Below are 141,911 nucleotides of genomic sequence, written 5' to 3' on the forward strand. Positions count from 1 at the left end.
GTTCCCTCTTACAGTCAGGGCCGGGGGCGGGGGGGGGCCTGGACCAGGGGACTTGGCAGTCACTGAAGAGGGGGCTTCCTGTGGCCTCAGGACATCACCAGGACCCCTGTAGCCAGCGAACTCAGGTGTTTGTGGCGCCCCCTGCAGGCAGCTTGGCCCTGCCCTTGACCACCTAACTCAAGGGCACGTTTAGAGCCAACTACCCACCAGCCACCCTCCCCCTGGGTGCTGGGCCAGGAGTCACTCACCTTTACTGGGGCTCCCGCATTGTGCTGTGGTCTCATGATCCCACCTTGGCCCTGGATGGCGGCCCAGTACTTCCGTTAACCCAAAGCCCCTAAAAACGCAGGCCCAGGCTCACCCCCAAGAGGCTGCCCCTCACCCCACCAGGGGTTGCAGGCTCAGTGACAACTGGCTCATCACCTCCGAGGGCCTCCCCAGTGCCCACCCTGTGCCTGCTGCTCGGGCCAGCTGACTTCGGCCCAGCCATGAGGCCCGGGGGGCCGCCCTGGAGGGGCTGATGGGGAGCCCAGCTGCTGACCCCCAGGCCATTGGAGTGGGCTCAGGAGAAAACAAGGCCTGACTGCCCTGCAGCCCTGGGGCCAGGCCTTTGAGACGGCGCAGAATTCCTGCCTCACTCATGCTGTTGTGACACCTGCCTTCTCTGCACTCACCTCCTGTTCAAATCCCTGGGCCTTTCTGGGGACACTGCCCCCCACCCTATGAGCCGGGGACCCCCGGAGCTCCGTGCTGAACAAATGTGACACCACTTCCACCTCAGCCGGGCTCGGTCCCCACCCTGTGGGGTCCTCAGGGGCCGAGCTGCAGAATAAAGACAAGTACAGGTCAAAGGCTGGTGTCTTTTCAATTTTTTTTTGCTTTTGTAAAGATAAGGCTGGGTTTTTTGTTTGAACGAAAACATTAGGTAAACCCCTCCCCGCCAGCCTCTCCAGGTCTCGGTGAGGAGCTGGGACCCGGGGCCTGGGAGGGGGCCAGGCCTGGGGGTGGGGTGGGCTCCGTGGCGGGCTTCCGCAGAGCCAGAGAGGAAGTGCAGTAGAGAATGGAGTTTGGCTTTATTAGGCAGAAAATAAAATTAAAAAGTTGACACATGCCCACTGTACACATGGAGGCCGAGACACCCGCGCTGGAACCATCTCGGCAGCTGGACTCGGGTCCTGGTGTGGCCCTCAGGTCCCGACTCCCGTGTTCTGGGGAGGGGTCAGGGCAGGAGACCGTAGCTCTCAGGACGTGAGTGGGGGCAGGGAGAGGAAAGTCAGAGCAATCTCCTCCCCCACGTGGTAAAAAAAATTACTAAAAAAAGCACCCAAAGCTTAAAAAAACTAACCCTCCCTGGCTGGGAGGATGGGGGCATCCTGCTTCCCAGCAAAATGCCTCACCTGGCAGAAATGTGTAGAAAAATAAAATTAAACTTTATCCCTGAATGGTGGAGCGAAGACCCTTCCTCCCGCCCGAGCCCCCACCACGTCTCAGATTCATCCCGGCAGCCACTTCCTCCCCCCGCAGCACGAATGCCTGCACTGTCACACGCATGTACATGTGCAGTCACATACACACATGTGCTGCCCACCCTCTGTCCAAGGCCCAGGGCAGCAGGGACTGGGGTCTGACAGCCACAGCATCGTGGAGGGTCCCTGTGCCATCCCGAGGGCCCTCCCCCCTTTGCGGGGGGGCAGGACCCGGCACCAGGGTGAGCGGGAGCAATCGTGCAGGAGTGGCTGAAGGGCGATGGCAAGGACGGAGGGACAGGGAGGGAACAAAGCCGACAAGGCGGCCTGGAGACGAGAGGCCGCACCAGGCCGCAGTGTCAGCGGAATGGAAGGGAGGACGGTCTCAGCAGCGGAAGGAGCCAGGCTCAGGGCGGTGGGGTCTGGTCTCATCTGCCACCTGCAGGCTGCCCTGGGCAGTGTTCTCAGGGTACAGGACTACTGCCTGAGGCCACCAGAGGTACTAAAACGGGTGCACTTGGGCAGAAGGGAGTTGGGGGGCAAGACGCTTACACGCGTCCTGCAGGCCCAGCTGAGCCGGAGACCCAGGAATTCTGAGGTGCCCACTGGAGAGCCAGAGGGCAGGCCGGGCTCGGGATGGTAGGAAGGGGTGAGGTGGGGGCAGAGGATGCTCATCCTCAAGGGGCCGGGTGGAGGACAGGGACACAGGGACCATGCCTCCCGCCCCCCCAGGGAGCCTGAGGCCCGGTGGGACGGGGCACACGGTACTGAGATGTGACCGTGGCCCAGGGTGCGGGGTCCAGGGCAGGGCTCCTGCTGCAGGTACAGTGGTGGTGGCCCCACAGGCAGGGCTGGACTGTGCAGCCCCCGGGGACCCCTGGCTCCGTGGCAGCACCAAACACAACGGATGTCAGCAGATGGACGGGCGGAGTGTGGCCTCCCAGGCCCCCTCAGCCCCGCAGTCCATTCCGCCCAGTGAGGAGAAGGCGTTCCGAGGACTCAGTCCGGCGGGTGGGCCCTGCGGAGGGCGGCGGCAGTGGCAGCAGCATGCACCTGGACACGCTCTGGCTCTCCGGTGCCAGGAGGCCGAGGCCCTCGGTCAGCGCAGGCTCTGGTACAGGTAGGCCGAGGTGAAGAGGGCGTTGGCAGTCAAGCTCACGGCCAGGAGGCCCTGGACCAGGGAGGGGCCAAACCGACCTTGGGGAGTAGAGAGACCCAGTCAAGGGCACGGCGGTCAGAAGACGACCGGGTGGGGTCTGTGCCCCCGAGTGCCCCTGGCCCCCGGAGGCCGCCCCACTTGCAAGGACACCGCAGCCTGGGTCACGGGTCAAGTCCTGCCCTAAAGGTGCCTCCTTTCCTGAGTCCGGGCCTCCGGGAGACACTGGCTGGGCGCCCTGTGCTTGCACCGTGGTGATGGCGGGGCTGTGACCTGGCTTTACAGACAGGAAACAGGGCTTTGGGGGACTAGAACCCCCAAGGCCTCCAAGGTCAGCAGGCGGCCCCTCTGTGCCCTAGCATGAGCTCGATGCTGCCGTGCTCTCCCCAGACCCCACCTGATGTGGGGGCAGCACCCAATCTTCCCAGGAAACCTCCGTGTCCATCTTCAACACACATGTGCCCCTGCTCCCAGGGCAGTGCCAGGTGCTGACGGGATTTATCTCACAGCTGCCCTGGGGCCCACAGGCGGAGGAGGCAGGATGTGAACTCAGGTAACTGATGCCTGGCACAGGCCAGCGCCCTCCCGGGAGCTGTCTGCGAAGGTGAGGTCTCCTGGAGCACCACGGACCACGTGGGCAATGGAGCACTTGAAGGTGGCTGGTGCAGCTGAGAACTCGGCGTTTACTGTTACCAAATTTTAATTTTGTTAAGATTTAAATAGCCGCCTGTGACCATGTGACCCGAGGCTATTGAAACAGCGTGCAGCCCCGGACCTAGCAGGGAGGGAGCCGGCGGGGCACAGGCTGCATCCCGGGGCCCTGGGCGGGTTACCTGACCGCCCTCCATCACCAGGGGGCCCCTCGAGGGTCTTTCTCGGTCAGGGTCCCAGACAGAACGGGTGATTCTGGCTGCACACCCGAGGCCCATGCTGCCCTGCCCTCCCCCTGAAACAACTCAGGCGCAGACCTCTCCAGCTGGTCTCCTCGGGGCACCCTTGGGTGGTGGTGTCCACCGCGCATGTGGAGGACTGCGATGAGTCGTCCTCCTTCTTGATGGAGTGGCTGCTGCAGGCGCTGCCTCTCTCCCGCATGGACCTCATGTCTGCAGAGAAGGGTGTCTCAGTAGGTGCTCACAGGCCACCCGGGACAGGACAGTCAGACAACACTTGAGCAAAAAAAAACCTGTTACCAGACGCAGCCTGGCAGGGCATAATACGTTTCTGATCCATCCTAAGGAATAGACCAGCCTCAAGGTCAATTGCAAAACAATAAAATATCAGCTAACAGAGCAATGTCCTGGAGGGTTCAAGGTCATGAAAAGCCCAGCCAGGGGCCATGGAGCTGGGGAGAGTGGCCGCACACACCCCAAGAAGATCAAGGACAGGCCCTGTGCAGCCTCCTAACGGGGGTCCCCACCACTGCACTGATCCCAGAGGCGCCCCCACAGCCCAGCTGGGCTCTCCTGCCCCCGGGGCAGGGGTCAGAGGAGCATACCCACGGTGTGCTTCGTGTCCTGCGCCGGCTGCCTCTGTGGGACCTGGGGTGGCTCGATGCTGAAGTGGCTGCCGTTGAGGGGCAAGTGTTCGTCTGAGCTGCTGGGGGTGCTGGGGGCCTCCCCGGGCGGCGACGGGAACAGCAGCAGCTTCTGCCCCTTCAGGTTGAGCCGGGCAGGGCTGATGAGGGGCCTGCGGTGGCGCAGAGAGCCGGTGCTGGAGGCCACCGAGCCGGCCACGGAGGGCGCCGGGGAAGGGAATGGGGACGAGGGGCAGCTCCCCAGCAGCAGAGAGTAGTAATCTGGAGGGCGGAGGATGACAAAAACAATGCCTATAGCGCGGGCGTCTGCGATTGTTAGTCAGTCTGCACTTGCGGTTGTTACAGTCAGCTTGACGCCTCTTCTGTTCCTGTTACCCCAGGAGAAAGGCAAGGCTGGGCAGAGGGGGGAGGAGCCTGCGCCCGCCAGGCCCCGTGGGAGGGGAGAGGACCATGGCACCTCAGCAATGTCCCCTCTGCCTCGCGATTTCTATCCGACGGCCCTGGTACTGCCCTCAGCTGAGAGCAAGGCCGGGATGGCAACCAATTCTTGAGACTTGAGGTCAGCTCCCCGCCCTGCTGAAGGCGGGACCCCGAGTGTGCATCTCCACCAGCGGCCACTGATGAGGAGAGCATTCCATCTCACCCTAAACGATCATGCCCATTGCACAGAAGAAATCGAGGCACGGGGGTGTTAGTCACTTGCCCAGACCTGCACACAGGGAGGCGCAGGGATGGGATTTGAACACAGACCCTGCCTGACCCCCAAGTTCATGTTTAACACACAACCCTCTGGATACCCCACCGAGGCAGCCTCCCCATCACTCCCCTTACCTGAAACAGGAGCCTCCCCGGATGGAGACATCTGAGACGGCGGGCGGCTCCCGCTGAACAGATACCCCGAGTCTGGGAGGGAAGAAAGTGACACAGTTCAGGCCAGCCGAGCGACAGGGGCCCACCCTCCAGCCCCATGGCCGGCTTTGCCGAATCCAGCCTCTGTCACTCCCAGCTCTGCCTTTCACCCCGAGGGCCACTAACCCGAGTCATTTCCTTTTTTAAGGATAAACCAAGACACAGAGTGCCCACCCCCAGCCGTCTGCAACACTCTCCCCCCAGATGGTTCTGGGAAGGCTCTGGGGTCTGCACCGCCGTGGGCTCAAACCCACCGCTCCCCACCCCGAAGGCCTGGACCCCCGGCTCCTGGCGGGCAGCTCCAGACAGCAGTCATGTGGGGAAGGGCAGCCGTGGGCCGCCCAGGTGCCCATGCCCAGCGCTCCCCATGGCCCCCTGCCCCAGCTGCTGCGCGCGAAGGGCCCAGGAGGCCCGAGCTGGGCCAGGTCAGGGCTGTGACCCGCGCAGGGACTCAGGGACTCAGCTAATCAATGGCTTCCAGGCAGGAGCGCAGGCAGCAGCCCCTCTGCCAGCGCCCCGCCCCGTGCGGTTCCACAGAAACATCCAGAGTCCAGGTCTGTGTACTCGGTGCAATCCCACCTTCGCTCCCACCCGAAGGCCTCCGCCCCACACTGTCCCTGTGAGCCTCCCTCCTGCAGGGGGCCCACCCCCGCCTACGAGGACCCCACCTGCACACAACCCTGAGCTGGGCTGACCCCCACCGCCCAGCAGCAGTGGGACCCGGGCAAGTCACAAGGAAACTGAACCCACTCGGCAGAGCTGCTGAGCGGCTGAAAGGAGACAGTGACTGCACGTTAGCAAGCCCTGGGGAACCAAGAGGTGCCACATTCTCAGAGGATGGGGTCCTGTTCAGGGCCCCCCCACGGGCGAGGCACCCCCAGCCCGCTCCAGGCAGCTCCCCCAGGGCTGAGGGTCATCACAGAGCAGCAGCGCTCCGAGTGGGAAAGCGGCTGAGTTCACAGTCCCCGCCCCAGGGCGACCCTGCGGGGAAGGTGAAGAACGAGACCGCGCTCGTGACAAGGATGAGGTGGCGGTCATGGCAGGGCCCCCGGGCGCAAGCACTCAGGACGGACCTGAACTGAATCCTGCCCCCGACCACACGGAACGGCTGGGGCACAACTTCCAGCCCAGGTCTGAAAACAGCAGCAGTAACAATAGGGCAAGAACAGGGTACGGAATAAACCCTGCGAAGGACTCAAACATTTACCGAGTGCCTGCTGGATGCACTGCCCTTGTGAGCACTTTAAATACATCCCCTCGCTTCTCTCTCACAACCACCATGGGCCGGTTCTATTACTGGTCTTATTTTCTTGAGGGAAACTGAGGCTCAGAGCCAGAGCCAGTAAGTCCCTTGGTGAAGGGCAGCTGCTTAGTGGACGCGGCAGGATTTGAACCCAGTTCCCCCAGCCTGTACACAGCCGGAGTCCCGGTGCCCAGCTGCCCCCAGGCCCACTTGGCCCGCCGATGCCCGAGAGCCTCTTACCTGCTCGGGTCAGAGAGGGTATGGTGCCCAGCGAGAGGGCCCGGCTGAGGCGGCCTGGCAGCGAGGAGGGCGAGGCCCGTCGGGGAGACCGGAACAGCTGCTGGTTGGTGAGGGGCAGGAAGCCGGGCGAGGTGGGGAGGAAGAGAGACGGCGAAGAGGCTGCGACGCTCGGGTAGGGGATGGCCAGGCTGGGGCACGTGGGGAAAAGGCCGGCCGAGTCTCCGGGGAGGTACCTGCAAGAGGCCGCGGCAGGGAGAGGAGGTCAGCCTGGAGGGCTCTGGAGGCGGCCTCCGCCAGCTGTCCCCTCACCCTTGGCACAGGTGGGGCCTGAGTCGGGGTCCCAGAGGAGGCGTGCGTTAGTTGAAGCGGAAAGCAGTCCGACCACATTCACACCATTAGGATCGGTGGCTGGGAGGTGCAGCGTGACCCACCGCCCCCGCATGCCCCCTCCGATCCGTCACAGCAAACTAGTTCCACTAGGAGTCTCAGTATTAAAGTGACACTGTCGCCCTTGCCAACCTCACGCCAACCCTGCGCCTTGAAGCAGAAATGCCCAGCCCCTTGCCAGGCTCCCAGTAGCGGCCAGTGGCCTGGGCTCCTCCTCGTCCTTCCTGCTCGTGCCCAGAGCCTCCCGACAGCGGCCGAGCTCGGGGCCCTGCTCCCCGGGCCTGACTCCAGGAGTCCCGACTGCTGCCCTCTGGCCTCAGACAATGGCCATTAATCTCAGTGTCTTGTAGAGCAGAGGGGGGTGGCCAGGCTTAGGATCCCCAGGAAGAGACACGCAGGACACAAGCCAACCTCGAACTTGGAGAAGATTCCTAAGTGACCACAAGATGGAAGGTGACAGTGTCCCTTTAACTTGAGAATGGTACAAATCACACAACAGGACCCGGTGGCCCCAAGCCAGAACGTCAACCATGCTTCTGATTAAGGCAACCGATTACAGAGGCGGGGACGGAGACAGTTAATACATTAGTCTGCCCACTGTCTGGACGGAGTTTGCGGGAGGTCCGGCCTTACCTCGGTCCCCAGGGACAAAGGAGCCCGCGGACAATGTGCCGGCGATGGGCAGGCTGGCCAGGCCCTGCAGCAGAGCCGGGCGGCTAAGGGACCCCCCAGGCCCATCGCACCCGAGGAGTTCCCTGCTAGTTCTCACCCTCCCCTTCAACAAGCTTTGAGGAAAGGGCAGGGTCAGCATTGCCCTCCGGGAGATCACGTGACCTTTTTAATGCTGTCCGGAGTGCCAGCAGGCTTCCTGGACTTCAGAACCCAAGGCGGGAGCGTGGGGAAATCAAGGCAGGAGCTCAAGCCAAGCTGCTCGCCCCAGCCTCCACCTGCCGACCTGTCCTGAAGCCAAGACACCTGGGGAAGCCTCCCCCACCCCCCCTAAAATAGAAGATACGATTTTACGATTTTGTGGCAGAAGGGGGAGCGTTAGGGATGTAGAGGCAGCAAAGGATGCCGGGACCTTTGGCAACCTGCTCTGATGGTGCATAAAGCTGTTCCCTGCTGGGCCTGTGCCGCCAGAGGACCCAGGTGTGTCTGGAGAAGCCGCTGAGGAGCAGGGCGCGCCCAGGCCCCTCCAGCAGATGCAGCAGGACGCCTCGGGGGGAGAGGGTCCAAGCCGGGCTACAGGTTTCGCAGGTGGTCAGCTGGCCCAGGACAAGCTGGGTCTTGCCAGCACTTTCCACGACCCCGCCCCGTGCCAAAAACCCGTCTCGCATGATCTGGCACAGGGGCTGGCCCGTCTCTGATGCCGCTAAAAATGTTGGCATTGAGGGGGAGACAGTTCTTCGGTCTGACCCTCTCAACCAGCGGATCCTTGTAAGGTGCCGAGTGTGAGCTCTGGTCCCGACCGCAGCCGGGGTCCTGGGAGCCTCCTGTCAAAGGGCTGTCTCCGCGGGCTCCCGAGCGCTTCAAAGGAACCGACACGTCCACGGGCCAGGCGCCCAGACCGCCCGCGCTCCGGAACCGTCTCCACAGGCACCAGCCCGGAATCTGAGTCTACGTCCCGGATAAGGGGTCCGAGGAGGGCCGGGTGCTTGTACAGTGTCCCATCTGACAGAGCGACGTTGGCCTTTTTCAACCCAATCCCAGTCCAAGCCAAGAGTGGAAGGAGCAAGCTATTTAAGTACAGTTTGCTGAGACGGGGAACATCCCACCCGGCAGGGCACACAAGGACAGCTGGGCCCTGTCCTTCGATTTCCACGTCGCCAGCTCCCAAGCCTGACTCCTTGGGCACGCCTGTACCCCCAAGTCCCGCCCCCGGCACAGGCGCCTGGAAAGAACGTGAAAGAAAAAACAAAAAAGACGCGATACCTGACGCCCACGGGTCAGAGCAGGGCCCCGGAGGCATTTATTTAAAATACAGCATCAAACACACAACGTCCGGCCGGGAGCTGCGGTTACAGGGATTCGAGGGCCACTAGACAATCATCTGCAGTTCTACACGACCAGGGACAGACACACGGCAACAGGCAGACAGAGGGACACGCTGCTCCCAGGCCGGTGCTGCGCGGCGGAGCGCTCCTGGGAGGAGCCTGCTGGGCCCGGGTGGGGACCCAGACCCAGAGGGAGAAGACAGCACGTGTACCTCCCTCAGGTCTTGGGGACAGAGGTCCCTGGCAGGGGTGACACACTCCCAGCTAAGAAGCCACGGTCCCAGCGGTGCCTGCACTTCCTCAGCTGTTGCCGCTAACGTCAGGAGGTGCTGGAATAGCCTCCAAGTAATGCAACTTTAAGGACTGGTGGGCAATTAAAAAAGTCACAGACTACAAAGGCCAGGGAGCCTCCCTCGGCTGAGGCTCATTTCATGAGGGTCTTCCCATCCCCACTGGGGCAGGCAGACATCTGCTCAGCGGGGGCTCCCGGCCAGCTAGGGAGCTGGTTGTGGTGATTATAAATAACTTAACTTAAATACACACACACACACACACACACACAGATGTCCTGCTTCTCAGCGCCAAGAAAAGCAGTCATCAGCTTCCTTGAAAACAGGAGGCTCCAGAGACAAGGCCGCGCACAGCCCAGCACGCCCCTGGCTCTCCGCGGGCAATGCCGCCTCGCCTGTCCCACAGGCTGGCTGGGACGGGGCAGGCGGCCGCACCAGCAGGACTAGGTCCTGGCTCTGCATCCCCACTCCTCCTCCACTTCCCTCCACACGCAACCAGCGGACAGGCCTGGTGTGAGGCCACACAGCTGCTGGGGGGCAGCTCCCGACTCCCTGGGCTCTTCACGCCTGGGTGCGGAGGGGCACGGGATCAGGGGGTGCAGCCTCTCAGGGCCCCGTGAACATGAGGATTAGTGACAGGGGTGCAGGTGCAGCGCTTGTGCTCCCTGGGATCTCGCTCGGGTCTGGCCAGGCCTGTGCCTCCTGCCCCGCCGCTCAGCTGGTCGGTGGCCCCATGCTGAGTGGCCCTCATGCCCGTGTCATCTGTTCTTGCCTTCCCTGGGCTCCGAAGTGCCGAGTGGCAGGACATGGGCCCTGGAGGGAGTGTGCAGAGCACTCGGAGGTTCGGCCTGGCCCAGGAGCCGCCGAGGCCTCTGTGGACGCCCTACAGGAAAGTAGAAATCGGGAGCCTCAGCACCCCCCGTGAGGGCTCTAGGGGCCAGAGGAGTAGTGACTGACAGGCGAGTCACAAAATGACAAATGACCTGGCGCCCTCAAGGACCTGCACGTCCCTTGGGCCGCTTACCCCGTGCTAACCTTGGCCTTGGGCAACTAGGTCTTTCCCAGGCATCCAATGGAGGGGAGAGAGAACTGGGACGTCCCGGGCATCGACTGGGCAGTGGCAGGGCCGGCCAGTCAGGGCAGCCCTGGCCTGGAGGCCTGAGCCCTGCGGGGGCAGGTGGAGGGCCCAGCCAGGAGGGCTGGGGTCCTGACTTTCCGGGGCAGAGCCAGGGGCTCCCAGGAGAGTGGGCACGGTGTGCGGGCCCTATTCTGCCTGTGTGCCCACAGCCGTGCCAAACAGATGAATACAGGACTCTTCAGACTCCCCCAACCTGGGCAAGCTCCCACCATGGCCTGGCTGTCCAGAAACCTGCTGACCACAGCAGAAGCAGGATTTCCTACTGTTCACCGTGAGAAGACCCTTGCCCTACAAACTCATGATCAAGGCCAGCCTGGGCCCAAGAACTGCACCCTCCCTTCCCAGGGAAGAAGGCTGAGGGTGAGAGGGGCTCAGGAAGGTCTGAGTGGGAATGGGGCAGTGGGCCCAGGGGGCAGCCCAGACTTCTGGTCCCACCGGTTTCCAGCAGGGCTGGCCGGGCACTGGGCAGGACCAAAGGGACAGACCAGAGAAGGGACACGGGGACGAGGTGCGGGCTCTCCTCTGGGCCCCGCTCAGCAGCACCTGCCCGTGTCGTTACCCAAGGGGTCAGGCCACGTGGCAAGGGCTCTGTCTGCAGCCACTGTACCAGCCTGTGCCAGGAGCTCAGAGATGGGGCTGGTGCGAGGAGGAGCAGACAGCAGCCTCATCCCACGGTGTCAGAGCCAGGCAGGGGCCGTGGCAGGATGGGACGCCTGAGCTGCCCGGAGGAGGCCATAGGTCACCGGCAGCCTGTGTGGGTGTTGCCCGTGTGCTGGCCTTGGGGCAATGAGAGGGTCTTTGGCCCGAGAGATGGTGGCACTCGAGAGTGTCTTAGGTTGGGGGATGACTTATTGGTGTGGAAAGGAAAAAGGGGGGTAGGGGGGGCAGGCCCGACTCCTCAGGGAAGGGCAGGGGCTGGGCCAGGACTGGGGCTCTAGGCTGGGCAGGGATGAGAGTGAGGCAGGAAGAAAGCCAAGACAGAGAAGTGCCCTGCTCTGGGCTGGGGGCAAAGCTCTGGGGCTGTCTGTCCGTCTGTCCTCCCCCCGCAATCACTGCTGCTTCTCTGACCTTCGGGGCCGGAACCTCCGTGGGCCCGTCGCCTTCCTTGTGGCCACGGCTGCCATCAAGCCCACCAGGCAGCACAGGGACATGGTGCCGAACTTGAGCGTGTCCAGCCAGCTGGGCGAGCTGGCCTGCAGGTACTGTTCGGCCAGGTGCAGACCCAGCAGCAGGGCCCACAGGCAGGTGCAGAAGGCGTCGATCCTCCGGAGCCTGAGGGAAGCGGGGCTGTGTGAGGGCCCATCTCGGCAAGACAAGTCCCCTCATCCTCCCACTCGCTGCCCCTTCACCCACCCCGGCCTGCTCCGAGGACAGAATCCAGAGCCAAGAGCGCAAGTGCCTCTCGACCCGCCTCCAGCACTTACACGCTGCTCAGCTCTGAGCAGGTCCGTTTCCCTGAGCTGAGTGTTCCAGCCTATAAAACGGGGCTCAGAAACCTCCCCAGCTCGGCCTCAGTGGTTGGGCATAAACCTATGAACCAGGAGGTCACGGTTTGATTCCCAGCCAGGGCAAAGGCCTGGGTTGCAGGCTCAATCTCCAGTAGGAGGCGTGCAGGAGGCAGCCATCAATGATTCTCTATCATTGATGTTTCTCTCTCTCTCTCCCTCTCTGAAATCAATAAATATATTTTAAAAAGAAAGAAAAGAAGAAACCTCCCTCAGAGTCACTGAGATGACATGGACACCAATCGGAACAGGGAGGGAAACCAGGGCCCAAGGGCACCCACTGGACCCTCCAACAGCCACCAGGTGGGGGGTTATTAGGAGTCTGAGGCGGAGAGGAGCGAGGCGCTTTGGCCCTGGTGCGGGCCTGCTCTGAGTGCCGCTGCCCCCGCTACGGCAAGCCATTTACTTGGTCTCGCCCTGGACTCCCAGCTGCTGGGAGAGGGACACAGCGGAGCCCAGTGCAGGCTGCGCGCCCAGCAGGCCCTCCTGGCTCCAGCCCACACGCACCTGATGCGGCCGGCCAGCAGCATGGCCAGCAGGCAGGTGAGCAGGCCCAGCACCACGACGCCCGTCTGGTGGCCCCGTCCGTAGGCCCAGGCCTCCTGCAGCTTCTCTGTCATGTGCTCCGGCAGCAGGCCCAGCAGTTGCCGCCAGCCCCCAGCCTCAGGGGCAGTGCCGTTGTCAGGAGCAGCCGAGCCATTGCCACCAGGGGGCAAAGCTGGGGGCAGGGTGACCCCCGGGGCAAAGGGGTCGCTGGTGCCGTACAGCGTGGTGGCCAGCAGGAAGGCACAGGCCAGGAAGGCGAGGGCGCGGAGCACGATGACCTGGACCGGGGCCTTCACCGCGGACGAGCAGAAGCTCTGAGGGAGGGAGAGACTGGTCAGCGAGATGGCAGGAGCCGCCCACAGCCACTGCCAGCGCGCTCCGTGCTCGGGGTCCGGCCAGGGCCCGGGGCACTCGCTGAAGAACCCACCCGGGACCTGCAGATCCGACGCCGTCTTGACCAGGCCCGGAACCTCGGACCTTCTCGGCCGTCTCTAGGCTGACGGCTGAGACCCACCGCCCCGGCCACGGCCGCCCCTTCACCCCGCTGTGTGGGGAGGCCCACCACATCCTTTACAAGGAGCTTTGGATATTATGGGGACCTCATTCTTTCAAATAAACTTTTCAATATTTTTGCCAAATTCTCACCATAAATCCCTACTGTAATTTCAATAAACATATAAATAACTGGCCAAAGTTAAGTTTAAAAATACGGCAATAAGTTGTTCATGTAGAAACACGTGGTGAGGAGAAACACCACAGGTCCGAGCGCCCTGCTGTGCAAACACGGGCTGTGGGCCGTGCGTGGCCGTGTGGGCGGAGCCAGCTGCGGACTGGGAACCAGCTGCCAAGTGGACACAGGCACATCTGGGGACCGAGGGGGTGGTTCTATCTAAATCCACTCACCACTCTATCAGATTTTTAAGACCCAGCACATTCCACTAACTGAATACTGTGATAAAAAATGAGTGAGTTTTAGCTCGGCCGGCGTGGCTGAGTGGTTGAGCGTCGACCTATGAACCAGGAAGTTATGGTCCGATTCCTGGTGGGGCACACGCCCGGGTTGCGGGCTCGATCCTCTGTGTGCAGAGGCAGGAGGCAGCGGATCTATGACTCTCTCTCATCATTGATGTGTCTATCTCTTGCTCCTTCTCCCTCCCTCTCTGAAATCAATAAATACATAATTTTAAAAAGTTAATGACTTTTAGCCAACTGGTTCCGGGTTCAAATCCTGGTGCCTTGGCACACGAGGTGTGGGGCCCTCCACCAGTTACTTCACCTCCCCGTCTGGTTTCCTGGCTGTGAGCGGCCGCCACACGGCGCTTTGGGGAAATGCCAGGTGTGGGGAACGGATGCAGGTGTGGGAAAGTGCCCAGACACATCTGGGCTCAAGACTGTCAGGTATGCAAATGATGGGTGGACCCCCATACGTAGCCACTCTTCTGGGGACACCCTCCAGCTGCTGACACAGGGGCTTGGGAACAGGGCCCCACAGGAAGGCTGTTTCCCAGGGAGAAGGGCCTTGGCTCTGGAGAGCTGCCCACCAGTCTGGGGGCCCAGCCCTCTGTGAGGGGCTTTCCTGCACAAGCCCGAGGGCTGTGCCGCCCCAAATGCCCCGTGGGCGCACTGCTCAGACCTGCGTGTGGCTCTGGTCGGCCTCCCGGCGCCTGAACTGGTGGCTGACCAGCAGGGCGCGCAGCTGGCGGTTCTGGTGCTTGATGTAGTGCTCCACGGCCGCCTGGCACGGCCGGCACAGCTTGTAGATCTGCTCCAGGTGGTGCCGGTACACCTCGATCTCCTCGTCATACCTGCCCTGCGGGTCGGGGGCAGAGGCTCAGGTTCTTGGGTTCACTTACAGGCGGAGTGACCATGGGCAAGCTGTCCCCACTCTGATCCTGCTTCCTCCACTGCCCAACAGGACAAACAGCACCCTGCGTGCGTGCCTACGGCTACCGGGAGTAGGGGCGAGCCCAGAGCCCAGGACGCAGCAGGGACCCACAGGGCACGGAGGCACTCTGGCCAAGTTCTACTGCTCCAGAGGAGGCCACAGGAGCAGGTGGCTCTGGGCTGACGCTACCTGGACTGGAGCAGACTGACACTCAGAGGCAGGGCCGCCCCGCTGGTAAGCCCTGGGTCTAGAAAGCACGAGAGGCCCTGGCTGGGCTGAGTGGGAGCTGCAGGGTCCTTGGGGCTCCAGGAACAGCCTGCAGACGGTCCAACCCTCCCCTCCTCCTAAGGATGCAGCAACGCTCCTCTCCCTGTTTCCGGGGCCCCCAAACATCGGTCTGCAGGGGCCAGCGGGGTTATCAGTTTGATCTTATCTTGCTGGGACCAAAAGCTGCCCTGGTTGCCAAGTCACACATGCCTCCCCCTCCCACCCCCCCGCCCCCGTTCCCAGCTGGGCCTTGGGAAAGCCAGCATCTTGGGGCCTCAGCTCCTGAGGTCACAACCACCGGCCTGGGGGTGGGAAGGCAGGGCCAGCTAGAGCAGTGGTCGGCAAACTCATTAGCCAACAGAGCCAAATATCAACAGTACAACGAATGAAATTTCTTTTGAGAGCCACATTTTTTAAACTTAAACTTCTTCTAACGCCACTTCTTCAAAATAGACTCGCCCAGGCCGTGGTATTTTGTGGAAGAGCCACACTCAAGGGGCCAAAGAGCCATGTGTGGCTCGCGAGCCGCCGTTTGCCGACCACGGAGCTAGAGGACAGGCTGCTGGGCTCCACGGCAGGCCCAGGGGAGGTGAACTCCTAACATCCAGCCTCCCTCGCTCCACCAACTCCACAGCAAAGTGTCCGGCCAGCGGTGGGCAGCCTGACTCAGAGGGCAGGGCAGGGTGGGTCTGACAGGGCCCCAGCTGGAGCCACCTGCCCCTGCCCAGGGACCAACCCCTCGGGACTGGCAGCACTAGGTTTCCATGATGTCCCCAGGCTTGGAGCCAAGAGAGCAGGAACCACGAGATGGAGGGAGAATGGAGGCATGCTCCGACGAGATGAAAAATACACCTGGAGGGGGGCCAGCGCAGGTCAGGGTGGGGGAGGCCCTGTCCGGAGAGCCCTGAGCATGCCCTCCCCCCACTCCCGGTCCCGGCCTCACCTCATCCCGAGGCGAGAAGGCGGCCAGCTGCTTGATCTTGGTGGTCTGGTGGTGGCTGCACCTCCTGCACAGCAGCACCTGGCTGCTCACCCACTGCTGTGGCTGCGCCGGGGCGCGGGGGCTGGGCGCGCTGCTCACCACGTGGTTCAGGTGCTCCAGGTACTGCGCGGGGATCGGCTTATTGTAGTCGCCATTCTGGGGGAGGAGGGGCAGAATCAGCGGGGAGCTCGACCCAAAGGGTGAGTCTCCACAGCGGCTGGGCTCTGCGTGAGGCCAGAGGCCCGGGGCGGTGACACCCCAGTGGTAGCAGCTTCGAGTGCTCCCATTCCCTCTTTCCATGCAACAATCAGCTGCTTGTCCTCCACAGAATTTACAAGGAACCCCCACAGGAAAGAGTGCAGCCCCAGGGGGCGCAGCCCGGACCGCGTGTGGTGGGGGGCGCTGTCTGTGAACCCGGTTTCCTATTGTGATGGTGGCTGGCAGAGCGGAGTCCTGGGACAGGGACAGGTGGCTGCAGAGCCTAGAGCCCCCCTGGTTCTCTGCAGAGAGCCCGCTGACCCCTGGCCAAGCGCTAAGCAGAGAGCGGGCGTGAGCCAGAAAGATCCGGGGCTGAAGCCCAACCTGCCAGCTTGGTTGGTGTGCCTCTGGACAAGCCACCTCGGTCCCCGGGCTGCGGGGAGGGGCAGGGCGGCGGGACAGGGGCGGGGCCGCCGCACCTCCTGGAAGCCGTTGTACTGCTCGCAGTGGGGGCAGTCCCAGCAGTTGCGGTTCCCGTAGGGCACCACCGTGTCCTGGGCGCAGAACCAGCAGTTGACAGTGGTGTGTGTCGGCTTCGTCCTGTGCACAGGGAAGAGTCGAGTCAGCGAAGGCCTCTGTGCCTGCGCACAGCGGAGACCAGGAGGGGTGCGGAGGCAGCACCGGGAGGCCCAGCACGGAGCCACACGGGCCTGGGCTGCTCCTGGCCCTCCAGCACGCCCACGAGGGGACCCAGGGCTCCAGCACGCCGACGAGGGGACCCAGGGCTCCAGCACGCCCACGAGGGGACCCAGGGCTCCAGCACGCCGACGAGGGAACCCAGGGCTCCAGCCCGCCGACGAGGGGACCCAGGGCTCCAGCACGCCCACGAGGGGACCCAGGGCTCCAGCACGCCCACGAGGGGACCCAGGGCTCCAGCACGCCCACGAGAGGACCCAGGGCTCCAGCACGCCGACGAGGGGACCCAGGGCCACCCGCCCCCACGAGGGGACCCAGGGCTCCAGCACGCCCACGAGGGGACCCAGGGCCACCCGCCGCTGGCTCCTGGGCTCCTGCTGGTCAGGCCACAGGCCAGCCCTGACTCCTCCCTTGGAGGCCTGTTCCCAGGCTGCGGAAACGGTGCTCCTAGAGCCCCCGGGGAGGCCAAGGGGCGGGGCTTAGACAGCTGTGGGCTGGGGCCAACCCTCCCTGGCGGCAGGAACGCGCAGACAGCACACATGTGGTGACAGTTGCTGTCTGCAGGGTACTCCCAGCCCAGATACCAGGGATCTGTGCGCGGGCCCCTCCAGCCGCCTCGTTGGCCATGGGTGTGATGGGGGTGTGTGTGCGCAGCAACTGCCCAGCAAACCCCTGGTCCTAGGAATCTAGACACAAGCAAGTGACGGGAGGCAGCTGCTTGAGCCCTGGGGTCCTGGCCAGGCCACCTCCAGCTCTGGGGGCGCCATTCGGACTCTGCTGTAGTGGCAGCCACACCACACAGACGCCTCTACTGCCCACAGGGTGGCACGGCCCCCAGCTCCCAGGAGCCAGGGGTGCCAGCTCTGCCCACTTCTGGCTGCGAGCCCCGGGAGCGCCTCCTCTCCCGTTCTTCCCGCCTCCCTGGGGCCACGTTTGCAAAGTGTGAGGTCACAGCACCTCGGGATCCGTGCATTACCAGGACCCGACCCCACAAGCCGCACAAAGGTGCTCTGCCACGTGAGGGGCCAGGTCCGTCACCATCCTGCCCCCGAGCGGAGCTCCCCTCCCGACACTGCAGCTGCCTCCTGCCCGCCCTGCCCCCGACCAGCAGGTTCCAAGAGCTCTCCAAGCCTCAGTCTGACCACCGTTAACCGGGGAGTGCTTATCGGTGCCTGGCCAAAACGCCCCCTAAAGGGTAGTCACATGGGGTGGGCGGAGAGAGGAGGCGGCTCAGGGAAGTGCCCCCCAAGAAACCCCTCAACCCACTTCTCCCCCAAGCCAGAGACGGACAGAGATGGAACCAGGATTGCCCCGGTAGCTGCAGCCCCGCACCCCCGGCCCCAGCTCTGGGGCTCCCAATGGACAAGGGACTGCTCTGTCACTTGTCCACAGCAGAGGGCGGTCACAGGCGTGGCCTTTGGGGAGTCATCCTGCCTCCAGACACCGCACCTGCCTCGCTCATCTGGGCAGCGGGATGATAATCCCTCCCCGGAGCCGCAGGGAGCGAAGAGGGTCAGGTGGCCACCGCGCAGCACCGGACAGCTTCGCGGGCTTCAGGCGAAGAGCCTGGGAGGAGGAGGTCAGCCCTGCAGGAGGTGTGGACGCCTCTGCCCTCCGCGGGGCCAGCACCCGGCACCCCCGAAACGAAGCCCTGGGCTTTCTCTGTCAATCAGCACCTGCGTCACAGGCTTTCCAGTAACTGCGGGGCGTGTTCCAGTGGTGACGATGCAGGCGGGTGACCTCTCATCTGCCCCCTGGGACTCTCCAGCCCTTTCACCCCACACCGGCCTCTGGACTGAAGCCAAGCAGAAGAGCTGGCAGCCCATGAATAAAGATGGGGAAGGGGACAAAGACGCCAGCCCAGGGGAGGTGGTGGGGGCGCAGGAACTGCAGCCTCGGTCCTGGGAGCCAGCTCGAAGCCCCTCCCACCCAGAAGCCACCATTTCCACGAGAACCTCCAGTTCCTCCGCTCCGTTGCTAGGGAAATGAGCCTGGCCTGGAAGCCAGTGGCAGGAAGGGCGGAGGATTAGCCCTGGTCCCTGGGGCTAGTGGCTCCAGCTCCGGTCACTCTCAGCCCTTGGTGATCCCTGCCCAGCGTGTGAGTGGGGGAGGGGCCCCCATGGCAGGTGGGGGTCCACAGGTCAAGGAGTCACCCCCCACAGCGCCTCTGGGCGGTCCCCGCAGTGTCCGCAGGCCTGTGAGCGGCAGGTGAGCTAGCAAAGCGCTGGGAGCTGGGCGGAATCTCAGCCCCCACACACCAGCACTGGGCCCCCTGCGTCAGACACGTGGGCGAATGGGAACCCTGTCCTCTGGGCTACACCCACTCCCCCTGGCCCGCTGTAAGACATTTGGGCCCATCTATTCTGTGCCAGCTTAGCCCTGTCCCCGACTTGCTCAGGGAAATGCCCCCTCCCGCCCTCATAAACCCCTCAACCCACTCCTCCCCAAGCCAAAACCTCTGCCCCGGCAAGACTCTGGGACCACCCACTCCTAGAGCAGAAGGTCTGATGTGACAAGATAGAACGAGGCAGCGCGTCCCAGCAGGTGGGCAGATGGGAGGCCTGGAGGTGCTCGCCCAGCTCCCACTACACCATCCCTGTGCGCAGCTCTGGGCTCTGTGGGGCCGAGGAGCCCGAAGCAGCAGAGCAGGGGTCCCTCAGGGCCGTCCTCCCAGGCCTGAACACACACCCACACCGGGGAGGGAAGATGGACACAGCATCACCCCAGCAGCCCCATCACAGAGGTTAGTTAAAACAAAGCTCGCGGCATCCCACCATTCCCTGCGGGTGGGCATATTCTAGGCCCCACCGGGCTGCAGCTCCAGGGCCTGGGCCCAGGGCCCTGCCAGGGGGTGGGCACCGCTGTGAGCCCACAGGTGAGAGACAGCCCCTGTCTGGGGGGGCTGAGTCTGGGGGAGGCCAATGTGCCAACTGGTTCCCACCAGGCCCTGAGGAGTGCCCAGCCTCCCCCAGAAGGGGCCTGAGAGTGGTCTCCATGAGTCAAACTTGGTTCCCTTAGGGGGCAAGAGGTCACCTCTGTGCCTTGAGTGAGCAACACATGCTGTCCTACCCAACAGGGAGAATCCAAGAAGTTGCCTCCTGGGCAGCAGCGTCAGAATGCCAGCCAGGACCCCAGGGGCCTCCGGGCAGAACGAGCCCAAGTCCACAGCAGCCCTGCCACACAGAGACAGAGAGCCCCAACCCACCTCCCCGGGACAGACCTCGCCTTCATGGAGCTAGGCCCCCAGAGAGCGAGCTGGCCCCCAGAGAGCGAGCCAGCCCCCAGAGAGGGAGATGGCCCCCAGAGAGCGAGCCGGCCCCCAGAGAGCGAGCCGGCCCCCAGACAGAGAGCTAGGCCCCCAGACAGAGAGCTAGGCCCCCAGAGAGCGAGCCGGCCCCCAGACAGAGAGCTAGGCCCCCAGAGAGCGAGCCGGCCGCCAGAGAGGCAGAAATGAGCCAGCTCTCCACTTCCGACCTGGACAAGGATGAGAACGGCGACCTCACGGAGCAGCTGGTGACAGATGCCACAGGAGAGAAGCCAAAAAGTGGAGCATCTGCTGTTACCCTGAAGAACAGGTCTGCTGGCCAGCAGGGCAGAAGGAACAGATGGCATTCACACAGGCGGGGCTGCTGGGCAGAGGGGGACCACCCAGTGCGCCCCGGACAGGGAGAGCATGCAGAGTGCTGAGCGGAACGGCTCTGGCGCCAGGACAAGGCTCCGCTGCTCACCCTGAAGCTGCACGCCCTCGGCCTCCCACCATGACAACGTGCAGGACCCAGTCAACCCCTGTGGGTGCTGTGGGTGGCCCCCGAGGTCCCGAGCACGGGCGCAATGCCGAGCCGCGGGGTGTGGGGGATGGACCCAGGGGCAGGCAGCCCCAGGCTGGGCTGGGAGCCGAGGCTGGCGGAGGGCGGGCCCTGCTGTTGGTTGGACAGCTGGGTGCCCAAGGGCAGGCAGCCTCCTTCCTTAGCTGCAGCCGGGAGAAGAGTGGACCTGCCCCCAGGTGTCCCGGGGCCGCACTGGTGGGAAGGCCAGGTCGGCCCTGCCTGAGGCTCAGGGCACTGCCGCCCTCCAGGGAGGGCCCTCCTCCTGGCGGCTCCCTGGCCAGCGTCCCCTCCACCTCTGTGCTGGGCTCCCAACCCCCCCGAGACCAAATCACTTCCAAACACGATTCTCCTCAGGAGGGTCGCCCCAAACCCATGCTGGGGCCAAAGCCTCCGCTCCTGTCACAGGGCTCCTCTCCCTGGGGACAGGGCTCAGCCTCGGGGCTGGTCTTGCTTCCATCATGGCAGTGGCCAGTTTACGACCAGACAAAGCCAGTGCTCTGTGAGCACCTCAGAGCATCCTGGGAAGAGCTGGTCCTTCTCAGCAAGCCAACAGGTCCCAAGGCCACCCCACAGCACCCCTCCTGCTGCTGGAGTCACAAGCCTCCCAGGACCCTCCCAGATCCCCTCGCCCAGCATGCCCTTCTCTGCACCAGGGCCCGGCCTCCGGCCTCGGGGACAGGGAAAGCTGTGGCTGGCAGTCTGAGAACAGCCGGAGCACAAGACACAGGAGCACGCGGCACAGTCCAAACGCGGCCACACTACACGCCAATGCGGCGTGGCCACGGGGGGACAGTGCCCGGCCCGGCTCTGATCCGGGTTCACCGGGAGGCAGCAGCATCCAGGAGACAGACCGGGCTCTGCAGCCCTGAAAGCACCTTGCATTGTCCCCTCCTTTCAATCAGCGGGTCCCGCAAGCCCTCCCAGCTCCCAGAACTAGAGACGGGGGTTGTCAGGGACCCCCAGGTTGGGGCTCCTTCAATGCCTCATTGCCCTCCCCTGGAGACTGCCCCCTCCTCAGCCTGCCAGTCTGGCTCAGCCTGCACAGCTGATGTCCCTCCTCCTCCTTCCTCCTCCGCGACGCCCGTGACTCAGTCACCCTCATGTCTTCTCCCCTTGGGTGCCAAGTGGTACATGTGGTGGTGAAGTGAGAACAGCCAGGCCGCCCAGGTTCAAACCCCAGCTCGGTCACTCGTGGGCAGGGGCCTTCGCTTCTTCCACTTAAAACCTGAGCTTCACACACCCCCTTGCTGAAGCTACAAGCCCACCCACCGTCTCCCCAGAATGTTCTCACAGCCCCGCCTTTTCTCCCTGTCCCCCGGGAAGGGGGTCAGATGGAGACACATTCCCAGGGTGGGCCGCAGTCCCTGCTGAAGCTTTCAGCCCTGAGCCCGGGGGTCCCTGAGACAGGCTGGCTCTGAATGGGGGTTGGCACGACCTTTGAGCCTGGCCAGGGCTGGGGGCGGCCCGGGACCAGCTCAGCAGCAGCCCTAGCCCAGGGGTTGGGGATGCTGGCCTCAGGGTCAGCCCACCCCTGACTCTTGTAGTTAACTTAGTTCTCCTGTCCCCCAGCTTCTCTAGGGGGGGGGGGGGGGGGGGGAGGGGCAGGGGCTGTGACTGCAAAGGGCTAACGTGAGATTAGACCTGAGACGGGGGAGCAGACCACAAAGCGCCACCTACCACCAGGCCACCCCAGCCTGCTCTCGAGGACCTGGAAGCGGGGGTGAGGGCGGAAAGCAGTCAGAGTGCAGTCTGATCCCCGCTGAGTTCTCCCGCAGGGCTGGGGGGCCCGGGGGTGTGTGGTGTTGGGGTTTGGGGGTCCTGCAGATCCTGCGGCTCCCAGCACAGGTCTCCTCGGAGAAGGAAGTTTGTAACCCACGTGCGGGCTGCTCCCGCCCACCCCGCAAGCCTGGAGTCCCCAATCCATTCCTCAGCCGCTTCCGGTCTCCTTTTGGGGGGCGGGGGGGCGTGCAGGGCGGGTCTCAGCACGTGGGCACACAGGCCTGGCCCCCACGCAAAGCCGCGGCCTCGCCGGGCACGGGCTGGGAGGCGCCGTGCGGCCCGGAACCGCCGAGGCGGGAAGGCCGCGTGCGGAGGGCCGGGGCCGAGGCCGCACGGGCCCGCGCACTCACCTCCGCGCGATCCGGTAGAGCAGCACGCCGGCCGCGGCGCACGCCGTGACCCCCAGGCCGCCGGCCAGGCCTGCCGTGGGGCAGCGGGCCAGCAGCGCGCTCACTCCCTCCATGGCTCCCCCGCGGCCGGCGGCGGGCAGAGGCGGCGACGCCGAGGAGGGCCGCGGGCGGATTACCGGGCGGCGGCGGCGCGCACCTCCTCGCGCCGTGACCTCCGTCGCTTTGTAGCGGGCGCGGGCCCGCCCCCTGACTCGGCGCGCTCCCGCCGCGCAGCCAATCGGGGAGTGGGACGAGCCCGATGGGCGGGGCGCCGGGGGAAGCGGCGGCGGCCCGACGGTGCCCTCTGGCGGCCGGAGGTGGGAGGCGGCGCGGAGCCCTGCCCGGAGCACTCCGCTCCCGCGCTCGGCAGGCCCCTCCCGCATTCGGCTACTGCCCACTTGGAAGCAGCCTGGGCTCCTGCTGGTCCAGTTTCCCAGCGCCTGGGCCAGGCCGGCTGCAGCGCGCAATGCTGTTTGCTTCAAGTTTCAGTTCCTTAAGCCACTTCCACTGAAGCCACGCCAACGGGCCAAATAATTTATAGAAACATGATTATGTTTATAGAAACAGCTACGAGGTTGAATGTCATAGGACAGCCATATATCTGAACATAGGCGTTGGCCTGGAGGGATGGATGATAATCAGCTGCCTCCTGCCCACCCCCTACTAGGGATGTGCCGGCAACCAAGGTACATGCCCTTGACCAGAATCGAACCTAGGACCCTTCAGTCTGCAGGCCGACGCTCTATGCACTGAGCCAAACCGGTTAGGGCATGCACGTTAATTTTAATAACATCCGGTTTAACTAAATAAGCCCTATAATATGTGTATGCTTCTAGGAAGTAGATGGGTAAATGAACTGCCGTTACCTCCAGGTGGGATTAGCGAGGAAGATGCTTATTTTGTTTTAGCATTATGGATTTTCATTAAATCACTCATAACTAAAAAGAAACAAGTAGGAAATATTTGTACTTAATTACATAATGTTTCAGTGTCCGCACAACTTTTCCAGTGTTTTGGGGGTCATCATTCCAGTTTACTGCTGTGGACAGTGGTGGGTTAATTGAGGGTTTCCTGTGGCCAGTTCATCTGTCCCACACCCTAGTTCTGTGTGGAGAGGGGAGGGTGCCACAGGAAACCTGGGGGTGATTAGTGTCTGCAATGGACGCTCCTCATTCTTGGAAGTGGGTGTCAGAGCAAAGGCCTCCGGTGAGTCTCACTGTTTCACCCGCCTGGGGCACACAAAGGAATGAACAAGCAGCCGTGAAGCTGCCCTCTCCACGTGCAGCATTCCCTTCCCCAGGAAGAGCCAGCGTCTGCAGAGTGTCCCACTCACAGGAAGGGCTCTGTCCTGGGCACCATGGAGCCAGCGCAGCTCTTTGGGGATAACGCCTGTGGACGCACCAGGGGGCAGTGAACTGGATGGAATGCTTTGCTGGGACTTGGCTTCAGTCAGGTCATTCCACAGGCTCAGGTGCCCCCGCTGCTTTTCATTCATCTACGGGACTAACCGTCAGACCTACTACTGGTCAGCTTATTACTCACCATCTCCGAGACCTCAAGCAAGTCATGTGAACCTCTGAGCCTTATTTGTAAAATGTGGATGATAATACCTGCCTCACAAGGTTGTCAGAACAAACTTAAATGAGAAAATACACAACACTTTGCAGTGTTTGGCACACACTGGGTAAGCAACAAGGGTAGTCTTTTTATAAATATACTAGAGGCCCGGTGCATGAAAATTCATGCACGGGGTGTGTGTGTGGGGTCCCTCAGCCCAGCCTGCCCCCTCTCACAGTCCAGGAGTCCTCAGGGGCGGGAGATGACCTGGCAATCAGGGGAAGGTGATGCCCCCATCACACCTCTGCTGCTGCCACTGCCAGCAGTGCAAGCCTCGGGCCGGCCCTGGGTGGCTGGGGGGGCTAAGGGGACTCTGGAGGCAGGTGCACGGAGCGGCCAGACCCATCTGAAGGTGGGCCCGGCTGTGCTGTGTCTGCTGCCCTGGCAGGGCTGAGGGGACTGGGCGCCACCATCTTTGAGGGTGTGACAGTCAGTTAGCATACCCCCTCCTTATTGGCTGTGGGCGCAGCCATCTTTGTGAGGGTGTGATGGTTAATTAGCATATTCCCTCTTTATTAGATAGGACTAGAGGCTTGACGCATGAAATTCGTGCAAGAGTAGGCCCTCGCAGCCCCGGCTTCGTCCAGGTTGTTCCACCGTTCACTGTTCGGTCAATTTGTGTATTATGCTTTTATTATTATAGATTACTTAAAAATAATAAAATCCCAATGACTAAGCTTGTAGAGGAGAAATAAATCAAGGGATTTCTCCATTAACAGTTCAGTGACATTTTCAGTTTAAAAATCCAGCCCTGGCCCGGCTGATGTGGCTGTGGTTGAGCGTTGACCTATGAACCAGGAGGTCACAGTTCGATTCCCGGTCAGAGCACATGCCTGAGTTGCAGGCTCAATCCCCAGTGGGGGGCGTGCAGGAGGCAGCTGATTCCTGAAATCAATAAAAATTACTTAAAAAAATATCCAGCTCTGACCAGTTTGGCTCAGTGGTTGGAGTGTTGGCCTGCATACCATAGGGTCAAGGGTTTGATTCCCCATCAGGGGCAGTCAGGAGCAAGTACCTGGGTTGCAGGTTAATCCTTCCCCTTGGGATGTGTGCGGGAGCCAACCAATCGATCTCTCTCTCTCACATGGATGTTTTCCTCTCTCTCCCCCGCCTCCTCTCCCTTCCAATCTCTCTGAAAGATCAATGGAGAAAACATCCTTACTCCTTGGGTGAGGATAAAAAGATAAATTGCCCAGCTGGCATGGCTCAGTGGTTGAGTGTCCACCTATGAACCTGGAGGTCATGGTTCGATTTCCGGTTAGGGCACATGCCTGCTTTGCGGGCTTGATCCCCAGTGTGGGGCGTGCAGGAGAGCAATGATTCTCTCTCATCATTGATGTTTCTCTCTCTCTCTCCCCCACTCTTCTGAAATCAATAAAAATACATTAAAAAAAAGATAATTAAATAAAAATCCAACAAGCCCCTTTATAGAGGAAGCATCCCTTTTCCCTGCCTATTCTCATCCTACCTTTGGGCTGAGTTTCTTGCATTTCAGTGCCTGGGGCAGGAGAAGCAAGCAGAGGACTAACTTGTACTAGGTCAACATTAAATTTATTAATTCAAGAATGTAAGTGAAAATTATTTTGAAATGATTCTCTTACCTAATTTAGTAAATATTAAGCAACCTACTTTTTAATGTTCATATCAGATAAAATCTTGAGGAAAAATTCAGGCTTTAATATGAATATTCGAACCAAGACGTTGGTAAGCGCCATATCACAGTTAATACGAGATTCTGGAATAGAAATCTTCACTGTCATACATTTTGGAAGCATGCAACATGCCTAGCTGTTGACAGTTGAAGCGAATTATACTAGGGAGCTCACCACCACCGACAAACTTCCTTCATGACTCAAGGGAAACAAAATAAACTCAACTTAAATACAATCAGAAACCACCCGCCCCTCATCCCTACCAGAGCGTCTGCCCCTGAATCGGAAACTCCACGCATCAGTTATTAGAGTCCTATCTTTCTAGACACTCAGACTGAAAACGAACCCAATGTTCAGCATGTGCAAAGTCCGGTGAGAGAGCTAACGGAGACAATCCCTCTTACCTGCCTCTGCCTTAGCTCTCTCACCAGACTTGTTCCTTATTAAACTTCCTTATAAGATGGGAGGATGGGCTTATCATTCTGCTAATTTCTCATTTCTAGATTTAAAAAATATTTTTTTGAACTAGGGTATTTAAGCACCACCACCACTTCCGGGCACAGTAAAAGTGAGCTAGCTCTTCAAGGAGCAGGCAATCAACCTTGGTCCCAGCAGCGGGGACCAAGAACAGCTCACACCCTCACGGGACTGCGTCACTCCCCACATTCCGTGTTCATGGCCGGCCACGCTCTAACATACCTGCAAAGTACCCGGGCTTGACTGGGCTTGGCTTCTGGAAATACATCCAGGAGCGAGGCCACTGGTAAAGAGTTTTTTGAAACTCTCACCTTTGGTTCACTTGATCTTAGCCAAAAGGCCGAGAAGCGATTCACCTTTGGTTCAAACTGGGGATAGTGGATAACTTCAGGAAAATGTATATAGTTTTAAATATTTAATGTCAGAAAGTTGCTTTTTAAAACGCAGCAGCCTGAAAACTTGGAAGTGTCAATCTGTATGAGACTTGGAAATGTACAAAGAAGAAAACAGCTGGGCAATCTGTTCTGGTCAGCCCAGTGTCACCGACACGTGTCATCCCTACCTGCCGCGTGCGAGATTTGACATTCTGATTATAAAACACGTGCACTTTGACTTTAGAGGTTGACTTTAGAGGTGATCTCTGTGTTTCTAGTGTTACCAGCCTGAGTTTACAGTACCGTGAAGTGAAAGAGGACAAAAACCAAATTTATACTTAAATTAAATAGCATGATTTAATTTACTTGCTGCTTAATCCTGAATCCTCTTAAATTAAAAAAACAACAACAAAAGTTAAAATTAACTATTAACGTTAATGAATTTAAACCTTCCAGAAAACATGAATCCAAAAGGAAATGTCCAACAGGTGACTGAGCCACATATTTTATGGCCTTTCCTGTATCGGCCTCGAACTTTCTAAACATCAATGGGAAAAAAAAATTCTTTATCGAGTTTTGCAGTTTTATTCTTCCGGAGCACAATGTTCGGCCTGTTACTGAGGACTGTCTTCCAACAGGTACACAATTAACTCATAGGTGGACAGCACAATGGCCGTGTTTGGGATCTGCCGGATGAGCTGGGCAAAGAGTCCTCTATAGAAGGCAAGGTAGCCTTCTTCCCGGAAGACCAGCCGAGCGGTCTGGACAAAGGACTTGTACTTGGTGCCCTCCTCCCGCAGCCGCGTCCTTATCACTTCTGCAGAGAGAAACACACGCTTTTGTGACAAATAAATTCATTTCCATGTAATATGAGAATTCAAAGCACACAGCTTTATAATTATCAATGTATACCTCTGCCCAGGTGCCACCTAAAATAATAAACTATGTTAAGATCTCAATAGATGCCCTGGCCGGGGAGCTCAGTTGGTTCGAGTGTTGTCACGCTATGCCAAGGTTGCGGGCTTGATCCCGGTCTGGGCACATACAGGAAGCAACCAATGAATGCATAAATAAGTGGAACAACAAACTGATGTTTCTTTCTCTCTCTCTCCTCCCTTCCCCCAATCTCTTAAAAAAAAAAAAAGCTTAGTTTGAGTGGGACTTGATTTTAAGATAGTTTATGGTTTTCTACTCCAATTAAGTAAATGCTGTAATTTCACCAAAAGTGGCATTTGTATTAAGCATGGTAATATCTTCCACAAGACTTTCTTTTCACGTACTCCCCAACTTCCTCCTCCTAGAATCCTCCTCTGCTCTGTCCAGCTTAAAGGCTGCCTCCTCCTTTTCCAAACCTTGGCCCACCTGGCCCTGTCTCACCGAGGTGCCCACAACATGACATTGCCTGTCACTGCCTGCCGAGCAGACCCCTGCCACCCTGTCTCCCTACCAGGGAGCCGTCTGCCTCTCTTCATGAGCCCCGAGGCCACGCAGTGTCCGGCTCACACCGGGACTCCGTCACCTGTTACTGAGTTCGCCACGGCCACGGCCACAGCTGACAGCACCGTAGGCTTTTGAAAACCAGGCTTGTTTTTCATGGCACAATGAACGAAGCTGTTATTTTAATAGCAGCTCAGAAGGACAGGAGGCCTATCATTCTTTTTAAAAATAAACTTAAAAGCCCTAGCTGGTTTGGTCAATGGATACAGCATCAGCCTGCGGACTCAAGGGTCCCCGGTTCAATTCCGGTCAAAGGCACATGCCTGGATTGCAGGCTCAGTTCCCAGTACGAGGCAGCCAATCAATGATTCTCTCTCATCATTGATGTTTCTCTCTTTCCCTCTCTCTCCCTTCCTCTCTGAAATCAATAAAATATATTTAAAATAAATAAATAAAGTTGAAAAAAAAACTTTAAGTGGAAAATAAAATTCAAAGTGGAAGCTGAGAGATTTTAAGTGTGGCTCCTATGTCATTTTTTTTTTCTAAGTTAAAGAATTTTAAGTAAAATCTAGATTTTTGGCTTCTTGAAAACATCAGAAGTTCTACAACACAGGCCCACGTTCTGCACAAGTTTTGGGAACTGGGGTTGAGTGACACCGAGTTCCCGCAAAACACACACACACACACACACACACACACACACACACACACACACACAGGTTGAGTGACAGAGTTCCTGCAAAACACACACACACACACACACACACACACACACACGGGCGTGGGGGAGGCCAGGCCCACTCGGGCTCGGTTCCCTCACCACCTGCAGGCGTGTGCATTTCCGTCGGCTCCAGGTCCAGGTACACTGACAAATGGCACAGCCTGACAGCTGTCCCTGCTCCGGGAGAAGAGTGGCACGTACCGTGTGGATAGGCGATACAAGAGGCACATCCCTTGGACACAGCAGCAGCTGCCATGAGTCCAAAAAAGCTTGCGGAATTCTTCTCAGTCCCATTTGTAGAGGGGGCGAATGGCGCGTCCTTCAGATACTTCTTCAAACTTTCATAAATAGCAAAGCAGATGACAGTTTCTGAGATCCCCGCATACGAGGCAGTTAATCCCCGATAAAAGCCACGAATGCCTTCCGTCTGGTAAACGTGGCGCGCACACTGGAGTGTGTTCATCTGCTTGCAGCCGCGCACCCTGTGACAGAGACCAAGGACAGGCCATCAAAACACGCGTGAGCGGGCTCCAAAGACACGCGCCGGATGGAAGGACATCAGTGGATGACACGTGTCCTCCCACGGCGAGCCCAGGTCCACAGGCTGGGCCACCCGGCCGACCCACAGAGAATGTGTGCCCGTACAAGAGTCACAAGAACATGTGCACAGCCTCTGGCCCGAGTTCGGAAAGGGCTTCGTGGAGGAAGACATTCCTCACAGAGAAAATCTAACCAGCACGATCAATTCGTCCGAACACCTCACAGGAGGCGTAGAGAGGTACACTGGGCACCCGTGCCAGACCAGGACTGCTGTGCAGGCGGACTAGCTGGTATGTGAGGCACAATTACAGTGACGATGCCCATGTGTTTTAAGAAGACACTGAAGGAAAACCCGCCAGCCTTCGGCAGAGAGGAGAGTGTTAGGATGGGTGACACTCTGATCGCTCGTCTCCAAACGGGGCACTAACTCCATTACTTCTAAATGCCTAAAACCACAAACGTCGAACAGACCACACAGCGACTACTCAAAAGACAGGCTGGGTGTCCTCCCGTGATGGAAAGTGCTCACCGGGCTGGATACAAGCTGAATCCCAGGACCCGACAGTGTGCGCACTGGTCAGGCAGAGACCCGTCTGGCTCCCATCACTCTCCACGGTCTCCCCCCTCCGCTGCGTCTCCCCCAGGCTGTTCTCTACCTGAGCTGGGGTGATCTTCCTAACACCCATCCAAGCCGCCACGCCCTGCTTGCCACTCTGCAGGCAGCGTTTCTCAGCCTGGGGACCACTGACATTCGGGCCAGATCACCCTGTTGTGGGGCTGTCCTCTGCCCTGGAGGACCTGGCCTCTACCCACCATGTGTCACAGCACCCCACCCCACCTGAGCTTGACAACTCAAAATGTCTCTAGTCACCACCAAATGTCCCCTGGGGCACGTGCCCGGGGCTGCCAGCAACTGCTCTACTGGCTCTCCAAACAGAGCCCAGGCCCAACTGCAGACTCCTCCCCAGGGGCTAAGGCTGCGGGCCGGCCTGCTTCCCAGGCTTCTTTCCACGGTCACTCCTGCTCCCGCACATTCGCATGTGGCACTGACCACGCTTCTCTTCTTCCCTTCCCCAGAGTGCACGGTGCGTTCCTGCCTCCAGGTTGGCCCGGACACGGTTCTCTGCCCGCAGCCTCTTCGCTGCCGCTTTCTCCGACGGCAGGGACGGTGCTGCTGCCACAGGAGCTGCCTCTGTGCCTCCTGCCTCGACTGCACGGGGGCCGCTGCGGGCCCTGCAGCACTGAAGGCCCTTATCCCACCAGACTGACTCCTTTATTTCCTGGAAGCCGAGCCTCGGGAAGGTAGTGCCTGTGTCTCACTCCCCGCGTGTCCCGTGACGAGTGTGCAGGAAGCATGCGAGAAACGCTCCCTGGTGAGGGACATGCTACAGAGCCATCCGAACAATCCTTTCGAACCTCCTGAGCACGGCTCACTGCAGGCAGATTTACAGGACGCACATGCGGGCCCTCCGCTGACTCGAGCACTTATCTCTGCTAAGGGACTAGCACCCTGCGCACCCTGGGATTGGGAGTGATTCCCGAAGGTTTCCAGGAGAGGAGCTGGTTAGAAGCTGGAAGGCAAGCCGGTGACAGCACAACCAAGAAGGGAGAAATGACCCCTGGTGAGGGATGGTCGACTCAGGGCTGGACACGTAACAGCACGTTTTTAGGAAATTGCAAAGGACCTTGAGTGGTAAGCCAAGGAGTTAGGGTTTAACCCTGAGCGTAATCGAGATTCATCAAAGGATTCTAAGCAAATATGTTCAAAATTATTAGAACTGCTGCATTTTAGAAGGTTCTTTCGGGCAGAATGGGACGGGGAAATATGGGGTCAAAGGCCAATACAGAGGCTACTGTGGTCACTGGAGAGGAAGAACAAGCACGGGCAGGGGCTCCTGCTCTCTCCGCTGTCCTTTCTAGGTAGCTTAAGTTGGACTGGATTAGCTGGAAGTTTCCAGTGCCCACACAGTTACACAGGGTTCTTAGAGAGAATCCTGTCACAAACCTCACTTACCATCACTCCGCCTCTGAAATTACAGTAGTTACTGGGCCACGGCCTGATTTAATATATTAAGTAGGTATATCACTGTATCGTAATTTTAAAAAACATTAATAACGGTATTTCAGCAACTGGTTTCCATTGCTTCTACTATTCTAAAAAGGGCCTGCAGACTTCGCCAGACCACCAAAGGAATCTGCAGGCTGCAGTAAGTTTCAGAATACGAGTAATACGAGGGCCTTGGAGAGAAAATGGCCCTTCCCAGGCCGGGAGGCATTCGCTGCTCTCCCTCATTGTAAGGCATCTTCGCACCTGAAAGAGAAGCATCTGGGGAGAGCCCCTAGCGCTGCAACTGGGGTGGGGCCCGCCAAGCACAGGGACCCCGACGGCCTGCGCAGGTCAGCACTGCACACCAGGGGCCACAGCTGAGTGAACGTGCGGCCACCTCTGCTGGTCTTTGTCCCCACGATGCTAGACAGCATGACTCTCCAAACAAAAGGAGCTGCTATCTGCTCACATTCAGAAAGAACAAGACTGTGTACTGCACTCCACGGGCTGGGGGGAGAAATATCCCCAAGAATTCTTATGTTAAGGAAGCAACAATTAATAACTTACTTCCGTTCTAGCTGCATCCGGGTTTTAACCATCCATATAGGATTCATTAGGGAATTTGTGATAAAAGCTGGAAGAAAAAACACACCAGAAAATGTCATCACTGAACACAGCCAATGCTGATTAAAGTTGTCTATTCCATCTGATAAGTGCTGCAACCAGGCTTTCAATGGTTTAATAATAAAAACGGACAGTAGGAAGCAGCTACATTTCTGTATCGCACAGGACGCCCCAGTCCCTAAAGTGTGGCTTCTATTGGTATGTTGGGCCTAAAAGTCTCTCCAACCTCTAGAGCCCTGACTAGCGTTTCCAGCCTCTAGGTGGTGCTGTTGGTATTTCTGTCAATGTGATGCCCATGGGAAACATGAAACCACTCCACAACTCAATTTATAAGCATCAGATCCAGAAATAATTTGTTTTTAAGGGAGTTGCTGTCTTAACCCAAAAGGCTGCCTTATATCAAACTTATAATAAAAGGAACTAAATCTCCATTTAACTGAATCCAAAGGCAGACATTTTAATACCTCCTAATGTTTCAGGAAACTGAAGTTTTAAGACTGATCTGCTTACAAGAACCATGTTAGTGAGTCTCCCCACCTCAACACTGCTAATCATTCCAGAGCAACAGAGCAAACCCTCCTTGTGACCTTGCCCTCCCCAGGCCCGGGCTCAGCAGTCAGACAGAGGAACCCAGGGCGAGGCTGAAAGACTGCCGCAGGTTTGCTTTAGGTACTGAGGGTTCTTCTAAGCCAGGGGTCCTCAAACTTTTTAAACAGGGGGCCAGTTCACTGTCCCTCAGACCGTTGGAGGGGAGTCGGGAGAGTGCAGCGCACATTCCACACATGCGCACTGCGGGCCCGGGACGAGTCGGCTGCTAAGCAGGACAGGCAGCGGCGGCAAAAACACCTGGCGGGCCGGATAAATGTCCACGGCGGGCCGCATGTGGCCCGTAGTTTGAGGACCCCTGTTCTAAGCGAACGCTGCCCAAGTTAAGCCTGATAACCAGCGTTTAGGATGCAGCGAACCCCTATCGGTCTCAAAGTGAAGGCTCCTCGGAGCTCCGCACACAGCACACACGCCTTTCCTGTCTAACATTAGTTCCAACTGGGGTCCAGAGCATCATCTGTAACTCCTCAGGGGGGTTACTGGTGCTTTATTTGACGTAAAGAGGTGTATACACTAAACAGACATAAACATAAATCTGTAAGACATGGCCTTCTCTCAGCAATCTACAAGTCCGTGCTTTTTTTGCTAAGCATTTCCTGGGGAGGGGAAGTCCTGTTATAAGTTTCCTATAGTGAGTAGGATGACTCCCTCATGAGGAACGCTCTCTGGCCTGTTCCAGTCCCACTAAGAGCCCACCAACCCCGACCCTCGTCGTAGAACCCAGTGATTAGGACAAAGTGCCAGCTGTGCACAGGAGTCATGAGAAAAGGAGCTTGAACTTTAGAAAACAATGTCATGGAATAGACATGAGAAGCACATTAAAATTCCTTGAAAAGAAGCACTGCACCCAACTAGCATGCATGGACATGGACATGTTGAGGCAGAATGAAAAGCTTTAGTGGCCAGAGAGATAGGAACCAGGTAACAAACTGACCTTAAACCCATTATTTTATCAGCGTCAGAAAAATGATTTCCGATGGAGAAGAGGCAGAGAGCTAATTTCTAATCCCTAGAAAAGGCTGTTGGGCTATGGCACGTGCTTTCTCCACCCACGGGTAACGTACCTGCAGAGCCAGCTGAGAAAATGTGCACAATATTGCTGTTAGGCACGAAAATGCCATTGAACTGCTCTTTGGCTTTGGAGTAACAGGCAAAGTACACAGCCCTGTTAGAACAAAGGGAGAACGAGATGAAGACATCGGTACAGCACTGCCAATATCATGTCCCTCCCGCAATCTCTAAAACTTCAGGTAAATAATATGGGCACGAAGTTAACACATAACAAAAGCTCGGCCTCCTCTGTGTCAAACCCAAACCTGCTGCAGGCTCCTTCAGGAAGGTCCGGCTCGCCCCTCAGAAAGTATTCGGTGAGGGAAGAGTCCAAAATAACGGAGGAAAATGAGATTTTGGTAACATACAAAGCCCATTTATATTCTTCATTCTGGCTAAATGCCAATCCTCTGAGCACCAGCATATACTGTAACATTTAAAATGTGTAGTATTTCTAAAATATACACACTCGTCCTGCCTCACACCAAAATGAGCGTGTGATTGGGGGAGGGGGCAATGCTGCTGATCACAGATTCAGGGGTGAGAGCAGCTCCTTTTCACTCAAAGAGACTGGCCACCTAGCAGTACGGCCCTTCCGTGGGAAAGGACTCAGGACATTACATCCGCATGAGGGGAACCGGGTGAAAGTTCAAAGCTTACCTTGACGGTGCAACTCCAACCAAATTTGGACCCAAGCCTCTAAAAAGTGACTTTGGTCCCTCCTTCTCCAAGATTGACCTGAATAATATAAAGAAGATCCATCTTTAAAATCCTTAGGCAAGGTCTATACAAAGCAAGCACCAGCCTTCCGCTAGCGCCTTGACTAAAGAATAATAGGTTGTTGCACGGCCGTGTGGTTTGGTGGTTGAGCGTTGACCTATGAACCAAGAGGTCACAGTTCGATTCCCAGTCAGGGCACAGGCCCGGGTTGCAGGCTTGATCCCCAGTGGGGGGTGTGCAGGAGGCAGCCGATCAATGATTCTCTCTCATCACTGATGTTTCTCTCTCTCTCCTCGCTTCCTCTCTGAAATCAATACAAACATTAAAAAATAAAAAAGATTACTAGATTGCTTACAAGACCCCAGGCTTTATCTGATTATATTACAACACAGAATCGGAAGGCTGAAGAACACGGCTGCAGTAGCAGTGAAAATCCGCGCTTCGTAAGCATCAGTCTGACATGTTTGCAAGAAGCTCTTTCCCTGCTCACGCAGCAGCAAGACACTCGAGGTTTGTACGAGGAGACCCTGTAGGGACAACAGGCACTGGCAAAGGGGCGGACACCGGGACAATGGCCCCACTATACCCAGGTCCCCTGAGAGACACGTTCAGAGATTTCTTTGGATGGCACTTCTTTTGGGTTTACTCCTTATTTATAATAACCCCATTTTCTAGATTTTTACTTACTGTGGGCAAGCCCTAAACACATATAATAGAAAAGGCTAGTAATTTCATGGGCTGGATGGAAAAGCCTAGTACCTCAAGTCCAAAGAGAATACTGTGCCTGCTTTTTCTTTTTAATTTTTCTCATTGTGGTAACATATATGTAACATAAATTTTTACCATTTTAATCATTTTTAAATGTACAGTTCAGGGGCATTAAGTGCATTCACATTGCTGTACAACCATCACCAGCATCTGCCTCTAGAACTTTTTCATCGTCTCAACTAAAATTCCACACCCACTGAACCCTAACCCTCCAGGCCGCCCCTCCCCCAGCCCTTGGCACCACCATTCTACTTGCTGTCTCTATGAACCTGACTGCTCCAGGGCCTCCTGGAATCACACAGTATTTGTGCTTTTGTGCCTGGCACATTTCACTTAGCATAACTGCTCAAGGTTCACCCATGTTGCAGTACATGTCAGAATTTCCTTCTTGTTAAAAGCTGAACAACATTCCATTGTATAAACGGGCCACATTTTGTTTATCCATTTATCTGTCAATCGACACTTGGGTTGCTTCCCACCTTTTGGCTACTGGGAAAAACGCTGCTATGAACATGAATGTCCAAATATCTGTTCAAGTCCCTATTCCCAGGAATGGAACTGCTGGATCATATGGGAATTCTAGGGTTAATTTTTTTGAGAATTGGCCACACTATCAACCACAGCAGCTGCACCTATCAACAACACACATGGGTTCCAATTTGTCCATATACGTGCCAACATGCTTTAAAAAATAACTGTTAAATATAGTTTTGATCAACAGTGACTAAGAAAATCCTAAAAGAACATTCTTTAGAAGCATAATCCCCACTGCAACGTAATTTTTTTAGTTAAGTTTATTCTTTTTAAAAATATATATATTTTTATTGATTACAGAAAGGAGAGGGAGAGAGAAACATCAATGATGAGAATCATTGCCAGCTGCTTCCTGCACACCCCCTACTGGGGATCGAGCCCCCAACCCTGGCATGTCCTGACTGGGAATCGAACCGTGGCCTCCTGGTTCATAGGTCAGTGCTCAACCACTGAGCCACTCTGACTGGGCAAATTTACTCTTTTCAATGGCTCAGTTTTCTTGGTATCTAAGAGAATTTACATTGTTAAATTAGAGTCCTCTCTAATTCAATCTCCTTTTCTGAGAATTTTCTTTACTTGTAATTAGTACTTCCAATTTGACAGCATTCTAAGTTGGCCCAGCTCAGAAATAATCACATTGTTTTCAAAAGAGTTTATATACTGTTTTACCTTCATTATGACACTGAAGGTAAGATAAAAAGACATCTTTCACTTCATGGAAAAGATATTCCTATAAAACTAACAATAAAATGAATCCTGTCAATTCCAACTCTACCAACTTTGACTTTTCACACAGAGAAAATGTTTCCAAAACCAACCTGAAACTTTTGGTGCAAAAGAGGTTAAGCTGAGGTGTTTTAGTCCTTAGCATGTTGCTAATGATCAAGTTTTCCCCATTTGTAGTTTTCGCTCCTGTTCTTTCCTTCCTCAGATCAGTGTAATTTTCATGATCTAGATTCCTAGAAATTTGAATCCTAACCACTCCTCTCCATGTTTTTTGATGTTTATAAAATAGTTCAATTGCTTGATGAGAAAGAATATTTATACCTTTAAGAGCGTTCTTAAAAAGCAGTAGGCTAGCAATTAGACAAGAAAAAAAAGAAAAGAAAAGGTATGTAGATTGGAAAGTAAATCTATCTCTATTCACAAACATATTATAAATAGAAATACTAAAGAATCCCCTAACAATTACTATAATAAACTAGTTCAGCAAGGTTGCAGGATACAAGATCAATGTACACACACAAAAAAATACCCAAACAATTGTATGTCTACACAGAAGCAATGAATAATCTAAGAATAGGAATAAACAGCTATTCCATTTACAATAGCATCAAAAAAATGAAATACTTATCTATAGAGAGACAAAGTAGATTAGTGGTTGCCAGGGGTTGGCGGAGGAGGAATGGGGAATGACTGCTCATGGGTATGTGTTTCTTCTTGGTGTGACGAAAATGTTTTAGAACTAAGATATGGTGATGGTCATATAACTCTAAATATACTAAAACCCACTGAACTGTATACTTTAGGAGGACAAATTGTATGCTTCTGAATAATATCTCAATAAAGCTACTACACTACCTCAAAATATTAGGGAGACAATAGTTATATTTTCTAATTCTACATAATAAAGAGGCAATATGCAAATTGACCATTACTCCAACACACAAGATGGCCACCCCCATGTGGACACAAGATGGCCAGCAGGGGAGGCAGTTGGGGGGGACCATGCCTGCAGGGGAGGGAAGTTAGGGGTGACTGGGCTGGCAGGGGAGAGCAGTTGGGGGTGACCAGGCCTGCAGGGGAGGGCAGTTGGGGGCAACCAGGTCGGCAGGGGAGGGCAGTTAGGGGTGACCAGGCTGGCAAGGGAGGGCAGTTAGGGGTGACCGGGCCAGCAGGGGAGGGCAGTTAGGGGCAATCGGGCCGGCAGGGGAGGGCAGTTAGGTGTCGATCAGGCTGGCAGGGGAGTGGTTAGGGGGTGATCAGGCTGGCAGGCAGAAGCGGTTAGGGGCAATCAGGCAGGCAGGCAGGCAGGCAGGCAGGCGAGTGGTTGGGAGCCAGCAGTCCTGGATTGTGAGAGGGATCCCAGATTGGAGAGGGTGCAGGCTGGGCTGAGGGACACCCACCCTCCCCGTGCATGAATTTCGTGCACTGGGCCTCTAGTCATAAAATATTTTCCTTGCTGGCAGGTATAAACCCAGACCCTTTAAGTTAGGGTGGGGAATGTCCGGCCCACAGGCGAAATCATTTAGTCTGGCCAAGGCATTAGGGGTGAGTTAATTAAATGTTTGACCCAATATAGCAAGCTAATTTTTAAGTTGATAATTTTGTATGGCCTGAGAATGATTTTATAAATATCCAAATGGTCCTTGGCAAAAAAGGTTCTCCACCCCTGCTTTAAGTGATCCCAAGATACACAGTTGTTTGCGTGGTCCAGACTAAACCCTCTGGCCACCCTACGTGTCACATAAAGGTACCTTGTTGGACACACTAGACAACTAGGGAGGCATATCTCACTAAAGGACAGTAGATTTCTTTTCTCTTTTTTCTTTTCATCGCATAAGGGCAAGGTCAAAGCAATGTATTTAAAATAAGACCTAGCCATAATAATGGAATGCTATTCGACAATAACTACAAGTGAAAGAGGCCATAAACATATTGCATGACTTCATTTATATGCAAAGGAGCGTTATATATCCAGAGGAGACACAGCTAGAGACAGAAGGTAGGTTAGTGGTTGGTTACCTAGGGCTGGGACTTGGGGTGGGGAATGGGGAATGACTGCAAATGGGTGAGGGCCTTCTTAGTGGAATGACATGTTTTAAAATCACATTGTTGTGATGGTTGCGCAAAACTATGTGAACATGCTAAAAACAGTCAATTGTCTTCTTTAAATGGGTAAGTTGTATGTGAATTACATATTAGTAAGCTGTTTAAAAAACCCTGCAGGGAGAAAAAGAAAGAAAGGCTCACTAAAAAAGACTGAGAGAGAGATCAGCAGGAACAGAGTTTAAACAAAATTTAGTTCTTGTGCTAAGTCAATCATTTACAAAAGATAACTGAGAAAAGTGGAATATAGACTGCAGATGAGTTAAAAAGTAGTATATCAAGCCCTGGCCAGTGGTGCTCATTGGTTAGAGTGTTGGCCCGCACCCCAAAGGGTCTCGGGTTCAATTCCTGGTCAAAGGCACATGCCTGGGTTGCGGGTTCGCTCGCTAAACCTGGTAGGGGTGCGTGCGGGAGGCAACCAGTCATGTGTCTCTCTCACATTGATGTTTCTCTCTCTGTCTCTCCACCTGACACCCACCCCCCCCACCCCCCCCCCCACACACACACACACTCTCTCTCTCTCTCTCTGAAAAAGCAACGGAAAAAATATCCTCAGGTGAGGATTAACAATAACAACAGCAAAAAATAGTATATCAATATTAAATTGCTTGAATTTGAAAACTGCTGTGGTTTTTTAATCTTTACTCTTAGGAAATAAATGCTGAAGAATTAAGGGAAAAGGGGCACAATGTGTGGAACCTATCTTCAAACGGTTTATGAAAAATATGGATGTATACAGATCAAAATGACAACACAAATGTGGCAATATGTTAAAAATCTGTGACTCGAGATAAAGAGTATAAGCAAGTTATTGGTACCATTCCTGTAACGTTTCTACACATTTGAAATCATTTCAGAAAAAAAAGTTCTTTAATAAAAATGTTATAGGCAAGCCATAGGTTGTAAAAATATTGAACTCGTGATTATAGCCCAATGTTACGGGAACAAGGGCCGGGACAGGCAAGTGTTAGGTTCTGTAAGTCAAACCCCAAATGAAGGTCATTCACACTAACCAAAAACAAGTCATTTGGCCCTCAGCAGAGGCATGAGAATTTCGTTTTTCAACTCTAAATACTTGACTTCTTTCTTACAACAGGCCTGATTTAAAAAGCTAAGCTCTCTGAACAAAATCTTTTCTTAAATAACACCTGCAAGAGACCTACACCTTATAGCATGTAAGATTGTCAAATGGTCAGTATATCCCAATGTTTCCAGTTTAGATTCTATCTGTGGTTCCCATTAATGAACACTGTGCGGCCAGCCCAGGGGTCATTTAAACACGATTCCCGGACTCTCTGGCTCCAGGAAGCCTGAGCCTCGCATCTATAATGCAGCAGGGAACACCAGTCCTCAAGTGACTAGGGCTTCTTCAGAGCTGGGCAGGCTGTCGCCATAGTGACGCACATTAACAGTGGGCAAGAAGTCAAACCTGTTACATAATTCAAACTTCTAACCTTGCTGGCTGTGTACAAAACTCTTCTGGAACAATCAAGTGCCTACTATAAATGGTACACTTCAGCCTCAAAATAAAGCAGCAGGATCCAGGCCGATTTTCCCACAGTCAGAGAAATTGTCATTTAGGCAAGAAATGCAAGGAGAAGCGGGGCCTTATTTGGAGCATTTCATCTTCACTAGTTGTAGACCACGATCCAAGACAAAGATCTCACCTGAACACTCAGTTTTATTTTTATAACACAGACTAGATCCCAAATATATTACTTTTCAGATAAAAAAGGCACCTGAGTAAAAAATTACCTGAGTGATGTAAAAAATAGGAGGAGCTCTGATTAAAAAAAAGCCTGGCCGGCATGGCTCAGTGGTTGAGCATCAACCTATGAACCAGGTCAAGGTTCAATTCCGTTCAGGGCACATGCCGGGTTGTGGGCTCGATCCCCAGTGTGGGGCATGCAGGAGGCAGTTGATTAGTGATTCTCTCATCATTGATGTTTCTATCTCTCCCTTTCCCTTCCTCTCTGACATCAATAAAAAAATATTTTAAAAACACACACAGATTAAGTCATAAGACTTTAAAGCAGACACAAGAAATAAATTGATATATTATTCCCCTTTGGTGAATTTAACAGTGAGAGCCTTTTTAAAGTAACCATCTTCAAAATGTAAAGGTTAATGGTGCCGCAATGGAGAACATGTATTCTCTAGAGGGTTACCCTGTGACACAAACACTGATTTGCATTTTGAAAAATAAACTTCCTGTAAACAAGTTCGGTTAAGCCTTTTAAAGTAGTACTTCCTGACAGAGAAAGACTAAGAAGCAGAACCTAACCATCAGCCCTGCCCCTGCTAGGAGAGAGAGATGGCTGCAACCAGGCGGTGGCAGAGTGCCAAGCAGTGCCCTTCTGCCGGCGCCCGAGAGACAGTGCCGCTCCTGCTGGCAGTCTGCCAGGCGTGTGGGTGACAGACCACTGTGGGACTTAGTAGCAGGAAGATGCCCATTTCCCCTGGAGCGAGTGTGCTTTCTTTAGGAGAGAACTGTGTAATGTGACAGTCCCCTTTTTGCCTTGGCTACCAAGAAACTCAGTTGTATTTAAAAAGTACAGGAAGTGGATATTACGATAGCCACCGATATTTATTTACATGTTGAGCTCTTTACATGTGACATTTTACTGATGTGCCAAAATGCATCCATTCCTCCTATTTGTACTAAATGCTCACTGTGTGACAGGCAGCATTCTAGGGGGTTGGGGACACCTCCGTCACCATAACTAATCAAAGTCCCTGCCGCGGAGGAACTTCCATTCTGGTGGGGACAGGGAGAGAAAATAAACAATACTAACAAGTAAGCTACACTCGATGTTGGATGGAGGTAAGTGCTGGGGATAAAAATAAGGCAGGAAGGAGGGATGGAGCATGAGGGAGGCTCAGTGTTAAACAGCACAGTCACTGCAAGGCCTTCCTGCTAGGGTGACAACTGGGAGCCGGCCATGCAGATAAGGTCAGGCACCAAGGCCCTGAGGCGGAATGTGCCAATGTTCCTGGCCTTTTAAAGGGACAGCTGAAGGGTGTAGGAGGAGAAACATCAGAGAAGTAATGGGAGCGGTGGCAGCTGTGTGGAGGCCGCAGGGACAGAGGACAGGTAGTCCCTGGAGGGATCTGAGCGAGGATCTGGGTTGAGAACAGACTGAGGATGGGAGGGGAGCAGGCCTCAGGCCAGACCGGCGAGGAGCTCATGCAGTGAACAGGGGAGACCGGGTGGCTTCCATCAGGTGGGGGTGCTGACAAGCAGGGGCAAGGGTCAGGTGCTGTGCGTATTCTGAAGGCAGAGGGGACAGGACTGGCTGTGGGTGTGAGAAGTAAGATCCGAGGATGACTGAGGCGTTAGGTCTGTGGAGCGGGAAGCTGGAGTTGCTTCGAGACTCCGGTTGCGGCAGGGCTGGGAGCTCAGTTCTGCACAAGTTCTGCTTTGGTTGCCACTGCTCACCCAGGAGGAGCTGTCAAACAGGCAGCAGGAGCCGAAACCGGTTTGGCTCAGTGGATAGAGCGTCGGTCTGCGGACTGAAAGGTCCCAGGTTCGATTCCGGTCAAGGGCATGTACATTGGCTGCGGGCACATCCCTGGTAGGAGGTGTGCAGGAGGCAGCTGGTCGATGATTCTCTCTCATCGATGTTTCTAGCTCTCTATCCCTCTCCCTTCCTCTCTGTAAAAAATCAATAAAATATATTTAAAAAACAAAAAAACAAACAGGCAGCAGGACTGCAGCGGAGAGGCCGGGTCTGAGCCCTGGGCCTCCAACCAGAGGCTGCTAGCCCGCAGTTGGGGGGCGGGGAGGGAGACACACACAGGGGTTGTCCCAGTGTCTTGGAGTGGACCTTGGGCTCTAGCGGAAGCCGAGCCCTGCTAGGGCCCTCGGGATTACTTTCAAGTCTTTCTTTGAAATAGGTGAATATACTTTAAAAATGGCCTTGACCCCTAACCGGTTTGGCTCAGTGGCTAGAGCATCGGCCTGCAGACTCAAGGGTCCCGGGTTTGATTCCAGTCAAGGGCATGTACCTTGGTTGCGGGCACATTCCCAGTGGGGAGTGTGCAGAAGGCAGCTGAATCTTGATGTTTCTAACTCTCTATCCCTCTCCCTTCCTCTCTGTAAAAAAATCAATAAAATATATTTAAAAAAAAATAGCCTTGAGCCCAGTCGGTGTGGCTCAGTGGTTGAGCGTCCGTCGACTTATGAACCAGGAGGTCAGGGTTCGATTCCTGGTCAAGGTACATGCCCTGGTTGTGGGCTCGACCCCATGTAGGGCATACAGGAGGCAGCTGATCAATGACTCTCATCATTGATGTTTCTATCTCTCTCTCCCTCTCCCTTCCTCTATGTAATCAATAAAAATATACTAAAAAAAGAAAAAGGCCTTTGAGTAAGTTGTGTAATTCCAATTTGTGTCTCCTCATCTATAAAATGGGGTGATATCCCACCTGAGTGCTATTCTCATACAGTTGGTGTGAAAAATCAGTAAAATAATACTACATAAAAGTGGCAATTTTCAATAGAAAGCTATTAAATATCAGCTGAGAATCTTAATAATGTACTTAGACCAAGCTGATGAAATAAAGCTTTAATAAAATAACTTGATTTAAAAAAAAGCCACTTTACAAACCCTTTTCTTAACAAAATATATCTCAACAAGAATTTTACTTAAAATCCCATTACTTACATTTTCATGTGGCTACAGAATAAATGGTCTTAAAAGTATTCACGTGTAAGTGGTGTCTCGTTATTGTGTAGCCGTGGCTACTTTAACCAATGGCTGCTGTGAAACGCGTGGCTGTGCAGTGCGCTGTGCACTGTTCTTGGACTTTAAGACAGGAAGCTTTGAAAATGTGATTTACATTTTAGTAAACAATGGTCCTAACTGGGGAGAGAAAATATACACACACATATATATAGTGTATGTATACATACTAGAGGCCTGGTGCATGAAATTCGCGCACTCGGGGGAGTCCCTCAGCCTGGCCTGCGCCCTCGAGCCCTCAGGGGATGTCCAACTGCTGCGGAGGCTCCTGCCACTGCCACTGTGCTCTGCGCTCATCAGCCTGTGAGCCCAGCTTCTGGCTGAGCGGCGTTGAGCGTATGCCCCCTGGTGGTCAGTGCATGTCATAGTGACCAGTCATTCCGCCTTTTGGTCTATTTGCATATAGCCTTTTATTATATAGGACACACACACACACATATGTGTGTGTGTGTGTGTGTGTGTGTGTGTGTATATATATATATATATATATATATATAGAGAGAGAGAGAGAGAGAGAGAGAGAGAGAGAGATTTGTTGGAGCTAGAGAGACCCCAGAGAACATGTAGAACACGAAAAACCTGAGCTACAGAAAGCCTCACTTTGATCTACCTACAGGCCTGGCCCACTGACACCCACAACTTTTGGGTAACCGTGTCCCAGTTACAGTAAGCCTATAAACCCACTAGTCAGGAGTTACTTGCAAGCACGCAAGAGGAAGTTCATGGAGGATGTTAGTAAAGCTGGCAAATGACCTGTCTTTCCTTTTGTACAAAGCGCGGTATGTTCCCCAGAAGGTGCCATGTGAGACTGCCCTGCCCACACGTGTAAAAAGACCAACAGGATGGGGATGCTTCCACAGCCATGTCTTCTGCAGGACGTGGGGCTATCTGCTCCTTCCTGAGGTCAGAGTGGGCCTCCCATCAGTGTCCCCGTCCCTGCACCCTGGGCCCGTCCCCAACCTGCTGCTGTGCCTCTGCACCCCTCCTCACGGTTTAATTTAAAAAGTGGCTTCTGGGGTGTTGGGTGCCAGCCTCTTCCTCTGGCTGGGCTTCTGATTCTTCACTTGGGACCTTGTCCTCAGCAGCTGGTCTTGCGTTCAGTTTTGCTCGATAAGCTTGGATGCAGATCATCCACGCTTGGCATGGAGGCCTGTGTGCCTTGCAAATAGGCTTTACAAACAAAACGCACCTAAAAATAAGTCCAGTGCTTTCCAATGCATTCTCCTTATCTAAAATGGGACTGAACCCTGTCCAAAGTGCTCCGGGTGGAGGTTATTCGGACAGAGTGCTTCCACTTTACTGCATCTTCCTCTAACACTTCCCAGCTGAACGACTACACAGAACGACTACCCTTTTCCAGTGGTACGTCTCAGATACCAGGCGTAGTGAAATTCAACTATCATTTACTGAACACCTCTCTTTTTTAAAAAATCTTTTATTGATTTTTACAGGGAGAGAGAGAAAGAGAAACATCAATATGAGAGTGGAACATCAATGAGCAGCCTCCTACACGGCCCCCCTCCTGGGGGTCAAGCCCATACCCTAGGCATGTGCCCCGACTGGGAATGGAACCAGCAACCTTTTGGTGCACAGGACAATGACCAACGAAGTGAGCCACACTGGCCAGGGCTGAACATCTCTCTAAAGCACAGGCCCAAGGTGACATTCAGATGCCATCACGAGGTCTTGATTTCTGATTCTAAGCATAGATACCAACAAGTCAAATTCAACTTATGAACATTTGCTACTTCAAAAGCAAATGAAATATTTTTAATGTAGTAAAAATAATAAATTAGGCAGGTAGCCTAGGTCTGAAACAAATTTTTTTTTAAAATGTTTTTATTGATTTCAGAGAGGGAGGGAGAGGGAGAGAGTGAGATAGAAACATCAATGATGAGAGAATTATTGATCGGCTGCCTTCTGTACACACCCTACTGAGGATGGAGCCCGCAACTCAGGCATGTGCCCTTGACTGGAATCGAACCTGGGACCCTTCAGTCCACAGGCCGACGCTCTATCCACTGAGCCAAACCAACTAGGGTGAAACAAACATTTTAAAAACCATTTTAACTAAGTAGCTATTGAAATTTTTCTGTAAGTATGAAAGTACTTCCAAATAAAAAGTAAAAAATTAAAACATTGTTTCCAGATTACTTCCCCTTAAAATATTCAAAACCTTTCTCTTGTGAACTTTAAAAGTTTTAATTTCATTCTATCACGCCATAGCTTCCTACTAGCCCTCAGGATTTTGAGCAACAATTTGAACATGATTTTTTAGTTTGCTTTAACTGTCCCTGGATGGTGACCGCATGCACACTGGGTGCCCTGCTGCCAAGGGAGCAAGGTCAGAGTTCAAAGGTATTGGTACAGAAACCTAATTCTTAGGTTTGGAATTAGGCTGTGCAAACAGGAGATCCATCTGATGTGCTTAACAAACATTCGGTATTGACAGTGGGGGCAGGGGTGTGGCAGGAGTCCAGGTTGGGGACTGAACTTACTTCAGAACCTGTAGAAGTCCAGGCGTCACTGACGTTGGTCTCACCACTCCAGCTCCATCAATGGCCCCCAGGTGAACCTGAGGGTAATAGACTGTCCGCAGAGCTAATTTCGAAGACTGCAGCCTTGTCTTAATGACTTCGAGTGGACAAGTGAAAATAGCACCAACCGTGCCCCCGCACCTGTAGGAAAAGAAATCATGACAGGGTCAGAAAAGCCGTACCATTCTCTACACAAGCGAAACGTGAAATTTATATTTTCTTTATTTGAAAAAAGAGCCCGACCGGTTGAGTCCGGTGGTTGAGTGTTGACCTATGAACCAGGAGGTCACAATTCCATGCCCGGTCAGGGCACATGCCCAGGTTGCAGGCTCGATCCCCAGTGTGGGGCGTGCAGGAGGCAGCCAATCAATGATTCTCTCTCATCATTGATGTTTCTCTCTCTCTCTCTCCCTTCCTCTCTGAAATCAATAAAAAAATATTTTTTTAAAAAAATGAAACTTAAAAAAAAATGAAACTTACATTCATTTGATAATTAGAACATAAGGGAGGTAAAAAAATTATAGTTGAAATCACAGCCGCTAATGAGATAACCATTGTTATATGTCAGCACATCCTTTAGGGCTTTTCCGTACTGGCTCTTTAATCTCACTTTTCCCGTTATCCAGATGTTGTGAATGTCAATATATACACTTATGTCATCGGTAATGGCCGCATACTATTCTCCTATATTGATGTATATTAACCAATTTCCTACTGTTAGACATTAAAGTCATTTCCGATTTCACTACCCTGTTGCAATGAATATTCTAGAAAATGCATCTTTTCAGTCAAACGAAATAGTTCTTCAGGCAATGCTCCTATTTGAAAATAGGCTAAAGCTTATTTTTTAACGACAAAGTCCTTGAGGTCTGAACCAATCAATTCATCCTGAGGTCTGAACCAATCAATTCATCCTGTTTTCGTTAGTCAGAGGCTCTCTGAGTCAGGGGTCTCCTTTACAATATTTCATACCAAAATATTACCTGTATTAAAAATTTAAGTATTTTTCTTCAAGACAACTCACTTATCCTAAAATAACTCCTTCCACCTTTTCTTAGACAATACCCATGAAACTGCGCTCCGGAAGGGCTGGTGAGAATTAACAATGTCATGTACCATCGAAAGCCGCCCCGCACCACCAGCCACGCAGGTTCTACCCCTCGTACAAGAGAGCGCAGGGCCTGTGTCTCATTCATCTTTGTTTCCCTGGCCTCAGGACTCCCAAGTTCACAAACAATATTTGCTAAGCAAAGGAATTATTAAGTTGAAGTTTCAAGGAGGGTGTCTTTTAAGGGCTCTCCATGTTTGAAGACAGAACTTCCTGTCTGCCCGCTATCACAGGGGACTGTCCCAGGAGCACCTCGCTAGGGTACAGGTAGAGCCTGGCACACCAGAAACGATACAGCACCATATCTCTGAGGGGAAAGCGGTGACAAGGACAGGTCTGTCCGGCTCAGAACATTAAGTTAGGAAATCTGGCTGCAAACCCAGCGCCTGGCATGGCGCCTGAGTCAGGAATGGGGTAAAGTCCCGTGTAGTATTTTAAAATCAAGAGCCTGTAGCTCCACAGAGCAAGTCAAATCCTGGTAACTGGACTCAGAGAGCTGGAAGCTAGCGGTTTAAATGCTAGCATTTCTACCATGGAGTGAATGACCACCTCATGGTAAGCATGCAATCCTCCAACAATCCTTCAAGGTAGGAACTCTTTAGCCTCAATTCACCCTAAGGCATCGAAATGTCAGAAAAAAGAGAGGAAAAGGTAGATCGGCGGCGGGGATAGCCATGTTGGGCTATTTAGGTAAACCTGCTTTAGAAGCATGACAATAATACACCTAAAACAAACTGTTTATATACACAGTGTTTTCTGAACTGGGAGCCAAAGCCCATCAACCACAAAGCAAGGGGATCGGTGAGAACGGGCGGGAGGCCGGCAGGCAGGGCTCGATGGATGAACCGGCCGGCATTTACCCCTCAGGGATTGGGGGCTGATAGAGAGGGGAACCTGGGTCTCAGTGAGGTCACAAAGCAGCTCAGTATCTAATCTGAAACCCAAATCCGGACCCTCTGTGTCCACAGCCGGTTCGTCCGTCCCACTGTGCTCAGGTTTCCTCTCTGGGAGCATCATGGGAAGACGGGGAGTGCAGACAGCTTTGCCAGCTAACGTACGCTGTTTCACTCTTACTCAAGATGGAAAACTGTTGATCAGACAAGTAGGACTTCAAAACTCTAATGGGTCCTTTTGTATCAAGAAAAATTGAGAGCCCAACTGAATGCTGTTCTGTAATAATTGGCTCTAAAGAAAATAGGATATAATGGGGAGTGTTTAAAAAAAATAACTTCCTGCTGAAACCGGTTTGGCTCAGTGGATAGAGCGTCGGCCTGCGGACTCAAGGGTCCCGGGTTTGATTCCAGTCAGGGGCATGTACATTGGTTGTGGGCACATCCCCAGTAGGGGGTGTGCAGGAGGTAGCTGATCGATGTTTCTCTCTCATCGATGTTTCTCTCTCATCGATGTTTCTAGCTCTCTATCCCTCTCCCTTCCTCTCTGTAAAAAATCAATAAAAAATATATTTAAAAAAACACTTCCTAACCATGTCTATTCACACAAAATAATTACTCTTATCTATTACCATAAACATGTGCTTAAAAGACATATTTTAAAACATTGGAAAATTTACATGCTACAAAATCAGATAAAGGAATAGCTGAAACCTATTTATGCTCAATAACATGACTCCATGTCACCGAAAACAAACAAAAAACCCCACCACAAAACAGCTTCTGAGGAACTCTTTCATCAGAAAGCCAACAAGTTCGAATGTGGCACAGGTCAACCACCTCCGCTTTGCCCCAGATCAGCTGCACTCCTTATCTGGCCAGCTGTCATTCAAATCTATGCCACTGATCAAAGGATGACCTTTGGGGTGGTGTGCTTGCCCAACTAGGCAAATGTCCTACTATCAACGAGGCGGTGGACTCTTTGAGGATGGCAAGCCACACTCACTCCCAGTCACTGGCATGGGCTGCCCACCGTGCCCATGGCGGAGGGGTGGCCTTCCAGACCACTAACCAGGGGATAAAGTAAGGCGCTCTAAAACAACGTTACTACTCAGAAATCAGTCCCTTCTGACCTACCAGGAAAAAACTCAGAGGAAAAAATGTCCAAAGGATATTCTAAGTCGTTAAAGCTGTGGTATAATAATCCTATCTAATAAAAGAGTAATATGCAAATTGACCATCACTCCAACACACAAGATGGCTGCCCCATGTGGACACAAGATGGCCAGCAGGGGAGGGCAGTTGTGGGGGACCAGGCCTGCAAGGGAGGGCAGTTGTGGGCGATCAGGCCAGCAGGGAAGGGCAGTTGGGAGGGACCAGGCCTGCAAGAGAAGGCAGTTGGGGGCGATCAAGCCTGCAGGGGAGGGCAGTTAGGGGTGACCAGGCCAGCAGAGGAGAGAAATTGGTGGCAATAGGGCCTGCAGGGAAGGGCAGTTGGGGGGCACCCAGGCCTGCAGGGGAGAACAGTTGGGGGGGACCAGGCCTGCAGGGGAGGGCAGTTAGGGGTTACCAGGCCATCAAGGGAGGGCAGTTAGGGGCAATCAGGCTGGCAGGGGAACAGTTAGGCATCAATCAGTCTGGCAGGGGAGTGGTTAGGGGGTGATCAGGCTGGCAGGCAGAAGCGGTTTGGGGCAATCAGCAAGGCAGGCAGGTGAGCATTTGGGAGCCAGCAGTCCTGGATTGTGAGAGGGATGTCCGACTGAGCGTTTAGGCCCAATACTACCAGGATTGGGCCTAAACAGGCAGTTGGACATGCCTCAAGTGGTCCCAGATTGGAGAAGGTGCAGGTTGGGCTGAGGGACACACACCCCCGTGCATGAATTTCGTGCACCAGGCCTCTAGTACTCTTATAAGAACCTGATATTTAATTGAAATGTCCAAAGAAGTCTTCCTGAATCTTAAACCTTTCAGAGCAGAATTCTGTATCTTTCAGCTCAACTTCTTTTTCTTTCTTTGTGAGCCAACACGTCAAGACAATCATCTGAACCAAAATGCTGACTTCTCCAGACTGGCTTTCCAAAATTTTCTAAAAATATTTCATCATGTTGGCCACAGAGCACTTAAGAGCACAACCAATTACATTCTTTGTAGAAGCGTTCCTGTCAATTCCCAACTGTTTGATACAAAGAAGCCCTTCAGTGTCCGCCTGGACCTAACCTTGGTGACTAGCTTGGATGGAGCCCCACCCACCGCGGCCCGCAGAATTCACTGGGAGGACTCTTCAGGAGTCCCAGGTCAGAAAGGGTGGAGGCAGCAGCTCTGGGCAGCCTCCCATCCAGCCTCCCGTCGCTGCTTCTCAGCTGTGCTCTACTGAATGCCCCCTTTCTGCCTAGGAATCACAGGCAGGTTCCATGACTTTCTGGTAACTTTTAGCCCCAACACTGGAAACCCATATCGGTTCCACCAGTAGCCCCTCCCCCAACCACCTTTCAGCCTTACTTGGCCTGGCAACCCTTCACACAGCACTAGGTGCCTCTCCTTCCTCTGGTCCTCATGCTCCTTGCCACCAAGCCAACGGGCCCTAGTACCCTCCCCTGCCGGCCACGAGGCGACAAGACTGGCACTAGGGAGGAAGTCACCGAGTCCTCTCATCCTGGTGGCATGGGCTGATGCAGCACAGCCTCCCACCTGCAGGAAGACTCTGCCACACAGCAAGCGGCCGCTCAGCCTCCCCAGCTCCCTCTGCATGGAGCCCAGAGCACTAGGGCAGGGGTGGGGACAGGGAGAGACAGTGACAGGAAAAGCCTCTCGTTGACAACTATAACCTTCCTGCTCCGCACACACATTCCGGGTGGAACAACTGGTGCAGGCGGGCGGTCTGCCCCCTCTCTAGGCCTCAGAGCAGGCTTCTCTGGGTTCAGCCCAGGGCCGGGAAGCTGATGCTCAGCCAACAGGCAGAGTCACATTCAGCATCCACTCACACAGGGACACAGTGTGGGCATCAGGAAACAGACTAGTCCTGGTGAGATACCAATACTTTAGACCTCATATCCAAAGTGGGGGACATCCTTAAGAGGTGCATACTTAAGAGGTCCACAGACATACAGGAAGAAGATAGTACAGAGAGAAAGAGAGTTTCGTTACATTAACCATTATCATTTCTACCTCTAATTTCTATTTTGTGCATGTTTCTAATATATATATAAATTTAATAAGAGTAATAAACATACATGAGGATATGCACAAACATTTTAACCATAGTGATTGAAGTCTGAAGACCACTATTCTAGACCAGTCTGAAGACCACTATTCTAGACCAGTGGTTCTCAACTGAAACAATGTGCCCCCATCCCGTGACATCTGGCAATGTCTGGAGACATTTCTGGATGTTGACATTGGGGGAAGGGGTATTAGCATCTAGTGGGTAGTAGGGAGGCTGCTAAATACCCTACAATTCACAGGACAGCCCTGCCCCACCCCAAGCAAATACTCATCTGGCTGAGGTTGAGAGCGCAATAAAATGGACAAGATATCGGAAGGCAGAGTAAGGAACGTGGAGGCCACTGCTGCTGTCTCCCAGCATCCATGCCCTCTTCCTGTCTTAACACGACTGATCCCAGATGTCTTAAGCCATGCAGCTTGGATGCAACTGAACCATTTCTAGGTTTAGCCCCGACCCAATAACAACGCTGCCACGTGTTCAACAATGGGCACCCGATTCAGCCCAAGCAGCATAGCTCCCCTGGGAGCAATGACTGGTTTAGAGGCCGGAGCATGCCCAGGTTGGTCCAGAGTTAAGCTCCAGCCAGACTTGTTCAATGGTGGGGAAACATCGGGAGCTGCTGTTAGCCGTGCTGTGTTCCTCGTGTAAGGACCAACCCTGGAGTCAAGCAGGTATTTCCAGAAGGCAGAGCAGCCATCGCTTGAGGTCCCACAGTGATACTGTCCAGCTATTTAGATAAGTCCTCACCATGCCTAGCTTTCTCTAGAACTCAGGTGTATGCACCAATAACCAAGCCAGTAGGAACTGAAATTCTTATTATTTACAACTGAAAGCCTCCTAAATGAGCCTAGTCAAAAGCCTTATACCCAAGCTTTTCAAGGAAATGCAGTCGAGTTTGACATGCTTGGCTTAAAGGGTTTTACTCTTATCAGCAATCTTCCAAAAAGCAGTTAGGACTGTTTCTAGTAGGCTAGGTTTCTAACAGGAGGAGGAACTCCCTGGATGGTAATTTAATTCGCCCCTAAGGAAACACTCTAGTCACTGATGTCAAAGTCCAGAGGAAATCTCTGGGGTACTCCATTCAGCAAAACCACCCAAAGGCTCTGCACGGAGCAGCAGAAAGACCAGGAGGGCCGTCGTTATTTCTCAGAGTCATTGCAACAGTCGCTCTCTGAAGCCTACCTGTCCAGTCTCTAAAAACTCTATCACCTGGATTTTTCTGTGCCTTTTCCCTTTTACTACTTGTTTCTTTTTCTAGAAAGACATTCCTCCTCCCATTCTCTCAGTCTTCCTGCCCAGAACTGAAGTCTTGTGTTTATTACATAGACTAGTGGCCCGGTGCACGAAATTTGTGCATGGGGCGGGGGTGGGGGTGGGGTGTCCCTCAGCCTGGCCTGCACCTTCTCCAATCTGGGACCCCTCAGGGGATGTCTGACTGACAGTTTAGGCACAGTCCCTGTGGGATCAGGCCTAAATCGGCAGTCGGACATCCCTCTCGCAATCTGGGACCACTGGGTCCTAACCGCTCACCTGCCTGCCTGCCTGATCGCCCCTAAGCACTCTGCCTGCCGGCCTGCTCACCCCCAACTGCCCCCTCTGCCGGCCTGCTCGTCCCCAACTGCTCCCCCCACTGGCCTGCTCACCCCCAACTGCACCCCCCTGCCAGCCTGCTCGCCTGATCGCCCTAACCGCCTCTGCCTCAGCCCCGCCACCATGGCTTTGTCCGGAAGGACGTCTGGAAGGTCTCCCGGTCTAATTAGCATATTACACTTTTATTAGTATAGAAGATAGAGGCCTGGTGCACGGGTGGGGGCCAGTTGGTCTGCCCTGAAGGGGGTCTGGGATCAGAGGGGTCCCCTTGGGGGGTGGGGCCGGCCTGGGCAAGGGGCCTGGGGCGGTTTGCAGGCTGGCCATGGCCCCATTGGGGTGAGGGTCCCCGCTGGGGGCAGGGTGGACCTGGGCAAGGGGCTGATGGCCGTTTGCAGGCTGGCCACGCCCCCATCAGGGTGGGGGTCTCCGCTGGGGGGTGTGGCTGGCCTGGGAGAGGGGCCATTTACAGGCTGACCAGCTGAGGGCCATTTGCAGACTGGCCACGCCCCAACTGGGTGAGGGTCCCCGCTAGGGGGTGTGGGTCTCTGCTGGGGGCAGGGCCGGCCTGGGTGAGGGGCTGAGAGCCGTTTGCAGGCCATCCACACCCACATCGGGGTTGGGGTCCCTGCTGGGGAGCGGGCAGCCTGGGCGAGGGGCCTGAAGTGGTTTGCAGGCCGGCCAGCCCCCTGATGGGGTGGAGGTCCCTGCAGGGGGTGGGGCGGCCTGGGCGAGGGCCTGGGGCGGTTTGTAGGCCTGCTAAGCCCCGATCTAATTAGCATATTACTCTTTTATTAGTATAGATCAGTGATGGCGAACCTATGACACGCGTGTCACCACTGACACGCGTAGCCATTTCTGATGACACGCGGCCGCTGAGGCGGCCACATGCCAAGGATGAAACATTTGCGAAATGTTTTTTCCTCAAAGTGACACACTACCCGAGTTATGCTCAGTTTTTTGGCGAAGTTTGACACACCAAGCTCAAAAGGTTGCCCATCACTGGTATAGATCCATGGTCAGCAAACTGCGGCTCGCGAGCCACATGCGGCTTTTTGGCCCCTTGAGTGTGGCTCTTCCACAAAATACCATGGCCTGGGCGAGTCTATGTTGAAGAAGTGGCGTTAGAAGAAGTTTAAGTTTAAAAAATTCGGCTCTCAAAAGAAATTTCAATCGATGTACTGTTGATATCTGGCTCTGTTGACTAATGAGTTTGCGGACCTCTGGTATAGAAGATAGGTTTAACTGTGTTAACTGTTTATCTTTTTACCCACATAGGCCTGTCTTGATTCCTCCCAGCCCACCCCCCCATGAATTAGGCTCCTCTCCTCCAGTTTACCGTATAACAGAACAAAGCTAGACTGTTAGTACATATAGAGCTTTATGTGATCAGAGACATAAAAATTTTAAATTATGCACATAAATTTTTACTCTTTAACTCTGAATTTCAAGTAACAAGTACCATTTTTAAAAACTTGATATTTTCAACAAGACCTCTGTTTTCTACACACACACACACACACACACACACACACGGATATTTTAGGCACTATAGCCAAGACCAATATGCTCTTTATTATAATCGCCACCAGAATGATAGGAAACTGGGTTTCAGACTCATAGCTTTTTCATGACTGTGATACGGACTCTACCCACAAAGGACACTGGCAGACCCTGTGACTCCAACCTCTGGAACTTTCTTTGTAGTTTCCCCTTTCATGTGCTATCTCTATAGTCACTCCTTAAAAACACTAGTACTTCTTTACATAGAACTTTCTGGCATAAGGCTTAGAAGATTTTGATTATGCAAATTCTGTATTCATTCAGTCAAAGCAAAATGCATAGTTTTTGATACAGCTAATTATCCTTTAGATGCTACTTCCTGCCTTCTATCTCCTGGTTAGAGCATCATCCCTAGGTTTCGGGTTTGATCTCAGGCCAAGGCACATACAAGACTCAACCAACAAATAGAACAACAAATCGATGTTTCTCTCTCTCCCCCTCTAAAATCAATCAATTAAAAAAAATAAATGTTCCCTATGCCAATATAGTTTCAGCAAATCTTAATATAGAACTATGTTCACAATTCACAAATAATCAAAGTACTTCTTCTCTTAATTTGGGACAATTTAATAAGCCACATCAATCTATACTCCCAGGCATGACCCACAATACCTTTTATTCACTTAATTAATCATTAAACAAGTGTCCATTAAGCATCTGTAACATGTAGGATACTGTACTTGGGATGTACCAGTGAAGAAAACAGACATGGCTACTATCCTCAGGAAGCTAAACTCTAGCAGCAATCTTTCATCCAAACACCACACAACTTTTAAAGTGTTTACTATAGATATGAAATACACTGGATTAAATCAATTTATAGTCTTAGCATACTTACATAAGCCATATACAAAATATGTGCACATTATATTGGTCTTATCAAAAGTTCTTTAAGCATTTGAAATAAATCTTGCATCTTCTCTACATTGCCTTCCTAGCAAATATAGTAACACATGCCCAACACTTCAAAAGTAACCACTAGCCCGTACAGATTAAACTTGGAGGCAAAAGCATGGTACAGGAGTATACTAGGTGACAGCTATTCATAATAGGGGGGTGGGAGGAAGACTGAATTTTGAAAATATCTTATGTATTTTAAACCCTTAAAAACATACCATAGTGGCATTAAGATATATTTTAAAGCCTCTGTAAGTATGCTTGATGACAAAAGAAAAAATCATGGCATAAAAATAAGACCTAAAGCATATAATCTAGGCCATTAGCCTCGAGAGCTAATGACAGCTTAGTCTATTTCAGGTGCCGAGAACATCTCCTAACCGCACCCGGATGTTACTGCTTGCTCAGCAGGGGAAGGACATCCTTCACCCTACATGTGCACCAGAGCCCCGTCATCGGACAGGGAAAACGTAAGGGATTTCCTCAGCAGACATAAGGCCTAGACATGGAAGAGAATTTTACTGTTTCTCTTAATGAGATGTTAAGTTTAAACAGTAGAAAAGGAATGATGGGTTTTGTTATGTAATAACAATAAAATCTGTGCAAGTACATTTTGTGTTTTGATAATACTACCCAGATTTTGAGATAGGAGGAAAGAAAGAAGAAAACAGTAAAATCCCTGACCATATTAAAAGTCAACATCAAATGAATGAGGTTCATTCACACAGAAGGCACCACCCTAAGAGATGTTGTTTTTTAAAATATATTTTATTGATTTTTTAAAGAGTGGAAGGGAGACGGATAGAGAGTTAGAAACATCGATGAGAGAGAAACATCGATCAGCTGCCTCCTGCACACTCCCTACTGGGTATGTGCCTGCAACCAAGGTACATGCGTATCCTTGACCGGAATCGAACCTGGGACCCTCGAGTCTGAAGGCTGATGCTCTATCCACTGAGCCAAACCGGTCAGGGCCTAAGAGATGGTTTTATGAACGTGCTGGTAGGTAGCAAAAGCCTTAAAAATGGTCCGGCCAGTGTGTCTTAGTAGTTGAGTGTCAACCCAGGAACCAAGAGGTCGCCTGTTGGAATCCTGGTCAGGGCACATGCCCAGGATGCAGGCTCCATTCCCAGTAGGAGGAGGCAGCCGATCAATTATGTTTCTCACTGATGTTTCTGTCTCTCTACCCCTCACCCTTCCCTCTCTCTAAAAATCAATACAAACACATTTTTAAAAAAATTAAAAAGTTTAAAAAAAGCCTTAAAAATATGTTTTGACTCAGCAATTGTACTTCTAATATTTATCCAAAGGAAATCATCAAAGAACTACACATCTTCACATAAGGATGTCTAGTTATTTATATTGGCAACAAACAAATAGCAACGAGAGATCAGAAGTTATGTAATCTGAGTATTAGGTATCCCTGTCATAAATTACTGTAACATCCTCACTGAACTCGAGTCATGGGCCTGGAACTGGTTTGCCTCTTCCCTGCAACCACTGGACAGTAAGTCTCCACTCAAGGTACACGGGGAGAATTCACTACCATTAAAATGTAACATATTAGGGGCAAGAAAGCAGTTCTGAAAATACGAGCCTATTTTAAAATTAACTACAGAATTACATCTGGTCCACAGATACACACACAGAACCTTTTTCTAAAGTGCTTACTTCTCGGTGTGGGTTTGTGGGTGGTTTTTCTTCCAGTTCTTTTCTTGAAGGGCAACACTAAATTAAAAAGATGATTTGCAGCTTAATGTAGGGCTATTTCCACCTTTGCAAAGAACCCAAGAAACTGCCTTTTAAAAAAGAAATAATTAAACCTGAAAGACTAATGAGTTGTTTTGGGTGTAGCTTTTATTTTCAAGGATCTAAAAATAACTTTATCCATTTATAAGCCTGTAATACCTGATATAATATTTATTCAACATTATTAATTGGGGAAAGCATTAAACTTTAGATGTTAGTTTCCAATGGCTATTCAATAGAAGGAGACATGTGACACCTGAAGAGCTGGGGCTTCTTTTCAAAGGAAATGAGCTTAGTTCTTTGGAAAGATTCCAGGAACATGGAAACTAGTTACTTCCAGCAAAGCAGCATCTCACCCACTGGACCAAGCTCGGGGCTGGGTGATTTTAACTGTATAATATACCCATTCAACACTTGGCTCCTATAATCATCTTCCCTAAAAGAAATGCATTTTAGGCTAGTGGGAAGGAATCAAAATCCATTTAGTTACTCTGAAAGCCTCCTTTTGGAAGATTTATTTTCTTTCTTGAGTGTCTTAGGTAAACCTGAAGTGCTGCTAATGAAGAAACTAAATCCTGTTAAATTCAGGGCTGCAGGCACTACCCTAATGAACTCCCTAAATTTTAATCAGTTTTCCTCCATCACAAGGCTGGTGCTTCCGGTAGGAGAATCAGCAGCCAGAGGGCACTGTGAAGGGCGTGCGGAGAGATTCATCCCGACAGGGTGATCCATTCCGCGGCCAGCCTCCCGGAGCAGGAACAGGCAACTCTCCAGTAGGAACACAAAGAATTTTCAAGAGACCACCTCACTAAAAGCAATAAACTAAAATCAGAGCATAACATCATTAGAAAAAATTACCCTTCTTGGCTTTAATAATATGGCCGACTTGTTTAAAATTCTCCAGAATGACAAATTAATACTTTGCCATAATTTAAGAATTGCTGCCTGCCCCCCCTCCCCAAGCTGAAATATCAATGGGAATAAAATATCCACGGGGAGATGAAGTGAAAGGATGAGAGGGAATGAGAGGGAAGATATGAATGTTTTGGTTGGAAAAACAAAGAAACTGCTCAGCACCTCCAATGAAGTACACAGAACTCAGAACCCTTTCACCACAGTTATTCTCACAGGTAAGTTCTCAACCATTACTCGTTTGTAACAAGGAACAGATCTAGGCAGCAGTCTAAGCTGCAACTAAAATCCTCAAGTCAAGAGGACAAGCCGGAATAAATCCCATTTTATACAGAGTGTCCGTCCTGTCCTTAAACACTGCTGTGCCAGGCCTGTGAGGTCCTCCAGCAAGACTCCAAAAGGGACCCAAAGCCACGGGCTGTATTGAAGGAAAACAAGTACTAACGCTCAGAAACATTTCAACATCTATTTTCTGAAGAAACAAACAAATCAGCGCTGTCATGAACCCCGTGATCACCCATCCTCCCTAACAATGCGTCGCCTCCCCTGAAAACCGGCAGCAGCAGCCGCAGCCGCGTGACGATCAAACGAACGCAGCTTCTCAAAACAGAAGCGACTTACCTCGGACGCGTCTACCGGCAGGAAAGCAGCATTTCAACACGCTTTCCGGACCTTACTTTCTCCCGGGGGTGGGGGGTGGGGGGGGTCCCCCAACACACTCCCACAGGTTGCTGGCCGCATCCACAGTCGCCAGCATTTCCCAGGCCCTTGCTGATACCCAACACCTACAGCCCACGGGACTGTCTGAGCGCGGCCCCGAGCTACCCTGCGAAACTCCGGGGCCAACCCGAGCATCCATCCCACTCCCAGGCCCTGGGTGGGGGGCGGGAATCCAGGCAGAGGGACTGCAAGGGCGGCTGGCAGGGAGGACGCCGGGCAGCTGAGCCACGGGGACCAGGCAGCACCGCCCGGAGGGACACTCGTCACACCGGCCTGTTATTGTTCAAAAGGACTCACAGCTGGAGACGCCGCGGGGAGGGGGAGGGGCGCGGGGACGCGGCAGGCTCCGGGTAAAGCCACGCTCGGGGGATGCGGATCCCCGGAGGGAAAAAAGGCCGACGCCTCCCGGGCCTCGTCGCCGCCCCGACGCCGGGACTTTCCTCCTCGGGGAGCCGGCGCTTCGGCCTGGGGAGGGCCGGTAACCGGCCAGGGCGCACGGAGGGCGTGGGACGGGGCCCAGAGAGCCGCGGGGTCGGGCCGGGACGCTCACCCGCCGGCGAAGAGGTGGAGCAGCGTGTTCTCCTTCTGCTGAGAGCCGGTCGCCATGGCCGCGCCGGTTTCGCGGCCCGCCGCCGCCGCCGCCGGTGCCGCAGGCGCGAGGCGGCTCGAAGGATGCGCGAGGCGGCCCGCTCCGCTAGCCCCGCTGCTCTCAGGCGTCCGCCGGCGCCGTCCCCATGCAGGCGCGTCCCCACGACCCGCTCCCTCCGTCCGCACCCTCCGCGGCGTGGCCGCCGGCCCTTCACCCGCCTCTGCGGCAGCGGCCCGGCGTCCAGTGGAACCCCACCGCGCGGCCGTCACGTGGCGGGGGCCGGGTCCGACGTCACCCGGCGGCGCGCGCTGGGGCGGTGAATGGCGGGGGTGTGGACCCGGATCCGTGCTCCCATTGGTCGACGAGCGGATGTGGGCGGGGTTCCGCTTGGAGCGCGAGACTGGGCGGGGCCAGCCGGGGCCCTCGCGGTGGAGGGAGAACCGGCTTAAGCAGCCTGGTACCTGCTGGCAGGCTGAGAACCCGGGCTTGGCTGGCTGCGGAGGCCCTGGCCTTTTTGCTTTTTTAGTCCATATTTTCCTTTACTTTGTGATACGCACGATGTGCAAAAATGCATAATAATTACATATGACATCTCACAGCTCTGTACTCACCACCCAGTTTAGGGAAAAAACCACGATCAAAAGCCCTAAAACCCCCAGTGTACCCCTAGTAAAATTTTGTATATTTCTTATTTTTCTAGAAATAGCATTACATGCTGCAATACGCTTTTTGGCCAATCGTTGGTGATCATCTCCAGACTGCTTCTCTACTTGTCTGTCCTTGGGTCACCGTCACCCTCAGCCTGGCATCTTCTCACCTCCAGGTCCCCACATGCAGGCCTTCCCAAGCTACCCTGGCAGCGCGTCTATCACATGACTCCGTGTGATTTCCTCGTGTAGGTCTCTGCCGTTACTTTGTGGATCAATTGGTTTAAGTTGTCCTTTGGCCAGTGGAATGTCAGCTTCAGGAGGGCAGGGACCTTGTTTCATTTGCTCAGTTACTCCTGGCAAAGTATCTGAGGCTAGTAACGCCCAAGAAATGAGTGAATGTCCCTAACTGAACTCATCATTCCATGCCTCTTTTATTTCCTGTCCTGGAAATATGATGACACCACCATCTGCACAGCCACCAATGCCAGAAACTTTCATGTTACCTTGAACTCCTCTCCCTCTATCTCTCCCCCTCTCTCACTCGCGCTCTCTCTCTCTTTCTCCTCTCCCAAAAGTCCATCGCTCACCTGGCACTTCTATCTCCTAAAATTCTCCCAAAGCGCCACCCCGTCTCTGTGTTCCTTCCACTGCTGCTGCCGTTTCCAGTCAAAGCAGTACCTTGACCAGACAGGAGCGGCTAGAAGTCCTGTGTGTAAACACAAAGAGAGCTTTAGTAGAAGGGGAATCGTGTGCAAACACAGGAGCTGGGGATTTGATTGCTGGGACTCTTTAAAAACAACTCTCGGGGGCAGTCATCCAAAATGCAAATACAGTGAATACTCTATATTAAAACCATTACTCCCACGCCTAGAAAGGGGAAGCCACACAGCACTCCACATTATGGGGGACAGGAAGGAAAGAAGGCAGGCAGTGAGAGAAAGTGTTTCCGATGCTTTCTGGATCTCCCAAGTCCCTTGCTTTGGTTGTTAGGAAGTCCGTGTTGGTCTTAGCTGAAGATTTATGAGGCAGAAGGAAAGAGGAGGAGAAAGTAATGCGACCCTGTTAGCCGGGAGGGAGCTGTGCCCACCTGGGTAAAATTCTAAACCCAAGGAGACACTGCTATCCTTGGATGCTCTCTCACAGAGGTGTTTGAGGCTGGGACCCAGGCCTCTGACGCCAAGGTAGCACCCAGCCTCCTGACTTTTTTCGGGGGGCAGGGGAGCTCTGCCAGTCTAGGGCTGAGCTAGACACATAAACAGGCCTCCCCACCTGCTTGTTCATAGTTTTGCTGCCTTCGGGTTGGAGTTTTTCCAAGGTCTTTCATGTATATTATCTTGTTGGGTACTCACAATGTGTGTAGCTTGTTGTTTTTGTTCTGTTTCTATGGACAAGCAGGATAGATTTGCTCAAGGTCACACAGCCAGCTAGTGGCTGATGCAACAATCTTTCACGCCTCCATGCTTTGGGACATGCTGTTGCCTAGGAAGCTCCCTTCCGCTGCGGGCCAGCCAGAGGAAGCTATCCGATTCATCCATCCATCCATTCATTCATTCATTCATTCACCCATTCAGCACGTATTGGTTGAGCTTTTACTCTGTTCCAGTCAGTGTTCTAGGCTCTGAGGATACAGCAGGGATTAAAATGGATAAAAATATTTAGCAAAACGGTAGCAATCAGATCCAGCAATAGGTAAAAGGGATGATGTGAATATTTCTCTCTTTTCCACGTCCAGCGTGGCTAGAGAGCTGTCTGGTTCCTGAGTAGGGGCAGCTGGGGATTGAGAAAACGAAAGAAAGAGACAGACACAGAGATAGGAAAAAGCTGGGGCTGGAGAGACAGGGACCCAGAGCCAATACAGCGTGTTTATTTTACACAGCAAAATACCAGGAAGTTTTACTAAAGCCCAAGACAAAGGAGATTATGCGTATTCTTGGGTAGGCCCGAGTCTTATTCATTCCTGGTGCTTGGCTGGATTTAGATAACAAAACCCACCCCTGGCACCTGGGCTGAATGTCAAGCTGACAACACTCCTGCCTTTTGGCAAAGCGTGTTTCCAGGACGTGGCTTTGCCGACGCCACTGCATTCAGCTGACAATAATGAAAGAAATGCCCGTGTGCCTTCCCCGGCGCTCTCTACAGGATGATATCTCATGGTCAAATGAGATATGCCCCAGGAATGTGAGGTTGGTTTAACATTCCCAAACCAATCAGTCAAGTTCAGCATATGTTGTGAATTGCTTTAATATGATTTCCAATCCACCTGTTGATGACAAAGAAAAAAAGGTGCTTTGATATAAGAATGACGTAAGTCATGCGAGGATGTCATCGTTTTCCATCTGTTGTCCTTGATAAGCAGTCAGCAGCCTAGCTACGGGGGCCCCCCTGGGGGCTTATCCATTAGAACATGTGGGGAAGCAGCTATGGCAAGGGGACCTTTAGACGATAAATACTGAGAACTGGGGAGGACTATCTGAGAGTTTCAGTGTGGACGGAGGGACCCCTGCTAATATAAAAACGTCCAGAAGACCCTCGGGCCCCTGTCCTGTCTCGGTGAGGTTTTCCTGGAAGAGAGTGGTGATAAATACCTCAGCTCCAGGTGAAAGAGGTCAGCCCTCCCACCAACGCTGGCATCTTCGTTCCCTAGCAACGTGCCCTAGCAACCCAGGACTTAGACTTTTGAGCTGGCAGCAGGAAATCGGCTCTTTGGTTGGTTGCCATCGCTCCCAGTGCCTACTCACATCAAAAGATACACCTCTGTGGAAATTTGGACTCCATTCCTTCGCCTCCCCTTGCCGGGAACAATAGTGTGATTAATCTGTCATTTGTTTGGAATAACTCATTTCTTTATTTGACTTACTAAGAGATACCCTGTATACGATTGGCTTGTGAAATAATTATACACTGAGTGGCCAGATTATTATGACCTCTGAACACATAATAATCTGGCTACTCAGTGTGTGTGTGTGTGTGTGTGTGTATATACATACATATACATATATATATATATATATATATATATATATATATATATGTGTGTGTGTGTGTGTGTATATGAGGCCTGGTGCATGAATTCGTGCATGGGTGGGGTCCGGCCAGCCTGGTCAGGGAGGGGACATGGGCGGTTGGCCGGCCTGCCTGCTGGTCGAACTCCTGGTTGAGGGGACAATTTGCATATTAGCCTTTTATTATATAGGATATACACTGAGTGTCCAGGTTATCATGCATTCAGAGATCATAATAATCTGGCCACTCAGTGTATAGATATTTGGTTAAAGCACAAGTGGGGCAACTCAGCTAATCTGAGTGCCCTGCCAGGTGGAGGTTCAAGGGTTTTATACATGTCCCCCCTCTAGGTTTCAAGGTTCCCCTGCCAGATATCTTGGCAAGGGACTAGATTTCAAGGTCTCCTTTTACATTGTTGTGGCTTTTCCCAGTATTTGTGAGAAAGTGGCGATTTTATCTTGGCAAGTCCCAACACTGCTGATTTCTTTGCTCAGTGGGTGAGATAAACTCCCATTTCTTCATCCCTCACCCCTTCCCCTCATCCTGCCCTAGAAGCTAGCTATACAGCTTAACAATCAGAATATACATCAATTAGTCAAAACTCATTAAAAGTTACACTTAAAGTGGCTACATTTTATTGTATGTGAATTATATCTTGACAGAGGTGGTTAGAAAGAAAACAAAAAGCAAGGCAGACTCTATATCCTATATAATAAAAGGCTAATATACAAATTGTCCCCACCGGTGGGAGTTCCACCTACTGGAGTTAGATGTGTGCTGGCCACCAGGGGGTGGCATGGAACATGGTGGGTGTCAGTGATGTGGCGCTGGCAGCAGGTAGAAGTGGAGGCGCTGCTGCCCTGATGGGCCCGATGAAAGCAGGACCGTGGCGGGATGGTGGAGCAGGGGAGCGGGCGGCGCCAGGCCAAGGTGGGTGCGAGCGGGGGCCCCGATCGCCCCACCAGTGGCTCCACAGATCGGCCCTGATGGCTGGCCAGGCCTAGGGACCCTACCTGTGCACGAATTGTATAAAAATAAACAATAGTATAAATATAAAGCATATATATCAAGTTTGGCAATATAGGTCAGGGCTTGGACAGATAGTTATACCCAGAAATCCCCTTGGTGTTGCTGAGTCACAGACCAGGGGACCACTCCCAGGCTTGATGGGGTGGGAGGGGAGTGGCTTCTTTGTTTGTTTGTTTCTTGTAACCATTCAAATTCTAAAGGACCCCAAGGTTTCTGCTGACGGGTTGCCAGTTTCTGCCAGCTTTCTCTCTCTGACTATTGGCTGTCAAACTTCTAATTGCTTTGAAATTGGGTCTCAAAAGAACTGTTGGCCCAGAAAGAAACTCACTACACACTGATTCATTTGCCTGTCACCATAACCATTATTGCTTGTCTCATTTTCAGTTCTTATAAGTGTATTTCTAATAGCACATGATCTCACTCATCTAGGGGAAATAATGAACAACATAGACTGATGAACAAGAACAGACCCAGAAACAAGGAGGCACGGATCAGAATGTCGGGCCTCAGTGGGAGGGTAGGGAAGGGTGGGGGTAAAGGGGGAGATCAACCAAAGGACTTGCGTGCAGGCATATGAGTCTAACCAGCGGTTAAGGACAACAGGGGGGTGGGGGCATGTGTGGGGAGGGGTGTGGGATGGGAATGGGGGGACGAGGACAAATATGTGATACCTTAATCAATAAAGAAATTAAACACACACACACACACACACACACACACACACACACACAAACAAAACAAAACAAAACAAAAAACTTCTAATTGCTTCTTCCATGCTGTTTTCCTGCAAAAGCTGCTGGTGGCTGGGAGAGCATCCCAACCTCACCCCCAGCGGCTGGGGTTTCACATCTTGCAGAACATTGTAAGGAGCAGTTCCGCTTTGCAGAGAGCCTAAGGCTGGAGCAGGGAGCCTAAGGCTGGAGCAGGGAGCCTAAGGCTGGAGCAGGGAGCTTAAGGCTGGAGCAGGGCCGGTTTCTCCCTGAGGCCCCACCTAGAGTGAAAGCACACACAAGGCCTTTGTCTGCTCAGGGGCGGGAGGGCCGCAGGGCAGGTGGTGTGGTTGGGAGCAAAGGACAAATCCCACCTGCTCTCTCTCCTTTGCTTTCTCCTTAACAGATCCAACCAGAGCCAAATTTCAGCTACAGCCTTTTTCTGTTTTTGTTAATCCTCACTCGAGGATATTTTTTCCATTGATTTTTGGAGAGAGTGGAAGGGACAGGGGAGGGGGAGACAGGGACTAAGAAGGAGAGAGAGGGGGGGGGAGAGAGGTGAGAGAGACACATTGATTGGTTGCCTCCCACATGTGCCCACCTGGAATGGGGGATTGAATCTGCAATCCAGGTACGTGCCCTTGACCAGGAATCAGGAAATGAACCCCTGACTCTGGTATGCAGGCTGATGCTCTAACCACCGAACCACATTGGCCAGGGCCTGCCTATATCTATATATATATCTATATATCTATATCTATATCTATATCTATCTATCTATCTATCTATCTATCTATCTATCTATATAATTGATTTTTTTACAGAGAGGAAGGGAGAGGGATAGTGAGTTAAAAACATAGACGAGAGAGAAACATCAATCAGCTGCCTCCCACACACCTCCTACTGGGGATTTGCCCGCAACCAAGGTACATGCCCTTGACGGGAATCGAACCTGGGACCGTTCAGTCCGCAGGCTGACGCTCTATCCACTGAGCCAAACTGGTCAGGGCTGTTTTGTTTTATTGGAGAAAAATAGAATCCCACGTACAAAGGGAAGAGAGCACAAAAATTCAACTGATGGCCCTAGCCAGTTTGGCTCAGTGGATAGAGCATCGGCCTGCGGACTGAAAGGTCCTGGGTTTGATTCCCGTCAAGGGCACATGCCCAGGTTGCAGTCTTGATCCCCAGTAGGGGGCATGCAGGAGGCAGCTGATCAATGATTCTCATCATCGATGTTTCTATCTCTCCCTCTCCCTTCCTCTCTGAAATCAATATATATATATATATATATATATATATATATATATATATATATATATACATTTTTTAAAATTCAACTGATACAGAACAATGGCTGAAAAGTCACAAGGATCCAATGTTGTTTGAAATTACTTTCCAATTTCTTAAACAGCTCCTCTCAGGAAAAGCAGAAATGTTTATTTGGGTTTTTAAAAAATCAGAACTGCTTTAATGTACTGGGGATGGAGCCCAAAACCTGGGCATGCGCCCTGACTGGGAATTGAATCAGTGACCTCTTGGTTTCTGGGTTGATGCTCAACCACTGAGCCACCCTGGCCAGGCTGCTTTAATGCCGTTTGCAGCCGTATGCTTCTTTGACTGTTGGAGCCATTAGGAAGGATACCCAGGTCCTAGCAGAGACTTGGTTCTGGTGTCCGCTGTGGGTTGTTCTCCTGAGTTCTCAAAGGCCTGTCTACAGCTGTTTAAACAAAGTTGCCCGTGTCTCTCTAATTGCACCGAGGTGAGAGGTAACAACTCTTATCTAACAACTAGAGGCCCGGTGCGTGAAATGTGTGCACGGGTAGGGTCCCTGGGCCTGGCTGGCGATCAGGGCTGACTGGGGCCTTCCTTCATTCCACCGGTGGTCAGTGCACATCATAGTGAGTGATCAAACTCCCGGTCTCCTGGTCGAACTCCCAACGGGACACTTTGCATATTAGCCTTTTATATATAGAGATACCCCATATTTCCAGCCTTCCCAACTTCTTTTCAGACAGCCATTACCTATACTGTCTCAGCTCCTCTGGCATTGCATAAAGAGCTCATCTGACAAGGAAATACGATTTTGTGTGCCTTTTCTCCATACGTGGCCATCTACTGCTAACTCACCCCTGCTGCTCTCTGAGATACATACACGGTTCCACAAGGCCTGGTAGTCACTCTTAAGGAATTTTTACGTAGAATTGATCCTGTTTGGAGGAGACTCTTGGGGTCACATTCGTCATCTTGAAAGCTGGTCCCTTTTCTGAGGATCTTAATTTTTTGAAAGTTTGATGCTGTTTCAGCTGAAAAATTGGCAAGAGCAGTTACAGTCTCAACGAGGCTCTGCAGCTGAGCCTTCTGCCCTCGGAAGGCCTGTGTGGCCCGACTCTGCCAGGCTGCCAGGGTCAGCTGCCAGGCTCTCTCTCCAGGCTTACGCGGGAACCTGTTTTTTCAGTCTTTGTCAGCCCCTGTCCAGCACCCATTTCCCTGACCATTTCTTAGAAGGAAAGCACCTTCGGTGAAATGTCAATTCAAGAGGCCTGGCCCAGCTGGTGTGGCTCAGTGGTTGAGCATCGACCTATGAATGAGGAGGTCATGGTTCCATTCGCGGTCAGGGCACATGCCCGGGTTGCGGGCTTGATCCCCAGTGTGGGACGTGCAGGAGGCAGCTGATCAAGATTCTCTCTCATCATTGATGTTTTTCTCTCTCTCTCCCTCTCCCTTCCTCTCTGAAATCAATAAAAATATATTAAAAAAAAAAAGGGAGAGAGAGGCTCAGACTTACGTTTCCAATATATTTTGACTAATGCTTGGAACTGAGGGTCACTCAGTGTTAACCGATGACACTTGTAGCCGGACCCTCTGACTGCCCAGGGCAGACGATGCCCTTTTTCTTTCTCCTCCTTCCCTCCCACTCTCCCTTTGGTCCCAGCTTCTGAGAGGCCGTACAGCACAGGGTTCTCCTGCCAAATGGCCAAGTTACTTAATCTCCCCGTGCCTCAGTTTCCCCACCTGAACAACCAGGCGAGTTATGGTACATACTTCAGAGTGAGGGTTGTTAATAATAAACCTGCTGACACCTACCATGCGCCGGGCACTGTCCTAAGTCCTTCTAGGACTCTTCCGTTGGAACTGTGGTTGCGTCCCTGTTTTCTGTGCCAGGGAGAAGGCCAACAGCTGGCCTGGCTGGGAGGTGGTGGAGCTGGGATGTGAACAGAGGGAATGCCTTGGCAGAGGGCAGGCGCTTCCCCACCCAGCTGCACAGCCTGAGGACTCTTAACGGGCGTAGGGCCCTGCCCGTGGCCAGTACTGAGCACATAGCCGTGTGTGTGTGTGTGTGTGTGTGTGTGTGTGTGTGTGTGTGTGGTGTGTGTGGTGTGTGTGTTACCAGGATCCTCACCAGTATCTATTAGAATCCACCAAAATGCACAAGAACTCTTGTGCAATGTGAAAAAGCAGAGTGGGCTGGAGAGAAAGGCGAAGGACATGCGTCATCCTAAAAGGAGGATGGCTGTCATTTATTGAGCACCTGCTGTATGCCAGTTTGGGGTGGCAGATGCTATAAGCACACTCTCGTATCCAAAGCCCCAGCGTGTTTCACAAGTCAGAGTTGTTCTGATGATGGCAGAGACATCAAATGGTGCGCACACCTCAACACGACACCCCTGGCCCAGGGTAGCGCTCCGTCATCAAGCACGTAAGATTTTGAACAGTCACGCTGTGAGGGATTTCAAAACACCCTCTAGCCCTGGTGGGCGTGGCTCACTGAAGGGTCCCGGGTTCAATGCCGGTCAGGGGCACATGCCCGGGTTTCAGGCTTGATCCCCAGTGGGGAGCGTGCAGGAGGCAGCTGATCAATGATTCTCTCTCATCATTGATGTTTCTCTCTCTCTCTCTCTCTCTCTCTCCCTCTCCCTTCCTCTCTGAAATCAATAAAAATACATTAAAAAAATAATAAACACACCCTGTCAATAGCCTCACAGCCAGGCAAGGTCAAGGGTTGCCACCAAACGAGGTGCAGCCGGTCGGTCAGGTTCTCTGCCAATTTTCAGGGCTTTTGGAGACGGAATGGCGGATGAGGGACTGCGGAGTGGTGTTCCATGTCCTCCCGCCGTCACGCCTGCGAGGTGGGTCTTCTCTTGCCCCGGTGGCCAGGCTGAGTGTGTTGCCTGAGGTCGCAGAGCCATGATGGCCACGATGAGAAGAACACGCACCATAGCCCGGTCCAGGCTTATCTCATTTCATCTCCCAGCAACCACGGCCTCTTAGTGTTCCCCTTCCACCGGTGAGCGAACTGAGCTGAGGAGAAGCTAAGCCAGCTCCCAGATGTTCATCACACCCACCCTAGAATCAGGCCCTGTGGGTTCAAACTCCAGAACCTTGGGCAAGTCACTTCACATCTCTGAGGAGAAGGGCTAATCGTACCTGCCTCCCAGGTTGTGGTGAGGGTTAGGTAAAGTAATGGTGCCTCGACCAGAGAAACTGCCAATCATGCGTCTGATTGGGATGCTTTTGGCTTCCCAGCCCCTCAATAGGGTGTAAGCCACATTGATTGGTGGGAGGTGACTGGCAGTTGGCAAGGCCACTGGGCAGGAGACCTTGAGAAGGGGCGTCTGGGTTCTTGTCCACAGAGTGTGGCCCTGAACTGGGGAGATGCCCGCTGTTCTTCTCAGCCTGGTACCCAGCGCTGATGTTCTGAACTCGAGGGGTGCTGGGTTAGGAGCATCCACATGGAGGTGTGCACCCCAAAGGGAGAGGCAATGGTGTCTGGACCCACAGCAGCCTCCAACTGCTGAGGGGCTGGGGCAGACACCATTCATTCATTCATTCATTCATTCATACATTCATTCATGCAACCAGTACTGATTTGCCCCCTGCTCTGCTGCAAACCCGGGCATGGCCGGGGCAGTCAGAGCCGGCGAACTTTATAGGCTCCTGCCTACGTGGAGCTTCGGTTTCGTGTAGAAGGAAGTGGAACAAGCTCTACCAGAGACAAACAGGGCTGTCTGTGAACTGGCGCAGCGCCCGGCTGGGAGGGGCCGCTTTGCAGTGGGCTGTTTTCGGGGCTCGCTCTCCCGGGGAGGCAGAACCTGGCCCCCTTCGAAGGACTGGGAAGAATTCGTTAGCCCCTGGAAGTCAGCCCAGGCTCCTGCCCGCCCCGAGGAGCTGGCTCGGGTTGCAGGCCTGGCACTGCCGCAGTGCAAGTGGGGCAGAGCCCAGGCTGCCGCTCTGGGCCCAGGACTGGGGGAGGGGACAGGCCTGCACAAGGGACCCGGAATCCGAGCCTGTGCTTGTCGTAACTCACTCGACCATCCCAACGACCCTCCAGGTGGAGTCCATTATAATTGTCCCCATTTTACAGATGAGGAGACTGAGGTGCAGAGGCCTTGGCTCCAGTGTCTGCGCCCTAGGCCCTCCCCACTGGATTAGAGGCTCTGAGCAGAGGGGTCCTCAGGCTTCCCCCTCTCGCTTTCAAGTGAAGCTGCCCTGAAAGCCATCTTCCCGCGGCAGCCTGGCAGCCCGATCACCCACCTGCCTGATTTGTCGATCTGTTACAGGGAGGGGCAGGAAGGCAGGGGAAGGGAAGAGAGACAGGCGGGGTTCTCGGTATCAGGGGGCTTTTCCTGCCTCCCCCACGGCCATCACCGGCAAAGCTAGCGAGAGCCGAGCGTGTCCCTGTGTGCCCCGCCACTTGCAGGCTGTGTGACTTGGAGCCAGTGACCTGCCGTCTCTGGACCTCACCTGCCTCCTTTAGAAACAGGTGCTTCCAATGCTGACTTCACCCCGTCCTCCAGAGACTCCCCATCACACGCCTTCCCTCCGAGTGAGAAAGTGGCCCCTAACGCTCCCTCGGGACGCGGCCTCCAGGCTTCTCCCACCCGACGGCGGGCTTCCCCAGGACAAGGGCAGTGTCCTTCCCACACGGGCGCTGAGGGCCGGGGGGAGGGCGGATGCCATTTAGTGGATAAATAGGGTGGGTCATGTGACCCACGGTCATTTTACCGCGGGGGAAACTGACGCGGAGAAGCGCATTGTGCTGAGTGTCCAGCTGGTCAGGAACAGAGGTGAGAAGACCCCCGAGTCTCACCCTTCCCCACTCCATGCTCCTTCTGTGATGCCCGGGTGCCCACCCGAAGGACATGTGCTGGGCAGGTGACAAAGTGCTGTACAGCGTGGTCCCTACACTCAGACTGCCACGCTTCCCGGCACGGTGGTTGGGGCCTTTCTCTCTCTAGGTGACCTCGTCCAGTCCCACATGTTAAAGGCCATCAATATGGCATCCGTACCCCCCCCCCCCATTTCTTTCTTTCTTTAAAAAAAAAATATTTTATTGATTTTTTACAGAGAGGAAGGGAGAGGGATAGAGAGCTAGAAACATCGATGAGAGAGAAACATCGATCAGCTGCCTCCTGCACCCCCCTACTGGGGATGTGCCCGCAACCAAGGTACATGCCCTTGACCGGAATCGAACCTGGGACCCTTCAGTCCGCAGGCTGACGCTCTATCCACTGAGCCAAACTGGTCAGCCCCCCCTCCCCCCGCCCATTTCTATCTGCAGTTTCATTTTCCCTGGGGTAGGTTCTGGAACATCACCTACGTGACACTCCCGATGGAGGAACTGAGTGTTGACACGGCACATCTATTGATTCCTCGTCCCGTCCTCCCACACCTGCTGTCCCCAGCGCCTCCCAGTCCTTGTTGGGTAGTGACCGGTAAGGGACATGGCCCCGCGGGTTGATTTCTAGGCCTAGAACCAGTTCGGGCTTCATGGTGTCACTGAACCAGGAGAAACCGGATCCAGTTTTCCACAGCTTCCATGCGAGCGCCTCCTGGGTGGACACTAGGGTCTCGGGTAAGAATAAGAAGTGGCCCCCACCCCTCAGGGAGCTCAAGTTCCGGGGGGAGACCACCCATAAGCAGAGATGAATGTACATGCAGTCATGACCTCGTGTCCGAGCCGTGGAGGAAGGAGCGGGGTGCTGTGACGTTGACTGCTTTAAGTCTCTAGCATTCCCTTTGGAGATGGTTGAGGGAATAGGGGTGTGGCGGGGGAGGGGGGGGCGGCCTCCAGGGGCCACAGCCTCAGTGAAGGGCGGACTTGAACACCTCTCCCAGCGGAGATTATGAGGAAAGTGTCTGAGCATCCGGACTCCGGGAGGAAGGAGCAGGTGGCCCACGCGGTGAGGCTTGCCCATGGGGAGCGGGTGTGCGTGCCAGCACCTCGGTGAGCCAGAGAGAACCAAACCCGAAAGCTACCTGAGCCTTGGCTGTCCCCGCAAGCGTGGCCTTGGCGAGGCCGGGGCAGCTAGTTTGCCTGGGGGAGGGGGTCCCCGGCCGCAGGGAGGTGAGGGACGGGACGAAGGTGTACAGGGGGTGGGTAATGAGCTGTGCCCACTGTGGGGACATTAGGCCAGATCCCGCTGGCAGCCCGGGGAGGCTGTGGAGCAGCTCAGCACGTCCCCCCGAGGGACACGAGGCTGACCCCCGGCTCCCTCACACTGCACGTGTCCCCACCGCCCGGGAATGGGTTCAGGAAGCCACAGGGGCTGCCAGGGACGTGCCCGCCGTGCCTTTGGGGGCTGGCCGGGGTGGGTCCGTGGCAGTGTTTGACCCACGAAGTTAACTAGTCCTGGGGGGGCAGGCCCAGCAGAAGCCACGGCTTCGCAGGCTCCCCATCCTCAGGTGCCCACTGAGTGTGAGCTCAAGCCCCCCTTTCCAAAGCGCAGCCTGCCCCTGGCGGTATTTCCAGATTCTTCTGCCTCGGGGCACTCCTCCAGGCCTCCAGGCCTTTGTACGCGCTGTGCTCGGAGACTTACCTCAAATGTCACCTCCCTGCGGAGCCCTGGCTGCTGTCTGTCCCCAGCCCCAGCTGACCCGGCTCCTCCTGCGGCTGATGTCCCGCGGCGGCCGCTTTGTTTACATGTTTTTCCTCTTTAGTTCTCCCGGCCCAGGAAATACATGTCAAACAGACAACGGGCCTCCTCTCGGCCCTTCCTTGGGAACCTGCACAGAGAAGTCGGCCAGCTTGGTCCCTGTAACCCCGTGACCTTGAAAATAATAACAGTGAATTCTTGAAAACATCCGGTGAGGTTCAGTCTCCCTGGAAAGGGTGGCTGTCGGTGCTTTGGTTTTACACGGACTGAGATTCACCGCGCAGGCGTGGGTGGGTTTCAAACACACCCTCGGTTCAGGGCACACGGGGTCTGTGTGGGGGGTGCTGCCCGGCCCGGAGCCTGGCGGGGCCTGGTAGCGGCCCCCGGGACCTTGCTGTGCTGTGGGTGCTTCCTTCCCCCAGCTGTCCCCTCTCACTCCGGCAAAGGCTCCAGGACACGCCTGGGGCTGCCAGAGCTTCTTAGGCAACCACAGGGCCACGCCAGTCTCTCACCCGCTCTGCACCCTGGCTGTCCAGGCCACGGCACAGGCGGCGGGCGGTCACGGATCACTTTCCCAGGCCCAGAACTGGAGGGGCATGCTGTTCCTGAACGGCCGAATTGGTCACAGGTCACATGTCTTGAGTGAGGCGTACACTGGGAAAGTGACTTTGAGTGGGTGTTTTCATCCCAGGACCGACTCCGGGGAGGGGTGTGGGGGGGTACCCATCCGTGGAGAGTGTCTTTCTTAACCTTTTTTTAAAAAAAAATATTTTTATTGATTACAGAGAGGAAGGGAGAGAGAGAGATAGAAAATCAATGATGAGAGAGAATCATTGATTGGCTGCCTCCTGCACGCCCCGTCCTGGGGGTCGAGCCCACAACTTGGGCATGTGCCCTGACCTGGGAACTGTGACCTCCTGGTTCATGGGTCGATGCTCAACCACTGAGCCATGCTGGCCGGGCTCTTCACTTTGTTTTTTTTTTATAGCTCAGATTTGACAGCAGGAATTATATCCATCAACAAGGATTGAAGCAAAGAAAAACTGATCCATCAGTTAGACTCAGAGTTTGTATGATACACCTGGCTTAATGGATTTTATTTTTAATTTTTTAGGATAAGGATTGTCAAACTACAGCCTGTGGGCCTGTTTTTGTATGGCCTGGGAGCTAAGAGTGTTTTTGACATTTTTACATGATCGGAGGAAAAGCACAGGAGAATAATATTTCGTGACATCTGGAAAGCATAGAGATGGAAATGTCTGTGTCTTTCGATAAAGTTTTATTGGCACCCACTCACTGACATCTTGTCTGGAGCAGCTTTCCCTCCAGAGGCAGAGCTGTGTAGTCGAGGCAGAGACAGGACTCGCAAAGCTGAACGTTGGTACTGTTTCCCAGAACGTTTGTGGAGCCCTGGGTTGCAATACTGGCGACAAAGCCATTAATGATGTCGCTCATCTGTGGCACCTGGCAATACAGCATTGCATACATATCTGGTGAAGGAATGAATGAATGAATGAAAGGGAACAAACAAGAGATTTAAATATGTTTTTATTGATTATTTTTTTAGAGAGGAAAGGAGAGGGAATAGAGAAATAGAAACATTGATGAGAAAAAGAGATAGAGACATCGATAAGAGAGACATGGATCAGCTGCCTCCCGTACACCCCCTTCTGGGGATCGAGCCCACAACCCAAGCATGAGCCCACAACAGAGGACTTCTTGGTTCATGGGTCGATGCTCAACCACTGAGCCATGATGGCCAGGTTCAGAGATTTAAATGCCGTGGTTCAGGATCCAGGCTGCACCAGTGCCTGAAACAGGACGTGGTGGGCAAGGCCCCTGCAAACTTCTGCACAGGGTGGGCTGTGCCGACGGGATGAGTCTCAGGGCTTCAGGAAACCGCCCTTAACAGCCACCGAGCGAGCTCTGCTCAGGGTGTCACTGCCTCCCTGTGCTTGCAGCTGGGAATGTCGGATTCCTGGTGTCTCCGGCTGCGAGGGCGGAGGAACCCTAACAAGGTTCCACAGTCTGGGTGGCTCACACCACATTTATTTTCTCACAGTCCCGGAGGCTGGAAGTTCAGGATTAAACATATTATTTAAATCTCTTGTTTGTTCACTTTCTTTTTCTTTTTTAAATATATTTTTACTAAAGGTCCAGTGCACGAATTCATGCACCATTGGGTCCCTTGGCCTGGCCTGTGGGATTGGGCTGAAACCAGCTCTCCGACATCCCCTGAGGGATCCTGGATTTCGAGAGGGCACAGGCCAGGTCGAGGGACCCCACCGGTGCACGATCGGGGCTGGGGAGGGACGCAGGAGGTTGGCCAGCCGGGGAGGGACCGCAGGAATGCTCCAGGGCGTGTCCGGCCTGTCTCGCTCAGTCCCGATAGGCCAGACCGCAGCAGCAAGCTAACCTACCAGTCGGAACATCTGCCCCATGGTGGTCAGTGCACATCATAGTGTCTGGTCAACCAGCTGACTGTCTGTCCTCTGGTGGTCAGTGCATGTCATAGCGAGTGGTTGAGCGGCCTTAGCATATCATTAGCATATTATGCTTTGATTCATTGAACAGCTGACCGGACAACCGGACACTTAGCACATTAGGCTTTTATTATATAGGATTGATTTCAGAGAGGAAGGGAGAGGGAGAGAGAGATAGAAACATCAAAGATGAGAGAGAATCATTGACCGGCTGCCTCCTGCACACCCCCTACTGGGGATTGAGCCTGCAACCTGGGCATATGTCCTTGACCCGAATTGAACTCGGGACCCTTCAGTCCACAAGCTGATGCTCTACCTACTGAGCCAAACCGGCTAGGGCTTGTTTGTTCACCATTCATTCATTCATTCATTCATTCATCCCCCTGATAGATATGCAATGCTGTGTTGCCAGGTGCCACAGATGAACGACATCATTAATGGCTTTGTCGCCAATATTGTAACCCAGGGCTCCATAAACGTTCTGGGAAACAGTACCAACGTTCAGCTTTGCAGCCATCTCAGTCCTGGAGGCTGGAAGTTCATGATCAAGGTGCTGGCAAGTGTAGCTTTTCCTGGGCCTCACGTGGTGGTCTCTCTGTGTGTGCATCCCCGGTGTCTCTCTCTCTTCTTAGTCCTGTTGGCTTAGGGCCCACCCATCCGAATTCATTTGATCCTAATCACATCTTCAAGGCCCCTTCCCCAAACACAGTCACGTACTGAGGGACTAGGAGCTGGGACTTCAACATGCGAATTTTGGAGGAACACAATTCAGTCCATAACAAACTTCCCTAAATCCAGGGGCCCTGTCCTTGGCATGGACAGGAAATGCCTGATCAGGCTTCAAAGCCGCTGCCGGCTCCTGCCTTCCCACCTGCGGAGCCCTGAGGGTCTTCTGATGCCCAGACGTTGGGAAAGGACCCTCGGAACATCCAGCCTCCTGGTCGCTGCTGATCTGCTGTCCGTCCTAGGTGACTTCTTCTCAATGAAGGTGGGAACCCCCCCCCCTCCCCCGGCCGCAGAGTCTGAGTCTGCCCCCCCCTCCCGCCCCCGCATCCATCTGGAGCCCCTGAGGATGCAGGTGAGCCTCCATCTGCCTTTCCCTGACTGCCACTCCCTAAGCCCCCAGCCTCAGTCAACGCAACTCTTTTTGGAGATGAAAGAAACTCTGAACTTGGGCCCAGGGGTTGAGGCAACCAATCGATGTCTCTCCCCCCCGAACCCGCCCCCTCTCTTCCACTCTCTCTAAAATTCAATGGAAAAAATATTTTTGGGTGAGGATTAACAACAACACACAAACAGGAACAAGCAAACAAAACAACAAAACAGACCCTTGCTGATGGCTTTCAGGCAATAGTGTTTATTTACCTTAGTCATTCTCGCACAGGGGAGGTGTCACTGTGTGGATTCGCAGGCCCATTCAGAGTTACTTTCAGGACGACCCCAGCTGGGGCTGGCCCAGGTGGCCTCTTCACTGGAGCCTGACGCTGCAGGGCGGGGAGCAGAGGTCTCTCAGGCTGTGGGGTCCTGAAAGCTGAGCGGAAGCCAACAGGAAGCAGGCCGCACACACCAACGGTCACACCTGTTCCAGCCTCCAGTTGTCGCCTCTCTCCAACTCTAAGACACGGACTTGGGATTGGAACCCAGGGCGATTTTGCAAGTGACAGGAATTCAGCCGCGTGTGCAGGCCCGCTGCCCTGCCCCGGAGAGAGGCCGCGTTCGGATGCCAGATCAAACGCAGACGGGGCTGCAGAGTTAGGAAACAGCCGCGAGGCAGCCAAGGCAATGGGTGCCAGAGGCGCCTCTGAGCGCAAGTGTCACACGCCCAGCGCCCCTGAGGGTGACCCGGCACAGGGGTCACAGGGGGAGGTGGGTTTTCAGAGCAATTGCAAAAAAACGTGCTGGTGCTCAGATGCCAGCCCTACCTGCAGCCTCCTCGCACGTTAGTGGCCAACGGGCACTCGGCGTATTTCCTGGAGCCCGTCTCCCTGTCTGCCACCAGACGGGTCATTCAAGCAGCTGGTGCTAGTGCCCCTTCCACCATTTTCACCTTAAAAACAAGTTTTTAAAAATTGATTTCAGAGAGGAAGGGAGAGGGAGAGAGAGACAGAAACATCAGTGATGAAAGAGAATTATTGATTGGCTGCCTCCTGCACGCCCCACACTGGGGATGGAGCCCGAAACCTGGGCATGTGCCCTTGACTGGAATTGAACCTTGGGCCCCTCAGTCCGCAGACCGACACTCTAGCCACTGAGACAGACCAGCTAGGGCCATTTTCACCATTGACTCACCTGTGCTGGGTTGAATGGTGGCCCCTCCCCAAATATTTCCACGCAGAACCTGGGAATGTGACCTTGTGTGGAAAAAGGGTCTCTGCAGAGGGAACGATCTGGAGAGGAGACCATCCGGGATTAGCCAGAGGGGCCCTGATCCAGGGACCGGTGTCCTTGTAAGAGACGAAAAGGAGAGACACCGACACAGAGACAGAGCCCAGGTTGGGGTGATGCGCCACCAGCCAAGGGAGCCCCTGGGGCTGGAGGAAGCGAGGAGGGGCCCGTCCTGGAGCCTCTGCAGGGACTGGTCCTGCGGACGCCTCGGTGTTGAACTCTGGCCTCCGGGACTGTGGGGGGAACATCGCTGTTGTGTTAGGGCACTCAGCTGATGGCCGTTTGTAACGACAGACCCAGGAAATGTCTACAGTCCTTCTGAGTCGTCTGTAACCTGTGAAATCTATTTACCTGTTTAACAGACACCTATTCCTTCCGTGGAGCACCCTCTGCACGCAAAACAGATGGCTTCAGATTTCTGAGCGGAAAGAAGTCAGGTCTGAGCGGAAAGGAAGAGGTTTTGTGAGTCTGCTCCATGTTTTCTGGGAATCACTGAAATGAGCCTTTTAAGTCCCCGGGATCATCCCGGCCGGTGGTGCTCAGTGGTTGGAGCGTTGGCCTGCACACTGAAGAGTCTCCGGTTCAATTCCTAGTCAAGGGCACATACCTGAGTTGCAGTTCGTTCCCTGACCTCAGCCAGGGCAAGTGCGGGAGGCAACCAATCTCTCTCTCTGTCTGTCTCTCTCTCTTTCCTTTTCCTTCCCCCCTCTCTTCCACTTTCTCTGAAAAGCAATGGAAAAAATATCTTCAGGTGAGGATTAAAAAAAAAAAGACTCCTGAAGGCTGTGGCCAGATGGAGAGCTAATACATTAATCTCTCTCTCTCTCTCTCTCTCTCTCTCTCTCTCTCTCTCTATATATATATATATATATATATATATATATATATATAATCCTACCTAATAAAAGGGTAATATGCAAATTGACTGCACTTCACTATGCCTAAGCCACGCCCACCAGCCATGCCCACCAGCCAATCAGGGCGAGTATGCAAATAAACCCAACCAAGATGGCTACAGCCCCAGAGAGTAAGGTTTCCCAGGCGATGGAGGAAGCCAAGCTTTCCGCCTGCCCTTGCCAGGCCTAAGCCTCCACTCAAGCTACAAAGTTTCAATTATAGAAGGTAAACAAATCTTAACAGAAATGGCAGCAGCCACGGAGCTGGAGAGAGCAGGCCAGGGTTGCCCCCGGCAACGGAGAAAGCAAAGCTTTCCCCACACCCTGGCCAGGCCCAGGCCTCCGCTTAAGGCTACAAAGTTTCAATTATAGAAGGTGAATTAACCCCAACAGAAATGGCTGCCGGCCACGGAGCGAGCAGGAGGCTTGGCTCCGCTCCAGGCTACAAAGTTTCAATTGTAGAAGGTAAATAAATTCCAGATACCAGGGCCTCCTCTTGGGTTGCCAGGGGACGTGGCTGGCCTGCAAACCACCACAGGCCCCTTGCTCAGGCCGCCCCACGCCCCAAGGGAACCCCCATCCTGATCCGGGACACCCTTCAGGGCAAACCAGCTGGCTCCCACCCCTGCACCAGGCCTCTATCCTAGCTAATAAAAGAGTAATATGCAGATTGACCATCACTCCAACACACAATATGGATGCCCCCATGTGGTCAAAGATCCTGCCCCCATGTGGACACAAGATGGCCACCACAAGATGGCCAGCAGGGGAGGGCAGTTGGGAGGCACCAGGCCTGCAAGGGAGGGAAGTTGAGAGGGACCAGGCTTGCAAGGGAGGGAAGTTGGAGGCGATCAACCCTGCAGGGGAGGGCAGTTAGGGGTGACCAGGCCGGCAGAGGAGGGAAGTTGGGGGCAAACAGGCTGGCAGGGGAGCAGTTAGGCATCAATCAGGCTGGCAGCGGAGTGGTTAGGGGGTGATCAGGCTGGCAGGCAGAAGTGGTTAGGGGCAATCAGGCAGGCAGGCAGGCGAGCAGTTGGGAGCCAGCAGTCCTGGATTGTGAGAGGGATCCCAGATTGGAGAGGGTACAGGCTGGGCTGAGGGACACCCCCCCTCTCCATGCATGAATTTCATGCAATGGGCCTCTAGTCTATTTATATAAAGAGGTAATATGCAAATTTGTCCGGGATGCCTTTACAGTCATGACCGGCTCCAAGCCTTAACAGTCACGACCAGCACGGCTCGGAGCACGCCCCCACCCCAGCGCACACACACAGGGGACCTCTGCATGTGAGCTGCAGAGGAAACACCTTTTCTGACCGCTCATTGGCTAAGCTCCCTGTACGCCGCCACTCGCAGTGTTCTTGGTAACTTGGGTTATAAGAATCCAAGAAGGTGATCTAGGGTTTTTCCACCTCACTCCTGGAGGAAACGCTGCTGGAGGGGCTAAGAAATGTCATATCCTGCTCTAGCCGGTTTGGCTCAGTGGATAGAGCTTTGGCCTACAGATGGAGAGGTCCCAGGTTCGATTCCGATCAAGGACACATACCTCGGTTGCAGGCTTGATCCCTGGCCTGGCTGGGGCTCCTGTAGGAGGCAACCAATCCATGTCTCTCTCTCTGTCTCCCTCCCTCCCTTCCACTCTCTCTAAAAATCAATGGGGAAAAAAATATCCTCGGGTGAGGATTAACAAAAAACAAATAAGCCCTAGCTGGTTGCTCAGTGGTTAGAGCGTTGGCCCGTGGACCCAAGAGTCCCAGGTTCGATTCTGATCAAGGGCATGTACCTCAGTTGCAGGCTCCTCTCTGACCCGGGCCCTGGTTGGGGCGCATGCAGGAGGCAACCAATTGATGTATCTCTCTCACATCGATATTTCTCTGACTTCCTCTCTCCCACTCTCTCTAAATATCAAGGGGAAAAAAATCCTTGGGAAAGGATTAAAAAAACAAACAAAAAATAAATAAAAGATAGTTAAACAAACAAATCAGAAAACCTCCCCCAACCAACCAACCAACCAACAAACCAACCCATTAAATGATACGTAAACAGGTGTGGGTCCCGGGGTGCAGTAACTTTAGTCCTGTGACCTTTCCCCTCCAGGGAGCTGGCCCCTCTGTAACTGGTCCATCTGTCAGGTCTGAGCAAGTGCACGGAAAGTCATCTGCCTCCCCCTGCGCCCTCCTTCTCCCTCTGTGTCCCCCCCCCCCGCAGTAAATAGCTCCCAGAGGCCAAGGGGACGGACTGTACCCCTGCATCCCGGGGGCGGGCCAGGCCAGGGCAGTTATTTATAAGCCCGGGCAGCCGCCAGAGCTCTGATCAGACTGGTTTGTTTGAGTCTCCCTGTGCCAAGTTTTTTCTCTTCCCAATGAGAGTCTGAATCTGAACTCAGCCAGGTGAACCCAGAATCAAGCCGCCGGATCAATGCTTGCTCGCTGGCCACGGTCAAGGCCCCGACAGTCCAAATGTCCCGTTTGTTTCCCACGCCCGCCCTGGATAAATCCCTTGTGGTGGGAAGGAAACGGTGGGCCAGGGGTGTGTGTGTGGGGGTGTGCTCCTAAGCGCAGCTGCCGAGAATCTGTCCTGGATTGTGCCCTCAGAGAGGGACAGGCTAGGGCTCACTGTGATTTACAAAGGAGACTGAAGTTCCCCGAGCAAAGGCCTTCGGAGCGTCCGCCGACTCCAGGGCTCAGGGCCCCGGACACTTTTGTTTTCATGGTTCTCTTCCTTCAGAAAAATTATTTAAAGTTATATTTTTAGCCCGGCCAGTGTTGCTCAGTGGTTGAGCGTCCACCTATGAACCAGGATATCAGGCTGCGGGCTCGATCTCCAGTGTGGGGGCGTGCAGGAGGCAGCTGATCAATGATTTACTCTCATCATTGATGTTTCTCTCTCTCCCTCTCTGAAATCAATAAAAATATATTAAAGCCCTAACTGGTTTGGGTCAGTGGATAGAGCGTTGGCCTGCGGACTCAAGGGTTCCAGGTTCGATTCCGGTCAAGGGCATGTACCTTGGTTGTGGGCACATCCCTAGTAAGGGGTGTGCAGGAGGCAGCTGATTGATGTTTCTCTCTCATCGATGTTTCTAACTCTATCCCTCTCCCTGTCTCTCTGTAAAAAGTCAATAAAATATAAAAAGATATTTAAAAATAGTTATATTTTATAACTGTTGGTATAAAGATAAACATAATTCAGGCTGGATTCATTATTACACATTTATTATCAGTGTACTTATTTTTTCTTCTGATCTTACAAAGTAATCCAAATATGTTTGTGGGCTCCTAAAAGTCTCAGGATCGCGGGCCTCCTGGGTGTGGAGGCTGAGGCTGCCCGGATGCAGCCGGGGCCTCCCTCCCCCGCTGATTTATTCTTTAAAGGGTGTCTGTGTCCAGGTATACTGTGCAAAGTGTCTTACACACAAAGTCACATTTCTTCCCCGAAACAGGCCCCTGGGGTGGGGAGCCGTGCTGGCGACCCCCAACCCGCAGACGTGGAAACTGAGAAGTCAGATAACTGGTCCAAGGTCACACACAGCGGGGGCTGGGCCCGCAGCTCCTCACACCCCACAGCCTTGCTCGTAACCTCTGTGCCGGGTGCCTCCTCACCCACATTTGACTTTGGGAAGTTTGCGTGCCCACAGTCAGAGCTGCACACAGCTGCCTGGAGGCCGCGTTAATCAGTAGCCACTTGCACCTGGCCCAGTGGGCAGGACCCGGAGCAGAAAGTACAGTACAGATGGGGCCGCAGGGCTGCATGCGGCTGCACCTGCCGCCAGGCTCTGCACGCCCACCCCTGCCTCCCTCTTCCTGGGCCCGGCGTCCTGGGTGTTGGCAGTACCATCAGCTATCCCAGGCCCAGGGCCACTGCCCTGTGGGAGTTAGTAAAAGGTGGATCCCTGCCTGCAGGAAGCTGGTGCGATGAAGTTACAGGTCTACCGTGTCCAGCAGGTCCATGCTGTGCACAATGCTGCCTTCAACCATATCGGGGGCCTGTCCAGGCCTCCCAGTGCCAGGGCCACTGTCTGCTTTCAAGGAGTTTCTGATCTGAGTGGTGCAGCAAGCCCCTCCCCCCATGCGCCCCTGAGAGAGAGAGAGAGAGAGAGAGAGAGAGAAAGGGAAGGCGGGGCTGGCAGGACAAGGGCCCGGGGGAGGCTGCAGAGGAGGCAAAGGACTGCAGCTGTCCCCGGGCCAGGCCTCCCCTGGCATCCTGGCATCCCCAGGCCTCCTCAGTCTGGGAGGGAACCATGGGGGAGGGGTGGGCATGGTGATTGAAAAGCCAGGGCCGGGAGGGCTCCCTCCTCTGGCTAGGCTGCGCCTGGGCTCCCATCCGGCTCCTCCACTTTCCAGCTGGGACACTTGGCAAAGACAGCGCCCGTCTGTAAAAACGGGGGCACTAAAGGCACCCCCCGCGCGGGTGCGGGTGAAGGTTACGGAGATGACACAGGTGGAAGGAGAGAGAGGGTCGCCAGGGGGAATTGTTAGTGCCCCCGGGTTGCTGCTCGCGCCGCTGCGCCCCCTGGTGGCCGCGGAGGGAGCTACGCTCTGGCCCGCTGGCTGCTTGGGGCTGGGCCACCTGCCCCCAGCAGCTGCCTCCACTACCATTCACTAATCAAGAGCCCTCGGCCCAGCTGGGGTGGCTCAGTGGTTGAGGTCGCGACCTATATGAACCAGGAGGTCATGGTTTGATTCCCGGTCAGGGGCCCATGCCCCGGGTTGTGGGCTTGATCCCCAGTGGGGGATGTGCAGGGAGGCAGCCGATCCATGATGCTCTCATCATTGATGTTTCTATCTCTTTTTCACTCCCTCTCTGAAATCAATAAAAAAATATTTTTTAAAAAAAGAGTCCTCAACGGTGGCCATACTGAATTTTCTCCCAGCTCTCTGCTTTGAGGGACAAGATTGGTGGACGCTTTGGGGTGAAAACATTGGCAAAGTGTTTCAAATTCTCAAATTGATGGCACGACCGTTTAATTCGCAAAAAGAATACATTAAGAGAGAGGGGTAATTTACTGGTGAAATAACTGCTTGGCCATTAGGGGAAAATTCTAGATTCCACCGAAAAAACCCTATCGAGTAACCCATTTGTGAAGATCAAGTATTTATCAATGCCATCTTTCTGGACCAGTTTTTGGGGTGTCCTTGGACGGCCAATGAGATCTTTCACGTGACCGTGTCCCCAGCCCCGTAGAGGGAGCCCCGGAGGCGGCACTCACCACGCAGACCCTTCACGAGCCTTTCCTGGGGACTTCCTGAGTGGTTGGATCCGGGGGACAGGGCACAGGGCACAGGGCACAGGGGTGCCGACCTGCAGCTGGACGGAGGCGACGCCCACAGGCTGGGAGGGCAGAGCGGGAACCCTGCGGAAGCGAGTGAGGACGGGCCGCGTTTGCGGTTTCGGTCTGGACTCCAGGTTGTGAAATCAGGGCACTTTGAGCCGTGTTTGTCTACATTTCAACAGGCCCCAGTTGGCCCCCGGTGACATCTGAGTCGGTCCCAGTGTTGATATCGCTGGAGTTGCCCTGGGAGTCGGGGTGCTGCCCGCCAGGCTGTGATGTGGTGGCTGTCCCAGGAGTAGCAGCGCAGGCCTGCCCCCTCCATCCCCCCCCCCACCCCGAGCTCAGGGGAGACCGGCAGCTCAGAGAGAGGGGCCTGTGGCTCGGGACCGAGGGGGGGAGAGGCCGGGCTCCAACCTGGGCTCAGGTTCTCGGAGCCCCTCGGATTTCACACCGCCTTCTTCCCAGACAGAACCTTTCTGCTCACGGGCCCAGAACCCCCAGGACTTGGGTACATTCGAGCTCTGGCCATTTGAAAGAGGTGGGACCGTGCAGCATTTTCTCATTTTCCTCTGACTTTGTCTCAGGTGCATTTTCTGTTTTAAAAAAATGGTTTTTTTGTTTTTGTTTTTTTTCCCTCTGATAAAAAGGACCAGAACCCATAGAGGGCTGGCTGGGGAAAATGGGACAGAAAAACAAATAACCCCTGTGTATCTCTGCCCACAAAACACGTGGCTCGGGTCCCCCTAGTCATGATCACGGCCGTCACCCCAGAGCACACCTGTAAATGTAAGTGAGGCGTTTAAAATAGAAAAAACACTAAGAGGAGATCGTACGTGTGCTCACCGGCACACAGAGACAGCCGCGTGAAGTGACGACGCGGTAATGAGCTCGATGGTGGTGATCATCTCACAATGTTTATCATGAAACCGGACAATCAAGGGATCCGGGCTGCCTGTCACTACTTGAGCCAATTAAGCAGAGTCGAATCAGATGTGAGCGTTTATTCGGATCCTGCCGGCATGTGGGCGAGCTGCAGGTCATCCAGGAAAATTCGCTCTGCGCCTCCCCAGTAAGCCAGCTGCTCATATTGGATAGGACATAGATTACATGGGGAAATAGGCACAGTATCAACATTACAGGCTACAAGCAATGCCGGCTGGGGGGTGGGGGGAGGGCATCAAGAGAGGGCAGACGCCTCCAGGAGTAGATTGTCTCAGCCACGAGGTTGTAAATCTTTCCATAATGCCAGGCAGTTCTTGGGGAGGGAGGAATGGATTGCATTCCGATGTGAGCTCCCATGTCCCAGGGCGTACAACTCCCAGCCAGGTGAGAATGCGCTTTCTCTAAGCAGAACTGTAAACAGAGGCATGATCCGTATTTCTTATCATTGTAGCTAGTCCCCAATACCCTATTTCTGCCCCGAACACTATTTCTGCCCCTAGCACTTACATCAGATCTTCACGTGTACACCTTAAATCTATACAGTTTTTTTTTCCAGTTTTTATTTGTCAATTATACCTCAATTATAGAAAAGCACCTTTCTTCAAATAAATTGCAGGATGAACAGGGAACCTAGAAATAAAGAGAAATTGAAATGGCAGGTCAACGACTGATTCAGACAGGCTGTTCACAAAAAAGAAAGAAGAGAAGCACATTTGGCATTGATGAGACTATTGGTGACATGACAGTGATACTTTCATGATGGTGAAGTTTCTAAAGGTGTGATAACAGTATTAAGGTGATGTTTAAAGAGAGTCCTTATCGCCTATGCATTCATAAATACTGTATCCACAGATGGAATAATATGCTCTCTGGAACTTGCTCCAAAATAATGCAGTTGGAGGGAGGGGATGGAGATCAGGATGAAATGAGAATGAGATCGGGCACACATTGGCAACTGTTGAAGCAAGGTGGTGAGTATGTGGGGACTCATTAGATGATTTTATTTATTATTATATTAAAAATATTTTTATTGATTTCAGAGAGGAAGGGAGACGGGGGAAAGAGATAGAAACATCAATGATGAGAGAGAATCATTGATCGGCTGCCTCCTGAGCACCCCTACAGGGGATTGAAACCCACAACCTAGGCATGTGCCCTGACCGGGAATCAAACCGTGACCTCCTGGTTCATAGGTCCGTACGCTCAACCACTGAGCCACGCCAGACGGGCTGATTTAATTTTTTATGTTTGAAGTTTTCCATAATGAATGTCCATAACAAAAAGGTTTTAAAAATACAAAAAGGGGGATCTTCAGGTGCAAAGGAACTGAGTGACGGAGAGGTACCCCGAGGGCTGGGAGAGAGCTCCCTCCAGATGCCCCGTCTATGGTACATCCCCAGTGCCCGCCAGGGGGCGTCCGAGACCATGGTAACTGACGCCGGGCCGAGGGGCTGGGGCGGGGCTGTGTGCGGCCCTCCCCCTCCTTTCTCAGCCCCCTCGGAAATCTGCTGAGGCTTCAAACTCCTCCGTGGGGAAACGTCTGGCACAAACCGAAGAGATGTGCATGCGGCCGAGGCGAGGGCCAGGATCGCAGGAATGTGGCTGGGAACTTGCGGATGAAAATGGGATTTTCTTCCTGTTTTCTTATCCTGGGGTCACTCCAGAGAACTCTGTTTCTTTGGTTTCTGTCCCAGGATTTCTCGTCTCCCTGGCGTGTGTTTTTAAACCGAGTTCTTAGGATATAATTCTCATACACAACTCTCCCATTTAAAGTGCTCAAGTCCATCGTTTTTTAGTGCGTTCACAGATATGTGAAACGGACACCTCCGTAATGGTTAGACTTCTTTACCACCTCGAATGGCAACTGGGTACACTTTAGCTGTCACTCATCTATCCTCCCGCCCCCTGCCCCAGCCCTGAGCATCCACCAATCCACTTCCTGTCTCTAGATTGCTCCAGTCTGGACAGTCCCCTGTGTTTGTTTATCTTCATTGATTTCAGAGAGGAAGGGAGAGGGGAGAGGAGAGATAGAAACATCAATGATGAGAGAGAATCGTTGATTGGCTGCCTCTTGCACGCCCCCTACTGGGGATCGAGCCGGAAACCCGGGCATGTGCCCTTCACCGGAATCCAACCTGAGTCCCTTCAGTCCGCAGGCGGACACTCTGTCCACTGAGCCACACCAGCTGGGGCTCCCCTGCGGTTTTGATGAGCCAGCAGGCTTCCTTCTGTCCCACCTGGAGGTGAGAACTGAATGGGGGCCCCGGGGCCTCCCGCCCTGCCCTCTGCAAGCTTGGTCGGGAACACAGAAGTTGCAGAGCCCCTGTAATCTCTGGACCCCCCCATGAAACTGGTTTCTCCAAATCAGAGTCTAAAGAGTCGGGGTCGCCCGGCCAGTGTGGCTCAGTGGTTGAGCGTCGACCTATGAACCAGGAGGTCACGGTTTGATTCCCGGTCAGGGCACATGTCTGGGTTGTGGGCTCCATCCCCAGTGGGGGGCGTGCAGGAGGCAGCCGATCCATGATTCTCTCTCATCATGGATGTTTCTATCTCTCTCCCCCTCTCCCTTCCTCTCTGACATCAATGAAAATATATTTTATAAAGACTCGGGGTCCACTGCTGGGGATCACCCCCTGGTCCAGTGCACACGCGTGTGCACACTCAAGGGTGATGAGCAGTTACCGTCTACAAAGGCCCCCACCCCCTCCTACGTGGTCAGGGGGACTGTCAGATGGCGCGGCCACTGTGGAATCGGCCTGGCCTCTCCTCAGACAGTGAGACGAAGTTCCCATACGACCCAGCAGGTCTGCTCCTCTGCCCGTCGGTGCAGAGGATCCAGGAGGGCAGGGCCATGGGCAGGAGGTGGGGGGAACACCCAGGCTCAGCGCCGAAACCCAGCCTCTTTCACCGTGTCCGTCACCTACACCGTGAAGCTGACCCAGAGCGGGCGCCGTTGGCCTGCAGGCGGGCCCAGGAGAGGTGCCCGCACCCCTGGAAATAAGACGGCGTTTCTCAGCCGGGGAGTTTCCCGTTGGGTCTTCACCTATAGCGTCCACCGATGGCTTTGGAGGGAATTTTGAGGAGAAAAGGCAATAAAAGTGATGAAGAGGCTGGAGGGCCTGATGAGGAGGAGAATGGAACAGCAGCTTGGCCGCCGCCCGGCTCCGGGAGAGCCCAGGCCTCCCCCTGGCGGCTGTCCAGGGTCCCAGATGGAAGACGTTGGGGGAGTCTGGGAGGACACAAGGAGAGTAATGATGTGATTTTATGAAAAGGAAGTGATAGGCTGAGGATCAAGCCTGTCTCTGGGCAGAAAGCCTGTTTCGGAGAATAATAGCGTCCCGGGGGCCGGGACGTGCTGCTCGGCTGGAGACAGAGAACGTTTCACAAGATCAAAGTCGTCGGAGCTGTTCTGTTGGGAGTGGCCACCCCTCCCCAAGGCCCACGCCCCCCCCCCCCCCCCCCCCCCCCGCCCCCATCTCACAAGTTTGTTGGAAACGCTGTTGCTGTCGCTGGTCTGCAGTCCAGGTTTTGGGGGCGTGGCCAGGCGGCTGGGAGGAGCCCTTTGCAAAGGGGAGCAGATGGGTGTGGTCGACAGAGAGAGCACCTGCATCCCCCCCTCCCCCCCCGCCCCCCCCCCCCCCCCCCCCCCCGGGAGCCAGGGCTGGACCAGGGACCAGAGGCAGTGGGTGCTCCCCGAGAAACCAAAGGGCTCTGGTGGTCCGAGCTGAGCAAACATTTGTTCGCTTTCTTTCTTTCTTTCTTTCTTTCTTTCTTTCTTTCTTTCTTTCTTTCTTTCTTTCTTTCTTTCTTTCTTTCTTCCTTCCTTCCTTCCTTCCTTCCTTCCTTCCTTCCTTCCTTCCTTCCTTTCTTCTTCTTCTTCTTCTTCTTCTTCTTCTTCTTCTTCTTCTTCTTCTTCTTCTTCTACTTCTTCTTCTTCTTCTTCTTCGTCGTCGTCGTCTTCTTCTTCTTCGTAATCCTCATCTGAGGACTATTTTCCATTGATTTTTATTTTTTAAAAATATATTTTATTGATTTTTCACAGAGAGGCAGGGAGAGGGACAGAGAGTTAGAAACATCGATGAGAGAGAAACATTGATCAGCTGCCTCCTGCACACCTCCCACTGGGGATGTGCCCGCAACCAAGGTACATGCCCTTGACCAGAATCGAACCCGGGACCCTTCAGTCCTCAGGCCGACGCTCTATCCACTGAGCCAAACCGGTTAGGGCTCCATTGATTTTTGTAGAGAGTGGGAGAACATCGATTGAGTAAGAGAGACACAGGGATTAGTTGCCTCCCACATGCGCCTCAGCGGGGGGGCCAGGGATCAAGCCGGCAGCCCAGGTACGTGCTCTTCACTGGACCCAAACCCGGGACCCTCAGCCCGCAGGCCGCGCTGCGTCCACCGGCGAGGGCGCTGGCATCTCCTGAGCCAGTTCCTTTGGTGTCTGGGGTTCCTGCGCCCCCTGGGTCATGGCGCCTCAACCTTTCTGGCTGGAAAGGGCCGTCCCATGGCCGTCGCCTCCGGTATCTACTCACGGCCACCACTTGAAGCTGACCGCGAGCGGGCACAGACATTCGCCTCATCTTCTCTGGTCCTCTCCTTTGCTGACGAGGAAACCGAGGCCCCTCAACGGTCAGTGACTTCCCCAAAGGCACCCGCACACCCAGACCGCGTGCGGAACGCGGGGACCCTGGTGCAAGGGCTCCACGCCTGCGGCACACGCGGGGGCAGCGCTTCGGGAGCGGGGACGCACCGGGAGTCACGCACATTTCAATGGGCAGAGCCCCAGGTGCTGCGCTTCCGACGGGCATCCCGGTGACGCCTCCGCTGCTGCGCCGGGTCCCGCAGTGACCGGGGCGGGCTCGTTCTTTCCACTCCGGGAAGACAGAATCCATGGCAGTTTCGAAGCCAAACCGTGCCCAAGCCCCCTCTGCCGCAGGCCCCGTGCAGGGTCGCACCCCGTGCTGCCAGGGCCTGTGCGACCCGAGGGTGAAGACGGAGGAGACACCTTTCACCTCTGGGATGGGGGCCCAGGAGTGTTGGGTCTGCAGCCAGCGACGCGGACCCTTCTTGTGCATTAGAATGACCGGTGTGTGTGTGTGTGTGTGTGTGTGTGTGTGTGTGTGTTTTCAGGCTTTTAAAGCCCAGATGGCTCAGGCTCCCTCCCTGGAGACTCTGCTCCAACTGGTGTGGCTGGGGCCCAGGGTTTAGAAGCCCCCAGGGGATGCTCTGTGCAGCCAGGGTGAGAACCCCGCTGTTGATCGTTAACTTCCCCTCATTCATTCCTCCTGTTAAAACAAGGAAACAACAGGCCAGAATGGAGTCCCTTTTGCTCAGCCACGCCTCCGAACCCAAACTTCATGCCTGACCTAAATGCAGTGTCTGCCTCTCCCAGGAGGGGAATTTTAAGCCAAGCCATCTGGAATTTCCTCATCAGCCCTAGCCAGGTAATCTGCTGATAAGACCCCCTGCCTTCCCCTAAGGAAAGGTGTCCTTGACTAAAAACGATCCACTCTTCTTTTTTTTTTGTTAATCCTCATCCAAGGATATTTTTCTGTTGATTTTTAGAAAGAGTGTGTGTGTGTGTGTGTGTGTGTGTGTGTGTGTGTGTGTGTGTGTGAGGGGGGGGGCAGGGGGGGAAGGATGGGGAGAGAAACATCAATGTGAGAGAGACACATTGATTGGTTGCCTCCCACCCATGCACTGCCCTTGACCTGAATCAAACCCGGGACCCTTCAGTCCATGGGCCGACACTCTATCCACTGAGCCAAACAGGCCAGGGCCACTCTTAACTTTTTAGTCCCACCCTCTTTCTGCCCATAGAGCCTCGGAGCGCCCTTGTGGTTGCTGAATGGGAGGCTGCTCCATTGGAGTTGCTTAATAAAGCCAATTAGCTCTTCACATTTACCTGGTTGAATTTTGTTCTTTTTTGTTGTTAATCCTCACATGAGGGTATTTTTTCCCCATTGCTTTTCAGAGAGAGTATAAGGAAAGGAGGGAAGAGGGGAGAGAGAGAGAGAGACATTGATGTGAGAGAGACACAGCGACTGGTTGCCTACTGCACTCTCCAAAACCCAGTGATGAGCCCTTGACTGGGAATTGAACCTGTGACCCTTCGGTGCGCCGGCTGATGCTCTAACCCCTGAACCACACTGGCTGGGCTGAATTTTGTTCTTTAACAAGTTGCATAGCTGACATTTTACAAGATCAAAGTCCTAGGGTCTGTTTTGTTGGGAGTGAACCCCCCCCCCCCCCCAGTATTTTTTGAGGCCCCACGATGTGCCAAGCACTGACACAGCTGTGAACAAGTCCCCGACCAGTGGTGATGGGAATATAAAGTTGGGGAGGAGTCGGGGTGGGTGAGGTGGGCGTGGGGTATTCTCGTATACACGGGCAGGGCAGTTCTCTAGAGAAATGAGCTCTGAGCACCGTGTGGTGCTGGGGTTGGGGAGGCCCAGGCCTGTGTCGGGAGCTCCCAGGATGATGGCGGAGACCCGGGAGCAGGTGCTGCCGCCAGACGGGCACCGAACACACGAGGTTCTGGGGCTCGAGCAGCAGAGAGAAGAGCGTCCAAAGCTGCCTGGGTATGGAGAGAGCCTTCCCGGAAGTGGACTCGGAACTGAGTCTCAACAAACAATTACGTGTTGGAAAGGGAGGAAGAATGTTCTGGAAGAACCCACACGAGAGGCGTGAACTGAGAACGGTGAGATGGGGTCCGTGTGGGCGCCAGAGGTCCCTGATGGGTGGATCGTGAGGAGCCGTGTGTCTGGGTTTCATCCTGAGGGCTGTGGCCACCAGCCCAGGGTCCTGGTCCAGCCACAATCCACAGGCCACGTCCTGCCCACGGCCTGTTCGCTTTGCTTGTTATTAAATTTATTGGATGGCCTGTTTTGAACAACCTGCAAACTAAGGACGGTTTTTGCTTTTTGAAATGATTGGGGGGTGGTGGATCAAAATAAGAATATTTCATGACAAGAGGTCAGGGTTCAATTCCCGGTCAGGACACATGCACGGGTTGCAGGCTCGATCCCCAGTGGGGGCATGCAGGAGGCAGTTGATCAATGATTCTCTCTCATCATTGATGTTTCTCTCCCTCTCCTTTTCTCTCTCTAAAAATAATCAATAAAAGCACATTTAGAAAATATTTCATCGGGACTCTGCCCGATGCTTGTCTGAGGCTGCCTTCCCTCCGCGGGCAGAGTGGAGTCGTCCTGACCGAGGCTGCGAGGCCTGCGCCCTGGGACTGCGGGCCGCCTGGTCTGTCCACGAAGACCTGGAGCTCTGAGACCGGCCTCGATGGCAGGCGCCCAGGGAACCAGACGGAGGTCGGGGCCCTGCAGAGTCCCTGCTGCTGAGGCCGCCCGGCCCCGAGTCTGCCCCTTCTGAGGGTGGAGACCACTGGGCACCGATCCGCTGCTGCTGCTGGAATTTCACCTGCTCGGTGAGGCTCCCTCACCAACCCTCTGGGAGCGGGGATTTGGGCCCGTGAGCCGCCTGGAACGTTCCCTCTGGCCGATGTTTATAGCCTCCTGGGTGCTCCAGGCCCGGAAGGTCCCTGGAGCAGCCTGCCCTTCCCCAGCAGCCCCTCTCGCTGGCTGAATGGCAGGTCCTTTACCTAGAATCAGGTTTCATTGTTGTGTTTTCCCTCCGGGAACAAGCTGTGCATTCAAGGGCAGGCGTGAACTTGGCTTTCTGGAGCGGGAGGCCTGGAGGCCGCCTCCCATTGCTCCACTGCAGGAACCCCGGCTCCTGAGTTTACCCTGGGACCCCGGAGGGAAGCCAGGATTGGGGGTCAATCAACCAACACTGGGTCCCCCCCAACTGAGCCTGAAACAGGGGGCCCATTCCTTTTTCTTTTTTTTTTTTAAATTTCTTTATTGATTAAGGTGTCACATATTTGTCCTCATCCCCCCATTCCCATCCCACACCCCTCCCCACGGATGCCCCAACCCCCTGTTGAACTTAAGCATTGGTTAGGCTCTTATGCATGCACACAAGACCTTTGGTTGATCTCTCCCTTCTCCCCCCACCCTCCCCTATCCTCCCTCTGAGGCCCGATAGTCCGATCGATGCCTCCTTGTTTCTGGTTCTGTTCTTGTTCATCAGTCCATGTTGTTCATCATTTCCCCTAGATGAGCGAAATCATGTGTCACTAGAGATATACTTATATGAACTGAATGTGCGACGAGCAATAATAGTTATGCTGACAGGCAAATGAATCAGTCTGTAGTGAGTTTCTTTCTGGACCAACAGTTCTTTTGAGACCCAATATCAATGTCCACCAGTTCCTTATGAGTACATGTCGGCACTGACCCCTCAGCTCTGGATGGTGGACAAATGGTGGTAATGCAGGTCCGACTCCCTCTGGTTTGGTCTCGGCCGGACCCAGGGGCACGGCTTCACCCGGACCCAGGGGCATGTGGCCTCACCCAGACCCAGGGGCGCGTGGCCTCTCCTAGACCCAGGGTCGCGTGGCCTCACCCGGACCCGGGACCCAGCCTCACCCGGATCCAGGGGCACATGGCCTCACCCGGACCCGGGATCTAGCATCACCCGGACCCAGGGGCGCGTGGCCTCTCCCAGACCCAGGGGCACGTGGCCTCACCCGGACCCGGGATCCAGCTTCACCCGGACCCAGGGGCGCGTGGCCTTACCCGGACCCATTCCTTTTTCAAAAAATATTTTTTTATTGATTTCAGAGAGGAAGGGAGAGGGAGAGAAACATCATTGACGAGAGAGAATCATTGGCTGCCTCCTGCACGCCCCCTACTGGCGATGGAGCCCACACCTGCGCATGTGCTCTGACCTCCTTGTTCACAGGTCAATGCTCAGCCGCTGAGCCGCTGAGCCGGGCACAGGGCCCATTCTTGATTAGGGCCCAGGGTGGACGGGCTATTGGGATTCTAGGGCTGGCTGTGAGTCAGTCCAGGGCGGTTCCACAGCCGCTCCAGGCCCGGCCCTGCTCTCTGAGGCTCCCTCACCCACCCTCTGGGAGAGGGGATTCGGGCCGCGTGGGCCGCCGGGAACGTTCCCTCTGGCACGATGTCTATAGCCTCGTGAAGCGTCCAGAGAGACAGCGTCTGCTCCCTGACAAGTCAGTGGAGGGACAGGCAGGGGAAGGCGTGCACCCGGGAACCAGAACTACTCACAACTACAATCTTCAGCCTCTGGGTCAGGCATCTGGGCAGCCGGCCCCCAGGCCCTCCTGGGTCACCCAGCGCAGCCCCACCCCATCAGCTCAGACCCCAACTGGCATCTGGAGGGCGGTCCCTGCCAGGAGCCCCCGGGACAGAGAAGAAAGTGCACAGAGGGCTCTGTGCCCCGCCCCGGCCAGCGTCCCCTCTGACCTCCGCACGCAGGCCCAGACACTGAATCAAAGGGCGTGGCGCCGGCTGGCAGGAGGCAGGCAGAGGCCTGACAGCACGGCCCACAGAGCAGGATCGCCCGGCGAGGAAGGGCACGAGGGATGAGCCCCCGACAGCCTCCGGGCTGTCGTATTTAAACACGCGCATGCGACCGCTACCAGAAGCACTACACAGGCTTTGGGGGTGTCTAACTCCGGCTGGGGGCAGAGACCCCCTTCTCCCCACTGTCCATAGTGGGTGTCAGAGGCATCCCTGTGAGCGGATGCTGCAATGGAGCCCCAGCTCTCCCCAGCCCCCACACAGGCAAGGGTGGGGGGCCCCAGGAAGGGCAGGGCCCCAGAGTCCAATCTGAGCCAAAGCAAAGACCAGTCACTGAATCATCACCGAAATATTAGAAATTGTATCCTTAAGTACGGGGCGCTTGCCTGGACAAAGGCTGCTGGTATAAATGAAAACTCTGTATCTTCGGGAAACATTTGGAAAATAAGCTCTCTTTCACAGCTATGTTCCAATATATTTAAAAAATATATATTTTCTTGATTTCAGAGAGGAAGGGATAGCGAGAGAGAGACAGAAAATCAATGATGAGAGAGAATCATTGATTGGCTGCCTCCTGCACGCCCCACACTGGGGAATCAAGCCTGCAAAGCAGGCATGTGCCCTGACCAGGAATGGAACCCTGACCTCTTGGTTCATAGGTCGACTCTCAACCACTGAGCCACGCCAGCCAGGCAACAAGGCCAAAGGCATTTTGTTCATTTGTTCTTTTGTTCATTCATTCATTCAATCAACAGACAGATTGAGGCCTTACTCTGGCCCAAGCGTTATGCCGGTCAGTAGTGAGTCAGGCACAGACGTGGCCCTGGAGGATCGAGGTTTGGGTGTGTGGGGTTGGAGAGGGGACACGGACAGATAATTAAAAACAACTTGTAGGCAAGTGCTGCGACTGAACCACACACAGGGTGTGCAGCCGGGGGTGGCTTCCGGCCGGAGGAGCGGCGGGGCACTGAGTCAGGGAGGCTTTTTGGAGGAGGTCATGCCTGAATCAAGTGATAAAGGATGAGTAAGCATTTGGGGGTCCAGGTGGGGGGATGCAGAGGGGACAGCAAGAGCAGAGATCCAAAGGCAGGAAAAGCATCGTGTGTGTGTGTGTGTGTGTGTGTGTGTGTGTGTGTGTGTGTGAATTGTGTGGCTGACTTACTGAATGAGAGGCGGAGGGTACAGGGATGAAGGGGGAGTGTGGGGAGGGGGGTTCAGATCTGGAAGGCCCTGTGTTCCTTGCTAAGGAGCTGTTTTTTATCCCATCAGGGATGGGGCGATTCCCAGGCAGGTGAGTGAAATGGAGTCCCCTTTGCCACGCGCACTGTTTGGGTTCCTTTCAGTTGCGTATTACAGAAACCCAGTGCCAATTATTGTGAGCACAAAAGGCTGGCCAGCTTTCCAAAGTGAAATGTCTGAGGATGGGTAGGGTCACCTTCAGGCAGAGCGGGATCCAGGTGCTCGGGCCGTGCTGACAAGAGCTGGCCTCCCCGTTGTCTCTGAGTTCTCCCAGGTGGGTTTTATTCTCGGGTGGGCACTCCTGGCCCGGCGGCAGTGGTGGCTGCCCGCAACTCCAGGCTCCCATTCTGCAGATTTAGCGGGCCAAGCTAGCAAAAGTCCTGCGGCTGCTCCCATTGGCTGGGATCGAGTCACAAGCCCGTCCCTGAACCAATCAAGGCCCGGGTCATGTGCCCTCCCCTGCAAGCACATGGATTGAGGAAGGGGGGTTGGGGTGACTTCCCCAAAGTAAGATGCAGGCGCTGTGAGCAGGAGAAGGGGAAATGGGGTGCGGAGTAGGTAAAAGCAACAGACATCGAGTCACATATACATTGCAAGACCCCATTTACCTGAAATGTCCAGAACAGGTCAATCCGAAGGGCAGGGGGAGCTATTGGTGGCTGCCAGGGGCCGGGAGGAAGCGGGATGGGGCGTGGCGGTTGAGCGGGTGATGACAATGTTTTGGAACCAAACAGACATGGTGGGTGCCCAACACGGTGAACGGCTAAATGCCGCCGAACTGTTCACTTTACAGTGGTTGATTTTACCTCACAGGAATCTCAGCGCCATAAAAAATAAAAACATGCCACACGTCCCCCCCAGGATCCTGGGGTGCTGCTGGGCTGTGCCACCCCTTCCTTCCTCCTCCTCCTGCTCTCTCCCTTCTCCACTCTCAGCAGACCGGACCGGACCGGGAAGCAGGGTGGTTCCGGGCGTGGTCACGGCAGGTCCGCTTCCCACTGCAGCGGCTGGAGACCTGGTGGCTGGTCCGGAGGCTGAGCTCATGTACCTTCAGGAGGCCTGGTAGATGGAGCGCCAGGGGATGCCAGGCACGTCCTGTTTGCCAGCTGCACCGGCTCAGGGCGGCGGAAGGGCGCTGCCCTCACAGGGTTCCCGCTGCAGCCCCAGGCCGGCCAGGAGCCCTGGGAGGGAGGGGTTCCGTCATCACTTGGCACGGGGATGCGCACTTGACGCCACCGTGAGAAAGGGCTGGGCTTGGGGAAGCTATTCAGGCTGCAGTCGTAAAGGAGAAGGGTTTTGGCTCACTCGCTGGGCCTTTCTGAGCCCTCCGGGCTGGGGTTTGGGCAGAGCCCAAGCCGCCTGGGGGCTCTCCCAGAGTGAGCGCACAGGCTCCTGCAGGACCGGAGGCCGGATCCAAACCCTCCTCCTTGGCTGCTCGCACCAGCCCCTGCGGTGGGATGAGGACTTCTGGTGCCCGCAGGCCTGGCGCGGGCTGCCTGGCGCGGGCACAGGGACGGTCCCTCGGGCTCGGCGGTGCTCTCTGCTCCTACCCGGAGCTGGTGTGGACGAAAGGAGCCACATGCTAACCTGACAAGCTCAGGGGAGGCCTGCGTGGCAGTCTTGCAAACTCAGAGACCTGGAATAACCACAAAGGATGGTTTGAAAATTAAATATTTAACTACAAACAGGTTATAGTGGGCAGTCATTCCTAAGCTGATACCTTCCCTGACAAAGATCAACTTAGATCTTCTTTCCTGAGCCCATTTGCCTTTTCGCCTCTAAGATAACATATCTGTGAGATGTCTGGGTAACTTGTAACTTCCTTCTTTTGCTGGAGCCCCTGGGGCACAACCAAATGTGGTAGGCGCCAGGACAGATGCCTCAAATTCCTTCATTATCCTGTTAATTGTTCCTGTACCCACCTAAGTATGTGTCCATCATTTTACTTTTTGTCCAATCCCAGGGGTTTCCCACCATTTGACTTTATCCAATGAATTTCATGTAGCCCACCTATGTCCCTCCTTTGATGGCAATGCTTAAATACAGATGTAACCCACCATTCTTCGGAGCATAATCTCAATTCGTTGAGGTTCTGCTTCCCGGCATATGTCGACAGTTTGGCTCAAATAAACTCACTAAAATTCTTTACAGGTTTCAATGGTTTTTTTCGTTAACATTACTTGGCGTAGTCGTGGCAGGATTCCAAAGAAAACTCACCCGGGATCATCCCTTGGACATGGACTTGGAGCTAGGATCCAGCAAAGGGCCCCTTGAGCCCACCGGTTCTCCGCCCATTGGGTGAACGTGGGTGAGTCGTCTCTTGGATCCAGGACCTTCCCTCGCTTTGGTAGAGGGTCTGACTTTATTTGAGCTGTTTTAAAATCCTCGAGGTGGAACCAGGGTTGACAGAACCCCAGGTTAAGGGTTGGCAGAACCCAGGCTAAGGCGGGACTGGAGAAAAAAAAAATGGGTGGCTGGTTTTGATTTTGGCTTTTCAATTGGAATTGCTGAGAGTCTGAGCAAAAGTAACTTTCGCCGTATAAATGAGCTGAACTCATTCAGCTCCGAAGATAAAGGGGCAACATTTTCTTTATTTTTAAAGAATAGTCCGATTCTGAGGTGTTCTTAGGTGACTAAGAATTTTGTGGAAGTGTCAGAAATGCAGGAGCCCCATCTGGAAGTTCCGACACAACTGTAATTAACTAAATGGCTTTACTAGGGGGCCACCATAAGGTTTGGTCTGCCCGGGCCCCAAAATTTTTGTGGTTTTAGACAGCCGGGAGAGAAACTGAGGCCACATTTGACCTACTACATAACATATCTAAAGTTTGCTCAGACTACAGATATCCAAAAATAAAAAAATTTAACATGGGAAATTGTGCCTCCAAGGCTAGAAGCTCCCAAGACCCCAGCCCTCATTTAACACTCCTGATAAGAAGCCTTTACTTGCAAGTACTTAACAGAAATGAGAAAATTTAACCAGAAAATATTAACTGAGGAATGGCCAGAAAAAAGAAAGAAAAAAAATGCAGTTTGTTTGGGGTACCTATGTTAATATTTTGCATGCAGAAAAAAAAAAAAAAAAAAAAAATGCCGGCTCTGAAATTAAAGTGAATGAGTATATGGGAAGCGTATCTTGATTTGGAAACTAGAAGCTTCTAAGAAAAAATTTTCTTCCAATAAGATGGAAATTAATAAAAAAGATTTTCAGAGACTGTTTCAGAACTATTTTGAAGTTAACAAATGTCTACAGCCATTTTTGAATAGTCCTTTGGGAATGTACTGAAATTCTAGAGAGAGGCAGTTCCCGAACCGGGGACAAGAGACACTGCTTTGGTAATTTTAATGCTAGACATTCTCTGGTGTAAATTCTTAGTGTGTTTTCTGCGCGCCTGTATAAGAGTGTTGATGTTTTTGTGTCTCTTTGTTGTTGTTTAATTTGTTGAAAGAAGAGGCAACTCCCGCTTTGGGGAAGCCTAGTTGTGTGTTGTGTGGTTGAAAGCGTGAGAGAGATTGCAAGAACGTCCCAGCAGCTGCCAAGAATTCTTATTAATCTTGGGGGCTCTTCTTGCTCTCCCTCTCAGGGTTCAGCCTCCAGAAACAGCTAGTGAGATTTCTGTCTGTTTGTCTGAAATATAATTGTGGCTGTCTATCTTTTAGGGATTTGGTTTGCTCTTTCCTTATTTGTTGTGAGAATAAACAAATCATCTTCTCTGTCAAAGAATAGTTTAGACAGCCTCCATTTTGGACTGTGACTTGGCAGCCGCCATGTTGGCCGCATGGTTTGCTTCTTCCCTTGAAAGAGCAAGGGCCAACCCCTCCCTTTGAATTAGCCAATCGGGAAAGACCGTGTGCCTGAGCTCCAATCAAGAGCAAGGACAGGTCACGTGCGTTGTTAAGGCACTCTGCTTCAGAAAGAAACTTGCAGAGATTCTCAGAGCCAGGTTCAAACAGGAAACTTTAGGAGGGTAGCATGTGTCCAGTCAGGGACACTGGCAAGCCAAGAGTCATGATTCCCTGTGGGGGCGTCTGCCAGTGATACTCTGGGTATTTGCGTTTCACATATTGGGAGTTTATGTATTATTTTCAATGCTCAATACACTGCTTGCAATAAGCCATGTGCCTCATTTTAAACTCTTACATATTATTCTTTATATGTTGAAATTATAATTGAATCTAAAGGTATACAAATTTTATATTATTCTCTATGTCATTTTACAGGGATTATTACTTACCAAGAAGTTGTTGTCTTGGAATGTTATATTTTATAGAAAAGCAAAGTTTTTATCAAATCTATAACCATGCCACTTTTAAATTTTTGTCATTTGTGGACAGCTTTATTCTGATGCATTTGTAGGTATATATGTCTAGAAAAATCCATGAAAAGGACTCAGATTTACTCTAACTTGCAGGCTTCTAAGCAGGTCATATTTTGAACTGGATGAAGATTTATAGAACTTCAAGGAATAAATAAACAAAAACAACTATGGGACTAAATGAATTGAAGATAATTATTCTTATGATTCTATTTAAAATATTGTTGACTCTTAAATCTCTTGTTTCCTGAATATAGGGAAAAGTAAAGAGCAGACATTCTGCATTATAGGAACTAACAAATTGGTAACAGATTCATTTCACAGTGCGCTCCCGGGAGACGAAGCGTTCAAAGATCATGGCTTACAACCAGGAGATTTGCTGTCTTAGAAAAGACACCAAATAAAAAACTCTCCAACCTCATTGGAGGGGACCTTACCAGGTATTACTAACTAACCCATGTGCAGCTAAGCTTACAGGAGTTAGCTCATGGATTCACATTTCTCATTTAAAAAAGGCATCTGACTGAATGGACATCTACTCCCATCTCTGACACCATCTCCGTCTGCAGCGGAGATCACAGACTTTTCAAGGACGAGAAGTCGCTGACCACGGAGGCAGACAGCTATCCCAAGATGACGTCAACAAGGCCTGTATACTCACAAACTGATATTGCTTGTTTTTATATCATCTGATTGATACTGATTGAATGTACATAAAATGATTTTCATATTATTATTATCCTTATGGTTCCCTAGTGGAAACAATGTCTACCCCCCAGACCTCTTTCTTTATTAGATATGAAAAATTTAACTTAGATACCTGCTAACCTTTCCTACCTACTATACAATGATGTTCTGGTTATCAGGTATGATAGTGAAATTAATGCCTTGTTAGCCACACATTGGTCTTCTGCTATCAATATAAGCTTTGGTTGTTGTTGTTGTTTTCTGGCTCTATCTATTATAAAGGACCCACCTTAGGCAAATACCTCCAAGAATATTTCCCTGATAATTCCACTGGTAGAATTGTATATGGATGTAATCTGGATGAATATTGTATGGCTATAGAGATGGGTGATGAATAGCTAAGAAAAACACCTGGATATGATGGCCAAAGGCTTGCAGCAGCCTGTCCTATCTGTCATAGCATACCATGTCCTCGGACTCACCAGCCATGCTCTTGTGGCTGGATGTCTGTGAAACAAGAAAGAAATCAATGGATCCCATTTCAGAAATTATTGACATCATTTGGTGGGTAGAGATGTTTATAATTACCCCTCCATCCTTGCATCCTGGATGCTTGTGGGAAGCCCTATGGAATACTCAAACTCTAGCTCATTTGGGGGTCACCTTCCCATTTAACTATGGCATGGGAAACTCAACATTTTGGGCTCCACTCAGTATACCCTAACTGCTCCCAAGCCATAGCTACCCAATGGCAACAACATTTCTGGTGGATCCAACAACATTGGTCTCCCTAAAAGAAGCAAAAGAGGAATACTTGGAGGAGCAGGGGCTGGCCTTGGTATCCGGGACAAGCTGAAGTTGTATGTAGCTAATGAAGAATGTCATTCATTAGAAAAAGATTTTTATCTCAAATAGGTCACATAGAGGGAATGCTGTTTCTGGAAGAAGGAACAACAGTGGGAAGCAGCATGGAAAGATAATAAAGCCTTAGTTTAATGGATAGAACAGGCTCGACAGACTAAAAACTCATGCCCAAACCCAACAATGGGAACATGCTTGTGCCCTAATTCAACTGGGCCTGTTGTCTATGCTAATGCAAGGAATCTGAAGTGGCTATGAAACAATGGCCAACTATAATGGCTGCAGAAGCCCAGGCCAGACACTTATGGGACTCATATGGTTCCCCAGGCATTTGGAAAATTTTAAATGGGAAATGTGATCTACAATATTGTGTTTTTAAAAGCCCAGGTGCGAGTTAAATCCTAGGCTTAAATTCCCAGTAGTTCAACTGGCCGGCATAGGGACCATCCTCAATAATACTAGAATACTTCCAATGGGAAGTAGATGGGCCATATTTAAAAATAATAAACAATGTGAACCCATCTCACTGTCTGAAAATTGGAAAAGTGAATGGTTATGCCCTCAATCCATATGGAATACTGAATTCACCCAGTCCTGGCTTATTGTATCTACCCCAACAAATAACAATATAGTATATAGGAAAGGGGCGTTTTTGCTGGGAAGGGTTAAAAGCAATCTTTACTGTAGTATCACCAAGTTTACATTAAATAATACTAGAATATGGTGTAATACTGAAATTATAGTCAGAATGACTTTGCCTGGTGTTCATAAAATCTGTGATAATATTGATACTGAAAAACCAATGTATTGGGAAATTGAACTCCTCCCCATGAAGCCATTTTTATGGGAACTAATTGGCCAGAAGAAAATTAGAGCTTCTAGATAATGAAATAGTAGAGTCTTAATTCATTTGGCCAAACATATCATAAGGTACAAATGACAGTGGATGAAGGAGGAAAGCATAATTAGCTTAATAAAAGATTATGATAATACATGTAAAGGGTTTTTTGGTTAGCTGTGATGCTTGTTCCCCTTAGAATTTTCCTTGTCTAGTATTAGACATTTTCTGTTCCTAATCAGTGTTATTGGTTTACTATTGTTACTTTTGTTCTTGATATGTAAATGTTATATTAGATGCAGAAAAGCAAAACGTAAGACAAACAGCAAAAAGACTCGGATCATGGTGGCTCAAAATTAGAAATGATCCAGAATACTTTTTAACAAGGACATATAGGATTTGACTGCCTCCCATTTACCTGCCTTTTTAAAATATATAATTCGACCTTAAATGCCATCTAAGGTTATGGTCTTGCCCCATCCCCAGTGGTCCACCTGTTCAGCAAGACATGCTGACACTGAGACATCCTAGGAATGAGCCTTCCTAGCACCGTGGGACTCCATTATCCAACCAAAAGGTTGGTCATCAATGCATCCTTTGGATTGATTTATGACCAAAAGGGGAATGTGTGGACGAAAGGAGCCACATGCTAACCTGACAAGCTCAGGGGAGGCCTGCGTGGCAGTCTTGCAAACTCAGAGACCTGGAATAACCACAAAGGATGGTTTGAAAATTAAATATTTAACTACAAACAGGTTATAGTGGGCAGTCATTCCTAAGCTGATACCTTCCCTGACAAAGATCAACTTAGATCTTCTTTCCTGAGCCCATTTGCCTTTTCGCCTCTAAGATAACATATCTGTGAGATGTCTGGGTAACTTGTAACTTCCTTCTTTTGCTGGAGCCCCTGGGGCACAACCAAATGTGGTAGGCGCCAGGACAGATGCCTCAAATTCCTTCATTATCCTGTTAATTGTTCCTGTACCCACCTAAGTATGTGTCCATCATTTTACTTTTTGTCCAATCCCAGGGGTTTCCCACCATTTGACTTTATCCAATGAATTTCATGTAGCCCACCTATGTCCCTCCTTTGATGGCAATGCTTAAATACAGATGTAACCCACCATTCTTCGGAGCATAATCTCAATTCGTTGAGGTTCTGCTTCCCGGCATATGTCGACAGTTTGGCTCAAATAAACTCACTAAAATTCTTTACAGGTTTCAATGGTTTTTTTCGTTAACACTGGACAGGCTGACCTGCAGCCCGGGGTCTGGTCTCAGCGGATGCTTGGGGATTCTCAGGACGGGGTCCTGGGCCTGTTTACAAGGCAGATCCTGGCTCTCCCCTCCCCCACCTGCCACAGGGTCAGAACCTCTTGGAGCCATTCCCCTCCCCTCTGCCCCCCCCTCCTCCGGGGGGGGGGGGTTGGAGCACAACTGAAGTGAGAGAGCAACCCTGCTTTGCTCCGGGAGGTTGAGGGTTTCCCCTCCTGCCTGGAGGGTGGGGAATTCCTGTGATGCTGGGTCCTGGCAGACAGTGTGGGGGGTCCTGGCACCGAGGCCTGGGTTTGGACCCTGTTTCCACTCCTTACCAACTCAGGGACTAACCGCTTCACTTCACTGGTCCCCAGTGTCTTCATCTGTAAAGGAGCCCCACAAATTCGTGCCCACGCAGACCCTCGAAATGTGACCTGCTTTGGAGATAGTGTCTTGGCAGATATAGTTAGTTAAGGATCTTCAGGTGAGATCACCCCAGATTTTGGGTGGGCCCTAAATCCAATGACAGTGTCCTTATAAGAAAAGGAGAGGACACACGGAGACATACACAGCGCACACAGGCCACGTGGGGATGGAGGCAGAGAGGGGGGTGATGTGGCCACAGCCAAGGAGGTGTGCACCTGCCGGCTTGATCTCCCACCTCCGGCCTCCTGAGCTGTGAGAGGGCGGTTCCTGTTGCTTTAAGCCACCAGGTGGTGGCCATTTGCGATGGGCAGCCCTGGGGAACGAAACAGAGGCAGGTACCTCCTAAAGCATCTGAGACACAGCACACGGCAGGTGCTCCGTGAGCAGCCGCTGTCATCACTGTGCTGGGCGTGTCGAAGGCGCACCCCCAGGGGGCCCCCTCCCTCCCCCCGCTGGTGCACTGTCTCACCCCACAGCCCCCAGCTGCCCGAGGCTGGGGCCCTGGAAGGCTGCCTGGAGGGAGCGAGAACAAGGAGCCGCCCGGGAAGGCGGCTGCAGGCGGAGGGCTGAGGCCGCAGGAGGAACGCTCCCGCCATGAATCACGCGCAGCAGGCCCGTGGCTGCTGCTGACACGTTGCACCCTGGGGGCCGCACAGCCGTGACCTAATGCTGGTTGTCACTTACTCAGGGCCCCTCCCGGCTCCGCCCGATGCTTCAACGCTGCCCAGAGGGAGCTGTCCCCACCCCGGCCTGCGCTCCCCTCCCCTGCACGCACTGCGGGACCTGCAGACCATCCCAGCCAAGGCCTTCGCAGAGGCTTGTGATTTGGATGCGTTTGGAATGGGCGAGGTGGGAACCCTGGGCCGCGCGGGACAGACGGCTGGGATGGGCTCTGAAGGGGTTGGTTGCCAGGCTGGACGCTATACAAACAACGGCTTACAGGTGGGGAAACTGAGGCCCAGAGGAGATAAGGGCTTGCTCTACACTTTCAGGTCAGAGAGCTCCTTGGCGACAGAGCCAGGGTTGGATTTGAGGCTGACGTTGGGGAAGGCTCTGTGCTACCCCCTGGGCCAGTGCTCTCTTCTCAGCTCTGGAAGCTCCTCTCCTGCTCCCGGTCTCCGGATGTGGCTCCGAGTCAGGGCATCGTGGCTCCTGCCTGGAGAGACCACCTCCCGGAGGCGCACGGGGCTACGGACAGCAGTGAGCACAACCAACTCCGTCCGTGTCTGCCGCCTTCGGGGATGGAGGGAGCTTCCCCCAGGTTCTGGGTTTGGGATCTTGGCCACAGTTGCCAGACCACCGTGAGCAAGGGTTTTAGGGGACTCCTAGACAGGACATGGGGCGTGGAGGATGGGTCCCTGAGCCTCCAGGGTGCCAGCAGCCCCCCACCTGTCCTGTGTCTCCTGGGGAGAGAGCTACCCGCTTCCCTGCCCGTGAGCTTTGACCGGGGACCTAGAGCTGTGGACGGGGCCACTGTGAGCTCTTCAAACCTCCTGCTTATTTCTTTTTACCATCGTGACCTGAAGCCAATATTTAACGGTTACCAAGGCAACAGCCCAAATCTCCCAGCCCTTGCCCCCCCTCCAGCCTCACACGATGGGGATGAGGGCATGAGGGGGAACAAGAGAGTGAGTCAACCGCCCCCCACCCCCCAACCACCTGGGAAAACAGTGACCGAAAGCCAGATCGCAGCCTCTGCTGCGGTAATTGTCTGCGCGCCTGCGACTCAGCACTTTTCACACAGGCGGAGCGGCCAGGCAGGCCTCTGCCCCAGCATTTTGTTTTGTTTCGGCCGTTATCGTTGGAGCCAGTAAGGTTTCCAAACGTTTTGTTGGAGCTTAATCTACACGAAGAACGTGTGCAAACCGTACGTGCAGAATTCCCACCCACTCCCCCCCGACTGAGCTCACCCGGCACGGGCACCAGGCCCATGAACAGCGCAGGGCAGCCCGGAGCCCCCGTCCCCAGGCCTCGTAGCCGTACCCACAGGGCAACCACGGTCCTAGCGGCTCACAGCGCAGCACGGTTTGGCCTGTGTTTGCGCTTTCTATTCACGGATCCTAACCATGTTCTCTCTTGGGATGAAGCCAACAGCACTTTTGGTTTCTGAGAGACCCGAGTGGCCCTCCCCACCCCCAGCTCCAGGGAGGAGCGAACAGAGCCGACTAGAAGGCACCTTCCCGTCCCACAGGCCAGGGGTCGGGAGGCATGCATAGAAGCGGTGTGTGTGTGTGTGTGTGTGTGTGTGTGTGGTTTTCAAAAAGGCACAGCATCCTTCTTTCTTGTGTGGCCATAACCGGGACTTCCCCGGCTCGTCTCCACCGATGCACAGGGAAGGGGAAAGGAGGGGGACCCCAGAGTCGTGAGAAGGCCCCCAGGGAGGCCTCCAGAGCCCTGGCTTCTCCCAGCAGGGGGCGGGCTCCCGCCCCCTCTCCGCAGGCCAGTGGCCCTCCCCACTGCAGGGCTGGCTCCAGTGCCCGCGTTCATGCCTGGTCGGTGCGGGCAGGGGATGCAGCAGCCTCCGGGTGTCCCCGTGGTGTGGGCGGGCCTGGCCTTGCCGGGCAGGGTTCTCACGCGTTCTGTCCCGGGATCGGGGAGGGGAGCCGTTGCTGGTGCTTCACATCCTCTTGGGCCGGGAGTCTCACGTCTAACAGTCAGTGTAGATGGCTGCCTTGGTGAGATACGTAGCCAGAACCTCCCGGGAAGACGAAAGAGGAGAAACAAGAGCCTTAGAGAGCACAGCCGTCCCTCCGTATCCGAGGGGGATTGGTTCCAGCCCCTCCGCCCCCCTCGGATACCAAAACCCGAGGATGCTCAAGTCCGGCGATAAAGTGACAGTATTCGCACATAACCTACGCACACCTCCGTCTGCCTGAAACCACCTCTAGTTACCCCTACTGCCCAATACCATGGAGGTGCTGGGTAAGTGGCTGTTAGGCTGTGTTGTTTAGGGAATAGCGACAAGAATCAAGGGCCTGTACCTGTCCCCCACAGACGGACCCCTGTAGCCTCAGGGCACGGTGCACGTTGGCAGCCACGTAACTTTTTCTTTCTGAGAAATTTTGATCCACGAACCCGGGGACAAGGAGAGAGGGCCCGACTGTATAAACCTGCGTTTCTTCTTCTTAGGTTTGATGCTCACAGAGTTGCATTTCATAAACTATAATAGGACTTTCTATACACGAATCCTAACCGTTCTATACACGAATCCTAACCGTTCTATACACGAATCCTAACCGTTCTATACACGAATCCTAACCGTTCTGTACACGAATCCTAACCGTTCTGTACACGAATCCTAACCGTTCTGTACACGAATCCTAACCGTTCTATACACGAATCCTAACCGTTCTATACACGAATCCTAACCGTTCTATACACGAATCCTAACCGTTCTGTACACGAATCCTAACCGTTCTGTACACGAATCCTAACCGTTCTGTACACGAATCCTAACCGTTCTGTACACGAATCCTAACCGTTCTGTACACGAATCCTAACCGTTCTGTACACGAATCCTAACCGTTCTGTACACGAATCCTAACCGTTCTATACACGAATCCTAACCGTTCTATACACGAATCCTAACCGTTCTATACACGAATCGTAACCGTTCTATACACGAATCGTAACCGTTCTATACACGAATCCTAACCGTTCTATACACGAATCCTAACCGTTCTATACACGAATCGTAACCGTTCTATACACGAATCCTAACCGTTCTATACACGAATCCTAACCGTTCTATACACGAATCCTAACCGTTCTATACACGAATCGTAACCGTTCTATACACGAATCCTAACCGTTCTATACACGAATCGTAACCGTTCTATACACGAATCCTAACCGTTCTATACATGAATCCTAACAGTTCTATGTACGAATTGTAACACCTAAGAAGGGGAAAGGGCGTCCGGGGCTGCTCAGGGCTTACTCTTGGTCTCTGTACTTACTTTGTTGGTCTCGGGACGAGCTGGCTAAGCCCAGGTCTGCGGCCCCGCCCTGAGCTGGCCTGGAGGGGCCTCTCCGGCTGGCATCCGCCCGTGGCCCCGCGTCTTCTTCCTGCGCCTGCGCACGCTGCTTCAGCGCAGGTCAGAGACAGGAGGCTCTGCCCGCCCCTTTGGGGACGCTGGTCCCAGACCCCGCCCCTGTAAGCCTTGCTCTTTCCAGTTGCTCATAGATCCCGGAGCTGCGTTTTTCTTTTTTAAATGTTTCTTATTTATTTTTATTTTTATTTTATTTTTTTAAATAGTGGAGCCGGGACTCAAGTTCTGGTTTCAAAGCTATACTCTTTTCTTTTTAAAAATTGATTTCAGAGAGGAAGGGAGAGGAAGAAAGAGAGAGAAACATCAATGATGAGAGAATCATTGATTGGCTGCCTCCTGCACGCCCCCTACTGGGGATCGAGCATGCAACCCCGGCATGTGCCCTGACTGGAATAGAACCCGGGACCCTTCAGTTGCAGGCGGACGCGCTAGCCACTGAGCCACACCAGCCAGGGCCCGGAGTTACATTTCATTTCTTTCGCCCTCTCGTGGCGTTTCTCTCTCAGATGTGGACAGGCTCCCTCTGGAGCTGGACTGGACTGTGATGCTGCTCACCAGAACACATTGCCACATCCTTCCTTTGGGGCCCCCCTCCCCAGAGTCCTGGCCCCTGGAGCCACCCTCAGGGAGATGCCCAGTGTGAGAAGGCAGTTTCTGGAGTGTGTAGGAGGCACCTTTGCCCCCTCCTCGCTCGAGTCTTCCTCCTGTGGCTCAATCTGAGATCACACGGCCCGGACTCTGTCTCGCAGGAAGGTCTCAGGACCACGGGGACCAGCAGCTTCCTTCGGGGGGAGGTCCCCACCAGCTATGGAGCCACGCCCTCGCCCCAACGCTCTCTCTACCCCGCAGGAAATCCTTGGTCTCAGCTCCTCTTACTCCAGGGAGATCGCCAGGATTGCTCGTCCTCCCTCCCCCTCACAGCCGGGTCAGCTCCTCCGTGGCCAGCTACGGGGTGACCAGCCTCCTCTGCCCCGAGGGTCACCAGGCTCATCTGACCAGAGTGTCCCCGATGCAAGGAGGCTGGGGGAGGGCGCAGTGCGTGGTCTACAGCACACGGTTTGTTTGGGCTCCTTTAGGGGCCGGCGGGCCGGTGAGGACGGTGCGGCCCCCGCAGAGGCACGTGCGGATTTACGAGCTGTCACCGTCCTGCTGCGGACAAGCCTTCCTGCCGTTCCCTCTCCTCTCCTCATTCCTCGCTCTCCTTCCTTTTTTCGTTTTAATAACCCTGGCTGCATAGTTCCTCTAAACCAAACCATCTGTGTACGAGCTCTCAGGAGCGGCCGTGAAGCCGTGAAGGCGGTGAGGACCGGAGCCCTCTGCCCCAGGCCCGTGCCCGGCGTCTCCAGGAGGCCCGGCGAGAAGTGCAGGGTCCCCGGGGGTAGCGCATCGGGCAGGGCCCTTTTGGGCCTGAAGTTGCCTGTGCACCGCGGAGAGGGTCCTAGGGCTGAGGCAGGGACAGCGCAGGCTCGGGGTCCCCTGCCTGCCGGGCGACACTGTGCGCATCCATCCGGGCTCACGGTGCCGGGAACACTGGGCCCGAGCGCGAGCACAGAGGAGCCGGGAAACAGCTCACAACAACGCGCAGCGCCTAGGTGACGGGAAAAAAGAGTCTGTTTGGGAACAGATTTCGGCCGCCCCTTCCAAGGCATTAGTAATTCAAGCAGCAGCGAGCGTAACACTGACTTGGGAAACTATGAAAAGTCGTATAACAATGTTCTTCTCACAGCTTTCATCGTTGGCTCGCCGGGTTCCGCGCGCCGTCAGCCCCCTAATCACAAACAGAGGAGGCCGCAGCCATCTGGCAGCCGGGCCCCTGCGTGATCTGTCAGCGGCGCTGGGTCCCTTCCTGGGCCGGGAGTCACCAGGCCAGCAAACCTGGATGGCGAGCCCCACCCAGCCACGGCCCTGAGGGTGGCGCGCGCACATCTAGGAGAGAGAGATTTTAAAACTTTTTTTTTTTTTTTTACCTTGGCTGGCATGGCTCAGTGGTTGAGCGTCAATCTATGAACCAGGAGGTCACAGTCAGGGCACATGCCTGGGTTGCGGGCTCAGTGCCTGGGTTGGTGGGAAAGGGGTGGGAAGTGAGAGATAGAAAGAGGAACCACCCTGTTTGCCTGCGACTGAGAGGGTCCCAGGCTGCAGGGCGTTACCTTCTCAATCTGGAGAAGTCCCAGGCCAACCGGGATGAGGTGGTCACCCTAGTGGGGTGGGGATGTCCACAGAGTAGGAAAAAGCCCAGCATCCAATGGCAGCATCGGGGGTTTGCCCCTCACTCCCCGCTAGCCCCTGGGAAAATCGCATAGCTTCCCCAGGGCTTACCTAGAACAGGAATAGATTGGACTACAGCGGGGAGATGAAGTTCAACAGCCTACAGGCCAGGCAGGTAATCTGAGAGTGAAGGGGGCGGGTGTGAGGGCACAGGTGCCCGGGGGGCGGTGGGCAAGCAGACCTGGACACGAGGTTCCTTTCCTTAACAGCCCATCACCACCAGGTGGGGGGTGAGCCCGGCCTGCCAGACATCTGATTTTTAAAAGAAATTTTGGTGAAAACTCCCACATTCTGAACTGTTGGCTCACATATTAAGGACATCCCGTATGGGCCGCACAAACACGTCTGCCTGCCACAGTGGCCGCTGGGCCTCTGGGCCACTGGTTTGCCACCTCTTGACTACATGAGTTCCAAGTTTCCTGTCCGTTCCCACCGTCAATGATTTTGCAAACTCCAGCCAGCCGGCCCCTCAGCCATTTGGAAATTAATTACATTGTTTACTCTGAGGAAGAATAAGCAAATATATACACTGAGTGGCCAGATTATTATGATCTCTGAACGCATAATAATCTGGCCACTCAGTGTATATCCTATATAATAAAAGGCTAATATGCAAATTGTCCCCTCGACCAGGAGTTTGACCAGCAGGCAGGCCGGCCAACCGCCCATGTCCCCTCCCCCTGGCCAGGCTGGCCGGACCCCACCCATGCACGAATTCATGCACCGGGCCTCTAATATATATATACACTGAGTGGCCAGATTATTATGCGTTCAGAGATCATAATAATCTGGCCACTCAGTGTATATGTTTGAAAAGGTGATTTCAGGGGCTTAATTCTAAGAAGCAATTTCTGCAGAGTGTCCCAGGCCTGTATTTTTATCCATTTATTCAGGTGCTGTAGATATAATACTTTTAAGATGTCTGTTATGACCTGGGTGAACCTTGAAAACATTACGCTGAGTGAAAGAAGCCAGACCTGGAAGGCCTCATGTCGGATGAATCCGTTGATATGAAATGTCCAGAGTAGGCAAATTCATAGAGACAGAAAGTAGATTAGCGGCTGCCAGGGACTAGGGGAGGGAGGGTGGGCCCATTAGGTCAGAGCTTCTTTCAGGGGTGAAGAAATGTTCTGGAATTTGATAGTGTTGATGGCCATACAACCTTGTGAGCATTCCAGAAACCACTGAATAGTACGCTTTCAAATGGGAACTTTTATGGTATGTGACTTATATCTCAATTTTTTTCTTCTTTTTTACTTATATCCCAATTTTAAACTAGGTGTTTGAGGTGTCAGTTCTTCCCAAATTGATTTATAGAGTTTGTGCAATCCCAGCCAAAATGTCAGCAGGCTTCTTTTTTGGATAGAAATCGACAAACTGATTCGGAAATGAACAGGAGGTGCCAAGGACACAGACTAGCCCAAGAGCTTTGGAAACGAAGAGCGAAGGAGGAGGAGGTCTCACACGCCCTGATCTCAGGGCTTGTAAAGCTACGTAACGGAGACAGGGTGGCGCTGGTGTAAGGAAGGCAAACAGATCGAGGGGACGGAACCGAGAGCCCAGAAACAGGCCCACACCAATACGGAGAACAGATTTCAACAAAGGTTCAAGGCAAGTCCGTGGAAAAAGAATGGTCATTGCAACCAATGTTCTGGAACAACTGAACACACACACACACACACACACACACACACACACACACACACACACACACAAAACACAACCCCGGAAAGAAAGGACCTTGATCCATACTTGCATCATATAAAAATATCAACCCCAAATAGACACAAATGTAAAACCAAATCATATAAAACTTTTAGAAGAAAACCCAGGAGAAAGCCTTTAACATTGGTTTAGGCAACGAATCCCTAGAAATGGCACAGTCCCTAAAAGAACACATTGATAGAAATTGGACTTAATTCAAAGGAAAAACTGTGTTTTTTTTTAACACACTGTTAAGAGACTGAAGACAAGCCACAGACTGTTTAAAATATTTACAAATCATATATCTGATAAAGGAGTTGTATTCAAAATATATAATGAACTCTGAAAAGTTAATTATAAGAAAACACATTTAATGTGTTTTAAAATATATCTTATATAATACATGCCTAATATGCTAAGTGTCTGACCATTTGTTTGACCGTTCAACCAGTCGCTATGACATGCACAGACCACCAGGGGGCAGATGCTCTGACTGGTAGGTTAGCTTGCTGCTGGGGTCCAGCCTATTGGGATTGGGCAAGACAGGCTGGACATGCCCTGGAGCCCTCCCCTGGTCACTCCCTATCCCTGATCATGCACCAGTGGGGTTCCTTAGCCTGGCCTTCACCTTCTCGCAATCCGGGACCCCTCGGGGGATGTTGGAGAGCCGGTTTGGCCCGATTCCCGCAGTCTAGGCTGAGGGACCCCACCGGTGCATGGATCCGTGCACCAGGCCTCTAGTATATATATATAATTTATTGATTTCAGAGAGGAAGGGAGAGGGAGAGAGAGAGAAACATCAATGATGAAACTCATGAATCAGCTGCCTCCAGCACGCCCCCTACTGGGATTGATCCGGCAATCTGGACATGTACCCTGACTGGGAATTGAAGCATGACCTCCTGGAACCATGACCTCCTGGTTCATGGGTCAACACTAAACCACATTGGCCTGTCAAGAAAAGCCATTAAAAAAATAGGCCAAATATTTGAACAAATACACAGATGCTTATTTTGTTTAATAAGCTATATGTTCCTTTCTGGATGGCCCATACACATATGAGAAAATGCTTTATTAGTCACCAGGGAAATGCACATTAAAAGCACACTGCGATATTGCTGCACAGCTATCAGAATGATTAGAATGAAGAAGGCTGACCATGCCACGTGCTGGCAAAGATGTGGAGCAACTGGAACGCTCATGTATCGCTGGTGGGAATGCAAAGTAGTATGGCCACTTTGGAAACCAGTTTGGCAGCTTTTATAAAAGTTAAACGTAGTGCTCTCTTTGGCAGCTACACGCTAATAATAATAAAAAAATTAGACACACAACAGCCGTATGACCCAGCCACTCTACTCCTAAACATTTACCCTAAAGAAAAGGAAATATATATTCACACAAAGATTTGCATACACATGTTCACAGGAACATCCTATATAATAAAAGGATAATGTGCAAATAGACCAAACAGCAGAACAACCGAATAACCAATCAAAGCGTAATATGCTAATGATATGCTTAGGCTACTCAACCGCTCGCTATGACGTACACTGACCACCAGGCGGCAGATGCTCTGACCGGTAGGTTAGCTTGGGTCAGACACACCCTGGAGCCCTCCCACGGTCTCTCCCCAGCCCGATTGTGCACCGCTGGGATCCCTAAGCCTGGCCTGCGCCCTCTCACAATCTGGGACCCCTTGGGGGATGTTGGAGAGCCAGTTTCAGCCTCCATCCCACAGGCCACTCCCCTTGAGAGGGCGCCAGATGCAGGGCTCATGGCTGGCGAGCACTGCTTCGGCAGTATGAGCCTCTCCCGATCGGGACTGATTGGGGGAGAGCCCACGGCAGGCACAGTGGGGCCGGGATGAGCAGGAGTGGCAGGTAGGAGTTGCGGGTGGCATTGGAATGGAGGTTTCAGCCCGATCCCTGCAGGCCTCCCAGAGGGACCCCACCCATGCATGAATTCATGCACTGGGCCTCTAGTTACTTATAATAAGCACAAACTGGAAAAACCCCAAATGCCCACCAGCAGATGAATGGGTAAATAAATTGTGGTATATCCATACAATGGAATGTCACTCAACAAGAAAAAGGAACGGACTGTTGCTAGGTGCAATAGCATGTACATCTCAAAATAATTATGCTGAGTGAAGTAAGTCAGACAGAAAAGGACACGCTTGTATTAGTTTGCTCGGCAGCCCTAACACAGCGCCGCAGACCAGTGGCTTGAACAACGGAAATTGGTTTTCTCACAGTTCTGGAGGCTGGAAGTCCGAGATCAAGGCATCGGTGGGTCTACTTCCTCTCAGGCCTCTCTCCTTGGTCTGTGGACTGACCATCACCTGGTATCGTCACGTGGTCACCCCACTGTGTGTGTCTCTGTCCTAATCTCTGCCAAGCACACAACTCAGAATGGATTGGGGCCCGATCTGATGACCTCATTTTAACTCAATTACCCCTTTAAACGTAAAAAGCCCTATCTCCAAATACAGTCACATTCTGAGGTACAGGGTTGAGGACTTCAAAATATGAATTTGGGGAGGGGTACAGTTGACCCCATGACGATACTGTATGGTTGCATTGATGTAAAACTAGGAAGCCTAAGCTAATCTATAGCGCCGGGAAGCAGACAGGCGGCTGCCTGGGATGGGGAGCAGAGCGGTGGGAGGAAGAGATGAGGGGTCCCAGGAAACTTTGGGGGAGCCATGGACACGCTCACATGCTCATATTCTAGATTGTGAAGACGCTTTCATGAATGTATACATATGTCAAAAGTTATCAAATTGCATACTTTCAATAGGTGCTGTTTATTGCATGTTTTATGTTTTTATTGATTTCAGAGCGGAAGGGAGAGAGGGAGAAAGAGAGAGAGAGATAGAAACATCAACGATGAGAGAGAATCATTGATCTGCATGCCCCGCACTGGAGATCGAGCCTGCAACCCCGGCAGGTGCCCTGACCAGGGATCGAACCGTGACCTCCTGGTTCACAGGTCGACGCTCAACCACTGAGCCGCGCCGGCCGGGCTGAAGCTATTTTTAAAAAGCGATTTCAGGGGTTCAGTTCTAGAAAGAAGTCTCCTCTGAGTGCCTTTTCCACTTCGGCTCCATCCCGTCCACCGACGTCAGGAGGAGGCTGATGGTGAGCGGTCCTTCCTGCCCCCTCACTTGCTTCCTGTCGCCCTGTGACCCGTGACTGCGACGAGGCGCCGCTCCTGTGGCTGTGTCATGTTGTATGAGGCTGTGGACCTTAAGACAGGAAGACACCAGCTCTTAAAAGCGGAGCGCTTTCTCTGGCTGGAGGAGATGGAGTGGAGAGACGGGGAGCGGGAGAGGGACCGGATGTACCATTGCTGCTTTGAAGGTGGAGGGGCCTTGTGAGAAGGAACGTAGGTGCCCGAGGTGTTGAGGGAAACCCCCTGCTGACAGCCAGCAAGAAGACAGGGACCTCGGTCACCTCCCTGCACCCAGACTGCATGTTTGTGCGCCCCCTCCACCCCCAAAATCCTCTGTTGAAAACTAGCCCCCAATGTGATGCTGTTTGGGGACAGGGCATTGGGGGTGCTTAGGTCATGAGGCGGAGCCCTCGTGAACGGGGCTAGTGCGTGGGAAAGAGACCCCGGAGAGCTGCCCGGCCCCTTCGGCCACGTGAGGACACAGCGAGGGCCGGCCAGCCATGAGCCAGCAGCGGGTTCTCACAGACACCAGGTCCGCGGGCACCTTGCCTGGGGGCTTCTCGGGCTCCAGGACGGTGCGAGTGGCTGCTGTGTACGTCCCCCTGCCTGTGGGCTTCCGTTCCAGCAGCCGGACAGACGGACAGTCCCACGCCTGGGATGAACCTGGAGGTGAATTCCTTCTGAGAGCTTCCAGATAAGGCCCCGGGCTGGCCCGCGCCTGATTGTGGCCGTGGGAGACCCTGAGCATAGAACCCGGTTCCGACCCAGAGAACCGGTGGCTACTAAACAGGTGCTGTTTTAGTTTTTTAATTTTTTTACATTAGTGTTTTTTTGTTGTTTTTAATATATTTTTATTTGACTTCAGAAAGGAAGGGAGAGAGGGAGAGAGAGGTAGAAACATCAATGATGAGAGAGAATCATTGATCGGCTGCCTTCTGCATACCCTCCACTGGGGATCGAGCCCGCAACCCAGGCAAGTGCCCTGACCGGGAATCGAACCAGGGACCCTTCAGTCCGCAGGCTGGTGCTCTATCCACTGAGCCAGACCGGCTAGGGCTAAACGGGTGCTGTTTTAAACGGCTGAGTTCATGCTAACTTGTTATGGCAGCAAAACAAATACCCCCCCCTCAGAGAGGGGTTCCCGGCCACCCTGTCTGAAGCAGCCCCCACCTCCCACACCTGTGCTGTTCTCTCAGTCCCTCCGCTGCCGCAAAGCAAAGATTCTGTCAGTTTTGTCTGACTCTCCCGTCCTAGAACTTGGCCCGTGAAGGCAGAGACAGGGCCGCTCTGATTCACCTGTGGGTCTGAGCACCTGGCCAGAGGCGCTGCCCCTGCTCCTGCCCCTGCCCCTGCCCCTGCCCCTGCCCCTGCCCGGTGACTGTCATTGGATGGATGTGTGGTCCCTGAAGACCGCTCCTGCTGCCGGCCAAGGAGAGTCACGTGACCTCCCTGCTCCCTTCCACCTGAGGACGCATCTGTAACGTGCTAGTGTAATTAGGAGACTTCTCAACAAAGGTTCAAACTAAACCGGATGTTAAAAGTTATTATTCCTAATTTCCTCCAACCAAAGCAGCTGGTTAGCCCACTTTCTCAGCTGAAACTGAGATTTCACGGTAGTGCTTGTTTGGAATCTTTCTGGAAAAACCAGTGACGATGCTCTTGTTTCGGCAAAAAGGACTGACCAACTCTTAGGGCCTGAAAAGTGAATAGGGATGGAAAAGGGTTAAACAGGGAGCGTCCCTGTGACCCAGCAGTTCCTCCCCACCCCCCCATAGCTGCCCAAGAGAAACGAAAACCTATGTGTAGCCCTGGCCGGTGTGGCTTAGTGAATAAAGCGTCGGCCCGTGGACTGAAGGGTCCTGGGTTCAGGTCTGATCCAGGGCATGCACCTCGGTCGCAGGCTCGATTCCCAGCTCTGGTTGGGGCGTGTGTGGGAGGCAACCGATCGATGTATCTCTCTCACATCGATGTTTCTCTCTCTGTGTCTCTCCCCTTCCCTCCCACTCTCTCTCTAAAAAAAAAAAAAGATATGTTGGGAAAAAAAGAAAACCCACGTGTGAACAAAGTTGTGTTCAGGAGTGTTCACAGCAGCAGCAGTCATAATAGCCAAAAAGCAGAAATAACTCAGCGGGCCATCAACTGGTGAGTGGATACACAGCATAGGGCATAGCTACACAACGGAAGCGAATCAGACCTAAAAGGGAATGAAATACCGATCCACGCAGCAGCCTGCATGGGCCTTGAAAGCATCACGTGAAGGGAAGGAAACAGACACGGGAGACCACGTGTTGTGTGCTTCCGTTTATGTGACGTGTCCAGGACAGGCCGGTTCGCAGAGAACATAGATTAGTAGTTTCCCAGGGCTAGAAGGGATGGGAGGGTTGGGGGTGATGACTGAGGGGTGCGGGGTTTATTTTTGGGGTTCTTTTAGAACATCAAGCCATTCTAAAATGAACCGTGGGGAAGAACGCACGACTCCAAACACGCTGAAACCCACGGCCCTGTGTGCTTTCAAAGGGTGAGCCGTATGGTCTGCAAAGTATCCTACATAATAAAAGGCTAATATGAAAATGACTGAAGGGTGGAATGACCGGTCACTATGATGCGTGCTGACCACCAGGGGGCAGACACTCAACGTAGGAGCTGCACCCTGGTGGTCAGTGTGCTCCCACAGGGGGAACGCCGCTCAGCCAAAAGCCGGGCTCACGGCTGGCGAGCACAGCGGCAGTGGTGGGAGCCTCTCCCGCCTCTGTGGCAATGCTAAGGAGGTCCGACTGACGGCTTGGGCCCACTAAGCCTTCAGTCGGACATCCCCCCAGGGCTCCCGGACTGCGAGAGGGCGCAGGCCAGGCTGAGGGACCCCCCCCAAGTGCACGAATTTCGTGCACTGGGCCTCTAGTATCTCAATAAAAAATATGCCACAAAAGTAAGGATGAGAAAAAAGGAGGTGGGGTGAGGGCTGCAGGCACTGCAAGGTGACCACGTGGGAGCGGGACCCTCAGCCCAGGCTCCCCCCCTGCCCAGGCCACTCCCTGGGGAACAGACTCTCAGCACCGCCTCCCAGACTCTGGATCTAAGAAAGCTCTTATTTTCCTGCTCTACTGAAAACACAAGGTCATTTTCTTTTCTTTTTTTAAAATGTTTTTATTAATTTTTAGAAAGAGAGGAAGGGGGAGGGATAGAGAGAGAGAAACATCATTGATGGTTGCTTCCTGCACAGCCCCTACTGGTGGTCGAGTCCACAACTCAGGCATGGACCCTGACGGGGAATTGAACGAGAGACCTCTTGGTTCCTGAGTCGATGCTCAACCACTGAGCAACACCGGCCAGGCAGACACAAGGACATTTTTACATTTGATCATGGCTGTTCTTGTACCTTCAGACAAAGAAATCGATCTAAAATCCGGTGTGTTAAGACCAGAGAGCGTATGCAGTCTTCAGATCTCCCCTGGTGGAATTAGTTATGTTGTGAAGGAACCTCCTGAATTTCTTTCTTGGGGCCTCCTGCTGGGCCTTCTGAGAGCCCAGACCAAGGCCCGTCGAGCGCCCCCCCACCCCCGTAGGAGGGGGCGTGGTGCTGGCCTCCCACAGGTGTCAGGGCTCATCAAAGCCCTTCTTGCCCGATTCCAACAGTCTGGCTGATCCCTCCGAGGAATTTCAGCTGCTGGGAGGAGCCCACCACATGAGTCACACAGATGGCGGGGAGAGACATTCCTCCTGGGTCCCCCGTGACCCTGGGTTCTCGCCCGGAGCGCCCCTTGTCAGCGCTACGCAGACGCAGACGTGACTTATGGGGGGTATCGATCGTCTGGCCCTGGATGGAATGTCAGTGCGGGCCGTGGCGACCGCAGGCGTGTACAGCGGAGCCCGGAGAGGTTCTCACAGCCTCGGGCCGCGTCCAGAACCCGCTCCCTGCAGCTTCTAGGCTTCAGTGCGGCCCGGAAAGGACAGAGTCCTCCTCCTTTGGCCTTTCACAGACTTCTTCGCTTGACGCAGAAGGCGAGGCCGGGCGCTGCGGTGTTCTGAGACCTGCCCTTTCCCACGCGCGTGGCATTTGTTTGTGTCTTCCTGCGACTTTCTATAATCATGTCTGACAAGTACATTATTTTATTTTATTTATTTTAAAAATATATTTTATTGATTTTTTTACAGAGAGGAAGAGAGAGGGATAGTTAGAAACATCGATGAGAGAGAAACATCCATCAGCTGCCTCCTGCACACTCCCCACTGGGGATGTGCCCGCAACCAAGGTACATGCACCTGACCGGAATCGAACCTGGGAGCCCCCAGTCTGCAGGCCGACACTCTATCCACTGAGCCAAACCAGTTAGGGCCATTTTTTTTACTTTTTATTCTCACCCGAGGACATGCTTAGAGAGAGAGAGAGAGAGAGAGAGAGGGAGGGAGGGAGAGAGATGTGAGAGAGAAACATCCATCAGTTGCCTTCCGTATGCTTCCTGACTGGGGATTAAACCCGCAACCCAGGTATGTGCCCTGACTGGGAATCGAACCCCCAACCTTTCCTGCAGGGCTATGGCTTCCTTCCCTGAGACCTGTGGGCGGCATCTGGGAGCACAAGGCCGGAGTCCCCACAGCCGTCCGGCTCTCCGCGATCCCAGTCCCTGCACTGGTCTGTGCCTCTCCCACTGGGATCAACACCCACCTCCCCTCTTGGCCCAAATCTAGATGAGATCTTCCCAGATGGAACCGCATTGGCGCCAGGTTGGCCGAGGTGGGCCCTGAAGGGCCTCATGGGAAGCCATGGGTCTCGGGCTGGCACAGAGGCGGGTCTCTGGCTGGCACAGAGGCGGGAAGATGTTAGCGAAGGAGGCGGAGGAGGCTGGGGTCCTGCCTGGGAGGCCCACGCCGGGTGTTCTGACCCGCTCTCGCCAGAGGGCGCCACACTCCTCCTTTGTGGCCACCCTGGTCTCGCTTCCCGGGTTCAAAGCCTCAGGTCAGACGCTCACCGTCACGCCACTTCACAAGCGGCTGGTAGGCATCGCCGTTTCCTCCCGGGAACCTGACGATTTCACGGGAAAACCCAGCTGGCCAGACAGCAGCTCTTTGGTGAAAGAACCTGTTTTTGGATTGAACAGCCGCAGGAGTTCCCACTCCCCTTTAGACTCCAGAGTCATCGCCCCCTTTCCGAGGGCAGCATCGACCCTACTTGGGGTCCTGGGTGGTAAAGAGGTGCTGAGACGGTGGGTGTGAGAATGGGGCCTTGCTCTAAAGCTGACGGGACAGACCCTGCTGGTCCTGGCGCAGCTGCTCGGCCAGGAACCCAGCGGGACGGCGCCCTTTCTCGGTGGCCGCTGGTCAGAGAAGGACACCGAGCGGGAAGCCCTCAGCCATGCGGGGGCTGGGCATGTGCCTCTGCCACGCAGACCGGGAGGTTTGTCCAGCTCTCACTGTCAGGGGGGCCCACGCGGGAAAACTGCTCAGATATTTGGGGGCGCCCAGGCCAGGAGTCCTGAGGCGGTGAGAGGTGAAGCCACCCCTTGCAGAGGGATCCCAGAGCAAGGGGGGGGGGGGGGGCGTGCCATCAAACGGTGCGTGTGTACCCTGTGTGAAGGCGTGAGTGTGTGAAAGTCACCAGGATGCAAATCGGGGTGATCCCCTCCCCCCAGTGCCACAGGGACACGGCTTACACCAGAGCCGGCTACGGCCTCGGCCTGTGGGCCTGTGGCTCCCAGTTTGCCCATGTCCAGCCTCGCCACGCCTCCTCCGTCCAGGGACGTTTTCACCAGGGACAGGCTCCGAGCTCCCCAGCCCCACGTCGCTGACGGTACGGGCAGCCCTCCCACCTGCCCCACCTCGTGCTCCAGGGAGCCGGGACCTGGGGAGGGTGGCCGAGGCCTCACAGTCTCCTTCCCACGCCTGGAAGGGCTGGGAGCCTGGGTCCCAGCAGCAGCTCCTGTTCCGTTGGGGCCTCCACAGGTCAGCCTGGCCCTTAGTCCCCCAGGGGGCCTGGCCTGTGAACCCCGGCTCCCTCAGCTGGTTTAGGCAAGTTTTTGCCCTTTGATGGAGGTTCATGATGGAGGTTCCATGTGGTGCACATGTGTATACTCATGATGGAGGTTCCATGTGGTGATGGGCAGTTGCGGGGCTGGGGGCGGGGGGAGGGCGCAGAGAGAGAAAATGACGCTCAGGCTCGTTCTCAGAGAAAGAGAGAAGTCAGAACTCGGTTGGTCCTCAGGCCCGGCCTGGCTGGAGCCCGCGCGGCCTCGGCCCCGGTCCGTCACGGGTGGGCCGGCCATAGAGGGTGCGACGGCCCGGGATGACCCTCACATGAGGGGCTTCCTAGAGCCAGTCCCGTCCTTTCCTGTTTCATGGGAAGACTGACTTCATGTTTCCGACCCCTCATTTTGCCAAGTAAGAACTTTAAGGACAACAGCCACATACTCTTCTAATCATTTTCCAAAAAGAAAGCTCTTCCCACGGAATTACTTAATCTCACAGCAAATGACCAACGGATGGCCTTTCAAAGGAACACGTTTAGCTTTATAAGCTCACACGGCTGTCCCGTTCCCTCCATGTCGCTGCTGGCGTGTGGCTGCGCCCTCAGGCCCTGCAGGCCTGGTCCTCTCTCCCTCCCCTCCCTCCCCCACCTGGGCTGTCAGCCTCCCGTGGGACTGATGTTGCTCATTCACGGGACATTTCACTGTAGCCTTTCTTCTTTTTATAAACAGAGGCCTGGTGCACGAATTCGTGCATGGGTGGGGTCCGGCTGGCCCGCCTTGATCGCTGCCGATCAGCCGGGCCAGCTGGGGAGAGGGGACATGGGAGGGTGTCTGGCTGGCCCGCCGCCTGGTCAAACTCCCAGTCGAACTCCTGGTGGAGGGGACAATTTGCATATTAGCCTTTTATTATATAGGATTTTTATTAATTTCAGAGAGGAAGGGAGAGATAGAAACATCAATGATGAGAGAGAATCATTGATCGGCTGCCTCCTGCATGCCCCACACTGGGGATCAAGCCCACAACCTGGGCATGTGCCCTGACTGGGAATCGAACCATGCCCTCCTGGTTCATAGGTCAATGCTCAACCACTGAGCCACACTGGCTGGGCCAGTGATACTTGTTGAAGATGGTAAGGCAGACTTGATTCAGGGGGCGGGGGCGTGGCGGTAGCTGTAGAGAGACTCACACAGGGTCTTGCAGGGAGGGAGGGAGGTTGGACCATCTCCCCACATAGCGTGGGCATTGATAGCCAAGGGGCAGGGGAGGGCCAGTGGCTGGAAAATGACTAAGAGAAAACACCAGGGGTCGGGGCTCCTGGCTGAAGCGGCCTCACGGGTCCTTGGGGAAGGCAGCCGGGTGGTCAGACATCCCCTGGGAGACGGAGGACGAGGAGGAAGCCCATCGGATATCGAGAGTTGGGGTTCTTGCTGAACCGCCCAGCAGGGTTCTTGCTAGCACGGGTTTCATGGGGAGGGAAGGACAGAAGAACTAGGAGGAGGCTCAGGGGCCTGAGTCGGTCAGGCAGGACTCTGTTCTTCTCCAGCGTTTGCCCCGAGGACAGTCCTCAGTTTCCCCGCCCCCTCTGGTGCCAGGTGCAAAGTCTATGGCACAGCAGCCCCCCACCTCCGGGAGCCATGTTCTTCTTGGGGCCACAGAAAGGGGAGGCCCTCAGACCTAGAAGAAATGGAGACCAAAACCAACCCACCCCCAAACGCCGCGAGCTGTTCTGCATTCTGAGAGGCAGGCGTTTGGCACGAGAGGGTGCGAGCCGAGCCGAGGGACTGAGAGGCAAGCGGGGGTGCGGCAGGGTGGTGGGTGGCCTTGGCAGAAATGGCTTCAGGGCATAAGACGACGAGCAAGGAAGAGGCTGCGACCCAGTGTTGAGTGTTCGCGTTGGGAACTTGCTCATCTCCCCGACCTTCCCGAGCACAGAGCCGCCTTTTGTTATTGTTGTTGTTCCTTGGTCTTCAGATCCGAGAGGCTCCCTCACCCTGGGCTTGATGCTGAGGTGGAGCCGCAGCGCCAGGCAGAGCCGGAGCGGAGCGGGACGAGGCCGACCCTGGGCTGCGGGGCAAGCCGTGGCCGGGACAAGCTCCATGGGAGAAACCGGGGGGCGTGGGAGGGAGGCGTGGACCTGCCGTGGGGCTGGCTGGTGTGCTGCCGCGGGTCGCCGGAGTCGCGGGAGGAGCTTGCTCGCAGACCCACGGTTTCCATCGCTCACTTCCCTTCTTCGAAAGCGTTGCCTGCTCCTCCTGCCTGAAGGCCAAGGCCTGTTCCCCCCCCCACCCCCCGCCCCGCTCACCTGTCCAGCCCTCTCCTCCCACATCCCCAGGGAGCCCCTCCGGCCTCAGTCTGATCCCTGGATGCTCCCAGAATCCCTCCAGCTGGGCCCCTCCTGCCATCCTTCCAGGCCAGGTGAGAGCGACGGCCCCACCCCGTCACCCCGCCCACCTCCCCCCAGGCCCAGCAGCCTGCATCCTCTCACCCAGGGGCGCTCCCACAGCTCTCGGCTGGCAGCAGGCACATCATGACTCGGTTTTGTGAGGTCCCCCTCCTGGACTCTAACAGCCAGGGGACCCCGTCTTCCTCATCTCAGCGCCCACCCCACCTGACACTCAGGGTGTCTGCTGAGGGGCTGCCCGGGAGAGGGCCCGATCGTGTCCACCCGGGGCCTGCAGACCTTCCTCCCGGGCGGAGGACAAGGACGAGGGCGGCGGGCGTGAAGGGTCATCCTCCAGACTCCAGCGGGAATTGCCCGGTCTCCCTCCTCACGCACCTCCAGCACTGGCTGGTGGGGCTCCCACGTGGGCTGGAGACCCCCGCAGTGTTCCCAGGAACCAGCAGATGCAGATCGACGGCGGCCACTCCCGGTCGGTGGTTTTCACACGCTGTCTGGTGCAAAGACCCAGCTCGTCCCTCCCCGCCGGTGGCCGCTGGGCCGCAGTGAGAGGCCAGCCCGGAGCAGCAGGGTCCTGCCGGCGGGGGATGCCACGCGGCACACGGAGCTGCTCCCCACGCACATCCCAGAAGGAATCATGTAATTCCGTGCACCCCCGGAAGCGACTTTTTCTACTTAACCCACTGGCGGCCCCAGACCCACCAGGACTGTGCTCTAGAACCCGCGGCTCCCGAGGAGGAGGGAGGAGCTCGGTGTTTGGGCGAAGGGGCCCCTCTAAAAGCACCCACGGCAGGTGCAGGTGGGGGCTGCGGAGGCGCCGGAGAGAAACCCCCTCTCCGGGGCCGGCTCAGTGCTGCCTGGGGCTGGCTTCCGCTCGCCCTGTGGCAGCTCTGGCGGCCCCGTGACCTTCCAGCGTGGTGGGATCACCAGGCCTCTGGCCACCTCGAGTCCACCGTCTCTGTGCCACGGGCTTCACCGGAGTTAAACCTCTCCCCCCTCGGCGGGCTGCTCCTGGCCGAGAGCCTTCTCGAAGCACCTCTGAGCCTGGGTCCTCCGGAGCAACCACCGCGGGCTCACATCTGCGTTTACGCCAGAGAAGGCGCCTCCCCGGGGCCTGGAGGCGGAGGAGCCCAAGACGCGCAGGAGACTCAGGAGAACCAGCGGTTTCAGTTCAAGTCCACGTCCACGGGCAGGGGACCCGTGTGCAGCTTGAAGTCACTCAGAGAGAGTTCTTTCTCGGCCTCCTGTTCCGCACAGGCCTCCCGTGGGGAGGTTGGGCAGGGGAGGGAATGTAATCAGCCTTGGCTCCCTTGGGCCACAGGAAATATTAAAGGCTGACTCTTTCTCCGGGAAGGGGCTTTGGGGTTCCTGGGAGACCCCCCCATGAGCTGGGGGGTTGCTCACTGTGGCTCCCTTGGGGGCATGAGGACTCTTCAGCTGGTGCCTTAGCCCAGTCCCCGGCAGCCCTCGGGCCAGCTCTTTCTCATGCCCACATCTGGGCACGGGGCAAGCACCAGGGGGTAGGACTCGGTACCCACCCGGGCAGCCCCCTCTCCTTGTTCTGACGTAGGCTTTCTTGCTGTCCAGATCCGTGGGCATGTGACAGACACCAGCTGTGCGGTCCCCAAGCTCCCGGGGATGGATGTCTCTCAGGGGCCTCCTGGAGTCCTCGCAGGCCCCTCCTCTCAGCATGGTGGGGGTGGAAGTGCCATAGCACCCAACAACTCCCCTTAAAGAAACCATCTCATTACCCCCCCCCCCCCTCCCCCTTGGCCTTGCCAGCCTCCGCTGTGGGGCCACGGGTCCGCAGACAGCTCTCCGAGCCGGCCTAGCGCCTCACTTTGGAACACGGGAGCAGCTGCGCCCACTGGTGTGCGCTCTGCCTCGGACCTCGACCAGAATGGAAGCAGAATCGTGTTTAACTTCTTGTTCGTTTGTATCGCTGAGCGTGTTAGGCCAGCGGTCAGTCTTAGGAGCAGTTCGTCTCCTTTGGTTTCATGATGCCCCGGGCATTGCCCGTGTCCTACTATTGCCAGTTACGCCCGGGGAGGGAAGGCTGGCGGCTGGGGTAGCCTTCGGGCACGAGGCGACTGGACTGCAGACTAACGGGCTGGCTGGTCACCGCATGGTCACCAGGGGCTGCCGCAGCTCCGGGAATCGTGCCCACCGTCAAGGCGGGAAGGAGGGGCGGGGGCAGGGTCAGTCCTGTCAGTCTCTTGTAGAAGCAAAGCTAAACCTCCCCCAGGGGGCCCAGGAGAGGGCCAGGCACGTGTCTGAGAGAGCCGGGCACCGGCGGCCCTCCCTGCCTGAGGGGGGAGGGGTACGGGAGGAGGGTGGGGAGCGTCGGCGTGCTAGTCATGGTGCCACGTCAGCGTCTGTCTCACTGAGCGGCCACCTCCGCCGAGATGGTGACTGTGCTCGGCAGCCTTTCCTTCCTCCCCGGCCTCCCCCCCCACCCCCCCTGTTCTCCAGGGCGGTCCCTACGCGGCGAGACGCATACACACTACACTTGTTACTATCGCTGCCCGTGGTCATCAGTTGGGGTGGCATTTTAACCTGGGTTCAAGCCAATTCAGATGGCACCCAGGGACGGACTTCAAGGCATGAGAACGTGTATCCAACACGAGGGCGGAAGAGGCAGGTTCTTGGCAAACCCTGACCGAGAAGTCGGAATAGCCTTCAGACCGGCTTTTCTTTCACCGGACGTTCCGCTTGGCATTGGCTGCATGCAGACCTTTCTAGATAGAACGGCCGTGTAGGCTGCAAGCAGTTGAATTTCTGGTCTAAAATTGGTTTTTCGGCCGCATTTCTCGAAGGGGATTAAATGGCTTCCTGCAAGCAGGCGGGCTACTCTCTCAGGCTAGCTCGGCGCCGCTCCTGCCAGTTACCACTTCAGCTCACTCACTCTTGCCTTCGGCCCCAAAGAGCTTTGAAGTTGCCAGACCCGGTGACGGTAGCGACGCTGCGGCACCAGGAGGAATCCGGCGGATCTGTGATGAGAGGCTTTTAAAAGCGTAGTAATCAGAGCATCATGGCACTGGCAGAGAAACAGGCACACGGATCCATGGAACAGAACGGAGAGCCCAGGAGGAACCCCACAGCTTTACGGTCGATTACTATTTGACAAAGGAGGCAAAACCATACGACGGGGTAAAGAGCGTCTACTCAGCAAGTGGTGTTGGGCAAACTGGGCAGATACGCGCAAAAACATGAAACCAGACTGGCTGCCTTCTTACCCCAGACACCAGAATAAACTAGGAATGGATTAACGACGTAAATGTGAGACTCGAAATGGTAAAACTCCTAGTAGAAAACATAGGCAGTAAAATCTTGACATTTCTCTTAGTAATATATATTTTTTTCCTGATCTATCGCCTTGGGCAAAGGAAACAAAAGAAAAAATAAACAAGTAGGACTACATTAAACTAAAACGTTTTTGCACAACAAAGGAAACCATCAACAAAATGGAAAAACAACCCTCTGAAGAGGAGAACGTATTTGCCAGTGATACAGCTAGTAAGGGGTAAACATCCAAAATTTAGAAAGAACTTACAAAACTCAACACCCCCCCAAAAACCACAGACAATGCAATTAAAGACTTCTTCAGGCAAAGGACCTGAACGGACTCCTCTCCGCAGAGGACGTGCAGATGGCCAGCAGACACAGGAGGAGGTGCCCCATGCCACTCACCATCAGAGAGGCGCAAATCAGAGCCACAGCTGCAGACCTCCCTTTGCCACGCCCTGTACCCAAACATGGCCACACCCCGGCAATGGAGTATTGCTCAGCACGGAAGACAGGAGCTACCAGGCCATGCAGAGACATGGAGGAACCCCAAGTGCATGTGACTGAGTGAAGGGAGCCGATCTGGAAAGGCTGCAGACCGTGTGACCCCGACTCCATGACATCCTGGCAAAGGCCAAACTAGGGCGCCAGTAGAACCATCTGTGGCTGCCAGGGGTCGACGGGAGGGAGGGATGCATAGGGGGAGGATTTTTAGGAGTGAAATGACTCTGCCTGACATTTGCCCAAATCCACAGAATGTCCAACACCAAGAGCGCACCCTAATGTGACGGACAGACTTAGGGTGGTAATGAGGTGCAATGTAGGTTCACCGATGGTTAACGAATGTTCCATCTGGTGGGGGATGGTCATAGTGGGGGAGGGGGCTGTGCATGTGGGGTGGGCAGGAGGATCTATGGGAAATCTCTGTACTTTCTCCTCAATTTTGCTATGAACCTAAAACTGCTCTAAAAAATAAAGTCGATTGAAAATATACATGAGCCCTGGCCTGTTTGGCTCAGTGGATGGAGCATCGGCCTGCGGACTGAAAGGTCCTAGGTTTGATTCTGGTCAGGGGCACATGCTTGGGTTGTGGGCTCGGTCCAGTGTGGGGCATGCGGGAGGCAGCCGATCAATGATTCTCTCTCATCATTGATGTTTCTCTCTCTCTCTCTCTCCCCCTTCCTCTCTGAAATCAATAAAAATATATTTTAAAAAATATATACATGAAACAAACAAACAAACAAAAAATATATATATATACACTAGAAGCCCGGTGCACGAAATTCGTGCACGGGGGGGGGGGTTATCCCTCAGCCCAGCCTGTACCCTCTCCAATCTGGGACTCCTGGAGGGATGTCCGACTGCCCGTTTAGGCCCGATCCTGGTGGACATCCCTTTCACAATCCAGGACTGCTGGCTCCCAGCTGCTTGCCTGCCTGCCTTCCTGATTGCCCCTAACCGCTTCTGCCTGCCAGCCTGATCACCCCCTAACCACTCCGCTGCCAGCCTGGTTGATACTTAACTGCTCCCTTGTCAGCCTGTTTGCCCCCAACTTCCCTCCTCTGCCAGCCTGGTCACCCCTAACTGCCCTCTCCTGCAGGGTTGATCACCTCCAACTGCCCTCCCTTGCAAGCCTGGTCCCTCTCAACTGCCCTCCCTTGCAGGCCTGGTCCCTCATAACTGCCCTCCCTGCAGGCCGGGTGCCTCCCAACTGCCCTCTCCTGCTGGCCATCTTGTAGTGGCCATCTTGTGTCCACATGGGGGCAGGATCCTTGACCACATGGGGGCAGCTATATTGTGTGTTGCAGTGATGATCAATCTGCATATTACTCTTTTATTAGGTAGTATAGAGGACTGGTGCACGGGTGGGGGCCAGCTGGTTTGCCCTGAAGGGTGTCCCAGATCAGGTGGGGGTTCCCTTGGGGCGTGGGGCGGCCTGAGTGAGGGGCCTGTGGTGGTTTGCAGGCCAGCCACGCACCCTGGCGACCCAAGAGAAGGCCCTGGTATCTGGAATTTATTTTCCTTCTACAATTGAAACTTTGTAGCCTGGAGCAAAGCCAAGCCTGCTGTTCCCTCTGGTGCGGCAGCCATTTCTGTGGCAGTTAATTCACCTTCTACAATTGAAACTTTGTAGCCTTAAGCAGGTGAGCCTGGCCAGGGTGTGCGGAAAGCTTTGCTTCCCCTGTTGCTGCCGGCAACCCTGGCCTGCTCTCTCAAGCTCCATTCTGCCGCCATTTGTTTGAATTTGTTTACCTTCTATAATTGAAACTTTGTAGCTTGAGTGGAGGCTTAGGCCTACAACAGCTATCGGAAAGCTTGGCTTGCTCTGTTACCTGGGAAACCTTGCTCTCTGTGGCTGTAGCCATCTTGGATTGGGGTTAATTTGCATACTCGCCCTGATTGGCTGGTGGGCGTGGCTTGGCTGGTGGGCGTGGCTTATGTAGCGGAGTGATGGTTAATTTGCATATTACCATTTTATTAGAGAGGATGAGTCCTGGCTGGTTAGAGCATTGGTGTGCAGACCAAAGGGTCGTGGGTTTGATTCCCTGTCAAGGGCACATACCTCTGTTGCAGGTTCCTCCATCCTGGTAGGAGGCAAGCAATCGTAGCTCTCTCTCTCTCTCTCTCCTCCCTCCCTTCCACTATAGAAATCAATAGAAAAAATATCCTTGGGTGAGGATTAAAACACACACACACACACACACACACACACACACACACACGAACATGGTTAATGAAAGGCCCAGGTATATTTATTCTCAGAAGTCCAGCCCATTTCATTCCCAAGGTCTGCCAACAAATTCCCCTCCGCAGTTGAAATGGGTGTCGCGTCAGGTGGAGGGAGATATTCTCCCAGGAGACACACGGTTCAGGCAGCCTCACCTTCCACCGGCCCCCAGCGCCGGCCCCCTGCGCTCACCCTGTGCGGCGAGCATTGCCCGGTCAGCAGTATACCCCGTCCTTTAGACACAAGGCGTGTTATTTAGTCTAGAAACCCTCAGAGGAAATATCCGCTTGCACGTGAAGAATCTCTGGAATGTCTCTGCTCCTCTCTGCGCGGCGTCCCTGTCTCTGAAACCGGCCCGGAAAGCTCACACAACACGAGCGCGGCCGTGCTCCGGGCTGGCTGTCCTGCCCGTGACGGTGGCTGTGCCGGGGGGAGGAGGAGGAGGAGGAGGAGGAGGAGGAGGAGAAGGAGGAAGAGGAGGAGAAACAGGAGGAGGAGGAAGGGGAGGAGGAAGAGGAGGAGGAGGAGGAGGAGGAGGAGGAGAGGAGGAAGAGGAGGAGGAGGAGGAAGAGGAGGAGGAGGAGGAGGGGAAGGAGGAGGAAGAAGAGGAGGAAGAGGAGGAGGAGGAGGAGGAGGGGGAGGAGGAGGAGGAGGAAGAGGAGGAGGAGGAGGAAGAGGAGGAGGAGGAGGAGAGGAGGAGGAGGAGAGGAGGAAGAGGAGGAGGAGGAGGAAGAGGAGGAGGAGGAGGAGGGGAAGGAAGAGGAGGAGGAGGAGGAAGAGGAGGAGGAGGAGGAGGGGAAGGAGGAGGACGAGGAAGAGGAGGAGGAGGAGGAGGGGGAGGAGGAGGAGGAGGAGGCGGCCCCTGTGAGGATCAGAACCGGGAAGTTTTACACCATCGGGACCACATAGGAACCAGCTCCGTAGCCGCACACCACAGCCGCCCGCTGCCCGCCCCGTAATTAAGGCGCGGGACCTGGACCTGCAGGACGCTGCACACCATGGCTCGGGCCCGACACTGTCTTAGTCTCTCTCCTCCTCAGGTTGCCTTTGCTGCCTATCCCTCCGCTTCCTTGTCTCCAGCTTCTCTCATCCCCCTTCTTTTAACTTTATTTTTAATATATTTCCATTGATGTCAGAGAGGAAGAGAGAGGGAGAGATAGAAACATCAAGGGTGAGAGAGAATCATTGACCGGCTGCCTCCTGCACGCTCCACACTGGGGATTGAGCCCCCAATCTGGGCGTGTGCCACGACCGACTAGAAATTAAACTGCGACCTCCTGGTTCATGGGTTGACACTCAACCATTGAGCCACACCAGCCGGGCCTCTCTCATCCCCCTTCAAACCTCCCCCCTCCCTCCCCAAACTGATGTTGACAGATCCGGAGCTTATTTAGGTAAGGCCCCCCAGGGCCCGGGGCCATCCAAGGGCCTCTTAGAGCCGTCTGTGAAGGCATAAAATATGGCGTGTCTGTTTTTGCCGTCTCTTAAACAAGAGGAAGGAGCCAGCCCTCCTCCCCCATCTCTGGGCGCCTGGCGGCCTCTCCCGGCAGTTTCCAGGGCTGTCTTGTCTGCCTCTGGGCCCGGCCTGGCGGCAGCCGCCAAGGTAAAGGACCCCCCTGCCCAGCTCCCGTGACACATGGCCCTCCGTGCCAGCAGGCGGGGCTGCACAGACCAGCGCGGGGAGGGGAAGGCGGACAAGAACCCGAGGGGAAGCGGGCACCCTGGGAACAAGGACTATTGGGGCGCCAGGTGTGAGTTGTAAATAGGAGCCTGCTGACGCTGCACTTGGGGGAAGGACAGCTGGCGCTCGGAGGACGGGTCTCTGCAGAAGACCAGCACTTCACTCCTGACAGCCCGGGCCAGTCCTCACGGCCCACGAGGCCACGCAGCCGAGGCCGCAGCCCTTCTGCCTGCGCATCTCAGATTCCGAGCTCAGGAGTTTATTTTCTAAGTCCCAGGCTGCTAAGTTACCTCTCACATTCCAACACACACACACGGACTCTGTTTTTCAAAATGCAGTCATACATGGGAATTTTATGACATCAAACCCCCAAAAATGTGGAAACGTTGGTTTCAAACGACTTAATGGGGGGAAAGAATCAACCTCTTGATTCGCGATGGCTCCGCTCCGCTCCTGGCTGGTTTCTGAAGCGGCGACTGGCACGGGGTGAGGGCCGGGCCTCGGAGGCATAATCCAGTATTCACATAGGCCCGGGCTTGGCACCGCCGCGTGGTCTCTGATCTGGAAATATTTCCCCTTCAGACAGGAATAGAGAGGTTACTCGTGGGTCACTCCCCGTCTCACAACGTGGGTCACTCCCCGTCTCACAAAAGGCTTTTCAAGCCAGACGAAAGAAAAGCAGTTCTGATCTGTGAGGAGCGACCAGCTGTAAGCCTTCAAGTTATAAAGATGGGGTGAGCCTCGGGGATCGGCCGGCGTATCTCTGGGGTGGGAGGTCGGTGTGTAACCATGCTGGGCTGAGAAATACAGGGTTACAGCCGGGCGGAGAGGGCGACGCAGGCCGGCTTCCTCCAGGTGTCCCTTACGCAGACTTTCCAGCGGGCGACTGGCTGCAGGCACCGTCCCTCTGCCCGTGGCGTGGGCATCGCTCCCTGGAAAGCTGGGTGATGGCCGCCTGCCTGCGCAGCTGCCTCGCCCACACCGACCGGGGAGCGCTCTGCCCACAGCAGCGAGTGACAGCACCGCAGATGCATTTGCTCCCGGGAGCGCATGGGAGCCAGGAGCCCGGGCCCTGGAGGAGGGCGCACCTGCCTTCCTAAGTCACGGGGCCTCTGTTTCCCTCTGGAGGGACCCGCCTGCCAGGTGGCTGGGAAAGCAGCATATACAGACTCCCAGGGGCGGTGCAGGAGGGGACAGAGGCAAAGCATCGTCCAGTCCACAGGTCTCTCCCAGGAATCGACAGCTTCCTGCAGCTTAAAGAGCTACTTAGTGCCTTAACCGAGAGTGAATTCCTCAGTCACTGGAGAAACTCTGGCAGAAATGCCCAGGGCTGAGGCTAGTGACTAGTGGCAGCGAACAAAAGTGTCAAAATTCCCTGTCTGCGTGGAGCTGACATTCCAGTGGGGAAGGCAGGTAAGGAAGACACAAGCCGTGCGGGCTGTTTTCGAGGGGATGGGAGCTCGTGGGAGATCACACGAGGAAGGGGGCATGCGTGGAAGGTGCAGGGACCAGGGGCCAGAGTGGTAGGGGAGGTCGCACCGAGTATTGGGCCTGTGAGGAGGGAGGGAGAGAGGATGCCACGTGGATGACCTGGAAAGAGTGTTGCAGGCGGAGGGAATGGCACGTGCCAAGGCCCTGAGGTCGGTGAGTGGTGAGTTCAAGCCTCAATGAGGCGGCCATGCAGCTGCAGCCGGGCGGGCAGAGGGCACCGGCGATGGGGCCAGAGCGCACGAGTGAATGAACTTTGCATAGGGCCCATCTTCAAAAACTTCCAGCAGCGTCTTCGAGGGGAAAGACCAGGTCGGGGATACGATGACTTGATGGGACAACGGTGGATGAGACAGGCTACGGAATTGACGGCAAGGAACTAGCGCTGGGGTACCAGGAGCGGGGAGACGGCCTAGCACCTGGGGTCGGAGACAGGTTGTGCCCCGAGGAAGCGTGGAAGAGCAGTGACCTGGATGGCCCCGAGCAGGCTCTCTGGACCCCACGGGAATGGCGACCCTCCTGCGGCAGCCTGACGGACTCATTAGGCAGGAGCGCGCCGTCTTCGCCTCACACGGCCGTTCGGGGCCGAGGAAGAACGCTGAGACGGCGTCTCCTCCGCGCATCAGCGGCCCAGGGTCTCACCGTGCTGTTAGGAGGCGAGAACGCGGCCCTGGGAACACACTGTGCCTTGTGGAGGCCGAGAAAGAGGGAGCCTCCTCCTGGGTCTGCCCTTGCACCCCGTTCTTAACCCACCTCCCGCTCCAGGTTCACCCCCAGACTTTGTGAGGCAGCCCTGCTCGATGCCCACAGTTACTTTGGGATCCAAACCAAATGGCTCTCTCTGAGCCTCCACCACCTGATGGCACGGAGATGAAGAAATCACCACGGAGCCGCCTCAGACTTCAACCCCACGCTGTGCGGGGCCCACGGCCACTCGCAGGGCTCAGGACGCGGGTGGACAGGTCAGTGACGGCCGCGCCCCTGTCAGGCTGCGGGCTGTCGCCTCTCCTCTCTGCCCCGCAGTTTTCCCAGTCCCTCCGTGAACGGGAAGACACTGCTCCATAAACGTGTGCTCTCACACAGGAGTGTTCTGAGCCCGTGTGAGCTTTTGTGTTTGTTTTCACCAGTGTGGGGAGTTGGCCCGGGACACGCCGGCCCGTGGGACATGGTTACCTTTGGAGGTGGCGTCCAAGGCACTGAGTCACTCTCTCACCACACAAGTGGAGCCATCCTGGAATAAATAATAAAAAAACAAAACAAAACAAACAAACCTACCCTGTTTCCTGGCAGCTCCGAAGCTCCTACGGGGCAAGATGTTGCAATACCAAGGGGGCAAGCTGGAGAGTGAGTGCCGGGCTGTGGGGGACTGGGACGTGCCCTCGGCGTGCCAGGCTGCAGCCCGGGCTCTGTCCGCCTCTGCAGGGAAGGGCTAGCCGAGCAGCGAGCGGGGCCAGAGCCCAGAAAACGCCAGAGACAGTGGCTGCCCTGGGCGAGCTGCGGGAGGGGACCTGGAAGCCCTGACGGCTCCGGTCAGGTTCTAGTGGGAACGCTGTGTGCTGACCAGCAGCTCGAGTCCTCCGCCGAAACCCCAGCTGTGCTGGGAACTGACCTCATTCACGAAGTAAACACTGAATCAGATACCAGCGGGCCTAGCCCTGGTGGAGTGGAAATAACAGGGACGTTCCCATAATTACGAAGCTGCCAATTGGACTTGGCGAGAGGAACTCTGAATATGTCAATCGCAGTGAGTTCATTACCTTTTCCTGCCAACTTCATCAGAAGCCAATTGCCTTGTTGCGGTTGAAATTATTTGTGTGAAAATGCTTTACTTACATTTCAGCTTTTATGCCCCAGATAATGTACTGGAAAGCAGAGTAGTCTAGCAACTGGAAGACAATATTGGGAACCCGTCGGTTGGCGCTCAGTCCTGGCCGCGCCTGGAGCGCTCCGCGGGCCAGCGGTTACCGCACTTGGCCTTGGGATCCTGTTGCTGGAAGACGGGTTGGCGAGCAGGGTCTGTCCCATGATCCGCGCTCGGGTGCAATCCCGGGTCCTGGTGTTTGTGTTCTGCTTCGTGGGCACCTCTCTCACATTGGCTTACACTGTCCCCCGCACCCCCTCCCCCCCCCCCCCGGCTTGGCTCAGAGGCTGCGCACCCGGGTGACAGGTGGGACCTGTCCTTGGCTCCCTTTCCCCCCCTCGATCCTCTTTCCTTCTCACTTGGGAGACGGAGGAGTGGGGTAGTTACCACAGTCCTCGACACCACTGGGTGCAATGCAGTTCCACATTCTGGGAGAAGTCATTTGCAGAAGCGGTTCCTCCCTTATCCTCGCACACGTGGCAGACGGCAGAGCTGAAGCGTGGAGCCAGAGTCCCCGGTTCCCTCCCCAGCTATGCCCCCGACAAGACGGGTGACCGGGGCAGGTCACCGAGACTGTCTTCTGTGGCTCCATCTGAGCCCCTGAGCGACACCAGTGGACACAGCACCTGCTCGCCAGGGGCGCTGGCGGGAGGCGTCGGGGTTCGTTCACCAGAGCACTTAGCAGAGCCTGCCACGTGGAAGAGCTGAGCGTGAGCCTCTGTGGTCACTGTCGCGGCCATTGCTAGTCTGAAGGAGTGAGAACAGACACTCCGAATGGACGCAACCCAGTGATACGTTTACGAGGTGTAAACCAAAAGCGGCATCCCAGGCATGGCGACAGAAGGCCAGGTGACTCCGCTGTGACCGGTCCACTACGCCGCTTAAAGCACTTACCAATTTCATTTTTAGTTTCTTTATATCTGTCACACCGGGTTTATGCTTACTCTTCCTTCCTGAGAATGGTCTCGTCCGATTGTTGATAGTAAAGTAACGCCAAGAAAGGCGCCGTAATGTGTCCCCATTTCATCCGCAGACGAGTCCGTGGATGCTTCTGTTCTTCATTATACGTGGAGCTGCATAAGCGGTGCCTGCCCCAGGCCCGGGGGCTGTTTCCCCAGCTGATGACGAGAGCAGCTGGCATCCGTGAGTCTCAGAGAGACCTCCTTCCCGCGTAACCTAAGCCATTTGCCCTGTTTCCTTTCAACACGGCCCAGGCTGTTTATTAACTCCCTCTGGGTACCCGGGCGCCCTGGCCACGCCGGGGCGGGAGGAGGCAAGCCCAGTGGCTGTTCCTTCTCGAGATGAAAATAATCGGCGCTGACAAGCCTGGGCAGGGAGCGCCGAGCACCTCTGAGGTCTCAGGGTATTTCCAGGAATGGTGGGGAATTGAGATAAATGTCCCAAATTAAAAAAAAAAAAAAAAGAAAGAAAGATGAATTGAATCAACGTAAGGCCAGTGAGCTTAGTTTTGATCACGGGCAAATTCTGGAGCAGATAATGAAATGAATGGTTGACCAGTATTTAGAAAGGGGGATTCCCAAGGTCAGTATCGATGATCAGAGGAATGTCTTTCACTCGGTTATAAATCAGGTGAGCACCTCCTTTGGCACAGCGCAATGGCTTTTGACAACAGTGTCAGGGTTTCTCAGGAAATCCTTACGGACAAAAGAGTGACAGAGACTGCCAGAGCTCGAAGGGACGTTAGAAAATCAGGTGGCACCTGCTTGTTTACGGGGGTACCACCTGCTCAGGGCCACGTAGCTACTTAGTGTCAAGGCTGGGGCCCACGCCTGGTTCTGTGTCCCAGGCAAAGGCTCCACCCACTGCCTAGCGAGGCGGAATATTAACAGCAGATGGGACAGTGCTGTCCCCAGGCGTTCTCTAATGGCCTGCCAAACAGTTCTGTCCTTGGCCCCAAACCCTTTCACATTCTATCAACAACTTGGATAAAGCCAAAGATAACTGCTTATCAACTGTGCAAATAACACGAGACTGGGAGGGGAGGCCAATATGTTGGAATTACAGAATCGGGATCCAAATTATCTCAGCAGGAAAGAATGATCCTATCCAACAAGATGAAATTTAGCTGGAATACATGCAAGGTCCTGCACTGGGCTCCAAAACTTGATTGCAAAAGTATAGGATGGAGCTGGAAAACATGTCCAACCCCACCCACAATCAAAGACATGCAAATGAGAGCAACCGGGAGATAATGACTTCCCCTATCAGACGGGCAATGATTAAAAGAGTGAAAACCCCCCAGGTCCGGTGGCGAGGGCGCGGGGAAACAGGCTCGCCGTGGGTGTATAAGCAAAAGCTCTCTTTCTGGGGGATCACCTGGAAATGTACAGCAAAAGCGATCACATGGACCATTTGTCCCCCCAGTTTAGTTTATGGAGATGTATCCCGAGACAAGTATACAGCCCGGCTGGTGTAGCTCAGTGGATGGAGAGTCAGCCCATGGACCAAGAGGTCCCGGGTTCGAATCCCAGTCAGGGCCCATGCCTGGGTTGTCAGCTCGATCCCCAGCAGGGGCTGCGTAGGAGGCAGCCGATCGAAATGCCTCTCTCATCATTGTTTCTATCTCTCTCTCCTTCTCCCTTCCTCTCTGAAATCAATTAAAAATATGTGTTTTTTTTTTAAAAAAAAACAAAGACATGTATGCAAAGGATTATGCATAAGGCTATGCAAAAGCGCTGTTAGGAAAAGAATACTTTTGGGGCCGATGTTCAGTTGGGAACAGAAGACCAGGGGCCTCAGAAGGGCAACGCACAGCTAGTGTCAAACACTCGATGCGATCAAGAGGCGGGATTAGGGTCTGTGTCGCTCCTGAAGGCCAGACCAGATTTCACAAGAGACAGATGTGGCCTAATACTACAGCGCAGATTCTAACCGTCAGTTCTGTCCCACATTAGAATGGGCTTCCCAGTACCTTCCCAATCACTGGCCGATGGCCCGTAGTCCAGGGTGTCCAAGAGGACAGGCGCAGCTCTTCAGCCACGGGGAGGAAAAGGGGCAGGGAGTCTCCGCTGCGTTAAGTCATCAAAGGGCGGAGTCACCATTCGAGTTGATGGTGGGTGGGCGGCCACACCAGGTTCCATTTCCTGGCACTGAATTCTGGGAAGGGAGTGAGAAAGCTTCCTGCTGCCCAGCACCACTCTTACGGAGAGCCCGTGGGAGATGGCCGCCCCTTCACCCCCAGTCTTTTAGGAATACCTGCTGCGTATCAGTTCCCCTAGGGGCTTAATCACAAGGAACAACAACAGCCTGTAATTATTGGAATCGAGAGTCTAGGTCAGTGGTCGGCAAACTCATTAGTCAACAGAACCGCAGTTTGCCGACCACGGCCCTAGGGTAAACCTCGGGGAAGCTTTGAGCTGAACCTGAGACAGGAAACGAAGACGAGTGCTTCTCCTCGCTAAGTCATTTCCACCGTGTTTTGGTTCCCAGTAGACAGACAAGTGGGTACGTGTGCAGCTTCTCTCTCTACACCTTTTCTCCTTTGCATTGATTTCATCTGAAACTCCCCGTTTCATCATAAACCACACTATATGCAGCACCCGGAACACAGAGACTCAGTGCTTCTGAATGCCTCTCCTTAGCGTGTTCTGACATTTCTTTGCTCGCTACTTCACTGGGTGAAGCCCGTTCCTGGCCTCTCTTTCGTTCAGTCTTCCCATCGACGGGAAACACTCATGGCCACACGTGGTGGGTCCACAATGTGACATACAGATCACGTACCGCAGTAGTGTGCACTTGAAACCTATATGAGCCTATTAACCAATGTCCCCCACACACATTTAATTTTAAAACCGCTTCCTGAGCCCTTACCTGTAAGACACTCACATGCCGTCTGCCAGGGAGCCCTCACTGCCACTCCACTCCGGAGCCCCGAGTAGCCTCCTTCCAGCCTATTGGTGGCAAGAGTACTTTTTCATGAGGCAACTCATCGCATCACCAACAACAGATCTGGGTGTCCTCCGAGGCCCTGCCCAGGCTGCTCTCTGCAATGCCCTCCCAAGACCCCGCACTCTGAGCTCAGGCCACATGGGCCTGTCATTCCTTCCAACTTGTCACAGTCCTTCCTGTCATAGGATGTCTACTCATACTCTTTTCTTTGCCTAGAAGGCAGCCTTTGGATCTTAATTAAAACTCTAAGCTGAATTGTGCTTCCCAATTCATATGCTGAGGTCCTAAACCTCAGCATCTCAGAATGTGGCTGTGGCTGTATTTCAAGATAGGGCTTTGAAGGAGGTAATTATGTTAAAACTAGTGGCCCAGTGCACGAAATTCATGTACGGGGGGGGGGGGGCTGTCTCTCAGCCCAGCCTGCACCCTCTCCAATCTGGGACATCCCTCTTGCAATCCGGGACTGCTGGCTCCTAACCGCTCATCTGCCTGCCTGCCTGATTGCCCCTAACCACTCTGCCTGCTGGCCTGCTCACCCCCAACTGCCCCCCCTGCCGGCCTGATCGCCCCCAACTGACCCCCACTGACAGCCTGCTCACCCCCAACTGGCCCCCCCTGCCGGCCTGATCACCCACAACTGCCCTCCCCTCTTGGCCCCTAACCACCTATACCTCAGCCCCGCCACCATGGCTTTGTCCAGAAGAACGTGCAGAAGGTCTCCTGGAAGGTCTCCCAGTCTAATTAGCATATTACCCTTTTCTTAGTATAGATGAGGCCGCTAGGGTGGGCTCTAATCCAATCTGACTGGTGTCCTGGCAGGAAGAGGTTAGGACCCCTGGAGAGACACCAGGAGTGCAAGTGCCCAGAGGAAAGAGGGGACCAGCTGCAAGCCAAGGAGAGAGGCCCCAGGAGAAACCAAACTTGCTGACACCCTGATCTTGGACTTCTTCCCTCCTGGACTGTGAGGAAATAAGTTTCCGTTGTTTAAGCCACCTAGCCCGTGGCACTTCGTAGGACAGCCAAGCTGACTAACACAATTAAGAAGAACTCTTCCCACCCTCACCACTTTGGCACTAATTGCCTGTCCTCTGTCACAACTTGTGAATAATCGTTTATTTGGATGACTGTATGGCTATTGTCTGTAATCCTTCCTCAGGATATAGACTCCAGGGGAGTGAGGAAACATGTGCATTGAGGTTCTCCATTACGTCTCCAGCAACCAGCAGTGTGCTGGTCACACAGGGAGGTGTTTCATATTGTTGAATGAAAGGCAGATGTATTATTTCACTGATATAAAAAAATGAGGAAACTGAGCCCAGCCGGGGTAGCTCAGTGGTTGAGTGTTGACCTATGAACTAGGAGGTCATGGTTTGGTTCCCAGTCAGGGCCCATGCCTGGGTTTTGGGCTCGTTCTCTAGTGTGAGGTATGCAAGAGGCAGCTGATCAATGATTCTCTGTCATCATTGATGTTTCTCTCTCTCTCTCCCTCTCCCTTCCTCTCTGAAATCAATAAAAATATAATTTAAAAAATATATAAAAAACTGAGACTCAGAAAGGTTAAACTTCCTAAAAGTCACAAAGCAGCTAAGGGGCAAAGGGGGACTGGGACCCAAGCCCCTAAAGCGCTGGCACTTAACCACTACTTAACCCTCTAATTTTTAAATACATCCATTCACTCAACAAATACTGAGCACCTATCATGTGCCAGCTTCCATCTAGGAACTGGGGATGCAGCGATGACAAAAGAGACAAAACTGCTGCCTTCATAGGGAGAGAGGACATCAAATAAGATAAAGAAATAAGTTTTAGTGTATATTAGGTGACAAATGCAATGGAGCCCAACGGGAACGTGGGATCAGGGAGTCAGATTTGTAAAGTCAGGAGATTAGAGGAGGCCTTTTGGAGTCAGGAATGTTGGAGCCAAGCTTCACAGGAGGAGAGGGAGGGAGCCCTGGGGATGCTTGAGGACAGGTAAGTTCTGTGTCCCCGCGGCAGAAGTAAGCAGGACACATGACCTATGCGGCTGGAGTAAAGCGAGGGAGTCAAAATTAGGAGAGGGACTCAGGGAGTTTCGGGAGCTGGTGGTGCAGGGATGTCTGGCCATGGAAAAATGTTGGCTTTTGCCCTGACAGAGGAGTCTTCGGAAGGTTTTGCGCAGAAGAGCAACACATTCAAGCCTTACTGGGGCCTCCTGCCCCCCGCAGAATCCGACCCAGAGCAGCTTGACTTTTTACTTTCCTTGGACCAGTGGCACTTCCGATATCTGCTATTTTAGTTTAAGAAACCCCACAAACTGAATTTTGGGTTCTGACTCTACCTTCGGGGATTCCTGGGATCGCCAGTCGGGACAGAGCGAGAGCGTCCGGGTTGCCAAGGGAACCCGCGCGGAGAGCGTTCCACAGGGCCTTTCGCGTGCTTCCGGAACCTCACCGACGTCAGCTGACCAGTTCTCCTCCAATCCCCTCTCGGGGGCGGGGACCGACGCACCGTCTCCACAGCAACGCTTTTGCCAGTCCCAGCTCGGGGCTTCCGCACGGCGGAGGCGCGCTAGGATGACGTCACGCACCCAGCGGCGCTAGAACCGCGTCAGCTTTGGCTCCGGAGACAGGGCTCTGCAGAGAGGGCCCCCCAGCCTCGGACACTGCGCATGTGTCACCTCAGATTGGCTCCTGTTGCTTTTAAACACCGAGTCGTGAGCGTGCACAACTATCTGCCAGCCCTCGCTGGCGCGCCTTCAATTTTAGCCAGAGAAATCATCGGGGGTGCTAGTTCTCGCTGGCTTTCTGGGTGCTGTTTTGAGGGCAGCTGTCTGAGAATCAGACAGTTCGTTCACTTTGTCTTGTTAGTCTCTCACTTCTTCTGGCGCATTCCTCGTTGCATCCATACTACCACCTACCAGTCTGAAAATGCCAGCTGAATCCCCAAATTGCTGTTGCCAGCAAGCTTCCTCTATCCTTTCTAAACCGATGCTTGTAGGATCAGCAAGCAAATTTTTTTTTGCACCAGTTGTAAAGTAAAGGTAACCAGATTCCTCCTGAGGGCCTGAGTTCTCTAAGTCAAGTACAGGAACTTTGAAGGACTTGTGACTTATGTTGACCGTTCGTGGTTCTTTCTAACCTGCTTTCAGATGTTTAGCCAGGATCCTAACAAGTCCACCTGGCTAAGTACATGAGCTGCAGGTAAATGAATTGCCCTGGTTCTGAAACTTAGGAAGTACCCACTGTCCTGGGCAGTATGCTGAGCCCTGGGTATAGCGGTGATGGCAATTCCCCCGTAGGTGGTAGCTTGCTTTACTGATTAATTCAAGAAACATCGCACAACTGTGTGCCCGGCACAGCTTGGATTGTTACTGCTCATGGGAAGAATGAAGTGTGATCTAGGATCTAGCATTCGTCCAGGAGTCAGATTTGATTCCGAACCTTGGCTCTGCTCCTTACTTGCTGAGTGATCCTGGGTGAATTACCCTCTTTGCACCTCAATTACATGATTCATAAAAATGGGCATAATAATGCCTACCTCCAGCCTGGCTGGTGTGGCTCAGTGGTTGAATGTCAACCTATGAACCAGGAGGTCATGGTTCGATTCCTTGTCGGGGCATCTTCCTGGGTTTTGGGCTCGATCCCCAGTGGTGGGTGTGTGGGAGGCAGCCAACTGGTGATTCTCTCTCATCATTGATGTATCTATCTCTCTCTCCCTCTCTGAAATCAATAAAAATAAATATAAAATGCCTACCTCTTAAAGGTGACTGATGAGACTTAAACCGCATGCCTGGGCTTGAGGAATCTTTTCTTTCCACTTCCTTACATTTATTCCCTTCTCAGTCTGCCTGTCTGTCTCAGGCCTCATACCGAGGACACCGCCACTAGTGGGAAAACAGCCTCCTGACCAGCCCCCGGCCTCAGAGGTCGTCCGCAGATTCTCCTCAAATTGTTTTAAAAACAGCTTTCACCCAGACGCTGCTTTTTGTGGGTCTGTGTGCTGAGGCCAAGTTATATTTAAGCAGAGCCCTCCCACCTCCTCCCCAAACAAGCTCCTCTAAAACCACCCAAATCCAAAAGGACAAAAAATAAAATAAAATAAAAAAATCCTTTTCTCCAAGTGCACGGTGGCTTGAAGCTAACCATGTGCCGGGGGTCGGAGGGCGGCCTGTGAGCTCAGGGCAGAGCCTGGGTCGCTGTCTGAG

The 141,911-nt window shown here is 53.8% G+C and overlaps 2 protein-coding genes across 2 annotated transcripts; both read right to left on the reverse strand.

Moving 5' to 3' along the window:
- Positions 1 to 842: 842 nt before the first annotated feature.
- Positions 843 to 22,627, reverse strand: TMEM201 (transmembrane protein 201). Its single transcript, XM_079777757.1, has 11 exons — positions 22,393 to 22,627; positions 16,220 to 16,340; positions 15,504 to 15,698; positions 14,042 to 14,218; positions 12,370 to 12,722; positions 11,426 to 11,629; positions 6,549 to 6,781; positions 4,988 to 5,059; positions 4,118 to 4,417; positions 3,591 to 3,725; positions 843 to 2,663 (listed from the first exon to the last, which is right to left on the reverse strand). The coding sequence occupies exons 1-11, from the start codon at positions 22,503 to 22,505 to the stop codon at positions 2,566 to 2,568; spliced, it is 2,001 nt and encodes a 666-aa protein (XP_079633883.1). The 5' UTR covers positions 22,506 to 22,627; the 3' UTR covers positions 843 to 2,565.
- A 2,841-nt stretch (positions 22,628 to 25,468) lies between these two features.
- Positions 25,469 to 59,176, reverse strand: SLC25A33 (solute carrier family 25 member 33). Its single transcript, XM_079778191.1, has 7 exons — positions 58,909 to 59,176; positions 45,671 to 45,850; positions 34,237 to 34,314; positions 33,591 to 33,691; positions 31,864 to 31,930; positions 28,911 to 29,191; positions 25,469 to 27,368 (listed from the first exon to the last, which is right to left on the reverse strand). The coding sequence occupies exons 1-7, from the start codon at positions 58,962 to 58,964 to the stop codon at positions 27,166 to 27,168; spliced, it is 966 nt and encodes a 321-aa protein (XP_079634317.1). The 5' UTR covers positions 58,965 to 59,176; the 3' UTR covers positions 25,469 to 27,165.
- Positions 59,177 to 141,911: the final 82,735 nt, after the last annotated feature.

This window comes from Cnephaeus nilssonii, assembly GCF_951640355.1.
Source record: "Cnephaeus nilssonii genome assembly, chromosome: 7".
NCBI lineage: Eukaryota > Metazoa > Chordata > Mammalia > Chiroptera > Vespertilionidae > Cnephaeus > Cnephaeus nilssonii.

What these genes read in the sequence shown, in the direction of transcription:
- TMEM201 (XM_079777757.1), bottom strand. Translation starts at nt 22,505, where the DNA reads ATGGAGGGAGTGAGCGCGCTGCTGGCCCGCTGCCCCACGGCAGGCCTG. An exon ending in CCTTCTCGCCTCGGGATGAG is followed by an intron (nt 14,219 to 15,503) that starts GTGAGGCCGGGA and finishes CCCGACCCGCAG; the next exon opens with GGCAGGTATGACGAGGAGAT. An exon ending in GGACACGAAGCACACCGTGG is followed by an intron (nt 3,726 to 4,117) that starts GTATGCTCCTCT and finishes CCTTCTCTGCAG; the next exon opens with ACATGAGGTCCATGCGGGAG.
- SLC25A33 (XM_079778191.1), bottom strand. Translation starts at nt 58,964, where the DNA reads ATGGCGACCGGCTCTCAGCAGAAGGAGAACACGCTGCTCCACCTCTTC. An exon ending in TTTCTCAGCTGGCTCTGCAG is followed by an intron (nt 31,931 to 33,590) that starts GTACGTTACCCG and finishes TTTTTCTTCCAG; the next exon opens with CTTTTATCACAAATTCCCTA. An exon ending in CGGATGCAGCTAGAACGGAA is followed by an intron (nt 29,192 to 31,863) that starts GTAAGTTATTAA and finishes TCTCTGTCACAG; the next exon opens with GGTGCGCGGCTGCAAGCAGA.